The sequence below is a fragment of the Nymphaea colorata genome, chromosome 14 (assembly GCF_008831285.2).
Source record: "Nymphaea colorata isolate Beijing-Zhang1983 chromosome 14, ASM883128v2, whole genome shotgun sequence".
NCBI classification, from domain to species: domain Eukaryota; kingdom Viridiplantae; phylum Streptophyta; class Magnoliopsida; order Nymphaeales; family Nymphaeaceae; genus Nymphaea; species Nymphaea colorata.
The window spans coordinates 7,237,664-7,381,842 of NC_045151.1; the positions used below are offsets into that span (position 1 = coordinate 7,237,664).

At 36.8% G+C, this 144,179-nt stretch overlaps 5 protein-coding genes, 1 long non-coding RNA gene and 1 pseudogene across 7 annotated transcripts in view; 5 read left to right on the top strand and 2 right to left on the bottom strand.

Annotated features, from left to right (window-relative positions):
* Nucleotides 1-40,579: 40,579 nt before the first annotated feature.
* On the top strand, nt 40,580-44,458 carry LOC116267677 (uncharacterized). Its single transcript, XM_050075194.1, has 5 exons — nt 40,580-40,800; nt 42,102-42,192; nt 43,696-43,773; nt 43,905-44,195; nt 44,311-44,458. Exons 1-5 carry the CDS (start codon nt 40,598-40,600, stop codon nt 44,335-44,337), a joined length of 690 nt encoding a protein of 229 aa, XP_049931151.1. The 5' UTR covers nt 40,580-40,597; the 3' UTR covers nt 44,338-44,458.
* Nucleotides 44,459-59,373: 14,915 nt separating this feature from the next.
* On the top strand, nt 59,374-82,330 carry LOC116267678 (callose synthase 9-like). Its single transcript, XM_050075268.1, has 19 exons — nt 59,374-59,721; nt 60,090-60,152; nt 61,386-61,701; nt 61,874-61,957; nt 64,214-64,277; nt 64,372-64,381; nt 65,559-65,769; nt 75,552-75,649; nt 75,909-76,007; nt 76,386-76,436; nt 76,641-76,751; nt 76,825-76,997; nt 78,761-78,883; nt 79,039-79,213; nt 79,305-79,357; nt 80,308-80,491; nt 80,625-81,501; nt 81,608-81,812; nt 81,893-82,330. The coding sequence occupies exons 1-16, from the start codon at nt 59,374-59,376 to the stop codon at nt 80,432-80,434; spliced, it is 2,106 nt and encodes a 701-aa protein (XP_049931225.1). The 3' UTR covers nt 80,435-80,491; nt 80,625-81,501; nt 81,608-81,812; nt 81,893-82,330.
* An 8,886-nt stretch (nt 82,331-91,216) lies between these two features.
* On the bottom strand, nt 91,217-96,599 carry LOC126409223 (uncharacterized). The gene is made up of 5 exons (XR_007572042.1): nt 95,780-96,599; nt 95,589-95,653; nt 94,792-94,922; nt 91,835-91,941; nt 91,217-91,674 (listed from the first exon to the last, which is right to left on the bottom strand). It is a non-coding gene; the product is annotated as an uncharacterized LOC126409223 (long non-coding RNA).
* Nucleotides 96,600-107,016: 10,417 nt separating this feature from the next.
* LOC116267731 (uncharacterized) lies at nt 107,017-114,499 on the top strand. 2 transcript variants are annotated; one of them, XM_031649604.2, is made up of 6 exons: nt 107,017-107,301; nt 110,359-110,477; nt 110,562-110,787; nt 112,200-112,290; nt 113,829-113,906; nt 114,046-114,499. In XM_031649604.2, the coding sequence occupies exons 3-6, from the start codon at nt 110,696-110,698 to the stop codon at nt 114,373-114,375; spliced, it is 591 nt and encodes a 196-aa protein (XP_031505464.1). In that variant the 5' UTR covers nt 107,017-107,301; nt 110,359-110,477; nt 110,562-110,695; the 3' UTR covers nt 114,376-114,499. The 2 variants fall into 2 exon arrangements, with proteins under 2 accessions (XP_031505464.1, XP_031505465.1); XM_031649605.2 differs by lacking the exon at nt 110,359-110,477.
* A 25-nt stretch (nt 114,500-114,524) lies between these two features.
* LOC116267794 (uncharacterized) lies at nt 114,525-118,157 on the top strand. The gene is made up of 4 exons (XM_050075193.1): nt 114,525-114,650; nt 114,737-115,151; nt 116,485-116,606; nt 117,527-118,157. Exons 1-4 carry the CDS (start codon nt 114,621-114,623, stop codon nt 117,794-117,796), a joined length of 837 nt encoding a protein of 278 aa, XP_049931150.1. The 5' UTR covers nt 114,525-114,620; the 3' UTR covers nt 117,797-118,157.
* A 5,339-nt stretch (nt 118,158-123,496) lies between these two features.
* LOC116267679 (protein FATTY ACID EXPORT 3, chloroplastic-like) lies at nt 123,497-126,275 on the top strand (annotated as a pseudogene).
* Nucleotides 126,276-141,834: 15,559 nt separating this feature from the next.
* The window catches only part of LOC116267760 (uncharacterized), a 4,784-nt gene continuing 2,439 nt past the window's right edge, over nt 141,835-144,179 (bottom strand). Inside the window, exons 2-3 of the mRNA XM_031649649.2 lie at nt 143,663-144,022; nt 141,835-143,301 (exon numbers count right to left, since the gene is read on the bottom strand). Of these exons, the coding sequence (XP_031505509.1) occupies nt 143,125-143,301; nt 143,663-144,022 (537 nt within the window). The 3' untranslated portion in view covers nt 141,835-143,124. The remainder of the gene's footprint in view (nt 143,302-143,662; nt 144,023-144,179) is intronic.

The window sequence follows — 144,179 nt, forward strand, 5'->3', positions numbered from 1 at the left end:
CTGATGCAACAGTTGATATAGGAATAACCAAAATATTACATACCATTTTAAATAACACAAGGTATTTAGGTGCACTGACCTTCCACCATGTCAAAATATCAATTAGATTGTTTTTTGGATAAATGAGTTCTTCCAAATACAACTTCAAATCTAATTTTGTGCGTTAGCTTTGTGATGGGTTTTCAAGAAAATCATCTAGTGCACTTGTTCTAGGCTTCTTATTAGAATAAAATTCAATTAAAGAAGTAAAACTAGATGCATCACTATTCTTCTCAACATCAACAATATAACCAGTACCAGTAGATAGTGTCTTCAATGCATAAGTAGTTTTATATTCATCATAAAGATTACAAAGGTAGTTTTTAATTGCAGAGACATATTCATATGCTTCATTTTATAAAATTGTCTACAATAAAATTCAATTACTTTGATCTTATAATGAGGATTAAAAACCACTGCAACTGCTAAAATTAAATTGCATATATCCCAATACTGGTCAAACTTTGTTTTCATCTTCATTGCCATATTTGAAAGGCAAAATCTGAACTTGAACACTTTTTTTCAATTTCCATCTTTATCTCACAAAACTCTTTAAAAAAGATATTAGAAGTTGGATACTTGACGATGTAAATGACATTAATAGCATCATAAAATATTTTTAAACTGCTATAAATAATAGTAGCCTTCTTCCATTCGTCCTTATTCAGAGTCAAACAATAGTGGCAATCAAGTTCTTGAAAACGACCAAAAACTTCTTTATATTGTAAAGCTACATCAAGCATAAGAAACGTTGAGTTCCATTTAGTTGAAACATCAAGACATAGTATTTTTTTCACAAGTAACCTTGACATGATGCACTGCTCAATCAAAAATTTCACATAGAGCTTTGATATACTTTATACTTTTTTTGATCTTATCAATCACATCACTTATTTCTTTGACACCATCTTGCACAACTAAATTAAAAATACGAGCAACATATCTAACTTGAAAAATTTTTCCATCACAAACAAATGCATCATTTTCAAGAGGTCGCTCTATCAATTTTGTAGTCCTGATATCATTTGTAAAATAATTGTCTAATGTAATTGAAAATAACTTGCAATAATTGAAAATAACTTGCGATCAATGTTCCATTTTAGTAAACAATGTTTGATGACTGACAAGTTTTTCTCCTGTATGAGGTGTTTCAACCAGAACAAAATTGAGAACTTTCTTTTTTATTTCTCAACTATTATCAATATAATGTGCAGTCAAACATAAATAATCACGTTTCTGACAACATGAAGTCCACATGTCAGATGTGAGACTAATCCTCCCATTAATCTTCTTCAAAATATTATGTAATTTTGTCATTTCATCTTCATAAATATATATGCAATCTGATATGATAGTGTTACATGACAATAACTTGAACTGTAGTTGTAATCATTTAATAAACTTCTGAAAGGTTGAATGACTAACTATACAAAATGGATATTCATGAAGAATAATCATATTGGTTAAATCAAGTCACATCTTATCTGAATCAAACTAGAAAGTACCAACAGTACATTTTCCATCATTAGTCTTTCCATCAATAACAATACATTGTTAGCCTAATTCTAAGTTAAGTCCTTTATGACATATATTTAAATGATTCTTTAAACGTGTGATGCTCATCTTATTATTGCAATTCATAACCAAAAACTTGGAGCCATCGGCAACCAAGAAAATAGTATTGCCTCTAACGAAAAGCTCATGAGGATCAACTACATGGAAGATATCAAACATAACGATCACTTAAGCACAATGAGTAAAAAACAACACTCACTATTTGCCCTTATTTTCCAAAGAATTAAAAAGCAAAGGCTTCTCTTTTAGTGTCAATGGTACCTACCCACTAACTACTGCAGCAGTAGCCGAGAGATAGCTTCCTGTAGGCTCAAATGGTTCAAGATTCAAATGAAATATGCAACCACTTATGTTTATGTACGTGCATGGTTATTATAAGCTACCATTTATCCGTCCTATAAAAAAAAAAGAACTTGAAGTTAAAAAAAACATTTAACATTTAAAGAGGGGAAACTAACATTGTGTTTATCAATCAAAACAGAAATGTGCAGTAATAATTTAATCCACAGTTGTCTTTTTTTTTCATAAAGAAACATGGCAGGCCACTCTCATGCATGTTAGATATCATGGAGCTTATCATGTGAATGCCAGCATGTCACCATATATTGCAAGTTTTTTTGGCCAGTTAAAATCAATTTAAGTTTTTTCTAATTGTCTGGACATGATATTTGGATCTCCCAGCTTTTGGATGCTGTAGAGAAACATTTCTCCACACATTCAAACTTCAGATAGTTGTGTTGTCTAATCACTTGAATATTCCTCAAATACAAGTTTATGGTCCTCCCCCATATGTCAAAAGTCCTTGCTCTTTCTATTCTACCTTTTTCAATTACCAACAGTGAAGGCTTTGAATCATAAAAATCCAACTTTCACATATATATAAACGTATAGATTTATATACGGCATACAGTATAGGCATGAGATCAAGCAACGTTGACAATCTTTAATTAACAGAAACTTAAATATCAACAACCATGGTTACCCACTCAAAGAATGATAACGTAGGGCTGCAAATCAAAAGAGTATGTCATAAACTAGATAAAGCAAAATCACTTGCGGACCTTCGCTATTGGTTCAACTTCAATGCAGCTGCAAGTCTGGAACCTCCTTATGAGGAGTAGTACAACTGCACAACAATATAATAAACCAGATTATATTTGAGAATTCAAAAGATCTATTAGAGGAGAATGATGAGACCTACAATGTCACTAAAACCATGATTTAGTTAAAGTTTAAAACAGTAAAAACTAACTTTCGGATAGGCGAACAAGAATCTCATGATTCCGGCCTACACTGACCACCACTCCGGTGGAGCTCGGGTCAGTTGGAAGCGCAACACCCGGGTATGTGACCTGAGCAATTTCTCAGCAAACGGCCGCTGGTGGTAACAACGCTGTGTAGATGAACAATGGCGGCAGAGGTCTGCAGAACAAGCGAAGGGTGCCTCAAGAACAGCAGATAGGTGGACGGGAGTCTCGTGATTTCGGCCCACATCGACCACTACTCCAGTCGAGCTTGGGTCGGTTGGAAGTGCAACACCCCGGGGATGTGACCTGAGCAATTTCTCAGTGGTCGCTGGTGGTAACAACGTCGTGCAGATGAACAATAGTGGCGGAGGTCTGCAGAACAAGGGAAGGGCACCTCAAGAACAGCTGATAGGCGAACGTGAATCTCGTGATTCTGGCCGACACCGACCACCACTCCAGTCAAGCTCGGATCGGTTGGAAATGCAACACCCTGGGGATGTGACCTGAGCAATTTCTTAGCAAATGGTCACCAGTGGTAACAACGCCGTGCAGATGAACAACGGCGGCAGAGGTCTGCAGAACAGGAGAAGGGCATCATGGGGACAACAGAACGGCCACTGGGGTTTGGTTGATTCCGGACGGCTTAGACCTCGGTTCCAATCGAGCTTGGGTCCGTTGGAACGACAACAGACCGGAGATACTGGCTAAGCAATATCACAGCAAATGGTCGCCGATGGCGACAACATCATGCCAAAGAACAGCTACTGGAACCTTTCTTCTTCACGCGTGCAGGGAAAGGACACCATGGAGGTTCTTTTTTGTTCTTCTTCTTTTTTGTTGTTGGGTGGTGTAGGGAAGATGAAAGGTAAACAGCCAATAATCTTCAAGAACTTGCATGGAACAGCCAATAGCCAATAGCAAGAATTTTTTTTAGAAGCCAAAAAGAATCGGCAGGAAGCTTTCATTTTTATTTTAAATCAGATCTTATACAACTTGACCTAAGCGCAACTCCAAATTGGACATAAAAGGAAATTTCAATTTCATGTCCGACCTATAGATAGTTGACAAATCGAGTCATTATTTAATTTTGTCTTACAAATTTATATCTTAATAGTAGTACTTTCAAAACAATTGGTAAGTTTATTGTATATAAAGAGCGGAAACAGGTCTATTTTTTAATGTTTTAATTTTATAATAGACTATTTTCTAAGTTTTATAATAAACTCATTGAATAAAACTTGAGTTTAATTCTTGATTCAGAAGTTGTATATTATTTGTCACATACTTTTTCCTGATCAATTCTTTTTTTTAAAAAAAAATACTTATATAAAACCTACCTTTTGTTTCAGAATATGGTTGTCTTAGAGGATAACCATAATCTTTTTCTTCTATAAATACTTTGATAAAAGTTGGATTATTGCTTTCTACATGTGATTTCATATAGTTTTGTACTGAAATGCTTATTAAGGAATTATCTTATCATCTTGTGACATCGTATTCATCTTTTTGAGAGTTTTAAAATATTATTTTTTATATCTAAATAAATTTCTTAGTTCGTATTCATTTGTTTTGATCTTTTTAAGTGATATTTTAATTTTACAAGTTGTAAAATATTGTCGAGTTTTATTCCTAACTCCTTTGGATAAATAATTTTATTTTGATCTTTTAAATTTTCATATTTTCTTTTTATGAACAAATATTTATTACTTAATTTTAATGTAGTTGGTTGAGATGTTTTATCTCTTAGCTTATCAATTTTCTCAATAAGTTCTTCATACTCATTATTTGTTTATTTGATTTCTATGTCTTTAAGTCGTTTAAGGATGTGTTATATTATTTTCACATACATTCTTTGACCAATTCTTTTTTTTTTAATATTTATCTAAAACAACTAGTTTATCAACTAAATAAAATTTTTATGAAGTTGCATGTTTGAGCAAATGATATGTTTGAATAATTAGACAAGTAGTTTTCTCAATAAACAAGTTTATCATATGATTTTCATACTTTTTCTATAAGTTTTTCATATGTTTGTATATTTTTTCCACAAGTTATTCATAAGACTTTCATACTTTTTCCATACTAATTATGCATATTGGACATTGATTTGTCTATTTTTAAATAATACTATATATTAATAAAATAAACTATTATCTCATGGTGATCACTTATTGAAAATTATTTAAACCCATATTATTTCTCATTTTAAAAAGATATTATTTAATGGTTTGTTCTAATTTCATTGAGTTAATTGAAATAATTTGCATTACATCCATAAAAAGAGTGTTCAATGATGCCAAACCTTCATTCTCACTAACTCTTTGGGTTAGTCCTCTTAGCTTTATTGCAATATGTTTTTTTTTTACATAAAATTGTATTTTTAATCAAATCATATATCAGATAATTTATTAAATCAAATAATTTGTTGTTTTCCTACTAGTTAAAGGTTTTTTTTTAATTTATGAATTATGTGTTATATATCAAGTACCTAAGACTTTTAGACAAATTATGTATTTATACAAAATAATTTATTTGATTAATTAAATATGTAATTGATAATTTGATAAATAAAACTTTTTTATGAGTTCAACAGTTTTTTCATATTAAATATATTTATTTGTGATTAATTTTCATATTTTAAAAAATGTCCATTTTATTGAAATTTCTTGATTGAAGTTTTCTTTATTACTTCCAATTAAATAAATACATTATTTAAGATATCCTACTTAGTTGATGCCTTGACTATAATAATATTCTTGTTTACACAAAAACGTTTAATTAAACACAATATTAAATATTAATTAATTAGTTTTGTATGATATAGTTTTGAGTTAAATGGTGTATAGGGTAACTATAGGGATATTATTATATGCAACTCCATGAAAGTCATTAGCTCTTAGTTAGATTATACGTATATATAATATTTATATTTCTTTTTATGTCATGATGTTAAGTTAATGTGTTTGTCTAAACCTTTTGCCTAAACATCAATCCATTGTTATAGGTTGCAACTTTAAAACCTATGGCCACCAACTCTACTCTCACTGGATTCGGATATTAGACTCATTCGGATATCAGCTCTCGTGGACCGGATTCGGATATTAGGCTCCAGGATTCGAATATCAGTTCTCATGGTTCAGATTCGGATATTAGGCTACAGGGTTTCAGATATCAGCTCTCACGGTTCGGATTGAAATATCAAGTTATAATTTGGATTTGGATATCAACTCACAGTTCAGATTCGAATATCAGATTATAGTTCAGATTCAGATATACTTGTTAAAATAGTTAGTATCCAATTGGATATTTATTTAAAACCGAATCCGAATCCATATCCGATTGGATGTTATTTCTTAAATCTGAATCCAATCCGATTTTCTCAATCGGATGTTAAATTGCTTACCATATCCGATTTTTTTATAAACAATTCGGATGGATGTCTGATCCAAATCCGATCCGTTGACATTCTTACCGGGGAGGGGAGGGGAGGTGATGGCCTTCCCCAAAAAAAATTTGCCTCTTGGGCAAATTGGTTTTTTAAGGGAGAGTGCTGCACCGAGCACATGCCTGCCAGGAGAGGCGACGACACCTTCCTTACCGTTGTATTATATATATATATATATATATATATATATCCATCCGACTTTGTGTTTGCGTGTGTAAAATGAAAGTGGCAGATTCCGTTCTAGCTCCCATTCTCGGGGCAGACAGGCATTATATCGATTGCTTGACCAAAATCTAATGAGCACATAGGCCAAACTCGGTCATGATTTGAAACTTAGGTGCCGCTTTCACCAGGTTGGGTCGCTTCACTTCTTTAAAGACATTCTCAACGAAAGCCACTATGTAAGCTTTTTCCAAAGTTAAAGATGCTACATTTGCACCTAAAGATTGACCACATAATCATTTTTTTGAATAAGTTGGAAAGTCCTTTCATAATACTTTTCCAACCTATTCATAAACTTTTTTCCTTTTTGAGGTTTTGCAAGAGCACAGGTTCCAATTTTTTTCAACTCGAGCTCTTCCTTTTCAAAATTCACTTAGAAACAACTCTTCAAAAATCTTACTCTCAATGCTCAAGGTACTGACAACTACTGGTTGGGAGAAAATCTCTCATGACAATCTTGGTTTATGCTCGGCTACAACAATAGTAGGACGTGCATATCTAATTCCAACGAGAACCTAGTATGACCCAACTCAAACAAGTGCACCAGTGTAAACAAAGACCATACTCTCAAGAATACTTGGGTGTTTGCATTATGCAACAGCCCATCAAAATCTACAGCAAATACGAGTGGGGTTTAAGTTCAATTGGTCAGGCAAGTTCTTCGGGTTCCATTGAGATCTGGATGGTGGTTGCTTAGCAAACAATGAGACTGGTACAACTTTTGGAAGGATTGATTTCAAAGGATATTTTTGTAATAAAAACAAGTAAAAACTGGCCACCAAATAGTGAAAATGAACTCTTACAAAAGTGTACAAGTATGAAATGGAGTTCATCCAAGAACTGAAACCAAATAAACCACTTGCTAATACTTGAAAAAAGAATAAACATATTACACTTATCCAAAACAATACAACCCCACCCGAAACAAAGAAATACCAAACAACTTAAAGCAGAACATGAGTATTGCTCAAGCATTTCCCTATGCCAAGGATAGAATTGTTCTTTTTGTACTCTAAAGCTGTGTTTGAATATCACTCAGAGAAAACAACGTTTTGCAAAACCCTGCAGTCCTTAAAGCATCTTTTACATGTTCAGGTGACAAGACAAAAACTAGGTTCCATTTTTTGAAACCTGATTTTTATTTGGATGACAGAAATGAGTTTTTGAGTGTCTAAATACTAATATCATTTGAACATTGAAAAGCAATTGCTTTATAGTTGATACAAGGAAAAGCTCCAACATCCATATTCAAAATCTGCATATGACACATAATTCAAAGCTGAACAAGTCTAGAATATCATATGCAACGGATGACCTATATTACAATATCATATTACATATTACAACACATATTATATAAACAATGATTATTTACAACACATGTAGCAAAATAACAAAATCAATGTCCATTTGCTGGTTTTACAAAGCATTGCAGGCAATGGAAAAGTAAAACTTAAGTATTTCTTTTGGTTTCCAAAAGCATTACAAGCAATAGAAATGTAAGAGCTGAGTACTTCTTCATATGCTCAAAAGACAAATGGCCTTTTTATTGGGTTTTCCCATAAACATGCCCATAAGGTGAGGAGCAGAAGTCCTCAATGTAGTAAAAATAGATACGGCATCATGCAATGACAGCTAGGTGCAACTATTATGCATTTGAACAAAGAGTAGACTGTAACTAGACCAAAGTTTGTCCCTTGTTTCACCTCCTTAAATCCGCTCTACACATGTCTGAAATCATGCATCCAGAAGCTGAAATATACTTATTTCTAATTATCATATAGTAAAACAAAGTATATAGTAAAAAAAATGTATCAAAAATTGAATGTCAAGTTTAATACAATAAAATAGAAAAGGTCTACATTTGTGGTACATAATCGCTACAACATGGGCCTCATAGTTCTCATAGAACCTCACATGAACAAGCACATAGTATGGGAACATCCAGAACTATAAAACAACAGGAATTGGTAGAAGTGGCTCAGAAAAAAGACTTGTGAAAAAAAAATACCATTGGTTTTCAATCATGTAACTTTTGCTGATAGATAGTAACCAAGCATTTTTGGAAACCCAAATGGTAAAAAATAAAAAAGATGAGCCCTTAGCCAAAGGGAGAGTGAGAGAGATTACTTTACCTTAATAGAAAGAGTGGTCATGGGCTATTGAGTTGAGATGGCAAATGAGTCTCACGTGCATTCCTTTGAATATTGATAATTTTCATTAAATGTATGTCAAAAAAAGAAGTAACAATAATGTGAGGTGTGACTCAATGGATGAATGTCCATTTTATAAACAAACTCTATAACAAATTGCTATGTAGTTATATATATTAACTTTCAACAAGAATAAATGATGGTAAACTAGAGCAAAAGGAATTTCCTCATAGTAAAAAGACTTTGCCTCTTGAAGTTCTATTTCTATTACTTGAAGTTCTTTCATGCATAATGTGCTCCAATCTTATAGAAGGCTCCACTATGAAGCTAGAAACATGGTGAGATAATGTACACCCAAACAATATATGATGTTTGTCTTGCCATAATGGAAATAACTTTTTTTTTGTGTGATGAATAATACATACATATATATAAGAGGCCAATAGCTTTCAAGCGCTGCTTAGGGAGGAGGTATGGTGAAGGAGATGAGGACCTGCTCTAGATGGGTAGGAAAGGACCACCGGTAGATGTTTTGGAGAAGGTGAGGATAGAAGACAAGATAGGAGAAGGTGAGGATATGGAGGAGGAATCAGAATATGAACTAAACCCCTGTCGGCCTGGGCAATGGGCCGGGCTGCCGGCAGGTTCCCAGCCCGATACGGGCCTGGGTTTGGGTATAGGACTAACATTGTCGGGTTTTCGCCCGTTGCGCGCAGCCTGACATCATAATGGGCTAGGCCTGGGTTATTAGACTTGGCCTGTTGGGGCCCGTTAAGGGTTAAAACAGATCAACATTCGACACTTGTTTTTCGTTTTTCATTTGAAAGAGAGAGAGTTGTGCAGCTGTGCCTGTGCGAGTAGAGCCACTGTTGCCGCACCGTCACCGTCACCGGCCCCGCACCGCCGATCGGCCACCGCCACTATCGCCACTCCTAAAACAGATAACGTGTAAAGGTTTTCATTTTTCATGGAAAAGATCAAGCGAGCTATGCCTGTGTGAGTTCAATCATTTTTCGTTTTTTGTTTTTGAATCATTTCTGTTAATTTGTGGCTGAGGTTGCACGAATGGTCTTGTTTTTGTAGATCTGACCCTAGCTTTTCTTTTCTAGTGTTTAGATTATCATTGAACCTTTTGTCTTTAATTTTCTCTTGCTTCTTTATATTTCATACCTTATTCTTCATTTTTTACCAAACAATCTTTTGGAGCCGAAAGTTCCATGTTCATGCACTCTTATTTCTTGTGGTACGTGTGCATCTATTGTGTTGAAGAATAGGGGGTGGCATTGTTCCTTGAAGATTAATTTTATGTTAGAAAAATTGGGTTGTTTAAATTCATCAATGTGCAGTTTTTGTTGTTTGAGTGTTTCAACTCGTCAGTGTCATTTTTTCTTGATGGCATATTGTTGTTTTGATTTTTTATGTTTCATCTCATGAATGTTTCCACTTGCTCTTCACATTGTGCCTAAGGTATCTGATGCCAAGACTGATACATGGTAGCTTGGCATCTCATAAAATAGGTAGAGATGGATTTGACAGCCTTATGCGACACAGATTATCAACTATCAGTTTTATTAGTTGCATCACTCTTACCAAATCTGCTTGGATGGTTTTTTTCCGTTCTATTTCTGTGAATATGGCACTTACTTCTATATTTTCTGGGTCAGCAAGGATGTAAATATGAAAGTATTTCATTTGCTTCTCTTCAACAGAAGTTCATTTTTTTAACTATGTTGTGCTGAAAATCGACCCAATTCGATTTCCATGAGTTTAATGATCTGAACTCTAGTTCCCATTTAATGGCAAATTTGCAAAACTATTTCTCTTACCTACTTTCCAAATTACTGATTATTCCTTTTTACTATCACAAGCCATCCAACACTTATAGCAGTAAAGATTGCAAGTCACAGGCCACCACCACCATTGTTATTAAGGTGGACGCAAATCTTGCATCATGGCTAACAATTCAAAGTTCATGTGTAAAATGTTAGAATTTAAATATTAGACATTATGTAAGTATACATATGTTTCATATATGATTTGTATATATGAATATCTATGTATGCATAGGTGTTATGTATTTTATTTTATTTGCTTCCTTTTCTTTTTTATGTACTTTTTATTTCTTTTCTTTTTCTATTTTTACCTTTTCCTTTTTGTAAAAGGGAACTAGCTGTTGGACCAGCTTCCAACGGCTAGATTTCTAGCCGTTGGAGCTGGCCCAACAGCCAACTCCTCCTTCTTCTCTCCCTTTCATTGTATTATATATATGGGACTGTTGTCCCTTGTTTTGTTAAGGGCTTTTAGGCCTCTCTTGTGTATTCTTCTATTGAGATTAATATATTTGGTATCTTCTCCTCAAGTTTGAGGTTTGGTTGTGTATTACCTATTGAAGTTGTTGGGATCTTCAAGAGTGTATCTCTTGAAGCATTTGTATTCTCAAGATCAGGCCTGATTTACATGGTATCAGTGCCTCGTTTTGGCTCTTTGTGTTGCTGTCTTTCAAGCTTGAAAATCCAGTTATTACTCTTTCCTTGGAGCTGTGAAGCACTCCAAGTGTTCGATATATTGTTGGCTGAAATTTGACACAAGAAGGTGCTGTTATTTTGCTGGCCTCTTTTGGTGATATTTGTGATGGAATAAAGCTCCCTTGGTGGTGAAGATTGTGGCAGTCTTTGACGCGTCGAAAGCTTCATTTTTGTGTGGCTGTTTTTCATCCTAGCACTACCTCAACGTCTCCTTTACAAGGTACACATTATGGATGAAAGAACTTCATCTACTCCTCTTCCCAAATTAACTTCATCAAATTATGTTTCTTGGGCAAAAACTATGGAACATTTTATTAGAAGTAAAGGCCTATGGGGACTCGTTAATGGGTCAAAAAGTGAACCGCAATTAGTCCTCACCAAGACCATAGATGGTAAAGCTCAAGAACTAGATGAAGTTGAAAAAGACAAGGCTATGAATGAATATGAGAGAAAATGGGAAGAGTGGAAGATAGGACACCACAAGATTATCACTTGGATTATTGCTTGTGTTGATACTACAACCATGGGCCAAATAGCAAAACATAATTTTGCTCATGAAGCTTGGGAATTCCTCAAGAAAACCCACACTATGAAGGATGTGGCCTACATGTGCAATCTTCAAATGAAGATTGCAAGTCTCCAACAAGGAGACAAGTCCATTAAAGAATACGTTGGAGAAATGGAGCAATTATGGAACGAACTTGCTCTATTTGAACCCGAATGGTATGATCCAAGAGACATTGGAGTTAGAGAAAAACAAATCCAAAGGGAGAAATTTTATAAATTCATTCTTGGTCTTAGATCGGAATATGATGGAGTCAAAACTTCCTTGCTCCATGGGCATAAAGTACCATCTATGAACGAAGCCATAGCGGAACTTCAAATGGAGGAGAATAGACTCAATTTTTCAAAAGACAAGAGTGAAAGTGTTCTTGCTACCTCAAGACCCGGTGCTCATATGAGAACTTATAGGCCTCCTCACTTTAATCGAAACTATGAGCATAGCAATAATGGAAACAAGAAGATTATATGTTTCCATTGTCAAGAAGAAGGACATACCAAACTTAGATGTCCTAAATTGAGGAGATTTGATAAAAAGACAAGTGTGGCTGGGATAATGTATGAAGAAAGCAATCGATTTGACCTAGACAAACTTGTAAGTGCCCTCCAACCAAAGCCTATTGATGCTCTTCAACCGCTTTTCAAAGGAGGAGGGACTTCTCCAATCTCCGGAGCAACCGTGGCATCTACATCATCAAGTAAGTACTCTTGGATTCTTGATTCCGGAGCTTCATTTCATATGACCCCTTGTAATTCTTTGCTTACCGAATGCACTAAGGAAGAATCGTGCCCATTTGTTAAAACCGCCGATGGAACTCCTCTTGAAATCAAATGTGTTGGGAATATTGATCAAAATTTTAATTCAAAAGTTTTTAAAATACCAAAAGTTAGATTTATTCTCAAACTTAACTTAAATCTCTTGTCGGTTTCTCAAATAACAAATCATGGATGTGATATTGTCTTCTCACAAAATAAATTTTTGATACAGGACCATCTTTCCAAGAAGACGATTGGGGAAGGTTCTAGAAAAAATGATCTCTACTATGTTGACTATTTGGATCTTTCCAACCCTACTTGCAATATAGTCAAGAAGAGTGACATTCAAGTTTGGCATCAAAGACTTGGGCATTCAAGTTTAGGAAAAATGTCTTGTATCCCTTTTTTGGAAGAGAAATGTAAAGAAATGATCTCTTGTGATGATTGTATTAAAGCCAAAATTAAGGCTTTACCTTTTGGAAATAGAAATTTTGTTGCAAAAGCACATTTTGAATTAGTGCATTCGGATGTATGGGGTCCCGCTCCTATTATGTCTAAAGGTGGTTTGCTTTATTATGTCATTTTTGTGGATGATTACTCTCGATATGCTTGGGTTTACTTTCTTAAACGCAAATCGGAAGTCTTTATGAATTTTAAAAACTTTTACAACATGATCAAAACTCAATTTGATGTAAACCTTAAAATTTTTAGAAGTGATTCTGGGGGAGAATTCATTTTCAATGAATTTGAAGAATTCCTAAAAGAAAAGGGAGTTATACACCAAAAGTCTTGTCCCAAAACCCCCCAACAAAATGGAGTCACCGAAAGAAAACATAGACATATTCTTGAAACAACAAGAGCTCTTCCTATATCAAAAAATGTTTCAAAAAATTTTTGGGCTGAAGCAATTTTAACATCCATTTACTTGATTAATAGAATGCCCTCTAAAGTTTTAGAAAATATTTCACCTTTTCAAAAACTTTTTAACTTGGAGCCAACTTATAAAAGATTCAAAGTCTTTGGTTGCAAATGTTTCATTTTAAATGACAAAAATGATAAACTTTCATCTAGGGCTATTCAATGTGTCTTTATTGGCTATTCCGAAACTCAAAAAGGGTATAGATGCTATGATATTGAAAAAGATAAGGTGTATGTTTCAAGAAATGTGATATTTTTAGAAGAAGAAAATGGCTTTAATGAAAATAAACCCAAGCATGAAGATGACTATTCTTTTTTATGGATAAATGATGATGATGTTGATAATGATGATGATGTTTTGCCTTCTTCACATAATGATGCTCAAAATGAGGTTGAGAATACTCTTTTTTATAGATCTTCACCAAGAAGTCATGGATCACCAAGAGAAGTTATAGTTTATAAGAGAAGGTCTCAACAAAACATCCAAGAGTCTCAACCTACTCTTAGGAGATCTCAAAGAGATTCTCATCCACCTCAAAAATTTGTTTCCTATGAGTCTTTTTCCCCAAAACATAGAGCTTGCTTATTAGCTATTCACTCTCATGTTGAACCTTCATCCTATCTTGAAGCCAAAACTAACCCACATTGGATTGAAGCAATGAACAATGAACTTAGAGCCCTTGAAGACAATAAAACTTGGGACATTGTGTCTCTTCCTATAGGGAAAAGGACAATAGGATGTAGGTGGGTTTACAAATTCAAGACTAGAAGTGATGGATCACTTGAAAGGTATAAAGCTAGACTTGTTGCCAAAGGATATGCCCAAGAATATGGGATTGATTACGAAGAAACCTTCGCCCCTGTTGCTCGTATGACCTCTGTTAGAGCTCTTATTGCCATTGCCTCCATTAAACAATGGTCTATATATCAATTGGATGTCAAAAATACTTTTTTGAATGGATACTTAAATGAAGAGGTATACATGGATTCACCCCCTGGGCTTGATTTACCTCAAGGAAAAGTTCTTTATCTTAGAAAGGCATTATATGGCTTGAAACAAGCTCTAAAAGCTTGGTTTGACATATTTAGCAATGTTATGTTCAAACAAGGTTTTAAATCATGCTATTCTGACACTGCTATGTTTGTTAAAAATACTACTATAGGTATAATTGTATTACTTTTATATGTAGATGATATGATTATTACAGGTAATGATGCCAACGGAATTATGCAGGTAAAGGACTTTCTAAAGAATGAATTTGAAATGACTGATTTGAGTAAACTAACCTATTTTCTTGGTATTGAAGTAGTTTATAGTAGAAGAGGATACTTACTCTCACAAATGAAGTTTGCCAATGACATTATAAGCAGATCAGGTATCACTGATGACAAGGTGGTAGACACTCCTGAAGCCTTAGGAGTAAAGATGAAGATTGATGATGGAGAAATTCTAGAAAATCCCACTCCATTTTGTCAATTGCTTGGAGCTCTCACATATTTATCCATCACAAGGCCTGACATATCACATGCGGTACATGTCATAAGTCAGTTTCAACAAAGACCCACTTCTGTACACATGGGAGCTGCATTGAGGATTGTTCGATATGTCAAACACACAATCACTAAAGGACTTTTTCTATCCTCCTCATCAAACTTGAATATGATTGCCTATACTGATGCTGACTGGGGTGGAGATCCTAATAATAGGCATTCCACCACCGGTTTTTGTGTTTTTCTAGGTGACTCTCTTATTTCGTGGAGGTGCAAAAAACAAAATAAAGTCTCTCTATCATCAATTGAAGCAGAATATCGTGCCATGGCCACCAAAAGTTATAGAGAACATCCTTCATGAATTGTATGTTAATACAAAAATATGTATGATGATAGTGACACAAGTAATATACAAAGGAGCAACGCATCCACTAGTACCATTATTACAACGAAAGAGTATAGAAGTGTGGCTAGATATGAGTTCAAAACATAATTCAGCTCCACTATCTCCTATAGTGGCTCACACAGATTTAGACAAATATTTGATTGATCTAATGAAAGGAATTGCAACTATTATAGACTTCAACATATTATCTTTATGGAAGACAAATGAAAACAAATATAAAATTGTAGCAAAGATGGCTCGAGATGTATTAGTCATTCCTGTATCTATAGTTGCTTCAAAATCTGCATTTAGTATATCAAGAAGAATTCTTAATGATTACTGATGTTCAACTATTCCTAAAAATGTTGAATTGTTAATCTGCACACAGAGTTGGTGATGCACGCAACTTGTGTGAAACGTATGATGTTCATAGTTCAATGCTAATTTATTTTATAGATAATATCATGCTTAAATTAATGTGTCAATGTTACAATTCTCATGAAGCAGAGCACCATTCTGACGAGTTAATCCAATGCATGAATCATGGTATTTTTTTTTCAATTTGTAGTGCTTAGTATTCTATTTATGTAATTTGTGAACTAACTATTGTAAATCTTTTGCAGGTACTATCTTTTGTGGTGCGGAATCCTGGATAAACTTATGATATGTTGGAATGTTGATGTAAAACTCTTGCAATGTAAACTTTTGGATATTAAACTTGTGGTTCTAAATCAAGGAAAGGATGTAGTTTGTACATCCAGCAACAACTATACCTATGAACTATGATGCCCATTATAACCGTATTCTCTTTTGCTATGGTGTGGACCACACTGAGTGGTGAGTCAGCTTAACTTATAATTAATTTCTGTGAAATGGTGAGAGTTAAGAAACCATGTAATGCTACTAGAAAACCAAGCCATGGCCCTTGGGATCTAGCCTAGTTAAACAAGTTGCCAATGTTACCAATGGTGTTGCTAGAGATGGAGAGCTTGGAGTTCTTAGCCTTCGGTTTTTTTTGCTTTTGTCGCTTCATTATGGCTGTATATTTTAATGTTTCGGTTTATAAAGATTCAGCCTTGTTGTTTGTTTGTCTTTTACATCTACTCCTTCGTAATATGGTGTCCCTTTTTTGTTGGGTCATTCTCATGCTCCCTTTCTGTGCAGTTTGGATGCCATTGTGTTGAAGGTTTACTGCCTAGTTTGATCTCATTTTCTTATACGTAAGAATCTAAGATCCATTTCTCGTTAGGTTTAATCTGGGATTGCATGGCAATCGTTTATTTGATTTCCTTTTCAACTTCGTGGAAGCATGTTGTGGTGGTTAAATTGGGCATAGGCTATTATTTTCATAGAGTACTACTACTGACTGCGGTTGGCCAAATCCGGACCCAACCCGTCAGAAACTGTCCCTGCCTGGCTCGACCCGTTTAGCAGTTAAAAAATGGGTCGGGCCGGGCCTCAGACGTGGTGGAGTAGGCCCAATACCCTGCCCGGCCAGCCCGTTAATATTCAGTACGGGTAGCAGGCCAGCCCGATCCGAATGTTAATTGTTGCCAGCATTTTGTAAATGGGCCAGGCCAGCCCGGCCCGATGCCCAGGCTTAAACCCCTTCCTTCAGCTGGAGCCTGAGATCTCAGTGCAACCAGGAGGAAAGGAGAGTTAGTACAAAGAGGAGACTATTGGTAAGGCCTTCAAGATGGATGGCAAAAAAGTTAAGTAGGAAGAAGGGAAAAGAAGGCACTTGAAAATCATGGAGTGAACAAGTTCAAAAACAGATCGCCGCCTCTAAAATTTGCTCTGATCGAACTAGATAGGAATGTAAAGCATAGGCATGAAGGCATGATGCCTCAGGGCTCGGGCAAAATGGTCAATGTGGGGTCAGTTGATGCTTCATTTGCAGGCAAGGCTTCCTTCAGTCAAGGGGGTTGGAACATCAGTTAATGCAGATAGGGGACAGAGATGTGGAAAGAAGCCGCAGAAGGAAGATTAAACAAGGAGAATAAAGAGGGAGACACAACGCATGGAAGAGGAGCCTCAAGTTAGCTAATGAGGATTCTTTCTTGAAATGCCCATAGGTTGGCGGGTAAATCAGCCCAACAGGAGTTTGTGAATATGATGAGAGGCCATCAACAAAATATAACAATTATTATTGACACTAAACTAACAATGGAACACTTAAGTAAAATGAGGTTAAAGGTGTTGTAGTATCAATCGGCAATGAATATGCAAGAGGGTGACCTTTGGGTTGGAATGTGGACTCTCTAGAAGGAGGCAGAGAACCAAATTAATGAGATAAAAAACAACCATTATTGGGTTCGGTTGAGAGTCTGTGCATTTAGCAAAAGCAATGACATCTGTGTTACTGGTGTGTACTTGGACTCAAACTTCAGAATTAGGAACTCCTTCTTCAGGACTTTTCCATTATTGCTTTTTATGAACCAGTCCATGTGGTTTATATAAGAGTTTTCAACTCTATGATTGGCCAGCATGATAGGGGACATGGAAGCCCCCCACCCTTTCAGCTTGTCTGGCTTTTTCTAGGTTCATTCACGATAATGAGATTATAGAGATTTCAGATAGTGAGATAAAGTTTACTTGGTCGAATAATAGGCCAGGAGATGTAAACGGTATGAGTAGACTTGATAGGTGCTTCGTGTCATCCCCATGAGCTAGGGATAGATAGTGGGTTATGACCTTGGAGGTTCTTCATAGAGTTATGTTGAATCATAACCCCACATTGTTTGAGTGTAAAAGGAGATGCTCCTCCACCATGGGACGGGTAGTTTTCAGATATTTTCAATATTGGAAGGATATAGAAAACTGCAAAAAATAATCCAGTAGGGTTGGAGAATAGAGATAAGGGGATGTGCTATGATCAAGCTAATAGGTAAACTGGGGGCTAAGAGATTGGTTTAAAAGAGTGGAGTAGAAAGGGGCCATCTGATCTATCATCTACTATTGCGATGCTCCATAAGCAGTTTAATGAAACTCAAAAAGAGGTTGAAAATGAAGATATTGTTGTGCTACAGGTGGAAATGCGCCGTTTTCTAGCTCCTGAGGAGAAATTGTGTCATCGAAAGGTGAGAATCGATTGGATCCGTGAGGAAGATATAAAAACAAAATTTTTCCATGTCATGGTGAAGGGTAAATGGAGGAAGAATAAGATTCACGTCATGACCTCTAGATATAGACATGGAATAGAACTAAAGAATATTTTTTACATTGAAATTGAGTTCTTCAAACAGCTGTTGGGGGAAGATTGGCATGAGGTGACATTCCATTTAGTGGCAATCATGATCTTTTAGTTTCCGCTGAGGATAATGTAAAGCTCATGGCTTCTATTTCAGACGAGGAAATTAAATGGGCTGTTTTTCAGACGAAAAAAGGGTCAGTTGCAAGTACTAATGGGTTCAACAATGAATTTTTCCAACATCATTGGGAGGTTGTCAAGCTAGATGTTAGCATAGTAATTGGGAATTTTTTCAGTACTGAGCGCATTGTGAAGACCATCAACCGAACCCATCTAGTTTTGATCCCGAAGACAGTGGGTGCTAGTGATGTGGACAAGTTCAGGCCGATTTGCAACAATATCCTCAACCTTGTAACTAGGATTATGATTTAGAAGGCTTCGTCTGGTTTTGAGTCACATTCTGGGGGACAATCATAATGTGTTCCTACAAGCACTAAACATCAGGAAACTGAAGGTCATTGGCATCAAACCAGATCTCAGTAAAGCATATGACCGAGTGAGCTTAGAATTTCTAAGAAATTCTCTCCTGTACTTGGGTTTTGGTGGAATGTGGAAAGATAAGATCATGACCATTGTTACAACTGTGAGCTCCTCCTTCCTTATTAATGGGCGTGAAGGAGCGTGGTTTGACACCAAGAGAGGGCTCCACCAAGGAGATCCCTTATCACCATATCTATTTGTTATGGTTAATCTAAACTCTTTTTTTGCAAGTTCGTATCCATGAATGTGTTATTAAAACTTTTAAGGTGGGCAGCATGGGAGAGTGCTATTTTTCGGTATTTTATGCAAATGATGTCTTCTTATTTTTAGAAGCTAAGAACTCTTGCTTAGCTCTAAAATAATACCTTAGGCATTTTGAGGAGTGTTCTGGGATGAGCATTAGTAGAGAGAAGTGCATCTTTTTTGGTTTTAACCTGACAAAGGAAGAGTATATCGGCATGGAGAGAGAGCTGGAATGGAGCAGAAGAAATCTGCCAATTGGCTAACATCGGGCGTCTACTTCATGTAGGCAACCTTTCGGAAGCTCACTACCTACCCTTATTGTTAAAATTAGACATGAAATTGGAAAGTTGGAAGGGTAGACTACTTTCTTATGGAGGTCGGTTGTGTCAGATGAATCATGTCCTCACTATGATGACTGTGTACTGGGCAATGACAATGTGACTGTCTCGGGCTATTCTCAAACATATAAAGTGCATTTGTGCTAAGTTCTTGCGGGGAGACAAGGACAAAAAAAAACCAACCATCAGATCTGCTGGAAGGATTTATGCTATCTAAAGATGGATGGTGGTCTGGGAATTCAAAGTATTAAAGACATTAACAATGATGATTTAGCCTTTCTAACTTGCAAGGCAATGATAGACTATAACACGTGGGCTAGGCTAACCAGAGATAAATATTTACAGAAGAAGAACATGTGGTATGGAAATGCCATCTAGTGCATTTGTTAGCTGGAAGCATATCTACAAAGTTTGGGCTCATATGTGTGATTTCTTTACCTGGAAAATAAAAAATGAAGCTAGGGTGGAATTTTGGAAGGAGAAATGGACTAACCAGTTGGTAGTTCATAGCATCCCTACCAAGTGGTATCACCTAGTGGAAGTCACCATTAGTTGTTCTGCCCAAGATTAATCTTTTATAATGGATCAGAGGTGTTTGAGTTCTTCCAAGGCGTGAGAATGCACATGCAAGCAGCACCATTAGTCACATGGTAGTAATGTTGTTTTCACTAGATAGGTGCTTTTGGACTGCACGCTTGAGATGGAAGATGTACAGATTTGGAGACGCAACCCTTGGTATGGAGGAACTTATCCACATGCCAGCTGGACCATCACATTGCTGAAAAAATTGACTCCCCAAGGATGACAGAAATCAAAAGTTTGACATGCAATTACCCTCTCAATGTTACGTTTATCTGAAAGAATGTGAATCTGCAAATCATATTCTTTTCAAATTCTGAGAAATTCCGGGGGGAAGTCATGGACCGTTTTGGTGTCAAAGCATTGATGCCTACCCCTTGCAAAACAGCTTCGTTATATGGTATATAGGAAATTTAAACAAAAATTGGTAATGAAATGCTGGAAAACTTATTTTCACTTAATTCTATGGTTTCAATGAGCTAAGTAGCTGAGCTTGCACAGTCTGCAAAGAACTAGAAATTGGAGAGATGAAGGCCTTCTCAAATATGCATGCTCTATTTTAAGATTGATTGTAGCTCTGGTTTCTCACGGATCATCACATATAGCATAATACAGGAATCAAGGGTTTCAAATCAACCATGATTTACATGCCTTACCCCTCGTGTTAGTATGTTAGCATGCTTTATCTCTAGGAAATCAGAGACATTTAGAACTAAGAGCATGATATTCTCATTCCAGCGTACACTAACTCATGCATATATTCATCTTCTAAGCATATAAAAACATGGATTCACATATGCATGTATCTATAAGAAATCAAAATAGATGGCTTCATGTTATACTCATGACTGAAAATCCCCATACCTCTGAAAATATTGGTAGCAACTCCTTCCCTCTACGTGAGGTTCTTTTCCAGCAGCCTCCTACTTCAATCTCAATCTCTCTCAATCTTTCTATGGCTGGACGTGCTCCTCTAATGCTACAGAAAAAGAGAATTTTCCCCCTTTCAATTACATCCTTATCCATATCCTCAAATGTCTCCTTTAAGATTAACTTGATAAATAAATTTTTGTTTTTAAAAGAAAAACGTGGGTCTTACAATTTGGTTTGCTTTTTTCTGCGTTGGGTGCTTTGGGTGAAGTCATCATCATCATTTTTACTGCAGAGTCTCTGTTGGGAGATGATAAGTCTTCAGAGAAGTTTTTGATGGTCGGAAGAACCGGGGGCAGACTGAAGAACTCATGTGCAAAAATATTCCAAAAGCAAAAGAGTTTGAAGAAAGTTGCACGACACTGGAACAAATCACAAAAGAGATGTGCAAGTGTCAGAATTGTCAAGTCCAAACAAAAGGTTTCTGCCTCCACCATGAATTTGCAATACGTCGAATATTGGAATCCGAGGCGGACAGCAGTGAACCAAAAGAAAAGGTAGCAAAGGCTATACAGGAAAAAGGTAGAACTCCTATCAATTTTTGGAATTTTACACTTAAAAGTAGCTTTAATAATTTTGAGATCAAGCAGATCAAAAAGATGTCCTTATCTCATATTTCCGTTATTATCCCGGTTCAAAATGCTGCGGATAAAAAAGGAAAATGGAAAAAAGGACAAGCCTTCATTGACACCGGCAATATATATATATATATATATATATATATATATATATATATATATATATATATATATATATATATATATATATATATACATATAATGTACATATAATATACATTATAATATGTATGTACGATATATATGTTATATTAGGTATATATAATATACATATGACATATATCACATGCATATCATGTATAATATACATGTACATTATATATATTATGTGAAATATAACGTATATGTACAAGTAGTATAATATGTTGTAACTATAACATATTATGTAATGTACAATATGTAAATATAATGTTACATATTATATAAAATTATACTATATTATATGACACATATTATTTAATATATTATGTATCTACATGTATGATTATATATATATATATATATATATGCTATGCCACTTTATCTCATTGCAAGTTGACCTATCTTTATGTATTATATTATACGTATATACACATAATTATATTATATATTATACATAAATAATATGTATGCATAATTAATAAACCGTATCTATGTATATGTATATGTTGTAAAATGTTTCACATACAACATATATTATATATATATTGTACAATGTAGACATATTTATTATAATATGTACATATTATCATGTATAATGTAATATATAGTGTACTACATTATATATGCATAACATATATAATGCAATATAGAATATTATTATGTAGATATAGATACGTACCCATATATATACAGTGTGTGTGTGTGTGTGTGTGTCTTATATCATATATATGTATATATACATACGTCTTATATATACATATGTGTCATATATAGTACAATATGTTATACATGTGTTATTGATGTACATACATGTATACGTACATATGTAACATATATACATTATGCAAAACAATATACATATACATATGTATACATATAATATATACTTACATTTCATGCACATATACATATTGTTTATAACATATGTAACTGAACACATACATATATATATACATGTTATGTATGTATGTTCGTATATACATGTGTGCATATATGTATATACGTATATACACATATACATGTATGTTCTGTATACATATTATCTATATATACATTGTGTAAAATATATGTATTGTACGTATATACACATATATATGTACATATGTTTATATATATATATATATATATATATATATATATATATATATATATATATATATATATGTGTGTGTGTGTGTGTGTGTGTGTGTGTGTGTGCATGTGTTTTATATATATATATATATATATATATATATATATATATATATATAAATAGCCATTTATACATACATATATATACATGTATAATATATGGACATATGTACTATAATACATATATCCATATATTATACATGTATATATATGTATGTATAAATGTCTATTTATATATGTATATGTATATATATATAGATACCCACACTCACATATATTGCACATCACATATGTTATATTTATAACATATACTATATATATGTTGTAAAATGTTTCACATACAACATATACTGCATATTGCACAATGTAGACATATGTATTATAATATGTACCTATTATCATGTACAATGTAATATATAATGTGCTACATTATATATGCATAACATATATTATGCAATATAGAGTGTTATTATGTAGATATAGTTACGTACCCATATATATATAGTGTGTGTGTGTTTGTGTGTGTTTGTGTGTGTATGTGTGTATATATATATATGTTGAATATGCATATCATATATATGTATATATACATATGTCTTATATATACATATGTATCGTGTATATGTACTATATGTTATACATGTGTTGTTTATGTACATACATGTATATGTACATATGTACAATATATACATTATGCAATACATATAATATATACTTACATTTCATACACATATACATATTGTTTACAATATGTAACTGAACACATACGTATATATATATACATGTTATGTATGTATGTACGCATATACATGTGTACATATATCTATTTATTATTTGTATATATATATATATAACATATATATATTTTTGTTAACATCTCATGACATATAATATATATATGTATTATACATAAGGATGTAAAATAGACATCCCAAAATCTGATAGGTTGTCTCTCTCTCCAAGTACTTCATGTGCATGTAATGACATTGCCAGACCCCGGACTGCAAGAAGAAGTTTGAATGTGTCAGGGCCTTACAAAAATATCATCCAAGATTAAAGAACTTCTAGTATCTTGTGGCTTTCTTAGATGACGTTAAAGATGACAATATGGTAAACAATGCTACTTGATGAACAAGCTAATAAGTTCATATTGATTTTCCTTCTGCAGCTGAACTACTTCCTCATATCAGACTAATTTAATTATTTCAAACACTTCAAGAACTGCAAGAACATTAGACTTCGTAGATCATTTGACAATCAAAGGACCACAATTCTTGTGTTGCTTTTCTGTCGTTGTCGTTTTCTGCTGTCTACAAATATGATCTGCAGTGCAGCAATGGACAAATGTTTCCTCTCATATGTTTCTTTAGCAATATCAGGACAGTCACAGTAGTAGATCTATGCAAATGCACATGGAAAGCCTTGTGCATTCCAACATGGCTTGGTATAGATCTTTTAGTGCTGGATTGATTCGTAGAAGATTGATTCCATTGTTCTTAATTAACATCTTCTGTAGCATTAGTCGCATCTGTCATTGGTTTCATTTTTTTGTCCCTCCTTCAGTTGATCTTTTTTTTTTGTTCCTGTTTTCTGATTGCTTTAGAACTTTCATGACAAACTTTCTTCAAGGAATGTTTTGATACCCTTGTTTTCCCCTAATCTTTTGGTTCTCTGATTTTTTGGATATTGTTTAAAAAGTATGCACTCCTATCTGTTTCTTTAATATACTGAATGTAGTACCATAGCATGCCCTGCTGGTAGCAGATGTATGAGGGTCACTGCTTTATGGAAATTATACGTCAGGAACATCTGAAATTGCGTATGAGAAACTCTGCTTATTCTGCACCATATTCTTGGTATTTAGCTAACTGCAAGTGGATATGGTGGGAGTGAATAGAACTTGCAAATTTGCAAAAATTCTCAAATACAATAACAAATTCTGCTTATACACACACAAATACGCACATAGTTTAAGTATTTCTATCTTCATATGTACGTATACTTTTCCATATCCCTGTATCCACATTTACTAAAATTGCCATGCCTATGTCCCATTGTCGCATAAAACCCATCTTTTTCAAAAATAAAAACCCATTTTATAGTTCAAAAAATAGGTCAGCAAAAAAAAGCCTTTTTTTTTAAACATATGCCAAATGAAAAAACTGCCAAAAAACATAAAACAACTCTTTCTTTTGGCATTTTTGATTTTTTTATTACTCCATTTATTTTTGCATTTTCTTTTTAGGTTTTTTTTTTTTTTTTTTTTTCAGAAACTTTACCAAGATTTTTCCACTTTGGCATATTATACCTAAGAAAAACCTACCTCGTCGTTTAAAGCCCGTGAATGATCATGACCAAACCTGTACTTGTGCTCATGTGATTCTGTCACAATGAGAGTTATCCTTATTCCTGAATGGATTGGCTTATCAAATAAGTATTGGGATGAGCTATGCTGGCTAGCAGTTATTTCCAAGGTAGTTATTGATGCTAGCTTGCCAAGTTATTCTCGATTCATCTGGTGATCCAAACTTCTATACAATGTTATAATGTATTTGGTTAATCCTTACTCGCATAAGTCGTTGAGTGGGGATTTTCACTTGACATGGATTTGTGCTCCCAAAATTTTCTGAAATGACTTGTGGCTTTAGGTTGGCGATATTGTGGCACTTGGCCTTCTTAAATGGCTTGCCGAACATGATCAACGTTCACAAATAAGCGTCCAAGTGTTGTTTTTTGTGTATATATTCTTGTGGAATTGGTGAATTTCAGGTGGTCACTTAGTTTTGTTCCCTCAAAATGATGCAGGCATACGGGAGAAACTTAAAGATGGTTCAGTTCAAGTGTATAGTGTGCAAGCTTTCATCCCAAAAGATCCTGCAGCACTTGTAAGTGCCGAATTTGTTCAAGCAGAAGAGTTTTTTGGTCAATCTTTGACGAATGAGAATTATTTGTGGGACAACAGGTATGGCAGAATGGTTCCAGTCTTACTCATGATAAGTTTTGGTAGGTTTCAACAAGGAAACCCTTTCTTGTTTCAATGCTCTTCACCTCTTTGCCCACATTTGTTTTTTTTTTTTTTGCATGTATGCCTTAGCATTGTCAAATTACATGATTCAAAATTTATCAAACTAAGTGATTTGATATAGGGATCATCTTGCAGGTATGTTGCAGTTTCAAATTTTTTTTGTTAAGCATAATGCATATGTGAAGCCTCTTAACATTGCTTCAGTGGAGCCAAAGACTGCAGTTGTGATTAATATATATATATATATATATATATATATATATATATATCATATTTTAAAATATTATATATATATATAACATATACAAACATGACATATATATGTACATATATGTACTATATAACAAATATGTAATATCAGACGTACACATATATCTTATCATACAATATGTAATATATATGTACATACATATGTGGTATAATATTACATGTATAATATATGTATATTATATAATATATTAGTAGTATAGATGTTATTGGTATTATATATATACAATAACATGTATCATACATATTATACGTTTAACATATAATACATAATATAATATATTGTATATTATACATATACATTATTGTTTTAGTAATATATCATTAATAGACATTACTATAATTATATACATTATGCATTATAATACGTGTATAAAGTATGTTATACGTAATAACTTCTAATGTATATATAGTGTTATATGTTTATTATATTTTATACAATATAACAGATAATATGTATATAATATATATTATATATTGTACAATATAACATATAGTATATATATAATATGTTAATTTATTTATATAATTTATGCATTATATGTGTTGTAGCATTATAGTATTCCCTCATGCAGAGCCAGAAGCAGAAGCCAGATCCATATTTCTATAACTGGACCTATATAAGTTTAAATACCTGTAACTGGATCCAGATCCACAATCCATCCCTTACTCTATATAAAGGGATGTGGGTTCATTTTGTAAGAAAAGTTGAAAGTTGAAAAGAAATGAAAAATGCAGGCTCTTTCTTAGTTTTTTCTGTTCTTCCTTTTTGTTTACTCATTTGCTTGAGTTTTAGTTAGTTTTAAGTTTAGTTTTAGTTTAGCCGTGAGTGCAGACGGGTAAAGACTTTTTAATCTTAATCCGTCTTGCATTACTTCCTGTGCCCAAGCTTTTTCAAATTGCTTTGCTCCATCTTTTCACCCTTTCCTTTACCTATGTGACACAGATAAACCTAAAATAACAACAGAAGTTGGCCGAGACTAGTACTCCTTTTGTAAGAGTAGGAGTAGTGTGTCTTGAATGAATAACATTTCATCTTATTGATAATCCTGACTCCTGAGGTAGTTGAGTCGTGAATGTATACTGGCATGGCTTGAAATAATAAATCATGTTGAGTCTAAAATTGAAGTTGTTGAAAGAGCTTATAAGCTATGTAAACATTATCGAATCAATTTTCAGTTCTTACTTTATGTACTATCAGGATGTGTATGCAGTTTATGAAATCACTTAGTACTTACAACACCTTGTGTAAGTTATATATCAATGGGTGCTTTGACAGTGATGCGGAACAATGACCTATACTCTACGTGACAAAAAAAACTAATGAAGAACCTCGTTTTTCAAGTTTAATTCAGTTCTCCGTAATTTTCTGAGCTGGTTTCTGCAAAGTCGTTGACCAGTTTGCTTTTGTTGATTGATTATTTTTTGTGGTAGTTAATAATAGCCTCATTGTAGAACTGGAGAACAAGGGAAGGAAGTGAAACAGAAGAAACAGAAGAAAATCCTGTGAAAGGAGACACCTTTTACATGGACAAGAAAGCACGATCTGCTACACAGAAAGATGGGGTGCTTGGGCTTGGGCTTATAATTATCAAGCCAACTTCAGCTAGTTCAACTGCAGCCGAGCGCAACTCAGACACTGCTACTTAAGATGCCACAGATTCTGGGAAAAGGTCTCTTGGTCACCTAAGCAGCAAAGCTGCCACTTATCTTTCTGCTTTCATAATCTATGTTGCAAATGTAGGCAACATAGTTGACGGGATTGACACAACTCATGATTTTAACTTTTTCTCACTTGTGTACGAGTGGCCTAAAGATGTAAGTATCTAGTGTTGTGGACCTAGAGCTCCTTTTCTCATGCTTTCAGTGTTCTTTGCCATGTTTGGACTTTTCCCCTTTGAATAGTATCTGCTTATGGCGTTTCCTTGTTTCGACACTGGATAAGCTATTGTTTGTAATACTTAATAAAAGAATATGTTGTAACGCAAAATGATCAAACAATGCATGGTAAAGCAAGGATGAGCTGTTTGAGGTTTTGCTGACATGGATAGTTCTTTACTTCTAAAGGAAACTGCTGGACCATGGTTCATAGCACCTGTGAACTTATCATCTATCTGTATTCTTTTGTTAATTATAAAGGCTTTATTATGAACTTATATTAAAGCTGCCTACCTAGAACAAAGGAATAAAATTAGATTGCCTATAGTGTGCTGACAAGCCTGACATATCATGCAAGCATGCTAGAGATAGTTTGGGTCTTGACCTAAACGGCTAAACCTGTTCTACTAAACGGAATCTGGACTGGACAAATATGGACAAAAGGAAAAGGCTCTGTTTCAGAAAGTAGATCCGAAGTGAATATGCAAATACTCAGTTTGAATTGGTTCTAACAAATGATCAATCCTGTACTCCTCTGATCCTGTATTCCTATGACTGATGAATTTAAAGAATCTACAAAGTTACCTAATGTTAGGTTGTCTATGATATTGACACAGTGGAAAGAGAATTGCTCCTCTACCCACGGTCAGTGTCTAAATTAACTAGGAAAATCAAAAGAACTGCAAAAACAGAACAAAAAGAGGAAACTCAAAAAAGATTAGTGTTTCATTGATTCCAAGACTACATACAGATGAGGCTCTAAACATCTTTATATAACCTAAAATGGACCCCTGGATCTGGATCAAAACAAAGTAACAATCAATCAAACCCTAAAATTGAAACTAAATCTGTTTTTTATTCTCTGTTCCTGCATCAGATTTACCATAGATATGTTAGACATTATGGTCATTTGTACTTTGTGGAATTTGTCAAGAGTGGGATTTGTTTTTTGGTGCATTTGTCAGAACATGAACACAGGAAGGAAAATGGTGTTAGCCACTTCAAAATCTTGTTTGGAAAGTGGGAAGCAGGACAGGGTACTTTTTTGGGAAGTGATATGTGAGCTTGTTTTAGATGAAATAAGTTAATGCATATGAGTAAAACCCTTAAGAAGCAAATATGGGAGTTAGATGCCATAGTTAAGACCTATAATCAAGATTTCACTTGGAATTGATATTCCTGAGGGGCTCCATTCTTCACTTCCTAAGGATAAAGAATAGTGCCAGTTCTGGACAGGCTTAGACCAGACCTAACTTTTTAATGCTATAATGGAAGTAGGTTGTGATGGGTGTGGTGAGGGCATAAATGGACAAAAATATTGCACATTTATTTACAAATATGTACACAAAAGCTTTACACTGGCATGTTTGTGTGTGTTTTTTTTTCTGGTTTCACCATGTCTTTGTATGCAGGATTTTTCCACTCAATGCAACCCCTTCCTCTTTTTCTCTCTACTAGGTTATATATTTTCAAAGGAAAAAAGTACTGCTGCTTAGCACTAAACAGTTAATTTGTTAGGCATTTGGGTCGATTGATTTTTTGTTTTAAAATAGAAAAATGATTATGTTTACTAAGCTGAGACATCTGTATCCACTAATGCATCTTGATGACACTCATAGGCAAGAATCCGAATATCTTATCAATGTCAGTTGATCATATGAATTCGCCACTTATGAGTAATTGTCAATCTGGACATGATGCTGATGATAATGGGCTTCGTTAGGTCGATTTCTATTGGATCCAAAGTTGATCCCTAGTTAGTTACTATGTTCTGATTCTTCCAAACCTAATCTAAAACATATATTATTCTTGTTTTAATTTTGTTTAACAAAATATCTAAAGATGAACAAGTTATGAAACACAAAAAATATGTTTTAGAAAAAAAAGAAGAAAAATAACCATAGCATGTCTGTCTTATTTGATTATTTATCAAATAATGGCAGGATAAGTTTATAAGATATAGACACACACACACACACACACAAAAATACATCAATGCCTGCACCTATTCTCATCCTTTAGGATGGGTAGTACTTTAGTTTGTGGTTGGCACACATCTATGTATGTATGGTGCAGAACTTGAGTACCTGAAAAAAGTTGATAACAGGCCAACTCAGCATGTTTATAATCAGCACCTGCCTCTTGTCAGGTCTAGCCTAATTTCTTACCCTAGACCAGGCCTAAGTGGGTTGGATAGCCAACTACTTGATGGTTACAACCCAATCCCCAAGCATACCCTCTCTGTCCTTAGGATGATCATTGAATAGTCCTCTTACTTGCTGTTAGTCTATAATAACTTTGACATGTTGACATCTCTCTCTCTCTCTCTCTCTCTCTCTTTTGTTCTGCTAGAGATCTTGCTTTACCTTGTTAATGTAATCCAGATATGCTATTTTTTTTCCATAACTAATTTCTGAAATGATGCATATCAGCTTCTCTTTTTTTCTTTTACGGTGGACGGTTTGTTGTGATTATCTTGTGATAGATGTTGTATGAATGAATTTTCTTTTTCCTTTTCTGAGGCTAAGTGAATCCATGTGCTAGTTGTAAGGATCATTTGGTGGGCCGGCATATGTCTATGAGGAATTTCAGACATTATGGCTGTCTTAATGTAAATATCCACTTAAATGATTGCATTTTGGGATATTACGTCATTTTATATGGTATGGGGTTATTTTGTAATGTATAGATACCTGTACGCAATTACAGACTCTTTGATGGGTTGAATCCATAATTGCCCATAATATAAAATGGTAGTGGTCCCCGGGGTTATGCAATGGTTGCTAGAAACGTTGGTTTCTAGGGTTGTCTCTTCCCCATTTGAGAGCGACCGCACGTGCGCCGCAAAGACCCTGAAAGATCCTACTGCAATCCGATCGTCCATTTGTTCAGATGGATTCAGGTATGTTTCCGCTACAGTTAAGATTTTGTTTCAATGATTTAGCATGAACATGATCTTGTTTAGGGCATATTGTTTTTGTATATGCATGAGGGAAATCTCCCATCAATTGGTATCAAAGCCCTGTGTTCATTGTTAAATCGTTGATTTTTGGGTGAATTTTTTGTGTGTTCTTCCCTTTTTTCGGTTTTCCCCTTTTCTTCGATTCTCTATGATGTTCTACATCGAAGGATGGAGAGGACACTGTGCGTCTGTCCCTTGCTCTGTTGCACATCAGGCATTTTACGCCTGCTTCCGGTGCTCTGCAACACCAAAATAATAATAATAATTTGGGCGTGGGCGAGCAACGAAAGCCATCGGGCTTCCATTGCAAGCACCTGAGGACACAAGAGGAACGGGGAAGGGGACGACCGGATCGGCGGGCGACGGTCGCCGTTAGGAGAAGGCGGGCCTCGGGCTGTGGTGACGCAACCCACGCTGTTGGGTGGCCTGCCGGTGCCCTCCTCGCCTTTGTTGTAGCCACAGAAACAGAAAGAAGGGGCAGAAATAAGGAAGAATGGTGGACGGCCGGAATCCGCCGTTTAGGCAAGCGTTGGCCGGCCGTTAGGTAATGGACGACCTTCGGCTGTCCTGGCGCGACCCGCCGGTGGCCACCCACGCTGTTGGGTTGCCTGCCGGTGGTTTTCTCGCTACTTTTACTGTCGCCCAAACCAAGAAAGGGGGTAGTTTTGCAAACAGGACGGAGAAGGCTGATTCCAGCCAGTTTTCGGTGGGCGACGGCCGGCCATCATGGCGGCACCAACCGGTGGCCACCCACGCTGTTGAGTGGCCTACCGGTGGAACTTCACCGCTGGTGGAGACAACGCCTGCAACCGCTCGCGCGGTCGAGCGGTGGAGGGTCGGACCCGGGTCGGGTCATGGCAGACCTGACCCGGATCCATAAGGATTTAAAAAAAAAAAAACAATTTTGTCGCCGCGCCCGTTTAAGAATTTTTGGATCCGGGACGGGTCCTGTCGGACCCGGCCTGTATCCATCCAGTTTAAGAATGCGGATCCGGGTCGGGTCACGTCGGACCGACCCGTATCCATTCAGTTTGCATTTTGGATTACGGGTTCTGGTCGGGTTGCATGTGACCCGACTGTATCCATACGGTTCTTCCGGATCCGTGACTCGATTCAGAACTGGTTCGTGCTCTTCAAAACTGATTCAGTTCAAGTTTAAAACGGTTCAGACCGGTTCAGTTGATTTTAAGACCGGTTCAGTTGTTTTTCAGACCGGTTCGATTGATTTTCAAACCGGTTTATGCTTTTCAGAACCGATTCAGTTGATTTTCAGACTGATTCAAGGCTTTTCAAACCGGTTCATTCAGTTTTAGAACCAATTTTAGCCATTTTTCAACCGGTTCAGTGGGTTTCGGAACCGATTCAGTTTATTTTTTACTGGTTCGTCCAACTTTTAAACAGGTTCAGCCCTATTTAGGGCAATGTGGGTGTTTTAGTTGCAGTTCAAGAATGATACTGGCCATTTTAAGGCCGATTCAGTGGTTCTTGAGCCACTTAAGCACAATTATGGTACCAGTTTCTAAAGTTTTGGACTCTTTTTGGGCCATTTGATTAAATCTTTTGGTTTTGGATTGAATGTAGGGCAAAATTTGTATGTAAATTTTAATATATGTATCATGCTTTCCATGTTGTTAAAATTGTGGGTGTACTTTAGATGAATATTTGGACAACTATATCTGTTGTACGAAATGAGTAGGTTTGTACTTTATGTCGTCAAAGTGACCTCTGTTGTGCGAATTTGCCTCTTTTGAAAATTAGATGATAGTATACTTAATCCATGCGGGCAATGATCAACCCAAAGGAGGACTGTTGGTTTGTCAGGTTTAAGTATACAGGGCAATGAATATATGATAATTTTTTAGGTTTTCATGTGAATAGTGAGTCAATCCAAAGATGGGCTCGTTATTTGATAGGGCTAATTATCTATATTCATTGTTAACCAAGAATACCACTTGCAGTTAATATTTCAATCTAAAGATTAGATATTAATGTTGCACCGGTACCTTGTGATGGGATTTGGGCCATTGTATTTAAATTCATTGATATTTGTTATTTCATCTATGTACATGTATTGATTGTGAGCATGTTTGGTATTTTTGTTCTTTGTACAATGAGTTCTGCTTCCATGATATCTGTAAATTTGAGTACTATTCTTGAGTTAAATGGTTCAAATTTTAAGGACTGAAAAGAAACTGTCATGATTGTTCTGGGTTCTATGGATCTAGACCTTGCATTTAGGGAGCTCTCCCCACCTCAGTTAACAGATAAAAGTGCCCATGATGATAAGCAAAACTTTAAACGGTGGGAACGCTCAAACCGCATGTGTCTAATGATCATGAAGAAATCAATCTTAGAAAACTTTAGGGGGTCAATTACTGAAAAGGCTAGTGCCAAAGAGTTCCTCGAAAAAATTGAGAAGCGTTTTGCTAAAAACGAAAAGGCTGAAACAAGCACTCTTTTGAGTAAACTTGTGACACTAAAGTATAAAGGAAAGGGGAACATACGGGAGCACATTATGGAAATGTCTCATCTTGCTTCAAAATTACAGGCACTAGGTCTGAAGTTATATGAAGACTTCATAGTGCATATAGTTCTCTTTTCTCTTCCACCACAGTTTGGACAGTTTACACAGTTTGGACAGATTAAAGTTAGTTATAACTATCAAAAGGAGAAGTGGACTCTTAATGAGCTCATTTCGCATTGTGTGTTAGAAGATGAGAGAATGAAGCATGATAGGATGAAAAGTGCTCACTTGGCTACTACACCTATTCGTTTTTAGCAAAACGCTTTTCAATTTCTTCGATGAACTCTTTGGCACTAGCCTTTTCAGTAATTGACCCCCTAAAGTTTTCTGAGATTGATTTCTTCATGATCATTAGACACATGCGGTTTGAGGGTTCCCACCGTTTAAAGTTCTGCTTATCATCATGCGGCTGACCAGTCATCCATTAAGAAACAGAAGAAGCATAAGGAAGGCAAATCAAGCTGCTTCTTTTGCAAAGATGAAGGTCATATAAAAAAGGATTGTACTAAGTATCATGCATGACGTGAAAAGAAAGGTACGATTCTCACTTTGGTTTTGTTCTGAGGTTAATTTAATTTTAGTACCAAAACACACTTGATGCGTAGATTCGGTTGCTACTATTCACATAAGTGTTTCTGTGCAGGGCTGCCTAAATTGTCAGACGCCAAATGATGCTGAAAGATTCATCTAAGTGCGCAATGACAAGAAGGTGAAGGTTGAAGCCATAGCAGATTTTTTGTTATTGTTAAAGACTGACTATTATTTGAATTTGATAGAAACTTATGTAGTATCGTCTTTTAGACGAAATTTGATTTTTATTTTTTTACTGGATAAATTTGGTTATTATTATTCATTTGAAAGAAGTAAATTTAAGTTGTTTCTGCACTCAAATTTGATAGTCACTTGTTCTTTATCTGGTAGTGATAACCTCTATTTGCTTGATACGATTGCTTCATATCATGAAACATTGCATGTTACGTCTAGTGGTACTAAAAGAAAATTAGCCAATGAGAATTCTGCTATGTTGTGGCATATGCGCTTAGAACATATCTCTGAAAAGAGAATAAAAAGGCTTATGTCAAATGGATTTCTTGAGTCCCTTGTTTTTTGTAGACTTTAATGTTTGCATTGAATGTATAAAGGGAAAACGAACAAACATTAAGGGGCTATAAGTTTTATAATTCATCCAGTAAGTCTTTTTTTGAAACGAAAAATGCCCATTTCTTTGAGGATATTGAGTTTGGGGGAGGTGATGAAGTTAAACATATTGTCTTTAAAGAGAGATGTAAGTCTACTCATACAGATGTTGAAAGCAATAGTCAGGTCTTTGTTCTTACCATTGTTCCATCAACATGTTCAGAAGAAGACAATGATGTCGGTCTCCATACTGAATAACAAACTCAACAACCTCAAGAAAATCAAGTAGAGGTGCCACTGAGAAAATCCATCTATGGGCTAAAGTAAGCTTCCCGTCAGTGGTATTACAAATTTTATTAAGTTATAGTTTCATTTGGTTTCGAAACTAATATGGTTGATGAATGTGTAAAAGTTCAGTGGAGATAAATTTATCTTTCTAGTTTTATATGTCGATGATATATTGCTGGCAAGTAATTATGTGGGTATATTGCATGAAACTAAGAAATTTTGTCAACAAAGTTTGACATGAAGGATCTTGGTGATGCATCTTTTGTATTGGAGATCTAGATATTTCGAGATCATTCTCGGGGTGTTCTTGGATTATCACAAAAGGCCTACATTGATAAGGTGCTTCAGTGATATGGCATGAAGAATTGTAAACCAGGAGACACTCCGGTTGCTAGAGGAGATAGTCTCAAACAGTGCCCTAAAAGTGAAATCGAATCTAAGGAAATGGAAAAGATTCCCTATTCATCTGTTGTGGGAAGTCTTATGTATGCTCAGGTTTGTACTCGTCCGGATATTGCACTTATCATTAGAATGTTAGGCAGATACTTAAGTAATCCTGATATGGATTATTGGAAAGCAGCCAAAAATGTATTGACATACTTACAAAGAACAAAAAATTTTATGCACACATACAGGAAGTCAGATCAGTTGGAGATCATTGGGTATTCAGATTCTGACTTTGTTGGGTGCCAATAAAGTAACATAGCATGTTACGAGACATCCAATCATGCTTTATGGTTGCAGAATTTTGTCACGAGGCTGCGCATTATGAATGGTGTAGGAAGACCACTAAGGTTATTGTGTGACGATAATTCAGCAGCCATGTACTCTAATAACAGCCAAAGTTTGTCAAAGTCGAAGCACATCGATATTAAGTTTTTGGCTGTTAAAGAGATGATACAGAATGGTTAGGTGTCTTTAGAGCATATTGGGACAAACTCTATGATTGCGGATCCGCTCACCAAGGGTTTAACACCTAAGGTCTTTCACGAACATGTTGTTCATATGAGGGTGCTACCTTTGGATGATGTGCTGGTTTAGTGGGAGTTTGTATTTTGTTTTCTCTTATGTATGGACACATATTTAGTTTTCTGCATAACAAAGTTTAAGTTCTTTAGTTCCATTCTGTGTTTATGTGCTTTTGATCTCCATAAGGTTTTAAAGTTGGACCAGTTGAGAATAGACATGTTGTAATCACATTATATGTAATTCTCATGCTATACACCCATATCAGATCTATGTCATTGATTGTGTTAACATTTGTGATCATTGAAGGTCTAACTAATTTTAATATAGCGAAAGCCGCTTTGGTTCTGTGTTGATATGATCATGGACGAGATTTGTGAAAATGATGTTTAATAAGATAGCAGTTATGAGCTCTTAAGGTTTTATGTAATGTCTGAATGTTTGAAGACATATTTGGCCCAAGTGGGAGATTGTAAGGATCATTTGGTGGGTCGGCATATGTCTATGAGAAATTTCAGACATTGTGGTTGTCTTAATGTAAATATCTGGTTAAGTGATTGTATTTTTGGATATTACATCATTTTATATGGTATGGGGTAATTTTGTAATGTATAGACGAACTCTTTGATGAGTTGAATTTGTAATTGCCCATAATATAAAATGGTAGTGGTCCCTGGGGTTGTGCAATGGTTGGTAGAAATGTTGGCTTCTAGGGTTGTCTCTTCCCCATCTGAGAGTGACCGCAAGTGCGCCGCAAAGACCCTGGAAGATCCTACTGCAATCTGATCGTCCATTTGTTCAGATGGATTCAGGTACGCTTCTGCTACAGTTAAGATTTTGTTTGAATGATTTTGCATGAACATGATCCTGTTTAGGACATATTGTTTTTGTATATGCATGAGGGAAATCTCCCATCACTAGTAACCATGTAAATGGTCAACTTTGACAAGGTAATTATATCTAGAGAAAATACTTGGACATTATGTTGCATAATGAGAGGCACATCTTTTATCTGTTGTCTATGAAATCCAAAACGTTGTACTTCATTATGTAGTTTTCCTGATAATTTATCTTTTATATGTTTTCTGCGCTTTTAACCCGTTTGGTATTTGAAAGAAGCAACACTGATGCAGCCGTAAAAGTGGCTGATATCATGTCTGCTGATTTGGTTCACAAAGTGATACCAGCCTATTCTTGTTCTTGTCTATGCTATTGTCATTTAAGTACATTTTTTCAATTTATTGCAGGTTAACAACTTTAAATCGATGGATACAGATGCAATCAAATCTCCATAGAGTGTCTGAATCCGCTGCCACCTGAAGATGCATAGTTGAAGTTGGAAAATCCAAAGCTGAGTCCAGATTTGCTATTAAGCGTTCTTTTGAGCCTGACAACGATACTGAGTCAGAAGAGGAAGACAAAGGCCATGTTGTAGTCGGAAGTCACGTATCTACATCTGTTTCAGAGTCTGATGCACAAAATCATGGCCCTTCAGAATCCTTACAAAGTGCTTAGAAGTTTGAAAATGTGGACCTGGAAAAAGCAGTTTTTCTTTCATTGGATTGGGAGAACGAAGGACCATATGAAGAAGCTGTTGAAAGGTTTCTCTCCTTATTGTCTATCTTTTATAATGTTTTGGACCTATGCAACAGCTGACTTTATTCCACTGCAGTAGTATTTGTCTTGCTTTTCTCCTATCTTTTATGTTGGGAGGCTGGGTTGACTAGCATGATGGATTATTATGGTGGACATTATTTGTTTCTCAAAATCTAATTATTATGATCTCTTGCCTGTTGTTGATATATGATAGAGGGTAAGCTAAAACTAGAGTCTACATGCTTGGTAGGTACAGTTTCTCATATATGCTTAAAGAAAAGGGAAAAAATCGTTCAAGTTTATACCATTTTCTCTTTGATTTTTTCCTTTTATGGAGACAGAAAAACTCATCAAAACTTTCAGATGGGTAGCCACATGAAGGTTACTTGTTTGATATGGGTTTGTGTGTGTGCTATGTGTACAACATAAAAAAAAAGACACTGAATTTATCACATAAACTATCTATAAAATTGAATTCAACACAAAACTCTTAGGAAGAAGCTCAAAATTATGCATGTTGTTTAGTTATCTATAAGCTTAGTTCTTAGGATTAGGTGATGAATGTTCATCTTCCTCAACAAGACATATGTCCCATATGTGATTTTTTTTTTTAAATAATCTTATATTTTGCAGAGAAGAATGCCCACATATACCTTTATAAAATGATGAAGCTAGCTGTTGTCTAGCTTCAAATGCTAGTTTTCTTGCTTTACGACTAACTCAACTGCTGGACCTCTTCCTTCCTGTGTGCATGTCAGGGTCTCAACCCCCCCTATTTTACGCATTCATTTTTCAACCCTTTGACTAATAAATTACTATATCTGTTTCCTAATTCAATTTATTGCTCCTTCGTGGAGATATTTTTCTTTACCATTGTCATAAATCCAATGGTTCTTCACCCTCCCCCCACCCCAACCCAAAAAAAAATAGCAAAAGCATGACAGAAAGAAGGTAAAAAAGAAAAACAGGAAAAAATTTATGATATTTGAAGAAAAATGAAAAAATAGAAGTATCATTTTTTTTATTTCCCTTTTTTCAGAAAGAGTGTTTGTCATGTTTATTTAATATTTAATAATTATTTGAATATTGATCAATCTTTTTGTAAGAAAATGAGTAAAAAAAACTAAAATATGTTATTTTTTTATATTTTTAATTGTTTGAATTCCTAAGAAAAACGAACTTCCCAATGCACACCTTAAAAGAAAACCTCGTTGTTAGGGACCCGAGAATTGTATCTGTAACAACCTGGCCAGTGGATCCTAACCCACCCCCAAGCAGGCCGAAAAAAGGCCAAGAACCAGGACAACTAATCATTTAACAATTCCCTTTATAAGTCTCAAACAATTCTTTATAATTAAACTTTTGGGGAGTTACAATCTCCACCCTCCCCCCTTTACGGCACGCATCTTCGTGTGCATGCGACCTTAGGTTGAATGCTGAACCGACTTTGATACCACTATAACCACTTGGCTGGATGATTCCAACATGCCCTCTAACAGTTTCGGTTCCACCTCAAAAAAGGTAGAATCAAGACAAAGTCACTTAATAACCCCCTTTATAGGTCTCTAAAGATTCTTTACAATATTGGATAAGAGACTAAGTTGTTACAATATTAAATTTTTGAGTGTTACAATCCACACCCCTTAAGGCACATGAAACATCGTAAGATGAATTCAGCAATCTTTTTTTTTATCCCTGGCCACCAAAAATTTCTTTTTATATTTGGATACATTTTGGTGCTTCTTGGATATATGGTATATCTCGATACCTCTTGATTAAACAATTTTCGAATATCAGGCATTCTCATGTCCCAACTGTTGTTTCATTCAAATTAGAATATAGAATACCCTCATGTATATGTGGCTACCCTAATAAAATCACAAAGTCTCTGTTATAACCTGATCACTTCATAGATCCCAAAACAAAACAAGCATAACTAATCTCTTTCAAACACATTTAATGCATTCTTATTACTGCTGGATTCTTGATGATATAGTTTTTGTTTTAAGAAATACAGGTTGTTGTGATCTTGTTACATATCTCTAAATTTTGAGATTGCTTTGTTAGTTTTTGTTTACTCATATCTCGGATTGTAAAGAATCTTGAGGGACTTACAAAGGAGGTTGTTATGTGATTGGTTGTCCTGGTTCCTAGCCTTATTCGGGCTGAAACCAAAATTGTTAGAGGGTGGATTGAGAACTGCTAGCCGGTTTCTTATAGTGGTATCAGAGCTGGTTCAATACTCAGACCTAGAGTCCCACACAAGCAGACACGTGTGCTTCAAGAAAAAGGGGGGTGGTGGATTGTAACAACTCTAAAGTGTTAAGAATCTTTGGAGACTTATAAAGATGCTTGTTAAGTGATTGGTTTTCTTGGTTCCTAGCCTTGTTCAGGGTGGAAACAAAATTACTAGGGGCCAGGTTGGATCTACCAAGTACCAACTAGGTCATTATAGTAGTGGTGACAATGCTCTCTACCATTTGTTTATATGTTGATGTACTAACATATGAAGTAATTCTCGTTAGTGTATCTCAGTGAAATGCCTTATGTTATGTCTTATGCTGTTACTGTTACTTTTTAGAAAAAATATGTTCCTCAGTTTTAGCAATAATTTAGTAACATTGACATCTTGATTGGTTCACGTTTGGTTCCTTCAATTAGATGGGAAAGCTTGCTTTTGCTTCCAAAGTTTTCCCCCACGTCATCCTTTGTCTGATTAGAATTATAGGATGTTTGTTTTAGAGGATGGAAGTTAATACTGGACCAGATTAAGTGTCTGAACTCTAAAGACATTCTGCTACTCAGATGATGCTGGTGAAAGTACACTTTCTGTTAATGAGTTGAATAAGAACCATTCTAGTGTCAGTGTCCATCATATACTGTTCAGTACGTGGCCTCAGAATCCACTGTCATTTTAATGATTTTCCACATATATTTGTTTACAGATTAATAGGTGAAGGAAAATATATGGATGCTCTTCCTTTATCTGATCGTTGTTTACGTGGTGGGGTTTCTGATCGGTTGCTACAGTTGCTAGTTGAAAGAGGTGAAGAAAATCATTTAGCCACTGACTTGCCACATGGTTATGGTATACATAGCGTATGGAGCAATAGTTGGCAATATTGTTTGAGATTGAAAGATAAGCAACTGGCCGCCAGACTTGCTCTCAAGTATGCAGCAGCCACCCCTGTGTTACATTTCTCTTCTCCATGAATAACTTTTTATGCTTCACTTTTTTCTACCATAGATGAAGTCCTGGTGCACCTGATCACATTGGACTAATGAACTGATTTTTAAGAATGGATATTTGCTAATAGTTTTAAGTCGTGTAGATTCTCTGCTTGACTTAGGATTTGGTTCACCATCACTGCATAACCGTAATTCACCACTCAGCCCTGTAGTTTCGTTGTTGGTACCACTTAAAGTCACATAATCGTATGCATTACCTTCTGTACTTTACCAGCTTTGCTTCAAGTCTCATAATTTTTGTTCTAAACCATAATCCAGGCATTTGGACTTGTTGCTATTTGTGTATGTGCAGTGATTGATGCTGATACAGGTGTTAAAACTGAAAAGATATTCTATTATAGTCTTTGAAGAAGTGTTGATATTCATGGCATTCAATGTTTTTAAATGGGCAAAAGAACATTTTTTTTAATGTCAAAATGAAAAACACACAAAAAAAACATTTTCACGTTTTCTTTGCATTTTTTTGTGTTTTTTTTTGTTTTTTTGCGTTTTTGACATTTCGTAGTTACCAGATTTTTTTTACATGTTATTTTTAACAATTTTCCTTTGTGATAATGGCTTGAAATATTGGTTTACATGTGAGATGTATTAGCCACATTCAGACAGGACTAGTGGACAGTCCTTAGGAGTGCTTGAAGATTGCGAAGCATGTTGTTTTGCAGAGAAGGGGGATTCATTTCCAGTGGCTTGGAAAGGACATAGGACAAGGCCATGTTGAGAACTCTTTGACTACTTCAATAGGAAAACTATTGATAATTTAATTATAAATATCAATGGCTCTTCAGGTGCCAGCATGAAGGTCCATGTAAGCAGCACTGTCTCTTTTGTTAATGGTATGCCCAGTTCTTTTACTTTTTATTTCATATGGTTTATTTGACATTAAAAAAATTGGAAGCTTTTTGTTATTTGAAATTATCACACATAACTAAAATCTTGTAGCTCTTCGTCTTCAAATCCTTGATTAACTTGCTGAGGACTATAACCAATGATGGAACAAATAAGTTCCAGTAATCATATCTAATTATGTAATTGTGACATAAGATACTTAAATTCAGTTCCAAGTCATGTTCCATGTATAACCTTCATAAAGAAGTAACATAAATGGGGTATCTCCATTTTCATTTTTGGTATCTTGCATTAACGTTTGCATGCATGAGAATAAGTGTTTCGGCCTTCTGGATTCATAATGGACTTTTCTTGATTTCTGAAATATCAATTGCAGATATCTTCATAGATGGGAGCTTAATGCTGCGATGGATGTTCTCACCATGTGCATTTGCCATCTGCCGCAGGGTGATCCTCTTAGGAGTGAGGTGCAAAATCATTGATTGTTTATCTTGTCTTTCATCTTTCGAGTTATTTGTGTGGGAAAACCATTTTAAGTCTCTTTGTTTCTGGTCTGTGTGAGTATCTTGATTATGTCTACGCCACAAAGAAACGGCTGCCTGATTTGTCCATCCACCTATATGAGGCTGGTCAGGCCATCAAGTTAGGGCATTGACACTTTATTTTCCTTCATTTCATAGGTTGGATGCTTCTTCCCCTAGGAGAGGACCTTACATAATACATTCCCCTAAACTCCATCATTTCTTTGTTCTTTCTGTCTGTCTCTCTCTGTGAGAAGCTAGAAGATTGAGAAGCCACCGTATTCTTACGGGTTTCTGATAGCCTTTTCTTCCTTTTGGAAAACTATTGATTCTCTAAGCATTCACTTCCTTTGTGTATCATGTAAAAGTAATGATAATTCCAAAACAAAGATTTGTTTTTTCAAGCTTCATTTTTTTCTTCATTTTCTGCTCTTGTAATACTGCAGATCTTTCAAGAACTGATTTCTTCAGCTTTTCTGAAAATGACTCTGTCGGTGTGTTAGTAAGGTCAAAACCCATGACGTGCATATGCGTGTGTGTGCATGTGTGTCTATTCTCATCAAGAGTAAGGGGAACAACACAATGACGTTGCTCAAGAGGTCATCCAGGTTATCCTAATGAGGCTGAATATCCCTTTTGTGTCAGTAGGTTATAAGATGATTTAAGAGATTCCCTTAAATAGAGGAACATTGATAACACTGGATCCATAAATATTCAGTGTATCTTAAGTGCCTATAAGGACTTTTTTCGACATTTACCAAAATCGGACCTTGCAGAGTTAGCACCAACTAAGAAACTTATTCAGAGGGTCTATTATTAATTTATTTGCTTATACTAATGAAGGACAAGGATAAAACCTCTTCCTGTTAAAAGTTCCTTCTGAAATTGGTTTGTCAATTTCTATCTGCTGGATCCTTTTATTTTCAATTAGATCCGAGAAAATGACTGGAGTACTTCTGGCTTATTATTTTACGTAACATTTTAATGAAAAATGAGAATTACCATAATTGACTTCATTCCTACAGGATTCAAGCAGCAATTATGTCTAGATTCAATGAGTTGGTGATTGAGCTCCTCGCTTGGTAGTTGAACCTTTTAGGTGGTTCTATTCTATATCTGATTCCCAATGCCTGATTCTAGCATGCAAGCATGTAGTTTGTGACTTTTTTACAGCTTTGAATGTGGACTGATACTGCACATACACATCAATCATTGTCTTCATGTATTAAAAAGGGAATTTGAACAATCTACAATTTTGTAAAGATGAAGCTAATGCGGCCATGATCAATTTCCATACTAGACTTTTCTGAAGAAATGAGGACCTTTGAGCAATGTTGTCAAAATATGATGAAGCTTTTAGTTAGCATAGCCTTTTTATGCCAATTTTTTCGTACTTGTGAAACCTGAAAATGTGCGTTGAGATGGTGATAGCTATTTCTATATCATCAGGCCATCCTAGCACGACAAGCTTTGCAGAGATATAGTCACATACTGTGTGCAGATGACAGATATAACAGCTGGCAGGAGGTGAGTCGCTCATTGTATTTTATATGGTAACTCCTGAAAGACTCTGATATCTATAACAGAAATAAATGTTTAAAGGATTTTGGCTAATGGTGTTTTCCCCTTAATCTCCTGTCTGAATGAGGTTCATTCAGGTTGAAGCTGATTGCAAGGAAGATCCTGAAGGTCTTGCTTTGAGATTGGCTGGCAAGGGTGCTGTTTCTGCAGCCTTAGAAGTAGTTGAAAGTGCCAATTTATCTATAGATTTGCGGAGAGAGTTGCGGGGCAGGCAACTTGTTGAGCTGCTTACTGCTGATCCTGTCAGTGGTGGCGGTCCGGTAGAGGCTACAAGATTCCTTTCATCATTCCATGAAGCTAATGATGCTCTGCCAGTTGCTATGGGTGCCATGCAACAACTTCCTAACTTGCGGTCAAAGCAACTTCTTGTATATCTCCATGTCTTTGTCTATAATTTCTTCCATTGACAGATGTGGGAGCTGAAAGAACTTATTTGGCTGTTTCTTGATATTTTCTTAAGCCCACTGTTGTCCATTTTTAAAGGTGCACTTTTTTCTTGAAGAGGCGTGATGGAAATATGTCAGACGCTGAAATCTCCCAGCTTAATGCTTGGGCCCTGGGTCTACATGTTCTTGCTGCTTTGCCTTTGCCTTGGCAGCAACGTTGTTCTGCGTTACATGAGCAGCCTCTGTTGATCTTAGAAGTCCTATATATGTGTAAACAGTTAGATTCTGCTTCTCAGGTAATGTGGTATTTCACAAAATAGTACCATGATTGACTATCTTTTCTTCTAACAAGCTATGCTGTCTGTGACTTTTTCATCTGCAGATCATGATAGAGTTTCCTTCACTTAGGGACAACAATCTGATTCTTGCATATGCGGCTAAAGCCATTGCCGTTAACATGAATCCTCCTGTTAGCGAACAACGTGCCCCTATGGTGGTTCCCAGAACAAAGCAGAAAACACAAACGGGCATGCCTGCAAAATCAAATTTTAGTCACAGCCTCAGCAACTTGCAGAAAAAAGCTCGCCGTGCATTTTCATGGACAACTCGTGATAGTGGTACTAAGACTAATTGGAAGGAACCATATCGTAAGCGGAAAAGCTTAGGATTGTCTCCATCTGCAAATACTTCTTGGAATGGCCAATATTCAAGAGGATCGTAGTTCAGTTAATGCACTTGATGGACAAGAAAGGTTTCCCTCTATTGCTAATTCTGAAAGATGGGTACTCACAGGTGATAAAAATAAAATTGCTATAGACTGATTTTTAATGTTTTTCCAAATATTGCATATTTTCCCCCTCTTTTCTTTTTTCATTTCTTTTGTTAATGTCATGATAATCTCAAAAATATCATGATATTTATGGCTATAACTCCATGTAACACATGAAACCTTCAAGTTGGAATGGGATGATATCAGGTCTTCATACAAGTGTTTTGCCCTTAAACCACTATATTCATCCACCCGAAATACATGGAAGCATGTTGAGCATTTGAGGATGGAACATTACAAGAACCATGATCAGTTATGGTCTTGGGGGATGTTTTTTTCTTTGCTACCATTTTTATGATTAATCAAAACAGTTGTCACAAATATCTCCATTTTTTAAGAATATCATTTTAGCAACTGAAAATAAGGACAAAGTGGAAAAAAATATTGATTTCGTGAAAATATTGCTAGAACGAAAATTTATATGTTTTTGTCACTTTCTTATTGCAATATTTTCATTTTTCCCAAAAAAAAGAAAATATTTTGAGATATATTTTAATATTTTGGGGGATCATTTTAGCATTATATCTTTTTGAATTTTTTCAATGGTTTCATAGGAAAATTAGTAGAAACTCAATTTTTTATATTTTTTCTATGATTTGCCTGATATTTTTAAATTTTTTGAATTCATTAGACAATCAAACTTTCTAATTCGTACCCAAGAAAAACCTTGTTGAGAAAACCCAACAATGGTGATTGAAAGTTGCAACCTGTGTCTTGTCAAACAACAAACAATGATGATACAATGTGTTTGGATTTCAATGGTTTCTAGACATGACTTATAGATGACAATCAGTGCTTTGGAGGGCAGGGTTGGGAAGTTTTCATACTAGGCTATGCCATGTGAGACATGCCAGATGAACTCTTGACATCCTTTAACTTGGAGGCCCTTTTGGATGGCATGAGCTCCGTGTTTGTAATTCTTAGCTGGTAATAGACCATAGTTTTACTTCACTTCAAGTGATATTTTTCCTGTGATGTCTGTGCTTAGGGGACTACTTCGGCCTAAAATGTTATGTTTCTTTCTTCTTTCACACTAGTTTTGTTTTTTTTATGTTTTTTTAACTTGATATATTATAGAACATGACTAAGCAAAATGATTATGTACTTTTGAACGATTACAAAATAATACATTTGCTTTACAAATCAAGTGTATGGCCCTTGCACCTTCATGTTATTCTAAACTACTCTCGTACTCCTGTCATAATTTTGGCTTAGAGATCTGTAACTGCTTTTCCAGTTTTAAGAGTATGAAGTAATTTGAATTTTCTATTCTGTAGAACCCAATCATTCATTTCTTGTGGTTCACAATGATGGGGAGGATGATCTACATGCCAATATCACCATTGCAGGCTCTTCTTTTCAGCAAGTGAAGCAACTTAAGCAACATGGGAAACTGAAGGTCTCTTCTATTTTCTCTTCCATCACAACTTGGATGGTTGTTTGATTAGAATATTAGTATTTGCTTTGTCAACAATAAGTTGCCCTTGCCTAAGTTAACTGCATTGTTACCTTTAAAAGCTGTAGCTTTCTGTCATACTGTCACTTTTTTCCTTGAAAAGAACCATACCTCAAACTTTCTCCCTTTCCCTTGAAAAGTATCATACCTTAAACTTATTCTTCCCTTTTCTTTCACAATGTTTCACCTATTTCTGAACGGAATATTATTTCTACAGTGACATCTATAATTTGGATCTACCGTTTGGGTTAAGAATTGGGTAGAAGGCATATGTGTGTGTGTGTTTGTGTTGTGAGAGAGAAGGAGAGAGAGAGATGTAGGATGCAGCCACCAAATTGTCCTTTGCTCAAACATTAGCGGAACATTGCCATAGATGCAAACCTTCTCTCTTCTATATCTATATGTGGCGTCAGTGTGTTTGTACATTCTTATGATGCTTTGTAGGCTTTATTCCTTATTTGATGGTATGAGTGGATGATAAAAAGGATCTACATATGAGTATTGGCAGTACCCATAGGAATTAGGGATAACTAGCATGCCATTTCCTAGGGTACTCTTCTTCATTTCTATACCATGTTTAGCTTCTCGTCTTTCTTAATTTTCTATATTTGTAGTGTAGCAATAACTTTAAATTGGAATTTATTTATGCATGGTACATTTTCTGCATCTCTTATGCTCCTTTAGGATAGAGCAGACCTGCATGGTTATCCAGGTGGACCTGTATGTCTATCATGTCGTACTATAGGATCCAAGTGCTGAAGGCCCTTTAGTTAGAATAGCTCAGAGGGAGAACTGCATTTAATGAGTGTTTCAAATTTGAGATTTGAAGGCAAATTCTTATCGTATCATTTTCATTCTTTCAGGTTATCTTTCCAGGTGTTGGTTCCAAAGTATCAAAAGCAATTTTGAATGCTGGAAATGGAGAATGTGTACTTCAGAGGAAACAATCATTGAATAACATATTCCAGGACTTGCCCTTAAATGCATCTCTTGTGACACCTACGTATGGTGCATATTTCTTGGCTTTTGCTGTGCTGACAGTTGGTGGAACCTATCTCTGTTGTAAACTTAGAAGACAAAGGCAGCGCCATGGTGGTGTTAGATACCAGGAGCTTGAGATGGGTTTGCCATAATCAGACATTCCAGGCACTACCACCTCATGGAAGCTGGAATCTAGTCCAGCTGATGGTTGGGATCGAGATTGGGATGATGGTTGGGAAGATGAGGAATCAGCAACACCCAACAGACCCATGAATCGCCATGCCTCTAGAGCCACTGAAAAAGATGGATGGGAACAATTGGGATGATCGATAGCCTTCTAGTTAGAGTTGGAAAAGAGAAGAAATATATGTTATTTTTTGACTGGTTAAGATGGTCCATATTTTTATTCTAGTTAAGAGGGAAGTGTAAGATCATTTGGTGGGCTGACATATGTCGATGAGGAATTTCAGACATTATGGCTGTCTTAAAATAAATATCCGCTTAAGTGATTGCATTTTGGGATATTACGTCATTTTAGATGGTATGGGGTAATTTTGAAATGTATAGATACCAGTACGTAATTACAGACTCTTTGATGGGCAGAATTCGTAATTGTCCTCATTATAAAATGGTAGTGGTCCCTCGGGTCGTGCAATGGTTGCCTGAAACATTGGTTTCTAGGGTTTTCCTCTTCCCCATCTGAGAGAGACCTCAAGCGCGCTGCAAAGACCCTGGAAGATCCTACTACGATCTACCGTCCAGTTCTTCAGATGGATTCAGGTACGCTTCCGCTTTAAATTTAAGGTTATGTTTATTTCAATGATTTAGCATGTGCATGATCCTATTTTGTTTATGGCATATACGTTTGGTTTTGTGTATGCATAAGGGGAGAAATCCCAACAATTGGTATCAGAGCCTATGCTCATTGTTGAATTGTTGATCTTTTGGATGATTTTTGTGCGTCTTCTCATTGGGTTCTTCCCTGTTCTTGGCTGCGAGTTAAAAAAAAAAAAAAAATTTGCGTGGGCGAGCAACAGAAGCCGTCGAGCTTCGCTGCAGTCGCCTGAGACACAAGGGGAATATGGCAAAGGCGACGGTCGACTGCCGACCGTCTTCGCACGACCCGCCGGTGGCTCCCTTGCGTCCATCACAGCTCAGAAAGGGGAAGAAACAGGAACGGGCAGAAGGGGATTCAGGCTAGGGCATCGATTTCCGGCTGTCAGGCAGGCGTCGGCCGGCCCTTAGGCGACGGCCGGACGTCCGCGTCCTGGCGCGACCCGCCGGCAACCACCCACGCTATTGGGTGGCCTGCCGGCGGTTATCTGGCTGTCGTTTTCAGCCGCTCTACTTCTGGTAATAGGGCAGAATGAAGAAGAGGGGAAACCGACTAGAATTGGCCGGTTTTCGGCGGGCGTCGGCCCGCCATCGTGGCGGTCGACATCCGGCGACGCTGGCTGCACCCGCAGGCGGCCACCCACAGTGTTGGGTGGCCCGCCGATGGAGCTTCACCGCCCGCCTACCATTCGGCAGGCGAGAGGTGGAGGCGACGCCTGCGACGCTCGGGCGGTCGAGCGGGTCGGACCCGGGTCGGGTCAGGACAACCCGACCCGGATTGTTAAAAAAAAAAAAAAAAAATTGTTTGCCGCCCGCCTGCGCCCGCATTAAGTTTCTTCGGACCGGGTCGGGTCCTGTCGGACCCGCCCCGTATCCATGTGGTTTAAGTTATGTAAATCGGTTCATTTTTTTAAACCGGTTTTGGAAAAGACTCGAAGCGGTTCATTCGGTTTCAGACCGATTCAATCTGATTCAGAACCGATTCGGTCCGATTCAGACCGTTTCGGACCTTTTGGGGACTGATTCAAATCTTTTCTGGACCGGTTCAGTTGTTTTTGAGACCGGTTCTGACCTTTTAAACCCGATTCGGACCAATTTAGGACCGATTCATTTAGTTTTAGAACCGATTCAGACCCTTTTCAGAACGGTTCAGTTGTTTTCAGACTGGTTCAGTGGACTTTCAGACCGATTCAGTTAGTTTTCAGACCGATCCAGGGCTTTTCAGACCGGTTCATTCAGTTCTGGAACCGGTTTTAGCCATTTATTAACCGGTTCAGTGGGTTGTTTGAATCGATACGGTCTAATTTTGAACGGTTCGTCCAATTTTTGGACCGGTTCAGTCCTGTTTAGGGCTATGTGGGTGTTTTAGTTGTGGTTTAAGACCGATACGGGCCGTTTTAAGGCCGATTCAGTAGTTCTTGACCCACTTAAGCACAATTATGGTATCGGTTTATAAAATTTTGGACTCTTTTGGGCCCATATCATTGAATCATTTGGTTTTGGATTTAATATATGGCAAATTTGTATGTAATTTGGTTTATGCATCAGGTTTTGGATTCAATGAATGGCAAATTTTATATGTAAATTTTAATTCATGTATCATGTTTTGCATGTTTTAAATTTGTGGGTGTACTTTAGATGAATATTTGGATTATGAATTTGATCTTTGGCCATGTCTGTTGTTTGAAATGAGTAAGTTTGTATTTTACGTCACCAAAGTGACCTCTGTTGTACGAATTTACCTGTTTTGAACATTAGATGATAGTATACTTGATCCATGCGGGCAATGATCAACCCAAAGGAGGATTGTTGTTTGGTCAGGTTTAAGTATACAGGGCAATGAATATGTGATAATTTTTCAGGTTTTCATGTGAATAGCGAGTCAATCCAAAGATAAGCTCGTTGTTTGACAGGGTTAATTATCTATATTCATTGTTGACCAAGAATACCACTTGCAGTTAGTATTTCAATCCAAAGATTGGATATTAACGTTGCACCGGTACCTTGTGATGGGTTTTGGGCCATTGTGTTTAAATTCATTTATATTTGTTGTTTCATCTTTGTACATGTATTGACATGCTTTGGTTTGTTCTTTGTAAAGTGAGTTCTGCTTATATGATATTTGCAAATTTTGAGTACTATTCCTGAATTAAATGATTCGGTTTTTTATAAGTAAGAAAAGAAAGACTGTTAAGGAAGTTGCAGTTGACCAATCATCCGTTAAGAAACAAAAGAAGCATAAGGAATGCCTATCAGACTGCTTCTTTTGCAAGGTGAAGGTCATATGAAGGAGGATTGTACTGAGTATCACGCATGGCGTGAAATGAAGGGTACACTTCTCACTTTGGTTTGTTCTGAGGTTAATTTAACTTCAGTACCCAGAAACACTTGGTGGGTAGATTCAGGTACTACTACTCACATAAGTGTCTCTATGCAAGGCTGCCTAAATTGTCAAACGCCAATTGATGCTGAAAGATTCATCTATGTGGGCGATGGCAAGAAGGCGAAGGTTGAAGCCATAGCAGATTTTCGGTTATTGTTAAAGACTGGTTGTTATTTGAATTTGACAGAAACTTATGTGGTACCGTCTTTTAGACGAAATTTGGTTTCTATTTCCTCACTGGACAAATTTGGTTATTATTGTTCATTTGGAGGAAATAAATTTAAGTAGTTTCTGCATTCAAATTTGAATTCCACTGGTTCTTTGTCTTGTAGCGATAACCTTTATTTGCTTGATACGGTTGCTTCATCTAATGAAACCTTGCATGTTATAGTTGTACTAAAAGAAAATTAGCAAAAGAGAATTCAGCTATGTTATGGCATTGGCGCTTAGGACATATCTCTGAAAAGAGAATATAAAGACTTATGTCAAAAGGAATTCTTGAGTCCCTTGATTTTGCAGACTTTAATGTTTGCATTGAATGTATAAAGGGAAAATGAACAAATATTAAGGGGTTATAAGTTTTATAATCCATCCAGTAAGTCTTTCTTTGAAAAGGGAAATGCCCATTTCTTTTAGAATATTGAGTTTGGGGGATGTGATCAGGTTAGGAGCATTGCCTTTGAAGAGGGACCTGAGTCCACTCATACAAATATTGTAAGCAATAGTCAGGTATTCATTCCTGCCATTGTTCCATCAACATATTCAGAAGAAGGCAATGATGTCGATCTCCATACTGAAGAACAAACTCAACAACCTCAAGAAAATCAAGTAGAGGTGCCACTGAGGAGATCCACTAGAGAGAGGAGAAATATAATTTCAAATGATTTTGTCTATCTCCAAGAACATGATGTTGATATGGGCTTAATGGACGATGATCCTGTCAACCTCCAGCAAGCAATAAAGAGTTCTAAATCTCTTAAGTGGATAGATGCCATGAATGAGGAAATAAAGTCCATGATGGACAATGACGTATGAGAAGTTGTTCCTTTGCCTGAAGGTGTGAAACTCATTGGTTGTAAATGGATATTTAAAACCAAGAGGGATTCATTAGGTAACATCGAAAGGTATAAGGCACGTCTTATTGCAAAGGGTTTTACTCAAAAGGAAGGCATTGATTATACAGAGACTTTCTCTCCAGTTTCGTCGAAAGACTCTTTCAGGACCATAATGGCACTTGTGGCTCATTTTGACTTAGAGTTGCATCAGATGGATGTTAAAACAGCGTTTCTAAATGGAGACATTGATGAAACGATATATATGGTGCAACCAGAAAACTTTGTTTTAGGTGATGCAAAGAAAATGGTCTGCAAAATCAGGAAATTCATCTATGGACTAAAGCAAGATTCCTGTCAGTGGTATTACAAGTTTCATCAAGTTATAGTTTCATTTGGCTTCGAAACTAATATGGTTGATGAATGTGTATACCAAAAGTTCAGTGAGGCCAAATTTATCTTTCTGGTTTTATATGTCATTGATATATTGCTAGCAAGTAATAATGTAGGCATATTGCATGAAACTAAGAATTTCTTGTCAACAAAGTTTGACATGAAAGATCTTGGTTGTGCATGTTTTGTATTAGGGATCCAAATATTTCGAGATCGTTTTGGGGTATTCTTTGGATTATCACAAAAGGCCTACATTAATAAGGTGCTTCACCGATATGACATGAAAAGTTGTAAACCAAGAAATACTTCAGTTACTAAAGGAGACAAGTTTAGTCTCAAACAATGCCCTAAAAGTAAAATCGAATCTAAGGAAATGGAAAGGATTCCCTATTCGTCTGTTGTGGGAAGCCTCATGCTCAAGTTTGTACTCGTCCGGATATTACATTTATCGTTAGAATGTTATGCATATACTTAAGTGATCCTGGTATGGATCATTGGGAAGCAGCCAAAAGGGTATTGAGGTACTTACAAAGAATAAAAGGTTTTATGCTCACATACAAGAAGTCAGACCAGTGGGAGATCATTGGGTATTCAGATTTTGACTTTGTTGGGTGCCAAGATAATGACATTCAATTAGGTTTTGTGATTGCAGAATTTTGTCACGAGGCTGCGCATTATGTATGGTATAGAAAGACCACTAAGGTTGTTGTGTGACAATAATTCAGCAGTCATGTACTATTATAACAGGTACAGTTTGTCAAAGTCGAAGCACATTGACATTAAATTTTTTGGTTGTTAAAGAGGGGATACAGAATGGTCAGGTGTCTTTAGAGCATATTGGGACAAACTCTATGATTGTCGATCCACTTACCAAGGGTTTAACACATAAGGTCTTTCACGAACATGTTGTTCATATGGGGGTGTTATCCTTGGATGATGTGCTGGTTTAGTGAGAGTTTGTATTTTATTTGCTCTTATGTATGGACACATATTCGGTTTTCTGCAGAATAAAGTTTAAAGTTCTTTGGTTCAATTCTGTGTTTATATGTTTATGTTTTTTATCTCTATAAAGTTTTAAAGTTGGACCAGTTGATTTTAGACATGTGGTAATCACATTACATGTAATTCTCATGCTATACATCCATATCAGATCTATGTCATTGATTATGTTAACATTTGTGATCATTGAAGGTTTAGCTAATTTTGATATAGCGAAAGCCGCTTTGGTTCTGTGTTGATATGGTCATGGACGAGATTGGTAAAAATGACGTTTAATAAGATAGCAGTTATGAGCTCCTAAGGTTTTATGTAATGTTTGAATGTATGAAGACATATTTGGCCCAAGTGGGAGATTGTAAGATCATTTGGTGGGCCGGCATATGTCTATGAGGAATTTCAGACATTATGGCTGTCTTAAAATAAATATCCGCTTAAGTGATTGCATTTTGGGATATTACGTCATTTTAGATGGTATGGGGTAATTTTGAAATGTATAGATACCAGTACGCAATTACGGACTCTTTGATGTGCGGAATTCGTAATTGTCCCCATTATAAAATGGTAGTGGTCCTTGGGGTCGTGCAATGGTTGCCTGAAACATTGGTTTCTAGGGTTTTCCTCTTCCCCATCTGAGAGAGACCTCAAGCGCACCGCAAAGACCCTGGAAGATCCTACCACGATCTACCGTCCAGTTCTTCAGATGGATTCAGGTATGCTTCCACTTTAAATTTAAGGTTATGTTTATTTCAATGATTTAGCATGAGCATGATCCTGTTTTGTTTAGGGCATATACGTTTGGTTTTGTGTATGCATAAGGGGAGAAATCCCAACAGGAAGTTCTTTTCGGCATTTGAGTGGAAAGGATGTGACAATACATGAAATCAAAGCTCATGAATGCTGACATTCACCTCTACTGCTAGACGTTGAAGTCGTCGAGGACATTTTGTAGACAGTCAAAGTTCATGTGATTTTTCAATGTAACATCACTTGTCACCCCTCCTCAATACAGAGTATTTTATAGTTTGCAAAATTTGTTGGTTGAGAATTATCGGTGAGAAATTAGAAGTTCGGGTGCCTAAAATATCAAAAGATGCATCCATTAACAGATAAAGGTTTTGACTTGTTTCATGTAAAATTGACAGTTTATTCGTGATAGAAGAGATTAATATTGGTAATTGGAATCTTGCATGTTTCTTGCTGAAAAGCCTTTGGTTTTCTGCCTACTTTCTTTCACCATGTTGATCTACTTCTCCTGTGAATGTGAAGCCATGCACACACTGCATCACATAAAGGGGTGATGAATTGCAAAATAATATTGACCATCTCTGAAGGGAAATATACGATTGGACATTTCTCTCTCTCATTATATATATATATATATATATATATATATATATATATATATATATATATATATATATATATATATATATATATATTTATTTATTTATAGTTTCAATTATCATTCTTAAAATACCGTAGCTCCATGGTCTCCTGAAATAGTCCAAAACATTGGGCAGATCTTCTATCAAAAAATAAATTGGAATAAGTGAAAGCTAAAGGCAGAGGGAAGAGAGGTGGAGTGGAATATATTGTATTCTAAATTTGTGTGTCCTCGGAAATCATAACGTATGTCCTTAAATATTCTGGTGAAGTATGTCATTAATATTTGCTCGTCCAACAAGATAATGAAGGTTCTTCATGTTTAATTGCTCAGAAAATTGAATTGCATCTATGAAGTATTAACTCTTTATTCCATTTCACGTGTAGCTTGATTCAGAAAGGAGCAAAATAATGCAAAACATATTAAGCATAGCATCCTTTTATCTTTCAAACACCAAGTGATGGGCAACTGGTCGGGTTGAGTGGTGTGTTTGAATCATGTCCTCAGTTTGATTCTAGAAGGGTGCTATCTTGATGGTATTGAAGGGTAGTGTTGATTTTGAGATTAGGGGTGACATTAAGAGGACAAGTGAACTAGTTATTGTCCCCTCCCCCTTTTCTTTCTCTCTCTCTTGCTTCCTTTAAACTTTCAGTTTGCCCCTCGCAGATCCCATTTATGGATCCATACTTGCATTTTCTTATGGTCGTCCAAATTAGTTCATGAAGTTAAATTTGATAATATTTTTTTAATTGAATGGCTTACTATCTAGCCTTCAGGGAAAGGGATAAGTTAATGGCAGTATTGGAATTAAATCCACCAAGCTGCTGATTCAGTCATTCAATTAAATTGATTGACATTGACAAAATCATCAAAATTCAATTTTGAAAAAATTATATATATGTTGAAAATTCATATAATTAAAAATCAAAGATGTCTTAGAAATACTTAAATTGACATGCGACACTATTGAATCAGCCGCTGAATTGAATTGGTTTGCCACCAACTTGAATTGGTCAATTCAACTCGACCGTGATACCATTGATTATTGTTCCTCAAGTATTTTGCAAATCCTTTTTTTTGCTAATTGTGTACTGAAATAAAGTACCAATCATAGTTAAAGTAACAAAAGATTATATTTGTCTTAAAAGTGCGAATATACGGAACAAATTTACCAATAAGAGTGCCTCAATCTCCTATAAGTCATGGATGAAAGCCTTGGAACTGACACTTACATATAGATCCAGTTGAAAAGAAGGAAATCCTACTACCTGTGAGAGACCATCCGGGCCTCCAAGATCCAAAACTGTGTCGGTGCCTGGGTTGGGGCCTGTTCTGCCCTTAACTAATGCATCACTTTCCTTTCCATTAGAACAAAGGGTGTAGGCACTCATGCTACTCAAACCAACAACCAGCCACTAACCAACCGCGAGCTCAAGCTAATGTACGAACAAGCTACAAGCATAACTGGTATTAATTTACTGTATTATTATCACATTTGAAGCAAAGATAGTAACTGGATGTTTGATGAATAAGTTCAATAAATTCAACAGCAGTGGCAGAGCATGGAATTTCTTTTTTTTTTTTTTACTGCAGGGCACTTGAGTCACCATTGGATGGATGCAGGTGTGAGTATTGTGTAGGCAAATAACCACACAAATTCGCAAAAAATCCTATTTTCAAATTGATACTTTGGGGAAATTGTCTTTATTTACATCTTTGGAGTTCCTTAAAAAATTTAAAATTTTAGAACTAGTGCCCCTTAACCAAAAGCCGGATAAATGCTCAACTTCATTGCAATAAAATGCTTACACCAGCTCACATGTAGCTCGCTACTTTGCAATAAAATATTGACACCAACCCACATGTAACTCGGCCGTAGTTAAAAAACATGTACTTTTTTTCTTATCTTTCTTATGTTGGCCCACAATGTAATTTGCATACGGTTCAAAAACATGTACTTTTTCTTTTAACTTTTTTATCTTGTTTGTAGTATGGAACGTTCATAATTATTGTCTATTTTCATTCTATATGTCTCATAAAAATGTTTCAAACAAGCAGTCTGTTGTAACTGAATGTCTAACGGGATTCAGACAAAAAGCCGGCGCAGAATGAGAATTGTCAATAATTTATTTCACTGTCCAAATTTGACACTTATTTTAACATAGATGTGGATATAATACAGTTTTTTCTTGATTTTTTCACAAGTAACAAAGTTTTTAATATATTGTGCAATTATTTCTTGTCAGACATAATATTGATATTTTTAATATTAAATACAAAAAAGTTTGTATATAAAAAAAATATAAAAGGTTTGTTTCCTTGTGTCTTGTTTTGGAAAAGAATAAAAGTGAACTCAGAAATCAAGTATCGATTGTACATTTGGGCATCCTTGTATCATCAAGCTCAACAATAGACGTTGAAAGCAGCAATTTTCCAGTATTATAATATGTTGTGAGTTTTCAATTTTCTTTATGTATCTAAAGTTTTGTTAGAAATGCTGAATGAATTAAAATTTTAAATTTTGAGATATAAAACTGTTTTTTTGTTTATATGGATGATTTTTTTTTAAATTTCCTTTAGCTCTATTTGGAAAATAGGGTATAGATGTTCATTCCACTCAAATCAGCAAATGGATGCCAAAAAAACACTAGTCCAAGTATTCCAAAAGGGTTGGTACAACAGGATCGATAAGGGGCTAGCAGGTGACCACTCTCCGCTTTGAATTCCCAAGAGCCAACTTTTTATGTTGCAAACAAATGATCACCAATGTGCAAGTTGAAGCCCAACAATCCTCCTTTGAATAATGTTGTCATCATGGCACTAATGAATATTACTAACAATAGGTACCAGTGTCAAGTGGCGATCTTCCTTGTCCTCCACCTCAAACTTTTTAGCACCATCCCCCTCCATGGTATGATTTTCTTGGTCCTGCCATCCATTTTTAATAGGGATGTCAATATATCAAATTTGAATCGAATTTCCAATTGAACTGATCCGAAAAAATTGGACATGAGAAAAAAAATATCTGATTAAGGGATTTGATCAGATTTGGATTTAAGAAATGACATCCAATCAGTTTTTGATTTGAATATACATAAATATCCGATCAGATTCGCGATTTCGAAACAGATTTATTTTTAGACAAATATCATTATGTAATTCTCTTACATTTTGAAAATTGGCAAAATTTTTCAACATTCGGATTCATATTCATATATGAATATAAAAATCATATTCAGATTAGATTCGGTTTGTAAAAATGGATTTCGGATTTGGATATGACCTTTGTTTATTGGTATTCGAATCTGAAAATGTGAATATTCAAAAAGCGAATATGAACAAGGGTATATCCGATCCTTATCCGATTGGTTGACATCCCATGTCCAAAATATCTTTGGACAACTTCACAAACCAAAGACTCTACATTCAACATCATAATATTTATTTGCTTATGTTAGAAGCGAGACTCATCAATTGAGTTCCTTTTTGGGTTGAGTTTGAAGAAATATGTCATGGGTGTAGAATTTTTTTCACAAAGTGCAAGACACCATGGCAATTCCTTGCACTTTTTTTTCGCAAAATACAAAGAATTTCTGCATCCACCATAAAATCTCACTACCTATGTGAGAACCAACTTTCTTGCACCCCCCCCCCCCCCCAAATTGAACATCCAAAAAAAATATAAATGGTCAAAAGGACACTTGCTTCTGATCTAATTCATTGACATACATAGTTGAACTTGGCAGTGTTCAAGAGCTTTTTTTACAGAAATTTCTTGCATGATGAATGTATTTCAAATAAAGCCACCTAAGTAAATTGTGTACCTTATAGTCCTTACCTTCATTCTCATCCATTCATGTCCTAAGAGAAGCTATATTTATTTGAATGTTGAAGCGTTTTCATGGGTATCTCCTTGTTAATTAGTTACCTGCATTAAATAGTTCACCAATTCTTTAGTTGTGCTAATGGTCAAAGTTAAAGAAGCAAACTATGAATTTGAACAGCTTATCCACCTCGAGACATGTCACCAACAACTTTCAAAAGTTTGATACATACTTTCTATGGTTGAGTTTTGATTATCACGGACCTGAGATCCGTAGTGTTCAAGTCTCACCCTCTCCTCCTCAATCTAATTTCAAATCCATGTTTTTTACATTAAAGTGTGGATTTAAAATCCATATTTGGGGTAGATGATGAAATCCATAGTCTGATATAACTGTGTATTTTAGCTATCATTGTTTTGAGATACCCTCAAATCTGGGATCCATGGGGAATAAAACTCATCCTAATCTTGCCTCTCTAAATATGATGAGCTTTCATGAGTCAAAATAGATGTTTAACGACATAGATTAAGCTTAAAGTACATATCGTTTTATGTCATCAAACGATTTGATTCGGTAATAAGTAGATGTGGGTAGGGCTGGACCTCGCACCCCTGGTCAAATTGTAATAAAATATACATAAAAATGTTATGTAACATATAAAAATAGAATATAACAAATAAATATAATTATTTATAATAAAAACTATATATTTTAAATAAAATAAATTTTTTAAATAAGTTATAGAGCCCTTTGCAAGGCCTGGTTCCGAGTTGGGTAGGGTACATAGACACATGTCTCAATTTATTAATTCTGAAAGCATAATACCTTGTTTGCTTAGTAATACAAATTTCTTAACAATTAAACATTTTGATTCTAAAGTTTCATAATTACAGGTATATTAAACACCCATTTAATGTGTGAGGATATTTTGATTGCTGCAACTCATTTCAAAATTATTGGCTTCTACCTTAATTGGTATGCACTATAGATCCATAAAATATCAAAAATCCAAAAAAGTCTGAGATATGAAAACCGGAAGAAAAGGGCCACCACGCAACAGAAACCTCTCTCCAACGTTACCTCTTGCCACTCGTTCCATTCTCCGTCTTCTCTTCCTCTCTTGGACCCTCGTGTTATCTCCTGCTCTTGCTGCCATGACTGCTGTTGAGGGCCTAATTTCCCATGGGATGCTCAAGTTTGGCTCAGAGGGCAACCACACTTTCTCCGTCGGCCGGGCGCCAACACCATCCTCTTCTTCCTTCCTAGGGCTGCAGCGCTATTCCTCTCAGGTGCATGTACGTCAAGAACCATCCTCACCTGCATTTCCGCAATCAGTTTCACATGCAGAGCTTAACTTCTGGCAGAATGATTCTGTTTGCCACCGCTTCTCACGAAGGATCTGTAATGCTTCAGTTTCATTTTCCTTTTATGCTTCTTCTAGCTCTTAGGGTTTCGTTGCAGTCCTGGGTGTTTTGTGTTTTATCGGAGGTATCTAGGGCTCTTCTTTTCCCTTTTTGTTGGTTTCTTGCAAGAGTTTTCGAAGTTTGGGTGATTGCTGGCAACAAATATTGTCTTCAGAAGTTTGGAGTCTCCTCTGTTGCACTTAAAATTTTGCATGGCATTGAATCATTTTAGCCTCGATTGTTTTTGACATTGGAATTCAGCCGCTTCTTCTTGCTCCAGTTATTGCTGCTTAATTCCAGTTACATCCTAACTTGTACGTATCTGTGTTCCTTTTCAGCTGGTTGCATGCCCCTCATTTGCTTTAGAGTTTGGAATTCGGCCACTTCTTCTGCCTCCAATGGTTTGCTACTGCATTCCAGTTATGTCAATAGCTTGCATGCGTCTTCCTTGTTGGCTGTGTAAGTTTGTGTCTTCCTTATTGACTGTATGTGTTACTTATTGGTTGTGTGTGTCTGTGTGTGTATGTGTGCTGCAGGTTTAGAATGTGTCTATGTTTTTGCATGAATCAAAAGTTGGCAAATGCATGTGTGGAATGATAGTTGACTTCAAACTTCAGTTTCGCTTTTTTGGATTATTATCTTGATTTGTATCTGTTAAAAGATACGAGAAATACCCTAGATTATGAACTTTGTTATGGGAATACAAAATAATGTTACTGAAGGCATTGAAGCCAGCTGAAGTGGTGAAACATTCATGATGCAAGGCCATCATTGGATTTCTCATCGCAGCCTGGGTTCAGCTGGATGCAGACTATTGACTCAGTAGAGTCAAGTTTTTTACATAAAAAATGTGTGTTTCACTATTACAACATAAAAGTTAAAATTTAAACATGGATAAGATGCAACATAATGTAACACATAAAATTATTTTTTTATCCTCTTCTCCTTCGCAAGGTCTTAGTTTTAACATTTCCTGCACCGAACACCTGTGGACAAAAAGTAGAAAAGAAAAATTTATTGGCACGCCATTACTGAAAAAGTCCATAACTGCTCTTGTCACCTCCAGTGAGTTGCTGGTCACCTGTGTAATGGGAGAGAAATGAGTAAAGTGTTGTCCTCCCTAATAAACCTTAGTAGGTTTTTTGCCCTTTTATAATTTTTTCACAAATCAGGAAGGCGTTTGACCCCTTTAAATGAGTTGCATTAGGAAGTGCATCTATGCGTCTACAGAATGTTGGAGTGAGGTGTGCATGTCACAGGCCAAGAAATATGTCTTTTAACACTAGTTGCTTCAAAGAAGTGATTATCTTAAATAAAATTGCTCTTTGTTTCTCAGGAATGTCTTTTACAACTTGGAATGTACTCTTTTGAGTTTCGACAATATTGGGTGAAAGCACTGATTGATATGTGAAGTTGGCAAATGAATATATTATATGTTTGGGAATTTCGAGTGTAACTGGAAAATTTTCTATATGTTTTAGGATATTTAGCTGCTTCAGCTAGGATATGTAAGGAAATTATATGATTTTAAATGGTGTCCACCTAATTTTGCTATGACATATTGGTGTTGTATATAATTTCTTTTTATGTTTTGCCAAACCTTTTGGAGTTTGTGATCATAATTGTTTGTTCAGGACCATTATCTGGATTTTAAAGTGGAAAAATTGACGAATGAGCTTGAGAGGCAGTCGAAAGAGTCACAAGAAGCATGGAAGAGCATGATAGAATCTTACAAAGAGCAGGCTGCGGAAATGAAAGACTTGTCAGAGGAAGCGTATGAATTGTATCCTAAGAAAGCCATGGTGCTTTTTGAAGATGTCTCTGAGCAGGTCAAAGTACAAGCAAAGAAAGCTAGGAAATATATATCTTTGATTGCAGAACAAGTCACCATAGAGGGAAGGGAGTATCTTTCTTCTGCAACGGAGAACCCTCCAAAGCCAGTAAAGGAAAGTGGAAACTTTTACTAGTGAAGGTGCTGAGTTGAAAAAAATATCTGAAATTCGTGATTTTTTCATTGGAATTCCATATGGTACTGATACTGATATTTTCTTTGCTGGCTTGCTTTTTCACAACAAACCTATCAGTTTGTGATTTTTTTCTGGTATAAATTCGTGATTTTCAGGTGCACGACTGTTCATCGGTGGATATCTCTCCTTCATGCTAATTGTAAGCATTCCAGCAATTAGGTTTGGCATGATTCTAGGAGGTGCACTGTTGTAAAGGAGCATAGTAAGCTTAAGAGGATGGAAAGCATGAAAATCTTCTGCCTTATATTTGCAGGGTCAAGCAGATAAGTTTTTAGTATAGTATCTCACATGCATTCATTATTAAAAAACATCACTATTTTTTCCACGTATGTTTTGTTCAATCAAGGTGCTTGGTAACTATGTCAAATATTTGTTGTCACAAGTAGAAATTATATTTCATTTTTTCAGATTTTTATTGAGATAACATGCTTCCCTTTTACCACATGTGAGAACACATGTTCTACCTTTTCTTCCGAACCTTCATTACAAGAGCTTACCCATGGCGGTGAATTAGTGAGATTTAAAAATGATTAGCTAGTCAATGGAAGAAATAGTTATATTGCGTAGACACTAACATGAGTATCAATGTTAAACATGGCTAATCTTGGAAAACTGAACTCTCTCTTTATATACACACATGCATACACACACACCCACACACACTCATATATATACATATATATATATATATATATATATATATATATATATATATGTGTGCTATAACGTATATATAAATATGTATATATATTATACATAATACGTATAGAAAATCATATGTCATACACATTACACAATATATTATATAAATAGCATATGTATTATACATATATGTATAATATATATATGTATATTATATATTATGCATATACAATGTGTAGTACATATATATTACGTATGTTATACATGTTATATTGTATATACGTATATGAATAATATTACACAATACATATTTGTATATGTTATATATATTTCATACAACATGTGTACATAGTATGTTATATGTACGCTACAGATATACTATATATATTATATATGTTACATATCTAATACATATAACAAGTTATACGTGTAACAAATATGTTATATACATGTATGTTATAATATATATTATATATAACATAATACGTATAACATATCATATGTTATATAATCACATATTATTTATATAATATAATGTAGTACATCCATACTATATACATGTATCACATGTATAATACATTAATAGATATATATTGAAAATATGTTAGATATATTATGCATGTATAATATATGTAGCATGTACATGTACATGTATACATTTATGCATGTACATGTTATGTTATATAATATGTATTGTGTACAATATAACGTATGTATATATATATATATTATGTTATATAATATATATTACATATATATTACGTATATTATACATGTTATATTGTATATATGTGTATATACTTAGAATAATATTACACAATACATGTTTGTATATGTTATATATATTCCATACAACATATATACATAATATGTTATATGTACGCTACAGATATACTATATATATTATATATGTATTATATATGTTACATATCTAATACATATAACAAGTTATACTTGTAACAAATATGTTATATACACGTGTATTATAATATATATTATATATTACATAATACGTATAACATATCGTATGTTATATAATCACATATTATTTATATAATATAATGTAGTACATCCATACTTTATACATGTATTACATGTATAATACATTAATACGTATATATCGAAAATATGTTAGATATATATCACAGGCCAAGAAATATGTCTTTTAACACTAGTTGCTTCAAAGAAGTGATTATCTTAAATAAAATTGCTCTTTGTTTCTCAGGCATGTCTTTTACAACTTGGAATGTACCCTTTTGAGTTTCAACAATATTGGGTGAAAGCATTGATTGATATGTGAAGTTGGGAAATGAATATATTATATGTTTGGGCATTTCGAGTGTAACTGGAAAATTTTCTAGATGTTTTAGGATATTTAGCTGCTTCAGCTAGGATATGTAAGGAAATTATATGATTTTAAATGGTGTCCACCTAATTTTGATATTCTAAGAAAGCCATGGTGCTTTTTGAAGATGTCTCTGAGCAGGTCAAAGTACAAGCAACGAAAGCTAAGAAATATATATCTTTGATTGCAGAACAAGTCACCATAGAGGGAAGGGAGTATCTTTCTTCTGCAGCGGAGAACCCTCCAAAGCCAGTAAAGGAAAGTGGAAACTTTTACTAGTGAAGGTGCTGAGTTGAAAAAAATATCTGAAATTCGTGATTTTTTCATTGGAATTCCATATGGTACTGATAGTGATATTTTCTTTGCTGGCTTGCTTTTCACAACAAACCTATCGGTTTGTGATTTTTTTCTGGAATAAATTCTTGATTTTTAAATTCTTGATTTTTAGGTGCAGTGCTGTTCATCGGTGGATTTCTTTCCTTCATGCTAATTGTAAGCATTCCAGCAATTAGGTTTGACATGATTCTAGGAGGTGCACTGTTGTAAAGGAGCATATTAAGCTTAAGAGGATGGAAAGCATGAAAATCTTCTGCCTTATTTTTACAGGGTCAAGCAGGTAAGTTTTTAGTATAGTATCTCACATGAATTCATTATTAAAAAACATCACTATTTTTTCCCTGTATTTTTTGTTCAATTAAGGTGCTTGGTAACTATGTCAAATATCTGCTGTCACTTATTTCTTCACTTGGGGGTGAAAAAGGCCGAAGTGGATCTTCATATTCTAAACATCAAAAGCATAAATTAAATGGCGCCTTCAAAATCATGAAATTTGTACCAAAATGAAACAACACAAGAAAGAAGGGACCCACCTTTGAAAAATGAAAGCAAGAAAGGGATTGATCTGAACCATCAGTTTGAAGATGGATGGTTAGAAAGCCTCTGGTAGCGCCGAGCGGTCCTGTTTCTGTATGCCAGTCATGTGACGTGACCACGATGGCAGAGAAGTGTTGGACGTTGTGGTTTGTGGGTCCCACTAGAAGGGAAATGGCGGAGGGAAACGAAATGGGCCCCTGAAACCGTCTTTCGTACGGAGGTAGCCGTTAGTAGGTCAATGGGCGCGAAATCGAACCAATGAGTCTCTGCCTTGGTGAAGAACAAAGCCCTTGGCTGACTGGAACTCGGTCACGCTGTCTCTTGCGCTCTCTCCCTCCTCCTTCCTTCTCCTGTAAGCATGTCGCCATTCTGATAATCTCTGACGTCCCGTCTTTTTCTTCGTTGTTTTGATTGTTCGTGCATTGTCATGGGTTTATCGATTGTTCTGTATTTGGTGTGGCCGCTTCCTTCCATCAAACTCTGTTTCAATCAATTCCCTCTTTTCTTGGGTCATTTGGATGTCATTTTCGGTTCTGTACCTTTGTTTAGGTGCTAGGGTTGTTGTTTTTGGTTGGAAATTTTAGGTGATATTTTCACTTGTTTGGAGGCAGATAATCTAGTTTTTATGTTTCATGGTCCCCTTTTTGGGTTATCGTTTCTCTGCTTTGTTTCTTTATTGATCTCATTAACGTCGAGGTTGTTGACGTTTCTTGTTTTGGCGCTTAGTGGTTGTCTTGTCGATCGAGGGTTTTGGCCTTAACTGTTTACTTCATTTTCTGGATATTGATTTGGAGCCTGACACTTGTAGTTCTTTTGAATTTCTCCTTTCTTCTTTCTTGCGTCCGGCGGATTGTTGATTGCTTGCTTGGCTATTGGTCGTTCTATGTATCTTGATGCAGCGACAGAGTGGAGTTTAATGTTTTGAGGGGGCAAGATGTCAAGCCAATTGGGAGATGTTGGTGGAGGCGGTCCTGAGTAGGGAGCGTCGGGGTGGGGCTGATGCGTTCGGGCAAGCTGTTAGCGGCATTGTGGGAAACGACCCCTGCTCTCTTGCGAGGAGCGCAGATATTGATGTGATACTCAGAGCAGCTGACGAAGTACAAGAAGTTGATCCCAATGTCGCTCGGATTTGTGAGTTCTTTCAATCTTACGGTTTGAATTTTTTTGGGTCTGCTGATGTGGTAGCGTGATTGTGTTTTACTTTTAGTTGCTTCATGGGCTCGTGTTCCAGTGAAGTTTAGGTGTCGTTTGACCTGAAAATGAAGTTTGCCATTTTGGTATACGCGGTTTCCAGTTCCCTCCATGATGATGGCCTTTGATTCATTTAATAGCAGATGCTCTTCTCCATATTCGGTCAAAATGAAATATTTCTGTTAGAATATATTGTAATGGGGAACCGGGTCCATATCTGGACCCGGTCCTATGGGGCATGGGTATCGAGGCTGGCTCGGTACCCTAGGCGGCACTCTTTCTCTCCCTCCTATTTATTCTTCACTTACATGTAATTGTTGAGTTAAGTGAATATAATTTTCTTTCTCCTAGGGTTGCGGTTTGCCCCTAGGTCAGAGCTTCCCTGTGGTTTTTCACCTCTTTCTGAGGTTTTCCACGTATATTGTGTGTTCTTTCTCTGCTCTCTCCTTGTGGTTCGTGTTTCTACATGGTATCAGAACCACCGCGTGTGAGATCGTTGGTGTGCAAGTAGTGTTTTTCCGCCGTCCCCGTTTCCCGTGCCGCCTCCGTTGCCGTTTCCAGCACCGCCGCCGTCGCAGTTCCCAGCGCCACCGCTGTCACTGCTCCTAGCACCGCCGCCGTCCAGGAACGCCGCCGTCGTCCAGCACCGCCACTGCCGTCGTTCCAAGCGCCGCCGCCGGTGTGGTTCTTTTTTGTTGACGTCCTGCACTGCCGCCATCGCCGCTCCCAGCGCCGCCGCCGACTGGGTTATCTCCGCTGCTATTATTGCATTATTTTTTCTGCGCCGCCGCCGGCTGTCTTGTTTCCGCCGCTGTGGGTTGTGCCTTCTCTGCCGCCGGTTGTGACCTTCTTTGGGGATTGAGATGGCTGATGCAGTGATCCCCAAGCTTGATGATGCCCTGGACACGGGCAGCAATACCAAGAGTGAGAACTTGCCTGTTCATGTCACTTCCATCCGGCTGAACAAAGATAACTATCTCTCGTGGTCTGCTGCCCTAGAAATCGGAATTACTAGTCGTGGTCGCTTGCACTATATCACTGGGGAGAAACCTGCGCCTTCTAAAACTGATTCGCATTGGCCGACCTGGGCATTGGAAGATAGTCAGGTTAAAGTATGGATTATTAGTTCAGTTTCCGCAGATATTCAGCCTTTGATCTTGCGTAAATCAACTGCCTATGATATGTGGACTGTTCTTGCACGAATGTATGGTCGTAAGAAGCGTGTTTTACGTGCATATCAAATCAAACATAGCATATATGCTCTTAAACAGGGTGATTTATTTGTTGCCTCCTTCTATGCCGCCCTGAAGACCAAATGGGAAGAACTTGATTATCATGTGAATGATGATTGGAAATGTGGTGTAGATCATGCCCTGTATTGGGAAAAGGAATGGATGGACCGCACCTTTATCTTCCTTGGAGGCCTGCGTGATGAGTTTGAAACCATTCGGAGCCAGATTCTTAACTGTGATGAGATTCCTGGGATCGAAGAGGTGTATGCTCGTATTGAGTCTGAGGAGCAACGGCGCCAGATTATGTATATTGACTCCAGTCAGGGGAGTTCTCCAGCAGCCTTTGTGAGCCATACTTCAGGGACAGGGCAACGTCCTACTCGATGATGCAGCCATTGCAACAAAGTGGGTCATTCTGTTGATTTTTGTTGGGATCTTCATCCTGAGAAGCGTCTCGTCCGGGGTCGTCCTCCTCCTCATCGCCGTGCTCCTTCTGTGCCCGAGCCTAGTTCGGGGTCGTCCAATGTTGCCAAATCCAAGCTCTCCTCAGATCAACTCAAAGAGTTGCAAGCATACATTAATCGTTTGTCTACCCAGGATGATGTTTCTACTTCTGAGGGGGCTAAGTTAGCCCAGGCCCTGGTTGCTATTAGTGATCAAGGTAATTCCTCTCTCGGTGATTGGATTGTTGACAATGGGGCTACTCATCATATGACAGAGGATCTTATGATGTTTCAAGAGTACAAGTTGACCTCTGGGCAGCAGCGTGTGTCTATGGCTGATGGTTCTTCTATCTCTGTGGCTGGAAAAGGGAGTTTATCATTACTGAACAAATATTGTCTTCATAATGCCCTGCATGTTCCCAATATTCCCGTAAATTTGTTATCTGTCAGCAGTATTACCAAAGAGCTAAACTGTAATCTAATTTTCTCTGCTGATTGTTGTTTCTTGCAGGACTTGGGGACGGGGCAGAAGATTGGGATTGGTTCGGTTATTGATGGCCTCTACAGACTGCCCGTACATGTTGCTTCTGCTTTGATTTCAGCCACTAGTGGACAGTTGCCTGGCGTGGAGGATAGATCCGTCATTATGCGCTGGCACGAGAGACTTGGTCATCTTCCATTCCAGTTGCTTAAAAAGTTGTTTCCTAGGATGTTTCATTCTGTTTCTTTGGACACCTTCGCCTGTGAAGTGTGTCAGTTGTCTAACCATGTTAGGGCCTCGTACCCTATTTCGTTCAATAAAGCCAACCGTCCTTTTGCTTTGGTTCACTCTGATGTTTGGGGTCCTTCGGGAGTACCCACTTGTCGTGGCTTTCACTATTTCATGACTCTTATTGATGACTACTCCCGGTGTACGTTCGTGTATTTGTTGAAAGAACGTAGTGAAGTTCCCGGCATTGTCAAAAACTTTGTGGCATTTGTCGAAACTCAATTCCAAACCACTGTTCAGGCCTTATGTACTGACAATGCCCGAGAGTATGTCTCCCAATCCCTTGATGACTTCTTGCGAAGCAAGGGTATTATTCATGAAACATCCTGTAGCTACACCCCTCCTTAGAATGGCGTGGCTGAAAGAAAAAACCGTCATTTGTTAAATGTTACCCGGGCCATTATGTTTCAACGTCATGTCCCTAAGAGGTACTGGGGAGACGCACTTCTCACTAGTGCTCACCTTATCAACCGTATGCCTACTCGTGTGTTGAATGGTCATTCTCCTTATTCTATGTTGTGGCCTACTCAGAATCCCTGGCCTTTGAAGCCTCGGGTATTTGGGTGTGTTTGTTTTGTCCATGATCATAGTCCCACTCTCAAGAAACTTGACCCTCGGTCCATCAAAGCAGTCTTTTTGGGGTATTCCTCCACCCAGAAGGGATACAAGTGTGTTGACCCTAGCACTTCCAGAGTATATGTCTCCAGGGATGTTACCTTTCATGAACATGAGGCATACTTTCCTGCGAATCCTCTTCAGGGGGAGTGTCTAGGTGACAGAAGGGAAGAGTATTCTTCGCATCAGTTGGTTCAGTTCATGGATTTCTTGGATTATACGGTTAGTTCTCCAAGTGTGGAAGACGCTCTCAGTGAGGACAGAGACAGTCATATGGAGGGGGGCCCTGTGGAAGAACAGGGTCGTGATCACCTATTTGGTCAGGTTTACAACAGGAAGAGGAAAGATGTGATGGAAGACGTTGATGCTACCAATCCCAATCTTCCCAATCTTGTGAGTTCCCCGGATGATCCAAGTCCAATGAATGAAGAACTTCCCATAGCCCTGCGCAAGGGCACCAGGTCATGTACTTCTCATCCTATTCAGAGATTTGTTTCGTATGCAAAACTCAGTAAAGACTACAAGTGCTTTGTTACTTCTTTATCTATGGCTGTTATTCCCAGGTCAGTGGAAGATGCCAGGGAGGATCCTAAATGGCTACAGGCCATGACAGAGGAGATGGATGCCCTGGAAAAGAACAATACGTGGGAGGTTGTTGATATCCCCAAGGGAACTCACTTAGTTGGTTCCAAGTAGGTGTTTAATGTGAAGTACAAACCTGATGGCACTGTAGAACGCTATAAAGCTTGGACCAACTTGATGTCAAGAACGCCTTCTTGAATGGTCACCTTGAGGAAGAAGTCTATATGAGCATGCCGCCTGGATATGCTCAGAACGGGAAGTGTTGCTATCTCAAGAAAGCTTTGTATGGTCTCAAGCAGTCCCCTAGAGCTTGGTTTGAAAGACTAAGGGTTGTAATGAAGACTAATGTATATAAACAGGGAAATGGTGATCACACCCTCTTCATCAAGCAGAGAAATGGCCTGGTGAGCCTTCTACTTGTATATGTTGATGATATGATTGTCACAGGTGATGACGAAGAGGAAAAAAAGAAGATGAAAGAAACGTTAGCTGCGGAATTCGATCTCAAAGATCTAGGTAAACTAAGGTATTTTTTGGGGATTGAGATCGCGCGATCTGAGACTGGACTTGTTATGAGCCAAAAAAAATACACTTTGGATCTTCTAAAAGAAACATGTAAACTGGGATGCATGGACCAACTTGATGTCAAGAACGCCTTCTTGAATGGTCACCTTGAGGAAGAAGTCTATATGAGCATGCCGCCTGGATATGCTCAGAACGGGAAGTGTTGCTATCTCAAGAAAGCTTTGTATGGTCTCAAGCAGTCCCCTAGAGCTTGGTTTGAAAGACTAAGGGTTGTAATGAAGACTAATGTATATAAACAGGGAAATGGTGATCACACCCTCTTCATCAAGCAGAGAAATGGCCTGGTGAGCCTTCTACTTGTATATGTTGATGATATGATTGTCACAGGTGATGACGAAGAGGAAAAAAAGAAGATGAAAGAAACGTTAGCTGCGGAATTCGATCTCAAAGATCTAGGTAAACTAAGGTATTTTTTGGGGATTGAGATCGCGCGATCTGAGACTGGACTTGTTATGAGCCAAAAAAATACACTTTGGATCTTCTAAAAGAAACATGTAAACTGGGATGCAGGCCCTTTCTTACTCCAATGGAGTCTGGCACAAGGATAAGTATCAAATCTGGGACTATCTTGGATGAGGAAGGAAAAGGGAGGTATCAGCGGCTGGCTGGTAAACTTATTTATCTCACTCTTACTCGCCCGGATATTACATATGCTATGGGTGTGTTAAGTCAGTTTATGCATGCCCCTACTGATTGTCATTGGAAAAGTGCTGAAAGAGTATTGGGATACTTAAAGAATGACCCAGGGAAAGGACTGCTCTACACTCGACAAGATCAACTCAGCATTGAAGGATACTCTGACGCCGACTGGGCAGGATGCACAGATACTAGGAGGTCTACCACAGGATACTGCATCTTTCTTGGAGGTAACCTTGTGGTATGGAGAAGTAAAAGACAAGAAGTTTGTTCCAGGTCCAGTGCTGAGGCTGAATACAGGGCGGTTGCTATGGGGGTTACAGAGATGTTATGGCTCAAAATTCTTTTAGCAGATATTGGGTTTAAAATGGAAGAGAAGATGAGGATGTATTGTGACAACAAGTCTGCTATTAACTTGGCAAACAATCCGGTCATGCACAACAGAACCAAACATGTGGAGATCGATCGCCACTTCATACGGGAACACATAAATTCAAAGGAGTTGATTCTGCCCTATATGAAGTCTGAAGATCAAGTTGCTGATGTCTTAACTAAGTCTTTATGTACATCTCAATTTGAGAAAAATGTTAACAAGCTTGGCATGTTTGACATGTATGCCAAGCTTGAGGGGGAGTGTTAGAATATATTGTAATGGGGAACCTGGTCCATATCTGGACCCGGTCCTATGGGGCACGGGTACCGAGGCTGGCTCGGTACCCTAGGCGTCACTCTTTCTCTCCTTCCTATTTATTCTTCACTTACATGTAATTGTTGAGTTAAGTGAATATAATTTTCTCTCTCCTAGGGTTGCGGTTTGCCCCTAGGTCAGAGCTTCCCCGTGGTTTTTCACCTCTTTCTGAGGTTTTCCACGTATATTGTGTGTTCTTTCTCTGCTCTCTCCTTGTGGTTCGTGTTTCTACAATTTCTATTATAGAAACCATGCCCATCCTAGAAGCAAGTACCACACGTGTTTCTTTGTCTCCAATTCTGTGATAGATGATTGTTTCAATGGTTAGTTAGCTGGATTTCCGTGAAAATTCTGATTATAACAAACCCATATGGAGTGTCATGATCTCCAGATCTTTATTTTGGGATCTCTCAAGACTGGTTTGAGTCGCATAGTGTACAGATAATTGGGTACAATAAAGAAAATAAAACACCCTGATGTTAGTGTTCTGAAAATTATCAAGAGCCTGATTGTTTGGTGAATACTGCTTGAGCATCTTCTAGAAGTTGAAAACACTGGCTTTGTTGAATCTATGCATCAAGTTTCTATTTTTAGGTTCAATAAGTGTGGGCAGTGAAGTTTATGCATCTTACTTTCTATATTTGTTTCTGATTACCAATGCACTTGAATAAAGTATTTATTGGGTTGGGGTTTTTCAATTATATTCTTCTTGACCAAAAACCTGGGTTCTCTAATGGTTCGTTGGATGATAACTATTTGCATGAAGCTAGCACCATTTGCGATCCCTAATCTTGCACTAGAAGCTGTAGCCTGCTAGCAAGTGCTTAGTCACGGGCCTGTGAATGTGGACTTGTTGGCGTTACTTAATGGAAAAATTACAATCAAGAAAGACAAAGATATTGAGAGTTTTCTATTTGTCTATCTTTGTGGATAACTTTGAGCTGAATTGAGACATTCTTTCAGAAAAGAATATTGTCTACAACTCATTGAAGATGGATCCCAAACATTATGTTACTGTTCTCACCGATCCTTGAAAGTTTTGTTGAATGTGTCATTACTGATAAGATAATCCAGAGCTGCAGGCCAATCTGTGATGGTTTTTATAATTCACATCCTTCAGATAGCATAACTCCTTTGAAACCTTTCCTCTTCACTGTTTAGTTAGGTAAAGTTCGTTCTGATCAGTAGTGAAGAAGTTTGAAATAATCAAAAGCGAAATTTTGGTATTTAGTTTCGGCAGAGCTGTTTGAAATGATGTAACCATGTTATATTCCATTATTGTTATAATAGTTCCAAAAAGGCTACATTGTAGTCCCTGCATTCATAGTTGGCCTACCCAAAAACTCATTGGGGCTTGCACTTTTGACTTGATGAGTCAACTCGGACAACTTTAGCTGGATCAAGACTGACTTTATTGATTTTTTTAGTACAGTGAAAAGCATGTTGTGAGGAGAAGTGATCTGGGACAACTTCACCCGTGTTCGATGGCCTGATATGAATCATGTATACAACTTTCACCTGAGTGAAGAATGTCTTATAAATCAAACACACTCTTAATTCAAAGGAGATTCAGAGTTTAATGCCCTCCGAGTACCTCTCTTGAAACTTGTCAAAGCCTGTCTAAATGTCTAAGTCCAACAACACAAATTAAGGAGAAAGAAACCTAACAGTCAATAAGGAAATACTTTATTCTTCACATGTCTGGGAGTTATTAGAATTGATATAACTTGAAAGCCTGTCTAAATGTCTAAGTCCAACAACACAAATTAAGGAGAAAGAAACCTAACAGTCAATAAGGAAATATTTTATTCTTCACATGTCTGGGAGTTATTAGAATTAATATAACTCGACTGGTCTGAATCAACCTCTCAATGAAGACTGTTAAGCTCTTATTAGTAAATTCCAGACTTGGTGTAAACAAATGAACCCAATTTGAGCAGTTTGAATCCACACTTGTAGCTTGGACGAGTTGATCAAGTTACACGGACTTCGCCAGGTTTTTGTTGTGACCAGTTCAATCCAAAACTTCAAGTGGGTAGTTGCCTACTTGGACTGTGTTGCCAGGCCACTAGTTGGGATTCAGTGAGTTTGCCAATTTATGATGTCACTTAGTTCATTAGTCCCATTCACAAATGAAATACTCCTTGGTCTTGGATGTATTTTTTTGTTGGGGGGGGGGCGGAGGGGGAGTAGCTGAGAGCTATGGATGTGTAACTAAAAATGTTTGAGATGGTTTGATTCTTGTAGGTGGTAAATTCACATATTCTGACTTGTTTGAAAACCTAATATAGAAATAGGGATTGAGCAAGCTTAGCTGTCTAGAATACGCCATGATGAAGAAAAACTGGTGAAGGAAAGTCAAAGTAGTAAATATAGGCTAGGGACAGATAAACATTGTTGCATCGTAGAATTAGACGAATATGAAACATCAACCTGGGAAAAAATAGCATTAGGAGGATGATGATGGTTAATTGAAACAAGTTATGACAGAAATTAGTATGGTGAATAACCTTTTCCTTATAGACTGGAGTTGTAGGATACAGAGTTGTGAAGTTTCACTTTTTTTATATATATTATGTGCATAGAATGATTCTATTTTTAGATAGTCTCTGTGATTGATTAGATGCAATTCTTGTGTAGAATGCCTCTAAAATGCATGGAGTTTGGACCTTGATTGAAAGGTGGACATAAATGGGCGGAGAAGAACAAAATATCATGATAGATACAAATGGAAAATAAGAAGGAGAGGACTGAAAGATAGTGTAGGAAGAGAGATGGAATTAGGATAGCATGAAGAAGACTTTTGGAGTTTACTTCAATGATGATATACTCTAATATCAGATTAACAGTGAAGGAAGAGATAGGGTATTAGATAACATGAAGAAGGCTTTTGGGAGTTTACTTCAATAATGATATACTCTAATGCCACATTAACAAGTATAAATAGCATGCTGTGGAATGTGAACTACGGTCAAGTAGTATCCAAATTATGGACTTGGTGCTATGGGCAGGGTTGGTTGGGGGCGATATACTGGGTGGGTAACTTGATGGGTAACTTGAACTTATGTTATGAGATCCATATCCACAAATAAAGGAGGCATGAAATAGCATCTTCTTCTCATAAGGTGCTGGGAATTGTGCATTGCTTGATAACATCCTGTTAGCACCGTTCTTGCTAACTCCTGTTTTGCACTCACCCACACGAGAGACAGAGCCCAGCTTTGTCTGGATGACTCAAATTCTTCATTGCCTTTTAGGGTTATCTTGCCTTACAATATATACAAGTGTCGTGGGCAGGGTCTATTGCATAACTGGAGTAGCCACCCGACCCGATGCAAGCTAACAGACTCGCTGGGTCATAACTAAGGGCCCAAAATACACAAGAGTCTGAAGACTGAAACTAAGAAATGCATGACAGGCTCCCCACACAAGCGTTATCGGTACTGTGCCTAACACATCCCTTGTTACTATTTTTTCTCAATGACATTCTTTCAATGTCTTGATAATATCTTATAAAAAGGCCTGAGACTCACTTTTTTCGTTTTTTTGTTTTTGTTTTTGTCCTATCGAATACATCTTGCTTGTCCAAATATGTTTTTGTAGTGTTTTTTATGTTTTTGGACATGGGAATACAATTATATAGCATGTTAAACTTGTTGAGCACTGACATTGGTAGCAGATTATTGACTGGTCCTGTTCAAGTGTTGATACTTGTTGAGCACTGACATTGGCACCAGATTATCACTGCCCACATAACATAGTTTTTGTTTCTTCTAGTTCATTGGTTTAAACTTGTTGGACACTGACATTGGTATCCATGTCTGCACCTCAGTTTTTCCTTCTTCTAATTCATTGATTTGTATGCAGAGTTGCCTGAATAAATCATGCAAAGAAGGCCTGTTAGACTGTTAATGATATCTTTGGTTTTGTAATGTAAGACTTTGTCGAATGTGAACAAACCGGTAAAAGGATAGTGATAAACTTTTTTCTTGGCAATAGCTGCTTAGCTTGAGTACTTGTCCTTTTACACATTGAGAGAAGATAATTAACTCTGTGAACTTTAATTCTCCTTTGACTCACATGGTGCCTGGTATTAATCAAGAATAGGTCACCGTTTGGCTTCCTCTGTGTTGTCAAATATCTAACTTACGGGCTGTGGAATTGTTCTGCAGTATGTGAACATGCATATTCCTTGGCACAGAACTTGGATCCTGATAGTGAGGGAAGGGGTGTCTTGCAATTCAAAACTGGTCTCATGTCGGTTATCAAGGTACATGAATATTTATGTCTTTATGACTTTAAGTCATTTAGTTAGACTAACATATTTAAAGGTAATGTTTATGTCGTCTGCTTTGACATATATTTTTTTAAGTAGCATATAAATCTTTATCTCTTTTTCTTCACCTTTTTTAGAAGCCAACTTTTATTTTTAACTCTCTCCAGTCATCCTTGAGATGAGCTTCTCCAAAGCTCTTATGTGAGTTCTGTTTTCAAAACAATTTACAGCTCTCGATTTTTATTTTTTCCAGCAAAAACTTGGCAAACGAGAAGCAGGAGCCATAGATAGGACCCAGGACATTGCCCGTTTGCAGGAGTTTTACAAGCTACAGGGAAAAATACAAAATAGATGAGTTACAAATGTTTCTTTTATATGTAATCAGCTTATGATTTTTTTTTTTGAAAATATTGTAAAAAAGTGCTATAGGTCCTTTTATCATATTTTGGTGAAATTGATGGCCTTAGCTTGTAAACTAGTTTAGTAGTTTTTAGGGCCCTTATGCCTGCTATTTTCACTACATGGTTAAATGAATTTTGTTTAATTTATATTAGATGTTGTGCGATGCTTTTGCAGGAAGTCCTGTTTAACTAAAATCTGCATATCATATGATTGCCCATCCCACGATATATTTTAACTTACTGTTTTATTGTTAATCCAGTTTAGAATGCAGAAGCATGAAAAGGAAGAGGGTTTTGGCAACATTGAAAGTTGAGCGGTTGTTGAACAGCTCAGTAAGGAAGTATCCCCAGAAGATGCAGACAAATTAATTCCTGAAGAGGTTGGTTCTTTAAATTTTCATTGGTAGTACTGGTTAATAATGAACTCCAAAATGCTGACTTTTTGCTTTTCTAATTAACAAGTGCAGTCTGTGTTTTTGTTTATCTGAAAGTCATTATGTTCCATTTCTCGTGCTCCTGTTTGATTTATTCTTTTCCCTTTGCTTTATTGGCCTTTATATAACCAAAGGTTCATTTTTCTCCAGTTGAAAAGGGTTATGAAATCAGATGCTGCAATGTCAGAGGATCTAAATGCTGATAACATTGTACCACTGGATTCTCCATCTTCAACAAATATGATTGTTTCTTTTCCTGAGGTAAAAGATTGTGGAAACATGAATATTTTGTCTGGGGAACATCTTTGATTGGCTTCTTTATACCTATTCTGAGGTTAAAGCTGCTATTTCAGCACTCAGATACCACAGTGGATTACCAAAGTTGCCTAATACCTTCTCTGTGCCAGCAACAAGGACTGCAGACGTACTAGATTTTTTGCAGTATGTATTTGGATTTCAGGTTGGTCCTGATGAAATTCTTTCATCTCTGGAATTCTATCATCTCTGGTTGTGTACATCTTTGATGAGCTTATGTTACAAACATTTCAGCTTTCTTTACAAGATTTAGGTTTTACTTGATTTTTCTCTTAGGTAATGTGTGGCTACGGATGTGACTGACAGTTTTTGCAACATCACAGCATCGATAGGAAATTGGCTTCAATGTTATTTACAACGAAGTAGTATGTTATTTTCAAAAGACTTGATGTTACATAGATATAATGATATTATTTGTATTTTTGTATAGGTTTGTCTAACCAAGATCTGTTGTGCCTATATATATATAAAACTTTTTTAAATTATCTATATTCCTGGGAAGGCTTGCCGAAAATTAGCTATTTGGCTGTCTCCCATGCTAAGTTTGTTGTTTCATAACCTTATTGAAAATATTCTTTTAGTGTCGGTTACCAAGGTGCAAAAGAGCTTTTCCAAAAACTCTGGTTTTCTATTATCTTTTGTTGTTGATATGTCATTGTATCCCTATTTTGTCTGAATCATCATGCCTGCAATGTTTTGTAGGAACACAAACTAAAAGAGAAAACTATTGCTATGTGGCTCTGTACTTCTAATCTGTAAACTGAGAGGTGCTTATTTTTTAGTGTCATATCTTTAGGTTCTTTATTATTGTCTAAGCAGTTATATAATATATTTCGGTTTCCCTCCTTTTCACATTTCCCTTCCGCAAACCACACCTCTATAAATGATTTCATGTTTTCTGAAAACAAAATTTTTTTCTAAACTACAAGGCAGCCTGGTTTTGTATGTTTTGGAGCTTAGTGCTTATCAAACATGATATGTCATCTTGATCTTTTTTTAGTACTTCACCAGTTCCAAATTCTCTAATCAATGTTGTAAAATGCATAATGTAACCAGTACTGGTTGGCTCCAAACTTAGATATGTAACACACAAAATCACAAACATGGATTCCATAAACATAATAAAATAACAACTAGATGCCATCTAAAATATGCACACTTTCATTAGAAATAATCAAAACTGACCACTTAAATGTCTCCCAATATTTAAATGGTACCGGAAAATAGTTTTTCATCATTGTCACACATTTCATTTAAAGTCTGTTCAACTTTTATGAAAAATCATTGGTTTGTCATGTTTGGAGTCACACATTTCTATGTGGTACGACTGCAAATTTGGCATAGTTTGCAATTTATTTCCCTTGTTGTTAGGGCAGTTTCTCTGTTTGTCCCTGTGAAGTGTGAACACCTGCAGTCTTTTGTGTACTTTTCCATTTTTTAACTATTTTCCTCATGACAACGATAATTCTGGCTACATGAGCTCTTGCATTTCGACATTGAAGTTGTCATTTCTAATCTTGTTTGCATTCTTGTTCTTTGTTAATACTCTGATAATTGTAACCGTTTTCAGTTGCCATTTCTAATGCTTCATCTTTTCTGTCCACATACTTTTACTGAAAAAGTTGCAAAATTTGGTCTCAGTATGTAGTATTTATTTCTTCTGTGATCCTCATTCATGATTGAAATTACTATGAGCTTGTTATCTATTTGATGCTTGAGGCCAATTTCATATTATGCGTGCAGGGGCTGACTATCCTTGCTTTCAACAAAAGGAAGTTCAATTCAAAGACCTTAAATGAGCTAGTAAGTTTAGGTCCTACTTTTATAATAATGAAGTTTTTTGAGAGTAAGTTTACCAGTACTGCTTGCAAGTCTCTTGCGTTGTTTCTTGATGTCATTTAGGAGGCAAGGAGTAGGTCATGATTTTACATCATCTGTTTCCTTTAATCGTGTAGGTGTATGGACATTGTCATGATGTATGGGGCACATTCAACAACTCGTCGTTTAGCTGTGATGAGAATTGTTCTCCGTTTTCTTTGGTTTGGTGTTGCTTCAGCATTTGTATCATATCTTTATGTGTGAGTTTTTTGTGTTGTTGTTTCTTTTTTAATCTGGAAGACTTCACTTTGATGTCGCTGCACCTACGGTTTTATGTTTATTTGTCCTCTGTTGAATCATGTAGTCATAGATTGTCAAATCTAAACTATGATAGTGATAAGTGATAACCATGCAGGAAGGGACTTCAAAATCCAAAGTCCGTTTTCTACAAGACCTACATCTTTGTTCTAATTGCATATGCAAGTGTCCAGCTGGCCTTTAGCCTACTCATGCGCATTCCAGCTTGTCATAGGCTGACAAACCGATGTGATCAATGGCTTGTTAGGAGATTTATCAAATGGATGCATCAGGTTTGGTTTCTCCATTGTTCTTCCCGTTGTATTTTCTATGGATCTTATTCATTTATTGTTGTTCCTAACAGCTGTTCTTTTCTGATTTAAGGAAAGGGATTATGTTGGACGAGGAATGTATGAGCGAACAACTGACTTTATCAAGTAAGTCTGTATTTTCCTGTGGAAATATCTTTGTCTTGTGCTCAAACATGGAATATTGTTTTAGTTTGATTTTGTATATATGAAGGATTTTTTAGGTGTTTGGGTGTGCCCATGACTAGGGTGGTTCTCTTGGCAGTTGTTTTGGCTTATTTCAATAGTGTTGTGCTTCACAATGGCTATGTCACATAGGTACGGGTACATACCATTTAAAAAAAAAAAACTTGAGTACGACCATATCTATATATATATATATATATATATATATGTGTGTGTGTGTGTGTGTATATATATATAAGCAAAAATAAGAATTCAAAGTTTAAACAAACAGAACAACACATTCATGAGTCCAAAAAAAGAAAAGAATAAAAACGCTAATTTTTGGACAGAACTGAACTTGGTTAACATTGAGCATGTCCAAAAAAAAAGAAGGATATGGTCATGGGTATGTTGATCGTACTCGGGACGTAGCATGGGCTCAGATTGCATTCTTCAGATGATTGTTTTGGATTCATCCAGGAAATTGCACTGGGATCCAGGGGTTATGGTTGGACTTTGTGAAGTAATGAATACTTATCTTAGGTTTGTATCAGACAGCCACACTGCCAAAAGAGAAAATTTTAGACTGAGGAGGAGGAAAACAAATAAGACACAGTTTGGTCCTCTTTTTTGCTTTTTTTTTGTCCTTGGTGTTTCTTTCTTGTTTCTGTTGCATAAATGTTTGGGTTTCAAGAATGCTTTCATTTTGATTCTTGATAGTGATGGCATTTCATTCTTTTGTAGCCCAATTGTGTGCAATTAGAATGTACATTTTCCTTGTACTCTTTTGGTTGTTAGGCACATTGGATTGGATGAATCCTTTTGGCTGTTGTGAAGTCCGACTCTTTAGTGTGTGAACTGGCCACACTCCCATGAACATGGTGCTCATGTTTTTTCATATTGATAAAATGTAGATATATGATTTTCTGGCTTCCTTTTCTCTTTTCTTCCTTCATGCAAGATCTTCAGTATGTGGATGAAGGGAAGACACCCTCGATCTTGTTTTGTGCTGCTGTTGGTGGAGACTCAGGCCTGCACTAATGGTGTAGGCATATGTGAGAAAGCTAATAGGAAGACTGCTACCATCCAGATCTAATAGTATGGTTCCTTTTGATAAACTTGTTGATGTTGTGTCTGTTGGAACTGATCTTGCTTATTTCTTACGCTTTCTATTACAAACTACTTAGTCATGCATAAGCTATAGAATGGTAGTAGAACTTATGTCAGTTAGATCATGCAGAGCCAAAAGGACAGCTTCGTACAATTTATCACTGATAATGCAGCAAATTATAAAGCTGCAGGTGAAATGTTAGCAGCACGATATGGGACATTTTATTGGAGTCCATGTGCTGCTCACTGTGTAAATCTTATGCTTCAGGATCTTGGTGAAAGAGGTGATATGAAGTTGACAGTTCATAGATGCCAAGAAATCACGAAGTTTATTTATAATCATGCTTATGTCTTGAATTTGATGAGGAAATTCACAAATGAGGCTGAATTGATTCGACCTGCACAAACACGGTTTGCTACAAATGTTTTGACTATGCAGGGTATAGTCAAGCAAAGAACTTCTCTCAGGCAGATGTTTTCAAGTGATGATTGGGCTGCATATCCACATGCCTATAAAAGAAAGGCAATGACAGTTGTGGATACCATCTTCGATGCTGACTTTTGGGAATCTTGTGTGCACTTATTGAAGATTTGTGTACCTCTAGTGAAAGTCCTCAGATTAGTTGATAGTGAAGATAGACCTTCTATTGGATATTTATATGAGTCTATGGACAGAGCCAAGGAGGCCATTAGAGATAATATGAAGGGGAAAAAAAGGTTGTACATGCCTATATGGAAGATTATAGATGAAAGGTGGTCAGGACAACTTCATCGCCCACTTCATGCAGCAGCCTACTACCTAAATCCTGATATTAGATATCTTCCCAGTTTTAAGAAGGACAGAGAGGTCGAGTATGGCATGTTGGATTGTATTGATGTATTAGTAAGTGATAGTAAAGAACAAGACGCCATCCATATGTCGATCAACAAATATGATATGGCTTCTGGTACCATGGCGAGAGACACAGCAGTTCGATGCAGGACAACTATGCGTCCAGGTATTGGAAAAAGAGACTTTATACTTTTTTTTTTTGTTGTTTAGCTTTTATTCTACCTTCTCACATATTTATTATGACAACATTTTTACTTTCCATCTGTTATTAGATTTGTGGTGGGAAAGGTTTGGGCCTGATTGCCCAGAATTAAGGAAGCTTGCAATTAGAATCCTCAGCCAAACATGTAGGGCAACTGGATGTGAAAGAAATTGAAGTGTATTTCAACACATCCACAGTAAGAAGAGGAACAGGCTGGAACATAAAAGGTTGAATGACCTTGTTTACGTTCGTTACAATATGAAGTTGAGACAAAGGTAAACATTTGTTATACAAAATAGAAAATTCTAATATATATTTTAATCTCTAACAATTTGTTAAATTTTTCTCTTGTTAGGCAACTACAAACGACATCTATGAGGAAGCATCACAATCAATATGATCCTATCTTCATTGACCATTTTGATATATTAGATTCTTGGGTTGAAGAAGAACCATCTGCAATAATTGATGAGAACGATCTTGATTTTTTGAACGTTGAAGGAGCAACAGAGATTATTGATGAAGGAGAGGCTGGGGGAGAGCAATGGAATGTTGGTGACATTCCATTTGCAACAGAGGGGATAGAAGAAGCAGTTAATGAAGAAAATGAAGATGATGATGAAGAATGAAGATGATGATGCAAATGACGATTGACGATGCTTTTTGTTTTGACTTTTGAAAACTATGTCAATATGTTCTGAGTTTTGACTTCTGAACTTATGAATTGTGATGTAATTGATAACTCTTAGGTTGCTTAGTATGTTATTTTGTTTTTTGAATGTTTGATTTCTTATTTTGGATTCTTGGAATGTCTTGTTCATATGCATACTTCACAGGTCATACTTCATATACATGAATGATGAATGTTCCTTTAAATACATTTTCCTTGAATTTTTCTGATTTTTACTAGTTTTTTCGGATTTTTTTAGAATTTTTCTGATTTTTTTCTATTTTTTATAAATTTTTAATATTTTTTACAAATTAAAAAATTAATTTTACGATACGTTACGATACATTTACGATACGTTACGATACGGCGTATAGGTCGGCCCGACCGATACATGATACGATATGACAGTGATAACATTGGTCTTCAGTACTACTTTCATGTACTGACACATTGGCTTGTCAAGTTATGTTTCTCCACCTTTTCTCTTAAACTATAGTTTCTAACAATGGCCTCAGAGAGCCACAATTATCATCTGTTCCTATGCCTTAGGTTTGATGCTATAAGTGACTCAAGGATCTCAGTTCTGTCCAATATCAGTCTGTTGTTATAAGTCTGTAACAACCATTGGTTATCCGTGTTCAAGCAAAGTGGTTGAGAAGCACTGAAGTCATGTTCAAGTCTGTCACTTAACGTACAAGTGATACAACCAATACCATCTTCAGTGCTGGTTCTGTAATCTGGATTTGAATTACATTACCCTAACCAGAAACACTAAGTAGACATTAGGAAGGAGAATCTATATTGAATCCTGAGTCTCAGGCAAGAGTCCATGTCATCATAATTTAAACGAACCTTGGATGTGATTTTTAGTATTTTTTATTTTCAAAGGATTTGCTTATTTATATGGCATCACTAGCATTTTACATATCCAACATACAATAATCCAAATTGGAATGACTACTTATTGTTGCAATTTCCATGGTTTCTGTTTTTGGTTGCTGGTCTAGCAACTCTTGTTCTGCGTAAAATGCAAGAGGGAGTTTTGATAGGATTTGTTTCCTATAAGGACCACAAAAGTTTGATGCATAATAGCGAGAAAGAAATGTAATGTAGCATGGAGTAGAATTGATCCAAGAATAAATCCAAGATGCTTATTTATTGCTTCCCCCTTTTTCCTCTATCCTTTCTTCCTTGTCCACATTTATATCATGATATTGTAAAATAATTCATGACTATTGACTGGAGTGGTGATGATGAGGAGAGGAAGAGATGGGTTGGGTAAAAATTGAATGTGGGGGAAGGAGTGCGAAAAAAGACTAATGTAGTAACCTATGTTGCATGGACACGGATGCGGGTGTCAATGTCGAAGATAGGTACGAGTGTTGGACATGGTATGCCTTAAAAGATTAGACATTTGGACACATCTATATATATATATATATATATATATAAAACAAATTTTGAAGTGTAAAACATGTCAATGCTGATTTAAAATCTTTTGTATAATTAATTAGTTAACTGTTTAATAGATTTATTTGTTTACATTTATATTAAGTATTAACGCTACTTCTGTCCAATGAGAATTTTAATTAAATAAAATAAAGTTTTTTAAAAAAATTGTTTCTAAAAGATGACTTCTGGTCATCTTTTTTTAACAGGATCATAGACCCTTGTCATCCTCTTTAAATGACAACAAGGGGTGTAGACAAAGAACGGACGGGAAATGAGAAAGAAAGGGGGAAGTGAGTGAAGGGAGGAAAGATAAAAAAGAAGAGAGAAATAAGCAACACAGCTGCTCAAAACTATCATAGTTAAAAAATGGAGTGTCTTGGAAGTGTCGATGAGTGTCGGTGCGGTACCTGGCCGGCTATGTCACATAGGTACGGGTACGGGTGTCGGTGCTGGTACGGGTACAAACCATTTTTAAAAAACTTGGGTACGGAGGTACGGCCGTACACACACATGCACATATACATATATATGTCAAAAAATTTCAAACAAAATAACATATTTGCACATATATATATCAAAAATTACAAACAGAGTAACATATTCATAAATCATAATCCAAAATTTATCAGTCTTGATTCTCATTCTCCTCAGTCTCATAATTAACATTCAAAATATATCAACTTTATTGATTTTCATTCTCCTCACTCCTCAGTTGCATCATCAAGATTAGAAAGAACAACAGGTTCTGTAAGATCCATATTAAGAGCATGCAAATCATGTTCTCCTTCAAGTTTTACGTCAAATGTCTTCTGGATTAACATCCCAATACTTGGATGATCTTGAACTGCAAGTTGCATCAAAATCAAAATATGAAAAGTTAATATTAACTTTAAACAACCAACATAATATACATATGTAATATGTATACATATCAAAGATACAAAAAGAAAGAAATACCTGTAATCATTTGAAGTACGTGAAAGTAAGCGTAGGTTGGAGTGAACATAAACTAAATCTTCTGCTCGCTTACTAGTTAGCTTATTTCTCTTGATGTTGTGAATTTGAGAATAAGTGCTCCAATTTCTTTCACAACATGAAGAGGTTGCAGGTTGAGATAATAACTTCAATGCAAGTTCTTGGAGATTTGGTGTCGATGCTCCAAAACCTAACCACCAATTAACAGGATCTTCTTCATCTCTTGCCATTGCAGCTTATATTGAATAATTTCTTCCACCAGAGAAGGTCGCAAACTCATTATTTATTAACTTCAACCGATGAGAATCAAAATATAGTCTTCCCAAACATATCTCCCTATTTTTTGATATTTCTAGATCTCGATTAGGAGGAACACGACCAGCCTGCCAACCATGTTTGTCCATAATATGTGGGATTTAAGGAGTGTGCCATACAATGGAAAGAGTTATTGCTTTTGTTCCATCTTCTTACTAAAATTCTATGCACATGATCGAAAAACTCAGAATCATCAAGTGCAACATTCTTCTTCTCATGTCTAAAAATGATGTTTTGAATTTTTTCAATCATGTTTTCCCACATATCATAAGCATGGGCCCTTCTTTATCTACTTCTCTCAGCATCTGCCAAATCGGCTCTGTAAACTGCAAAAAATATGTAACTTTATCCCACTATTCATCAGCTAAAATGCATTTTTTTATTTCTTGAGCCTTCACAATGTCATCATTCCGATAAAACTCTCAATCTTTGTCAGTCACCATAAGTGTTAATGCATGTTTCACCTGCTTTATTCTTTTTATCATTACAATAATGGATGCAAAACGAGTCTCTGCTACCTTCAACAATTTCAAATCAGAATGCCTATTAAATATAGCAAAAGCGTTGTTGTGGTTTACAACAAAATTTCTGATGTTTCTGACATCATGCTCAAGCTCCTCAATCCATGAACACAAGAAACCGGCATTTGGATCATCTTTTGATGGGTTGCAAATACTTTTAAGTGCTAGATTTATACTGTGTGCCACACAAGGAGTCTAGAATATGTGACTATACTTGGGATCACTTGCCAAATTCATTCCTGCTCGTTGGCAAACTGGAGCATTATCAATAATAAGTTGCACAACATTATCTTCACCCACTTCTTTGATGACTTCTATAAATAGCCTTTTTAAGTACTCAACATCTTTATACTCCCCAGATGCATCAACACATTTCAAGAAGATTGGTCTATCAAGCGAATAAACAATAAAATTTATCAGTGGCTGCCTTTGTATATCAGTCCACCCGTCAGAAACAATGGATACTCCATATTGTATCCACGAAAATTTCTTCTTCTCTAATAATTTTTCAATGTTTGCCTTCTCTTCTATAAGAATTACTGTTCTTAACTTCTCTGAACTCGGGGATACATAACCACTCAAACTGCAATTAGCCAAACCTGTAACAACATCTTTCCAATAAGGACATCTGGCTACATTAAAAGGAAGTGAACTTGCAAAAAAGAACCTTCTGATCCTTCTATCCATCTCTGCCCTTCCCATATTATTGAATGCTTATGCTAATGTTTTTCTTTTCTTTGAAGGATCTTCACCTCCTTCAGTAGCATAAAGAGGAACAGACACACTTGACTTGGATGAAGATTTCTTCGTCTCAGCTGCATCTTGTTCTTTTTTGAATATCTTAATCTCCTCGTGGTAACTTTTGGGCATGGTCTAATTCCAACACCAGAAATATGCAACAAATGTGCCTTGCAACGTGTATAAGAGCCTGTGAACATCATATCACAAAATTTGCAAGAAAACATTACATTCCCACCACCACCTGGTCCTTTTGATAGTTTCTTCACATAGTGCCAAAGAGGCTGAGATGGATTATCCTTCTCTACTGTAGTGGTATTAACACTACCACTACAGCTTTCTACATTTCCGCTTCCTGTAGGCATCATTTCTTTTCCTTTGTCAACAACCATTACAACTTATGTTTGAAAGCACCTAGCAAAAGAGTTGCAACACAAAATCAATAGAAACGAGGATCATTCCAAATAGACGAATCCTCTCACGAAACGATATATCACAGCAATAACTAGGGAAGGCGCAGAGATGATCACAAAACGATATATCTCAGAACCTGCCGTGACCGGCTCAAGATCATGTTTGAGTGACAGTCGAGTTATTGCTGGTCGTTTTCTGATTAAGAGGTCAAATAAAGGGAACACAAACACAAACAGATATGCAAACACAAACACAAAAACAAACAGTTGGAAAATAGAACACAAAAAACAGACGCAAACGAAACATAAAAAACAGTCTCAAGAATCAAGATCGACGACTGTCGTCGCCGGTATGCTCCGCTGCCGGCAATAACTCGACTGTCATCTCAAGATCGACGACTATCGTTGCCGATCGTCACCGGCGGCGAAGGCAAGGGTGGAAAATGAAAAAAAAAAAAGAAAAATACCCTCACAGTCGCCGATGCCATTCCGCTGCTGTTGTCGCCTTTGTTTCGCTGTTGCCGTTGCCGGAGAGGACCCTGCGTTCGCCGCCCCTGCCTTTGCTGCCGCTGCCATCGCCGGAGAGGAGAAAACCTTAAAACTTAAAACGAAAAAGGGTTTCGAACTTAAGGGTTTTTAACGTTAAATTGGTTTTAAAAGATAAAATCAAATAATCATTAAAATAAAAAAACGGACATATTTGGACTCGGTCAACTTTGACCGTGTCCAAAAATGGACGGATACGGCCTCCGGTGCGTTGACCGTACCCGGTACGGTCAACGCCTCAAATTGGCGTACCGGGTGCGTACTCGTACCGGTACTTGTGTTACAGAGCTGGCCGGACACTGATACTTCATATTTTTTGAAGTGTCCATGTAACATAGGAAGTAACTAAAACATACACAAAATGTTTTAAAAGAAAGTCAATTGACGTTTTATCTCCTGTTAGTTAATAAATGAAGCACTTGATATCGTCTAAGAAGTTGGAAAATTTATGTGTTATATTCTTCCTAAAAATATCAATTTCAAGTTTTCCTGGCGCAAATTCTTATATGTATCATTAACCACAATTATATATAGTCAAAACATCAAAGCGGCACTTAGGACAAGTCTAATGCTTAAGTTTCATGGTAGCTGCATAAATGCAAAGTGTGGAGGCTCCTTTTTTAACAGGTGCACAATAAGTAGGATTTTCTTTGTTCATGTTATCTTTTTCTAGTTCCTTTTCAATTTTTATTTTTGAAGCTCCTTTTGAGTGCTGACTAGGATTTTGAGCCAGGTTAACTAAGCAATGACTTTCATTTTGACTACTTAGACTCTAAAGGAAGTAGTAGAGAATGACTTTCTCCAACAATTTGAATGTTTATTGGTTGTTGACAAACGGTAGGTGTTTTTTCTGAACGTTCCTTTGTGGTTATTATTACTGTCATTAATTGTGGTAATTGGTACTGTAAATATTACGGATTTGTCGATTGTTATGGAGTCAATTACATTTTTTCTCATACTAACCTGAGAGTGCTACAGTGAAGATTAAGATTACTTTTTTTTTACTTCATGATGATTCACTTCTTTTTCTTTTTTCCTACGTCACACGGGTATGGGTACGATAAGGGTACAGGTACGGGTACGTGTACGCAAACACGGCAATTTTCAAAATTTTAGGATACACGGACATGATGAATTTTATATTCTAAAAAATTAAAAAGGATAATAAAATAAAAAAAAACATTAAATTAAGTCTCAGACTCTCGAACAAAACATTGTTCATCACCAATCTCATAAGTCATAAGAAAGAAAGTCTCAAACAAAACAAAGAATGTCAGGTTAGTAAAGTGGTTCGGATCGGGTCTGACCCAAACCCGATCCAAAATGTATCTTGCCGTGTCCAAGTGTCGGTATCCAGGTGTCGGAGTGTCGACACTGGTACGCAGCCCATTTTGCCGTGTCCATGTGACAGCTTTTTTCTAGTCCTTTTTGGTTTTTACCAAAGTTGTGCTATTGGGAAATGGAAGTGGTGCAGAGGGAAAACCAGAAATCAACTAGGAGTAAAAAACAAGTCAAGAATTGAACAGGAAGAAATCTATAAAACGAGTGGAAAATGAAATTAGAAAGGAAAAAACAATAAAAGCAAGAAAAGTAAGCTTCCTCTCCACCAGAAAGCATGGGGGGAAGTCAGGATGGAACCCAGTGGCATAGCCACATTGCCAGGTGACGTGCCCAAACCCCCCTGATCCACTGGAAAATACATTGAAGGGCTGGGTCCACGTAACAGGAACCCACCTAGACCTGGCGTCCTAGCTTCTTTCCCCCCTCCCACCCAAAACAGATTTCTAGCTACAAGTTTCTATTATGGGGAAAGGAAAGAACTAAGCACCTACCTTCTTTCCCCACTCCCACCCAAAACAGATTTCTAGCTACAAATAAGTTTCTATTATGGGGGAAAGGAAAGAACTAAGCACCTACACCTGCCATGCTTCAAAGCATTGTCTTTTGTGCTTCTGGAACATGTTTTCCTGACAAGCTTGTTTCCCTACCTATGCATTTTTTGATAACTATGATTTTCATTCATCTGAAAGTACATTAAAGCTTATTAAAGCATCATGAATCTCAGCCCATTTATGTTAGTTCTGCTCTCTACTGTAGTTCTCACCTTGAATTGAGCAGGTTTTGTTGCTGCCCACACATTGCCCGTGCTCTATGAAAGATATGAGGATCAAGTAGATGGATTTGCTTACAGTGTCTTAGGTAAGCTTCAGGGCCATTACAAGAAGTTGGACTCGGGTCTCCTCAGTAAAATCCCCAAAGGGAAACCTTAAGCCAAAGAAATTTGACTGAAGATCATGATTACCGGTATACTTGATTCTTGCTCTGGAGGAGCCCTGATGCTGTCTTTCTGGCGGCGAGAATGCTTAGTCAAAAATGCATTGTCTTGAACAGGAATGAAGATCTTGTATCTGATAGAAATCTTAACTTGCACACAAATCAACTACCTGTCCTGTCCTGCTGCCCATGTGTCAGGGCTGGACCTATTAAAATTTGGTGCAATCTAGATTCTCTAAATAGAGCATCAATTTATGTATTATCCTAGTTTTGAATGATATCTAAACAAGATACGCCTGTTGTGGCGTGGGTTGTGCACAAGTTTTTAGAGTGCTTATTCAGATCCAGTAAATCCGTTGGACCTGGTTTGACTCATATAAGTTGGTAACTACTAAACCGGTAGCATCACAGGTGGTGAAAGGGAGTATCAGGCAGATCCTGCATCAAGTTTTAACTGTTTCATTTTGTTGCCCGAGCTTTTATATGTTGTTACCCTTTTAGAGCTAAGTGGTCATCTCGTCATTAAGAAAAAGTTCTAACGGATATAATTTTTTTTTTTATGACAAATGTGTTAATTTGAAAGACGCTTGTTAGGGCTCGCGTTCGGACCCAGCAGGAAACAATAAGTCTGGATTTTTTTTTTTGGATGTAAACCATTTGATGTGTTTATTGTTGAGTAGAGTCTACGCAGTTTTTTTAAAGATGTGAAAAATCAATGGCATGGATTACGGCCTTCACTCCCGCTTTCGTTTCCTTGCCAGCCTCAATTCCCAGCTGATACCAAGTAATCTTTCTAAATTTCTTGCCCTTTTCTGCCGCAACGGAGATTTTGAAGTGTTTAATTTAAGCCTCGTTTTTGTTTCACAGTTTGGGGGGGGGGGGGGGGGGAACCTTTCTGAAATGATACTATTTTAGCAAGCTTAACAGACAACATAATTACATAAATAAGAAAATAAGTGGGACAAGTTCTGTAAATAATAATATTTATGTTAGCTGCCATTTTGATGGCAAAGCCTTGCTTGCGAGTGTAGAAATAGACTTGACATCCAAAAACTTAGGAAGTCAGGTCCACGTCCACTAGATGGATTCGTCCCCCTAGGTTAGCAAGATTTCCCAATTGCTGCTAGTTCCACCATCAATCACTGGTAACATGAAAAGTAAATCACAACAGGGTGTCAGCCGAAGTTGAGTGCAGACGATAGTTCACGGTTTATGTGTCAAACGTACAAGTGATTAACCCTTAATTCGTTCGTAAAGTAAAACCTTATATCTTTAGCATCTGTTTTACCCAACTAGGTTGTGTTTGATAACTATGGATCTTAGAAGTAGGGTAGCCTTTTGGATGTGAGACCTGAGGTTTTAAAAGTCCATATGTTAGATTCCCTCCCTCAGCCTTCTCTCTCGCCTCTCCTCTCTACCTTTATTTGTAGATTTGAAATCCATACCTGACGTCAGGCCACTTAAATTAAACGACTCTTGCACAGAGTCTTAAGAGCTCATTTGATTGCCTGTTCCAAGGACAGAAGGAACAAGACATCCTGTTCTACATACTATTGTCCTATCTCAGTGGCCTGTGGTGTGAACCGTATGCTAGAGAAGATGACTGTTCTATCCGTCATTTGCTTTAAGAAAAATGCAATAAAATGGAGTCATAACTTGTTGGCAAACATAGCTAAAGATCAAGAATGAAAAGGTAAACTAGCTGCTGTGAATCAAATTAGGAACACAAAGGAAAAATCTCCTGCAAAACGGCTGAGTGTCATATGTTTGAAGATTTTACATCTAGTTGCTTGAATTAGACAAAAAACAGTTGAAAAGTGAAAAAGAAAGTTACAAGCTTCTGCAAGAAAGAATTTGAGCAACACAGAATAGAAATACAAAAAATTCCTGAACACATACTATATAGTAGGAGCCTGAATGTATTCTGCTATTGGGGAAAAAAGAAACGAACACCGAAAACCATAATCCATGATCACCCTGCAATTTGAAGGAATTTCTGCAGTAATGTGCAGAAAAGTAGGGAAACAGAGGAAAAAAACGTGCAATGTGCATAAAAACGCCAAATCAGACGAACACTAGTATGCCAAAAGCTTATTAAGAAGCCAGCAATCGAGAGAGAGAGAGAGGGAAGGAGGGAGTTCACCTGAGCCGAATATGTCAAAGATCGCCTAAGCTGAGAGATGCTCGCCAGGAGTGTGATGTTAGAGATGCGTTGAAGCATGGGAGCTGGAGACTGAAAAAAGGAAACAGGCTTCAGAGCATGGAGCCAAAGAGTGAACTAATTGATGGGGAGAGAAAGACACAGAAGTGAGCGGCCTATTACAACGTGGAAAGATATATATATATATATATATATATAGAAAGAGAGAGAGAGAGAGAGAGAATTGGCATACGTTTAAGGCTTCACAGAATGCATCTGATCATTTTAGGTTCATTGTACATTGCAATGTGAAGGCAGCTGTCACCTCCCTCCATGGTGCCAACGACGCTTCGCCTGGCACTGGAGACTAGGGATGTCAGCGGATCGGATATACCTTTTACCATATCTGATTTTTCAGATATTCATATATTCGGATTTGGACTTGGATTCAAATTTAAATGAAAAAAATTTATACCATATCCAAATCCGACTTTAAAATCTACATCTGAATCAAATCTGAATCTGATTTTTAAGTTATATTTGAATCCGATCTGAATGCAACTTTTAAGTTACATTCGAATCTGACTTTTAAGTTATATTTCAATCCATCCGAATCTGATTTATGACTTTTAAGTCATAAGTAAATCTGATCCAAATCCAATTTATGTACGAAAAATATATAGTAAACACCAAATGAACTATGAAACTCAATCTTAACATCACACTAGCTCAAACTTAACTAGTGATAATTGTCAAGCTTATTAAGAGAGAAAGAGAGAGCAAGGGTGTGCATATATATATATATATATATATATATATATATATAATTGTACTGGCTGTTGTTTATTGATGCAACAAGAGACTATAGGAGTCATCCTTAACAACTTCAATAAAAAAAAAATCATCTAGTACAAACTTGCAAATTTTTTTTTGCAATGCCTTCGTTTGCCACAATAGATATGATCTTTCTATTTGGATATATACTTCAACCATGTTGACATTATATTAAGGTCCTGCATTATGCAAATAAAAATTTTAATTAAATAAACATTTTAGACATAAATAACTGTAGGTTCTAATTGATGTAAGAAAATAGATAAGTACAAAAGAATATATACCTCTAAAGTATGATTCAGTTTCAATGTATACATATGCAAAATGGTGCTTCTTTTTTAGGTAAAGGTGTAGACAAATCAGAATCATCTAACAAAAAAATAAAATAATCAACACAAAAATATATTTAAAATCATTAATAATAAGTAAATTACCTTCATCTTGATCTCACAATCAATCTTGTGCACAAATCAAAGCTTCCATGGTCTTTGTACATAATCTAATTCTATATAAATCAAGAATAAGTCCACTTGTGCTAAATGTTGATTCTGATGCAACAGTTGATATAGGAATAGCTAAAATATCACATACCATTTTAAATAACACAAGGTATTTAGGTGCATTGATCTTCCACCATGTCAAAATATTAATTGGATTGTTTTTTGGATAAATGAGCTCTTTGTGATGGGTTTTCAAGAAAATCATCTAGTGCACTTGTACTAGGCTTCTTATTAGAAGAAAATTCAATTAAAGAAGTAAAACTAGATGCATCACTATTCTTCTCAACATCAACAATATAACTAGTACCAGTAGATAGTGTCTTCAATGCATAAGTAGTTTTATATTCATCATAAAGATCACAAAGGTAGTTTTTAATTGCAGAGACATATTCATATGATTCATTTTATAAAATTGTCTATAATAAAACTCAATTACTTTGATCTTATAATGAGGATAAAAAACCACTGCAACTGCTAAAATTAAATTGCGCATATCCCAATACTGGTTAAACTTTGTTTTCATCCTCATTGCCATATTGGAAAGGCAAAATCTAAACTTGAACACATTTTTTCAATTTCCATCTTTATCTCACAAAACTCTTTAAAGAAGATATTAGAAGTTGGATACTTGACTATATAAATGACATTAATAGCATCATAAAATATTTTTAAACTGCTATAAATAATAGTAGCCTTCTTCCATTCGTCCTTAGTCGGTGTCAAATGATAGTGGCAATCAAGTTTTTGAAAACGACCAAAAACTTCTTTATATTGTAAAGCTACATCAAGCATAAGAAACATTGAGTTCCATCTAGTTGAAACATCAAGTCATAGTATTTTTTCCACAAGTAACCTTGACATGATGCACTGCTCAATCAAAAATTTCACATAGAGCTTTGATATATTTTATACTTTTTTTGATCTTATCAATCACATCACTTATTTCTTTGACACCATCTTGCACAACCAAATTAAGAATACGAGCAACATATCTAACTTGAAAAATTTTTCCATCACAAACAAGTGCATCATTTTCAAGAGGTCGCTCTATCAATTTTGTAGTCATGATATCATTTGTAAAATAATTTTCTAATGTAATTGAAAATAACTTGCAATAATTGAAAATAACTTGCGATCAATGTTCCATTTTAGTAAACAATGTTTGATGACTGACAAGTTTTTCTCCTATATGAGGTGTTTCAACCAGAACAAAATTGAGAACTTTCTTTTTATTTCTCAACTATTATCAATATAATGTGCAGTCAAACATAAATAATCACGTTTCTGACAACACGAAGTCCACATGTCAGATGTGAGACTAATCCTCCCATTAATCTTCTTCAAAATATTATGTAATTTTGTCATTTCATCTTCATAATCTGATATGATAGTGTTACATGACAATAACTTGAACTGTAGTTGTAATCATTTAATAAACTTCTGAAAGGTTGAATGACTAACTATACAAAATGGATATTCATGAAGAATAATCATATTGGTTAAATCAAGTCACATCTTATCTGAATCAAACTTGAAAGTACCAACAGTACATTTTCCATTATTAGTCTTTCCATCAATAGCAATACATTGTTAGCCTAATTCTAAGTTAAGTCCTTTATGACATATATTTAAATTATTCTTTAAACGTGTGATGCTCATCTTATTATTGCAATCCATAACCAAAAACTTGGAGCCATCGGCAACCAAGAAGATAGTATTGCCTCTAACGAAGAGCTCATGAGGATCAACTACATGGAAGATATCAAACATAACGATCACTTAAGCACAATGAGTAAAAAACAACACTCACTATTTGCCTTTATTTTCAAAAGAATTAAAAAGCAAAGGCTTCTCTTTTAGTGTCAATGGTACCTACCCACTAACAACTGCAGCAGTAGCCGAGAGATAACTTCCTGGAGGCTCAAATGGTTCAAGATTCAAATGAAATATGCAACCACTTATGTTTATGTACGTGTGTGGCTTATTATAAGCTACCATTTATCCGTCCTATAAAAAAAAAAAAACTTGAAGTTAAAAAAACATTTAACATTTAAAGAGGGGAAACTAACATTGTGTTTATCAATCAAAACAGAAATGTGCAGTAATAATTTAATCCACAGTTGTCTTTTTTTTTCATAAAGAAACATGGCAGGCCACTCTCATGCATGTTAGATATCATGGAGCTTATCATGTGAATGCCAGCATGTCACCATATATTGCAAGTTTTTTTGGCCAGTTAAAATCAATTTTAAGTTTTTTCTAATTGTCTGGACATGATATTTGGATCTCCCAGCTTTTGGATGCTGTAGAGAAACATTTCTCCACACATTCAAGCTTCAGATAGTTGTGTTGTCTAATCACTTGAATATTCCTCAAATACAAGTTTATGGTCCTCCCCCATATGTCAAAAATCCTTGCTCTTTCTATTCTACCTTTTTCAATTACCAACAGTGAAGGCTTTGAATCATAAAAATCCAACTTTCACATATATATAAACGTATAGATTTATATACGGCATACAGTATAGGCATGAGATCAAGCAACGTTGACAATCATTAATTAACAGAAACTTAAATATCAACAACCATGGTTACCCACTCAAAGAATGATAACATAGGGCAGCAAATCAAAAGAGTATGTCACAAACTAGATAAAGCAAAATCACTTGCGGACCTTCGCTATTGGTACAACTTCAATGCAGCTGCAAGTCTGGAACCTCCTTATGAGGAGTAGTATAACTGCAAAACAATATAATAAACCAGATTATATTTGAGAATTCAAAAGATCTATTAGAGGAGAATGATGAGACCTACAATGTCACTAAAACCGTGATTTAGTTAAAGTTTAAAACAGTAAAAACTAACTTTCAGATAGGCGAACAAGAATCTCATGATTCCGGCCAACACTGACCACCACTCCGGTCGAGCTCGGGTCAGTTGGAAGCGCAACACCCGGGTATGTGACCTGAGCAATTTCTCGGCAAACGGTCGCTGGTGGTAACAATGCTGTGCAGATGAACAATGGCGGCAGAGGTCTGCAGAACAAGCGAAGGGTGCCTCAAGAACAGCAGATAGGTGGACGGGAGTCTCGTGATTTCGGCCGACGCCGACCACTACTCCAGTCGAGCTTGGGTCGGTTGGAAGTGCAACACCCCGGGGATGTGACCTGAGCAATTTCTCAGCGAATGGTCGCTGGTGGTAACAACGTCGTGCAGATGAACAACAGTGGCAGAGGTCTGCAGAACAAGGGAAGGGCACCTCAAGAACAGCTGATAGGCGAACGTGAATCTCGTGATTCTGGCCGACACCGACCACCACTCCGGTCAAGCTCGGGTCGGTTGGAAATGCAACACCCTAGGGATGTGACCTGAGCAATTTCTTGGCAAATGGTCACCAGTGGTAACAACGCCGTGCAGATGAACAATGGCGGCAGAGGTCTGCAGAACAGGAGAAGGGCATCATGGGGACAACAGAACGACCACTGGTGTTTGGTTGATTCCGGACGGCTTAGACCTCGGTTCCAATCGAGCTTGGGTCCGTTGGAACGACAACACACCGGAGATACTGGCTAAGCAATATCACAGCAAATGGTCGCCGATGGCGACAACATCAAGCCAAAGAACAGCTACTGGAACCTTTCTTCTTCACGCGTGCAGGGAATGGACACCATGGAGGTTCTTTTGTGTTCTTCTTCTTTTTTGTTGTAAACAGGCAATAATCTTCAAGAAATTGCATGGAACAGCCAATAGCCAATAGCAAGAATTTTTTTTTTAAAAGCAAAAAAAATCGGCAGGAAGCTTTCATTTTTATTTTAAATCAGATCTTATACAACTTGACCTAAGCGCAACTCCAATTGGACATAAAAGGAAATTTCAATTTCATGTCCGACCTATAGATAGTTGACAAATCGAGTCATTATTTAATTTTGTCTTACAAATTTATATCTTAATAGTAGTACTTTCAAAACAATTGGTAAGTTTATCGTATATAAAGAGCGGAAACAAGTCTATTTTTTAATGTTTTAATTTTATAATAGACTATTTTCTAAGTTTTATAATAAACTCATTGAATAAAACTTGGGTTTAATTCTTGATTCAGAAGTTGTATATTATTTGTCACATACTTTTTCCTGATCAATTCTTTTTAAAAAAAAAAATACTTATATAAAGCCTACCTTTCGTTTCACAATATGGTTGTCTTGGAGGATAACCATAATCTTTTTCTTCTATAAATACTTTGATAAAAGTTGGAGTATTACTTTCTACATGTGATTTCATATAGTTTTGTACTGAAATGATTATTAAGGAATTAACTTATCATCTTGTGACATCGTATTCATCTTTTTGAGAGTTTTAAAATATTATTTTTTATATCCAAATAAATTTCTTAGTTCGTATTCATTTGTTTTGATCTTTTTAAGTGATATTTTAATTTTACAAGTTGTAAATATTGTCGAGTTTTATTCCTAACTCCTTTGGATAAATAATTTTATTTTGGTATTTTAAATTTTCATATTTTCTTTTTATGAACAAATATTTATTACTTAATTTAACATTGAGATGTTTTATCTCTTAGCTTATCAATTTTCTCAATAAGTTCTTCATACTCATTATTTGTTTATTTGATTTCTATGTCTTTAAGTCGTTTAAGGATGTGTTATATTATTTTCACATACATTCTTTGACCAATTCTTTTTTTTTTAATATTTATCTAAAACAGCTAGTTTATCAACTAAATAAAATTTTTATGAAGTTGCATGTTTGAGCAAATGATATGTTTGAATAATTAGACAAGTAGTTTTCTCAACAAACAAGTTTATCATATGGTTTTCATACTTTTTCTAAAGTTTTTCATATGTTTGTGTATTTTTTCCACAAGTTATTCATATGACTTTCATACTTTTTCCATACTAATTATGCATATTGGACTAAAGGCAAGGGGAACATACGGGAGCACATTATGAAAATGTCTCATCTTGCTTCAAAATTACAGGCACTAGGTTTGAAGTTACATGAAGACTTCATAGTGCATATGGTTCTCCTTTCTCTTCCACCATAGTTTGGACAGTTTAAAGTTAGTTATAAAAGAGAAGTGAACTCTTAATGAGTTCATTTCGCATTGCGTGGAAAGATAAGAGAATGAAGCATGATAGAATGAAAAGTGCTCACTTGGCTACTACACCTAAAAGTAAGAAAATAAAAACTATTAAAGAAGTTGCGGCTGACCAGTCATCTATTAAGAAACAGAAGAAGCATAAGGAAGGTAAATCAGGCTGCTTCTTTTGCAAAGATGAATGTCATATGAAGAAGGATTGTACTAAGTATCATGCATGGCGTAAAAAGAAAGGTACGATTCTCACTTTGGTTTTGTTTTGAGGTTAATTTAATTTCAGTACCAAAACACACTTGATAGGTAGATTCGGTTGCTACTACTCACATAAGTGTTTCTGTGCAGGGCTGCCTAAATTGTCGGACGCCAAATGATGTTGAAAGATTCATCTAAGTGGGCAATGACAAGAAGGCGAAGGTTGAAGCCATAGCAGATTTTTTGTTATTGTTAAAGACTGGCTGTTATTTGAATTTGACAGAAACTTATGTAGTGTCGTCTTTTAGACGAAATTTGATTTTTATTTCTTTACTGGATAAATTTGTTTATTATTGTTCACTTGAAAGAAGTAAATTTAAGTTGTTTCTGCACTCCAATTTGATAGTCACTGGTTCCTTATCTGGTAGTGATAACCTTTATTTGCTTGATACGGTTGCTTCATATCATGAAACATTGCATGTTACGTCTAGTGGTACTAAAAGAAAATTAGCCAATGAGAATTCTGCTATGTTGTGGCATAAGCGCTTAGGATATATCTCTGAAAAGAGAATAAAAAGGCTTATGTCAAATGGAATTCTTGAGTCCCTTGTTTTTTGTAGACTTTAATGTTTGCATTGAATGTATAAAGGGAAAACGAACAAACATTAAGGGTTATAAGTTTTATAATTCATCCAGTAAGTCTTTATTTGAAACGGGAAATGCTCATTTCTTTGAGGATATTGAGTTTGAGGGAGGTGATGAAGTTAAACATATTGAGACGTGAGTCTACTCATACAGATGTTGAAAGCAATAGTCAGGTCTTTGTTCTTACCATTGTTCCATCAACATGTTCAGAAGAAGACAATAATGTCAGTCTCCCTACTGAATAACAAACTCAACAACCTCAAGAAAATCAAGTAGAGGTGCCACTAAGGAAATCCATGTATAAGTTAAAGTAAGCTTCCCGTCAGCGGTATTACAAATTTTATTAAGTTATAGTTTCATTTGGTTTCGAAACTAATATGGTTGATGAATGTGTATACTAAAAGTTCAGTGGAGGTAAATTTATCTTTCTGGTTTTATATGTCAATGATATATTACTGGCAAGTAATGATGTGGGTATATTGCATGAAACTAAGAAATTTTGTCAACAAAGTTTGACATGAAGGATCTTGGTGATGCAACTTTTGTATTGGGGATCCAGATATTTCGAGATCATTCTCGGGGTGTTCTTGGATCAACACAAAAGGCCTACATTTATAAGGTGCTTCAGTGATATGGCATGAAGAATTGTAAATTAGGAGATACTCCAGTTGCTAGAGGAGACAAGTTTAGTCTCAAACAGTGCCCTAAAAGTAAAATCGAATCTAAGGAAATGGAAAAGATTCCCTATTCATCTGTTGTGGGAAGTCTTATGTATGCTCAGGTTTGTACTCGTCCAGATATTGCACTTATCATTGAAATGTTAGAAAGATACTTAAGTAATCCTGATATGGATTATTGGAAAGCAGCCAAAAAGGTATTGATGTACTTACAAAGAACAAAAAATTTTATGCATACATACAGGAAGTCAGATCAGTTAGAGATCATTGGGTATTCAGATTCTGACTTTGTTGGGTGCCAATAAAGTAACATAGCATGTTACGAGGCATCCAATCATGCTTTATGGTTACAGAATTTTGTTGCGGGGCTGCACATTATGAATGGTGTAGAAAGACTACTAAGGTTATTGTGTGACAATAATTCAGCAGTCATGTACTCTAATAACAACCAAAGTTTGCCAAAGTCGAAGCACATCGATATTAAGTTTTTGGATTAAAGAGAGGATACAGAATGGTCATGTGTCTTTAGAGCATATTGGGACAAACTCTATGATTGCGGATCCGCTTACCAAGGGTTTAACACCTAAGGTCTTTCATGAACATGTTGTTTATATGAGGGTGTTACCTTTGAATGATGTGCTAGTTTAGTAGGAGTTTGTATTTTGTTTGCTCTGATGTATAGACACATATTTAGCTTTCTGCATAACAAAGTTTAAGTTCTTTAGTTTCATTATATGTTTATGTGCTTTTGATCTCCATAAGGTTTTAAAGTTGGACCAGTTGAGAATAGACATGTTGTAATCACATTATATGTAATTCTCATGTTATACATCTATATCAGATTTATGTCATTGATTGTGTTAACATTTGTGATCATTGAAGGTCTAGCTAATTTTAATATAGCAAAAGCCGCTTTGGTTCTGCGTTGATATGATCAGTAATGTCTGAATGTAAGAAGACATAGTTGGCCCAAGTGGGAGATTGAAAGGATCATTTGGTGGGTCGGCATATGTCTATGAGGAATTTCAGACATTATGGTTGTCTTAATGTAAATATCCGCTTAAGTAATTGCATTTTTGGATATTACATCATTTTATATTGTATGGGGTAATTTTGTAATGTATAGATACCTGCACACAATTACAGACTCTTTGATGAGTTGAATCTGTAATTGCCCATAATATAAAATGGTAGTGGTCCCTGGGGTCGTGCAATGGTTGGTAGAAATGTTGGCTTCTAAGGTTGTCTCTTCCCCATCTGAGAGTGACTGCAAGTGCACCGCAAAGACCCTGGAAGATCCTACTGCAATCCGATCGTCCATTTGTTCAGATGGATTCAGGTATGCTTCCGCTACAGTTAAGATTTTGTTTCAATGATTTAGCATGAACATGATCTTGTTTAGGACATATTGTTTTTGTATATGCATGAGAGAAATCTCCCATCACTAGTAGCCATGTAAATGGTCAACTTTGACAAGGTAATTATATCTAGAGAAAATACTTGAACATTATGTTGCATAATGAGAGGCACATCTTTTATCTGTTGTCTATGAAATCCAAAATGTTGTACTTTGTAGAAATACGAACAAGAAGAAGACGAAGAGAAACAATGATCACGATGTAACGTGGAAAACCCTCAACACGAGGGAGAAAAAACCACGAATGAGGAGGAGTTGGTGCCCACTAGCAGCCAGACTCTCTCTCTCTTAAGATTATCATTAACACTTAAGGATTATGGTTACATGACTTAAGTAGAGCCCAAAACGGGCTACAAGGCGGGTCGGGTATGGATCCGGACCCGAAACCCACAATCTATCAACACTCCCCCTCAAGTTGGGCATACATATCAAACATGCCCAACTTGGATACATTCCTCTCAAATGAAGCTGAAGGAAGAGCTTTCGTCAGAACATCAGCAGTTTGGTCTTCAGACTTCATGTAAGGTAAGATCAACTCTTTCGCATCAATCCTTTCCCGAATGAAGTGACGATCAATTTCAACATGTTTTGTTCTGTCGTGAAGAACAGGATTATTGGCTAAGTTGATTGCAGACTTGTTATCACAATACATCTTCATAGGTCCTTCAATCTCTATTCCAATGTCAGTCAACAATATCTTCAACCATAATAACTGCCCTATATTCTGCCTCTGCACTGGATCTAGAGCAAACATCCTGTCTCTTGCTCCTCCATACAACAAGGTTTCCTCCCAAGTAGACACAGTACCCTGTAGTGAATCGTCTGGTATCACCACAATCTGCCCAATCCGCATCAGAATAGCCCTCGATTTCCACAGTCTCTTGTTTCACATACAGGAGTCCCTTACCAGGATTTTTCTTCAGGTAGCATAGCACTCTGTCCACAGCCTTCAGATGTGCATCGATTGGCGCATGCATGAATTGGCTCAAAACATTCACCGCAAAGGTGATATCAGGTCTCGTGAGGGTAAGATAAATTAGCTTCCCAACCAAACGTTGATATCTTCCCTTGTCTTCTTCACAGAGAGGCTCTCCATCTCTAAGACTCAACTTGTGCCCAGTGTCAAAAGGGGTAGGAGTAGGTCTACATCCCAATTTACCAGTTTCTTCCAGCAGATCTAATGTATATTTCCTTTGGTTTAGTACAAGACCAGTACTAGACCTAGCAACCTCCATACCAAGAAAATACCTTAGTTTGCCAAGATCTTTGAGGTCGAATTCTGTAGCCAGTAACCCTTTTAGCTTGATAATCTCATCCTCATCATCTCCAGTAACAATCATGTCATCTACGTAGACGAGCAGGAGAGTAACCTTGCTCTCCTTCTTCTTCACAAACAGAGTGTGATCTCCATTTCCTTGTTTGTATCCATGACGTATCATCACTCTTCTCAGTCGTTCAAACCACGCTCTGGGCGATTGCTTAAGGCCATACAATGTCTTTTTCAGCTTACAACACATTTCTGGTTCTTCATATCCTGGAGGCATATGCATATATACTTCTTTTTCGAGGTCACCATTGAGGAATGCATTTTTAACATCCAGTTGATACATCTTTCACTCCTTCATCACAGCTAGGGATATAACCACCCTCACAGTCTTCATTTTCGCAACAGGAGCAAAGGTTTTCAAGTAATCAATTCCATATTTCTGGCTAAACCCCTTGGCCACAAGTCGAGCTTTATATCTTTCAACACTCCCATCTGGTTTGTACTTGATGGTATACACCCATTTGGATCCAACTAGGTGAGCGGCTTCAGGAATCTTCACCACTTCCCATGTCAAGTTTCTTCTTAGGGCATCTATTTCTTCTTTCATTGCATCAACCCACTTGGAGTCACTTTGAGCTTCAGCGACAGTCCTGGGAATCACAGCCAAAGAAAGAGTAGAAACAAAGCACTTGTAATCTTTCCCAAGTCTGGAATAAGAAACAAAATTACCAATGGGGTGTTGAGTACATGACCTGATACCCTTTCTCAGGGCAATGGAAAGATCGTCATTCTTCTTTTCAACCTCATCATGGGTCTCCACGGTCTCCTCGGTAGGACTTGGTTCATCCAGGAAAGGAGTGGCATTGGGATTGGAAGTAGATCTAGCATCACAAGTCATCACCTCTGTCCAAGTACCTCGTCTAGAGTAGAACTGTCCAAACAACTGAGGGCCTTCCTTCTCAATGCTATTGTCACCTCTTTCCTCCTTCTCAGGCACATCAACAGTATTAAGTGATTCTGCTTTCTTGTAGTCCAAAAAATCTATAAACTGAAGTTCCTGTCTCTGAGAATACTCTTCCCTGCCCACAGACTGCTCCCCCTGAAGAGGATTCGCACCAAAGTAAGAGGCATGTTCCAAGAAGGTAACATCCCTCGTAACATAAGCTCGACCAGTAATAGGATCAATACATTTGTATCATTTTTGCGTAGGGGAGTATCCAACAAAGACACCTTTGATAGACCTAGGATCAAGTTTCTTGACATTTGGACTGTGATCATGGATAAAACATACACAACCAAAAACACGAGGAGGATGAGGAAATGGTGGACGACTGCCAGGAAGCAACGAGTGGGGAGTCCTACCATTCAAAACACGACTGGGCATGCGGTTAATAAGATAGGCACTAGTAAGAACTGCATCACCCCAATAGTGTTTAGGAAGATTTCTCTGAAACAAAAGAGCCCTGGTGACATTAAGAAGTTGACGATTTTTCCTTTCAGCTACCCCATTTTGAGGGGGGGTGTAACTACAGGATGTCTCGTGAACAATCCCCCGTTGTCTAAGAAACTCCTCAACAGGCCGACACATGTACTCACGGGCATTATCGGACCTGAAAGTTTTAACATTCGCACCATACTGGGTATGCACAAGAAGAATAAATGTCTCGATGATTCGAGGAACCTCGCTGCGGTCTTTTAACAAGTATATAAATGTAGCACGAGAGAAATCATCAATGAAAGTGATAAAATACTGGAAACCTTGACGGGTATGAATGCCCGAAGGTCCCCATACATCAGAGTGAATCAGGAAAAAAGCTTCATTAGCACAACTAGAAGAAAGAGGGTACGAAGCCCTCGCATGTTTGGCAAACTGACAAACATCACAAGAAATGGAAGACACATCAAAGGAGGAACACAAGTCTGGAAACAAATGTTTCAAAATCCCAAAAGGTAAATGCCCAAAACATTCATGCCAGTACATAAAAGACTGAAGACAATCTTCTCTTCTCTTATCTGTCTTGCGGATCGCTGTCAACAGAGCAGTAGCCACACGTATGGGAAGACGATATAATCCATCAGAAGCTAAACCAATCCCAATCCTCTTCCCTGTCACCAAGTCCTGCAAAACACAACGATCGGCAGAGAATATAAGTTCACAATTCAATTCTTTAGTAAGTCTACTGACTGATAAGAGATTTAAAGGAAACTGGGGAACATGTAAAGCGCCCTGCACATGAAATTTGTCCAACAAGGACAGAGTGCCTTCGCCTGCCACACAGGTAGAGGAACCATCTGCAAGAGAAACACGTTCCCTTCCCGAGGACAACTTATACTCATGAAACAATTTTGGATTACCTGTCATGTGATGAGTAGCACCACTATCGACAATCCATTCCCCCACAGAAGAGTTACCTTGATTGCCAATAACTGCAAGAGCATGATTAGCTGTAGTTCCCTCTGAGGTCTCAGTCTTGTTGACATCGAGCCTGCCCAAATAAGCCCTTAGTTCACGAAGCTGGTCAGCAGAAATGGAGACTTTTTCTCCACTAGAGGCTTGCACCTCAGACACAGGCGTTCTCCCAGTCAAAGATCTCCCTATGTTCCCCTTCTTTTCTGGATGAAGATCCCAGCAATAATCCACAGTATGACCTGTCTTCTTGCAGTGAGTGCACCGGCGAAGAGACCTAGATGGGCCGCCAGGACCACGACTCACGAGAGCAGATCTCTCGTTATAGGGCACAAGTTCCCTCTTCCCTTCTTTTGTAACAAGCCTTCTCTGTTCTTCCGCTTCAACACAGGAGTACACATCTTCAATACTGGACACCTCCCCTGAATTCAAAATCTGGCTTCGAACACCTTCAAACTCATCATTTAAACCTGCTAAAAATAGGAACACCTTGTTTTCCCATTCATGAGCAACATAGAGCGCCTGATCATGGGGACAATGCCAAGGAATATCAGAATGATAGTCAAGCTCTTCCCACTTGGCTTTCAAAGCCCCATAGTACTCTGCAACAGACGAGGTCCCTTGTCGAATGCCATAGACTGTCTTCATTACTTGGTAAGTACGAATTGCGGTCTTCTTTTGGCCATACATTTGCTCGAGGACCACCCACATGTCTCTAGCAGTCTTCTTCCGAAGGATAAGGGGCTGAATATCGGCGGAAACGAAATTGACAATCCAAGTTTTCACTTGATTATCCTCAAGAAACCAAGTATGCCACACATCACTTGTTCTTGCTGGTTCGGGGTTGCTCCCATCAATATAGGCCATGCGACCACGGCCAGCAATCCCCATGGTCATAGCAGGCGACCACGAGAAATAATTATCCTTGGTGAGGCGAAGAGTGATGACCTGCATGGGAACATTCTCAGTTCTAAAAGCCCCTATTTCAGTGGGATTGGTGTTGACGGTTGACGAGGAAGAGGCTGCCATAATCACAGACCAGTCTAGCTACGGGTGAAGCCCAGTAGGCAGCAAGGGCAGCAGGGAGCAACAGCACAATACAACACCAAAAAAGGCAGAGAGCAGGCAACGGACAAAACGGAGAACGCCTAAACCTCACCGGCAGAAGAGACAGCAACAGAGAGGCAGCGCCGGAGGAAAAACGAAGCAGAACGGCGCGGCGCTGGGCGGAAACAGACCGCCGGAACCAGGCAGAGCGGCGCACCGGCGGAAGCAGACCGCCGGAAAAAGACACGGCGGTGGGCGATGCGTCGGATGACAGAGAGGAACGCCGCTGGACAGAGCGTCGCTGGGCAGGCCAACGTTGGGCGGAAGCGACTGAACAGGAACGACGCTGATCAGGGCGTCGCTGGGCCGGTCGTCGCTAGGCGGAGACGGCGGAATCCTGAGCGGCGCTGATCAGGGCGGCGCTGGGCGGAGACGGCGGCGGGGCGACAGACGAAGCTCAGGCGTCGGGCACGGACGTCGGGCACGGGCGTCGGGCGTCGGGCAAGGGCGTCGGGCAAAGCTCGGGCACAAGCGTCGGGCACGGGCGATGAACAGTGCCGGGCGAGACGATGAACAGTGCCGGGCGAGTCAATGAACAGTGTCGGGCGAATCCTCCTCCAACACGGGCAAAAGACAAACCAGAAACGCCGGAACTTCACGGCTCTGATACCATGTAGAAATACGAACAAGAAGAAGACGAAGAGAAACAATGATCACGATGTAACGTGGAAAACCCTCAACACGAGGGAGAAAAAACCACGAATGAGGAGGAGTTGGTGCCCACTAGCAGCCAGACTCTCTCTCTTAAGATTATCATTAACACTTAAGGATTAGGGTTACATGACTTAAGTAGAGCCCAAAACGGGCTACAAGGCGGGTCGGGTATGGATCCAGACCCGAAACCCACAATCTATCAACATACTTCATTATGTAGTTTTTCCTGATAATTTATCTTTTATATTGTTTCTGCGCTTTTAACCTGTTTGGTATTTGAAAGAAGCAATGCTGATGCAGCCGTAAAAGTGGCTGATATCATGTCTGCTGATTTGGTTCACAAAGTGATACCAGCATGTGTACCACCAGTGTACCCTCCAAGATTTGGTCATGGTTGGGTTTGTATTCCCCTGATGCCATCTTCTGGGAGGGCCAGCCTTGACAGCAAATCCCGATCCATTGCTTCTGCAGAAGGAAACGCTTCAATTATTTCTGCCTATTCTTGTTCTTGTCTATGCTATTGTCATTTAAGTACATTTTTTCAATTTATTGCAGGTTAACAACTTTAAATCGATGGATACAGATGCAATCAAATCTCCATAGAGTGTCTGACTCCGCTGCCACCTGAAGATGCATAGTTGAAGTTGGAAAATCCAAAGCTGAGTCCAGATTTGCTATTAAGCGTTCTTTTGAGCCTAACAATGATACTGAGTCAGAAGAGGAAGACAAAGGCCATGTTGTAGTCGGAAGTCACGTATCTACATCTGTTTCAGAGTCTGATGCACAAAATCATGGCTCTTCAGAATCCTTACAAAGTGCTCAGAAGTTTGAAAATGTGGACCTGGAAAAGGCAGTTTTTCTTTCATTGGATTGGGAGAACGAAGGACCATATGAAGAAGCTGTTGAAAGGTTTCTCTCCTTATTGTCTATCTTTTATAATGTTTTGGACCTATGCAACAACTGACTTTATTCCACTGCAGTAGTATTTGTCTTGCTTTTCTCCTATCTTTTATGTTGGGAGGCTGGGTTGACTAGCATGATGGATTATTATGGTGGACATTATTTGTTTCTCAAAATCTAATTATTATGATCTCTTGCCTGTTGTTGATATATGATAGAGGGTAAGCTAAAACTAGAGTCTACATGCTTGGTAGGTACAGTTTCTCATATATACTTAAAGAAAAGGGAAAAATTCGTTCAAGTTTATACCATTTTCTCTTTGATTTTTTCCTTTTATGGAGACAAAAAAACTCATCAAAACTTTCAGATGGGTAGCCACATGAAGGTTACTTGTTTGATATGTGTTTGTGTGTGTGCTGTGTGTACAACATAAAAAAAAGACACTGAATTTATCACATAAACTATCTATAAAATTGAATTCAACACAAAACTCTTAGGAAGAAGCTCAAAATTATGCATGTTGATTAGTTATCTATAAGCTTAGTTCTTAGGAGTAGGTGATGAATGTTCATCTTCCTCAACAAGACATATGTCCCATATGTGATTTTTTTTTTTTAAATAATCTTATATTTTGCAGAGAAGAATGCCCACATATACCTTTATAAAATGATGAAGCTAGCTGTTGTCTAGCCTCAAATGCTAGTTTTCTTGCTTTACGACTAACTCAACTGCTGGACCTCTTCCTTCCTATGTGCATGTCAGGGTCTCAACCCCCCCTATTTTACGCATTCATTTTTCAACCCTTTGACTAATAAATTACTATATGTGTTTCCTAATTCAATTTATTGCTCCTCCGTGGAGATATTTTTCTTTACCATTGTCACAAATCCAATGGTTCTTCACCCTCCCCCCACCCCAAACCCAAAAAAAAAAAAGCAAAAGCAGGACAGAAAGAAGGTAAAAAAGAAAAACAAGAAAAAATTTATGATATTTGAAGAAAAATGAAAAAATAGAAGTATCATTTTTTTTATTTCTCTTTTTTTAGAAAGAGTGTTTTTTATGTTTATTTAATATTTAATAATTATTTGAATATTGATCAATCTTTTTGTAAGAAAATGAGTAAAAAAAACTAAAATATGTTGTTTTTTTATATTTTTAATTATTTGAATTCCCAAGAAAAACAAACTTCCCAATGCACACCTTAAAAGAAAACCTCGTTGTTAGGGACCCGAGAATTGTATCTGTAACAACCTGGCCAGTGGATCCTAACCCACCCCCAAGCAGGCCGGAAAAAGGCTAAGAACCAGGATAACTAATCATTTAACAATTCCCTTTATAAGTCTCAAACAATTCTTTATAATTAAACTTTTGGGGAGTTACAATCTCCACCCTCCCCCCTTTAAGGCACGCGTCTTCGTGTTTATGCGACCTTAGGTTGAATGTTGAACCGACTTTGATACCACTATAACCACTTGACTGGCAGATTCCAACATGCCCTCTAACAATTTCGGTTCCACCTCATAAAAGGTTGAATCAAGACAAAGTCACTTAATAACCCCCTTTATAGGTCTCCAAAGATTCTTTACAATATTGGATAAGAGACTAAGGTGTTACAATATTAAATTTTTGAGTGTTACAATCCACACCCCTTAAGGCCCATGAAACATCGTAAGATGAATTCAGCAATCTCTTTTTTTATCCCTGGCCACCAAAAATTTCTTTTTATATTTGGATACATTTTGGTGCTTCTTGGATATATGGTATATCTCGATACCTCTTGATTAAACAATTTTCGAATATCAGGCATTCTCATGTCCCAACTGTTGTTTCATTCAAATTAGAATATAGAATACCCTCATGTATATGTGGCTACCCTAATAAAATCACAAAGTCTCTGTTATAACCTGATCACTTCATAGATCCCAAAACAAAACAAGCATAACTAATCTCTTTCAAACACATTTAATGCATTCTTATTACTGCTGGATTCTTGATGATATAGTTTTTGTTTTAAGAAATACAGGTTGTTGTGATCTTGTTACATATCTCTAAATTTTGAGATTGCTTTGTTAGTTTTTGTTTACTCATATCTCGGATTGTAAAGAATCTTGAGAGACTTACAAAGGAGGTTGTTATGTGATTGGTTGTCCTGGTTCCTATCCTTATTCGGGCTGAAACCAAAATTGTTAGGGGGTGGATTGAGAACTGCTAGCCGGTTTCTTATAGTGGTATCAGAGCGGGTTCAATACTCAGACCTAGAGTCCCACACAAGCAGACACGTGTGCTTCAAGAAAAAGGGGGGTGGTGGATTGTAACAACTATAAAGTGTTAAGACTCTTTGGAGACTTATAAAGAGGGTTGTTAAGTGATTGGTTTTCTTGGTTCCTAGCCTTGTTCAGGGAGGAAACAAAATTACTAGGGGCCAGGTTGGATCTACCAAGTACCAACTAGGTCATTATAGTAGTGGTGACAATGCTCTCTACCATTTGTTTATATGTTGATGTACTAACATATGAAGTAATTCTCGTTAGTGTATCTCAGTGAAATGGCTTATGTTATGTCTTATGCTGTTACTGTTACTTTTTAGAAAAAATATGTTCCTCAGTTTTAGCAATAATTTAGTAACATTGACATCTTGATTGGTTCACGTTTGGTTCCTTCAATTAGATGGGAAAGCTTGCTTTTGCTTCCAAAGTTTTCCCCCACGTCATCCTTTGGGTGGAAACAAAATTACTAGGGGCCAGGTTGGATCTACCAAGTACCAACTAGGTCATTACAGTAATGGTGACAATGATCTCTACCATTTGTTTATATGTTGATGTACTAACATATGAAGTAATTCTCGTTAGTGTATCTCAGTGAAATGGCTTATGTTATGTCTTATGCTGTTACTGTTACTTTTTGGAAAAAATATGTTCCTCAGTTTTAGCAATAATTTAGTAACATTGACATCTTGATTGGTTCACGTTTGGTTCCTTCAATTAGATGGGAAAGCTTGCTTTTGCTTCCAAAGTTTTCCCCCACGTCATCCTTTGTCTGATTAGAATTATAGGATGTTTATTTTAGAGGATGGAAGTTAATACTGGACCAGATGAAGTGTCTGAACTCTAAAGACATTCTGCTACTCAGATGATGCTGGTGAAAGTACACTTTCTGTTAATGAGTTGAATAAGAACCATTCTAGTGTCAGTGTCCATCATATACTGTTCAGTACGTGGCCTCAGAATCCACTGTCATTTTAATGATTTTCCACATATATTTGTTTACAGATTAATAGGTGAAGGAAAATATATGGATGCTCTTGCTTTATCTGATCGTTGTTTACGTGGTGGGGCTTCTGATCGGTTGCTACAGTTGCTAGTTGAAAGAGGTGAAGAAAATCATTTAGCCACTGACTTGCCACATGGTTATGGTATACATAGCGTATGGAGCAATAGTTGGCAATATTGTTTTGAGATTGAAAGATAAGCAACTGGCCGCCAGACTTGCTCTCAAGTATGCAGCAGCCACCCCTGTGTTACATTTCTCTTCTCCATGAATAACTTTTTATGCTTCACTTTTTTCTACCATAGATGAAGTCCTGGTGCACCTGATCACATCGGACTAATGAACTGATTTTTAAGAATGGATATTTGCTAATAGTTTTAAGTCGTGTAGATTCTCTGCTTGACTTAGGATTTGGTTCACTATCACTGCATAACCGTAATTCACCACTCAGCCCTGTAGTTTCGTTGTTGGTACCACTTAAAGTCACATAATCGTATGCATTACCTTCTGTACTTTACCAGCTTTGCTTCAAGTCTCATAATTTTTGTTCTAAACCATAATCCAGGCATTTGGACTTGTTTCTATTTGTGTATGTGCAGTGATTGATGCTGATACAGGTGTTAAAACTGAAAAGATATTCTATTATAGTCTTTGAAGAAGTGTTGATATTCATGGCATTCAATGTTTTTAAATGGGCAAAAGAACATTTTTTTTAAATGTCAAAATGAAAAACACACAAAAAAAACATTTTCACGTTTTCTTTGCATTTTTTGCATTTTTTTTTTTTTTTTGCGTTTTTGACATTTCGTAGTTACCACATTTTTTTACATGTTATTTTTAACAATTTTCCTTTTTTAACTTTTTAAAACTTCCTGAGATTTCCTTATATTTTCCCAAGAAAACCAACTCTATCCTCTTGCCATTTAATATCCGAAAACGATATTTGTGATAATGGCTTGAAATATTGGTTTACATGTGAGATGTATTAGCCACATTCAGAAAGGACTAGTGGACAGTCCTTAGGAGTGCTTGAAGATTGCGAAGCATGTTGTTTTGCAGAGAAGGGGGATTCATTTCCAGTGGCTTGGAAAGGACATAGGACAAGGCCATGTTGAGAACTCTTTGACTACTTCAATAGGAAAACTATTGATAATTTAATTATAAATATCAATGGCTCTTCAGGTGCCAGCATGAAGGTCCATGTAAGCATTTAGCGAAGCTTTAAGCACTGTCTCTTTTGTTAATGGTATGCCCAGTTCTTTGACTTTTTATTTCATATGGTTTATTTGACATTAAAAAAATTGGACGCTTTTTGTTATTTGAAATTATCACACATAACTAAAATCTTGTAGCTCTTCGTCTTCAAATCCTTGATTAACTTGTTGAGGACGATAACCAATGATGGAACAAATAAGTTCCAGTAATCATATCTAATTATGTAATTGTGACATAAGATACTTAAATTCAGTTCCAAGTCATGTTCCATGTCTAACCTTCATAAAGAAGTAAATGGGGCATCTCCATTTTCATTTTTGGTATCTTGCATTAACGTTTGCATGCATGAGAATAAGTGTTTTGGCCTTCTGGATCATTAGTTCTTCATAATGGACTTTTCTTGATTTCTGAAATATCAATTGCAGATATCTTCATAGATGGGAGCTTAATGCTGCGATGGATGTTCTCACCATGTGCATTTGCCATCTGCCGCAGGGTGATCCTCTTAGGAGTGAGGTGCAAAATCATTGATTGTTTATCTTGTCTTTCATCTTTCGAGTTATTTGTGTGGGAAAACCATTTTAAGTCTCTTTGTTTCTGGTCTGTGTGAGTATCTTGATTATGTCTACGCCACAAAGAAACGGCTGCCTGATTTGTCCATCCACCTATATGAGGCCGGTCAGGCCATCAAGTTTGGGCATTGACACTTTATTTTCCTTCATTTCATAGGTTGGATGCTTCTTTCCCTAGGAGAGGACCTTACATAATACATTCCCCTAAACTCTATCATTTCTTTGTTCTCTCTGTCTCTGTCTCTCTCTGTGAGAAGCTAGAAGATTGAGAAGCCACCGTATTCTTACGGGTTTCTGATTTCCTTTTCTTCCTTTTGGAAAACTATTGATTCTCTAAGCATTCACTTCCTTTGTGTATCATGTAAAAGTTATGATAATTCCAAAACAAAGATTTGTTTTTTCAAGGTTCATTTTTTTCTTCATTTTCTGCTCTTGTAATACTGCAGATCTTTCAAGAACTGATTTCTTCAGCTTTTCTGAAAATGACTCTGTCGGTGTGTTAGTAAGGTCAAAACCCATGACGTGCATATGCGTGTGTGCGCATGTGTGTCTACTCTCATCAAGAGTAAGGGGAACAACACAATGAGGTTGCTCAAGAGGTCATCCAGGTTATCCTAATGAGGCTGAATATCCCTTTTGTGTCAGTAGGTTATAAGATGATTTAAGAGATTCCCTTAAATAGAGGAACATTGATAACACTGGATCCATAAATATTCAGTGTATCTTAAGTGCCTATAAGGACTTTTTTCGACATTTAACAAAATCGGGCCTTGCAGAGTTAGCACCAACTAAGAAACTTATTCAGAAGGTCTATTATTAATTTATTTGCTTATACTAATGAAGGACAAGGATAAAACCTCTTCCTGTTAAAAGTTCCTTCTGCAATTGGTTTGTCAATTTCTATCTGCTGGATCCTTTTATTTTCAATTAGATCCGAGAAAATGACTGGAGTACTTCTGGCTTATTATTTTACATAACATTTAAATGAAAAATGAGAATTACCATAATTGACTTCATTCCTACAGGATTCAAGCAGCAATTATGTCTAGATTCAATGAGTTGGTGATTGAGCTCCTCGCTTGGTAGTTGAACCTTTTAGGTGGTTCTATTCTATATCTGATTCCCAATGCCTGATTCTAGCATGCAAGCATGTAGTTTGTGACTTTTTTACAGCTTTGAATGTGGACTGATACTGCACATACACATCAATCATTGTCTTCATGTATTAAAAAGGGAATTTGAACAATCTACAATTTTGTAAAGAACATCATGGAGATTCTGGGACTTTTGTTAAGGTTAAAACTAATGCGGCCATGATCAATTTCCATACTAGACTTTTCTGAAGAAATTAGGACCTTTGAGCAATGTTGTCAAAATATGATGAAGCTTTTAGTTAGCATAGCCTTTTTATGCCAATTTTTTCGTACTTGTGAAAGCTGAAAATGTGCGTTGAGATGGTGATAGCTATTTCTATATCATCAGGCCATCCTAGCACGACAAGCTTTGCAGAGATATAGTCACATACTGTGTGCAGATGACAGATATAACAGCTGGCAGGAGGTGAGTCGCTCATTGTATTTTATGTTTGTGTATGGTGACTCCTGAAAGACTCTGATATCTATAACAGAAATAAATGTTTAAAGGATTTTGACTAATGGTGTTTTCCCCTTAATCTCCTGTCTGAATGAGGTTCATTCAGGTTGAAGCTGATTGCAAGGAAGATCCTGAAGGTCTTGCTTTGAGATTGGCTGGCAAGGGTGCTGTTTCTGCAGCCTTAGAAGTAGTTGAAAGTGCCAATTTAACTATAGATTTGTGGAGAGAGTTGCGGGGCAGGCAACTTGTTGAGCTGCTTACTGCTGATCCTGTCAGTGGTGGCGGTCCGGTAGAGGCTTCAAGATTCCTTTCATCATTCCATGAAGCTAATGATGCTCTGCCAGTTGCTATGGGTGCCATGCAACAACTTCCTAACTTGCGGTCAAAGCAACTTCTTGTATATCTCCATGTCTTTGTCTATAATTTCTTCCATTGACAGATGTGGGAGCTGAAAGAACTTATTTGGCTGTTTCTTGATATTTTCTTAAGCCCACTATTGTCCATTTTTAAAGGTGCACTTTTTTCTTGAAGAGGCGTGATGGAAATATGTCAGACGCTGAAATCTCCCAGCTTAATGCTTGGGCTCTGGGTCTACATGTTCTTGCTGCTTTGCCTTTGCCTTGGCTGCAACGTTGTTCTGCGTTACATGAGTAGCCTCTGTTGATCTTAGAAGTCCTATTTATGTGTAAACAGTTAGATTCTACTTCTCAGGTAATGTGGTATTTCACAAAATAGTACCATGATTGACTATCTTTTCTTCTAACAAGCTATGCTGTCTGTGACTTTTTCATCTGCAGATCATGAAAGAGTTTCCTTCACTTAGGGACAACAATCTGATTCTTGCACATGCGGCTAAAGCCATTGCCGTTAACATGAATCCTCCTGTTAGCGAACAACGTGCCCCTATGGTGGTTCCCAGAACAAAGCAGAAAACACAAACGGGCATGCCTGCAAAATTAAATTTTAGTCACAGCCTCAGCAACTTGCAGAAAGAAGCTCGCCGTGAATTTTCATGGACACCTCGTGATAGTGGTACTAAGACTAATTGGAAGGAACCATATCGTAAGCGGAAAAGCTTAGGATTGTCTCCATCTGCAAATACTTATTGGGAAGCAATGGCCAATATTCAAGAGGATCGTAGTTCGGTTAATGCACTTGATGGACAAGAAAGGTTTCCCTCTATTGCTACTTCTGAAAGATGGGTACTCACAGGTGATAAAAATAAAATTGCTATACATTGATTTTTAATGTTTTTCCAAAATATTGCATATTTTCCCCCTCTTTTCTTTTTTCTTTTTTCATTTCTTTTGTTAATGTCATGATAATCTCAAAAATATCATGATATTTATGGCTATAACTCCATGTAACACATGAAACCTTCAAGTTGGAGTGGGATGATATCAGGTCTTCAGACAAATTTGTTGCCCTTAAACCACTCTATTCATCCACCCGAAATACATGGAAGCATGTTGAGCATTTGAGGATGGAACATTACAAGAACCATGATCAGTTATGGTCTTGGGGGATGTTTTTTTCTTTGCTACCATTTTTATGATTAATCAAAACAGTTGTCACAAATATCTCCATTTTTTAAGAATATCGTTTTAGCAACTGAAAATAAGGACAAAGTGGAAAAAAAATATTGATTTCGTGAAAATATTGCTAGAACGAAAATTTATATGTTTTTGTCACTTTCTTATTGCAATATTTTCATTTTTTCCCAAAAAAAAGAAAATATTTTGAGATATATTTTAATATTTTGGGGGATCATTTTAGCATTATATCTTTTTGAATTTTTTCAATGGTTTCATAGGAAAATTAGTAGAAACTCAATTTTTTATATTTTTTATATTTTTTCTATGATTTGCCTGATATTTTTCAATTTTTTAAATTCATTAGACAATCAAACTTTCTAATTCGTACCCAAGAAAAACCTTGTTGAGAAAACCCAAGAATGGTGATTGAAAGTTGCAACCTGTGTCTTGTCAAAAAACAAACAATGATGATACAATGTGTTTGGATTTCAATGGTTTCTAGACATGACTTATAGATGACAGTCAGTGCTTTGGAGGGCAGGGTCGGGAAGTTTTCATACTAGGCTATGCCATGTGAGACATGCCAGATGAACTCTTGACATCCTTTAACTTGGAGGCCCTTTTGGATGGCATGAGCTCCGTGTTTGTAATTCTTAGCTGGTAATAGACCATAGTTTTACTTCACTTCAAGTGATATTTTTCCTGTGATGTCTGTGCTTAGGGGACTACTTCTGCCTAAAATGTTATGTTTCTTTCTTCTTTCACTCTAGTTTTGTTTTTTTTATGTTTTTTTAACTTGATATATTATAGAACATGACTAAGCAAAATGATTATGTACTTTTGAACGATTACAAAATAATACATTTTCTTTACAAATCAAGTGTATGGCCCTTGCACCTTCATGTTATTCTAAACTACTCTCGTACTCCTGTCATAATTTTGGCTTAGAGATCTGTAACTGCTTTTCCAGTTTTAAGAGTATGAAGTAATTTGAATTTTCTATTCTGTAGAACCCAATCATTCATTTCTTGTGGTTCACAATGATGGGGAGGATGATCTACATGCCAATATCACCATTGCAGGTTCTTCTTTTCAGCAAGTGAAGCAACTTAAGCAACATGGGAAACTGAAGGTCTCTTCTATTTTCTCTTCCATCACAACTTGGATGGTTGTTTGATTAGAATATTAGTATTTGCTTTGTCAACAATAAGTTGTCCTTGCCTAAGTTAACTGCATTGTTACCTTTAAAGCTGTAGCTTTCTGTCATACTGTCATTTTTTTCCTTGAAAAGAACCATACCTCAAACTTTCTCCCTTTCCCTTGAAAAGTATCATACCTTAAACTTATTCTTCCCTTTTCTTTCACAATGTTTCACCTATTTCTGAACGGAATATTATTTCTACAGTGACATCTATATTTTGGATCTACCGTTTGGGTTAAGAATTGGGTAGAAGGCATATGTGTGTGTGTGTTTGTGTTGTGAGAGAGGAGGAGAGAGAGAGATGTAGGATGCAGCCACCAAATTGTCCTTTGCTCAAACATTAGCTGAACATTGCCATAGATGCAAACCTTCTCTCTTCTATATCTATATGTGGCGTCAGTGTGTGTTTGTACATTCTTATGATGCTTTGTAGGCTTTATTCCTTATTTGATGGTATGAGTGGATGATAAAAAGCATCTACATATGAGTATTGGCAGTACCCATAGGAATTAGGGATAACTAGCATGCCATTTCCTAAGGTACCCTTCTTCATTTCTATACCATGTTTAGCTTCTCGTCTTTCTTAATTTTCTATATTTGTAGTGTAGCAATAACTTTAAATTGGAATTTGTTTATGCATGGTACATTTTCTGCATCTCTTATGCTCCTTTAGGATAGAGCAGACCTGCATGGTTATCCAGGTGGACCTGTATGTGTATCATGTCGTACTATAGGATCCAAGTGCTGAAGGCCCTTTAGTTAGAATAGCTCATAGGGAGAACTGCATTTATGAGTGTTTCAAATTTGAGATTTGAAGGCAAATGCTTATCGTATCATTTTCATTCTTTCAGGTTATCTTGCCAGTTGTTGGTTCCGAAGTATCAAAAGCAATTTTGAATGCTGGAAATGGGGAATGTGTACTTCAGAGGAAACAATCATTGAATAACATATTCCAGGACTTGCCCTTAAATGCATCTCTTGTGACACCTACGTATGGTGCATATTTCTTGGCTTTTGCTGTGCTGACAGTTGGTGGAACCTATCTCTGTTGTAAACTTAGAAGACAAAGACAGCGCCATGGTGGTGTTAGATACCAGGAGCTTGAGATGGGTTTGCCATAATCAGACATTCCAGGCACTACCACCTCATGGAAGCTGGAATCTAGTCCAGCTGATGGTTGGGATCGAGATTGGGATGATCGTTGGGAAGATGATGAATCAGCAACACCCAACAGACCCATGAGTCGCCATGCCTCTAGAGCCACTGAAAAAGATGGATGGGAACAATTGGGATGATCGATAGCCTTCTAGTTAGAGTTGGAAAAGGGAAGAAATATATGTTATTTTTTGACTGGTCAAGATGGTCCATATTTTTATTCTAGTTAAGAGGGAAGTTCTTTTGGGCATTTGAGTGGAAAGGATGTGACAATACATGAAATCAAAGCTCATGAATGCTGACATTCACCTCTACTGCTAGACGTTGAAGTCGTCGAGGACATTTTGTAGACAGTCAAAGTTCATGTGATCTTTCAATGTAACATCACTTGTCACCCCTCATCAATACAGGGTATTTTATAGTTTGCAAAATTTGTTGGTTGAGAATTATCGGTGAGAAATTAGAAGTTCGGGTGCCTAAAATATCAAAAGGTGCATCTATTAACAACTTTGAATGGTAGGAGGGCTCCAGTTGTTGACGGATAAAGGTTTTGACTTGTTTCATGTAAAACTAACAGTTTATTCGTGATAGAAGAGATTAATATTGGTAATTGGAATCTTGCATGTTTCTTGCTGAAAAGCCTTTGGTTTTCTGCCTACTTTCTTTCACCATGTTGGTCTGCTTCGCCTGTGAATGTGAAGCCATGCACACACTGCATCACATAAAGGGGTGATGAATTGCAAAATTATATTGACCATCTCTGAAGGGAAATATACGATTGGACATTTCTCTCTCTCACTATATATATATATATATATATATATATATATATATATATATATATATATATATATATATATATATATATATATATATATAGTTGCAATTATCATTCTTAGTATACCGTAGCTCCATGGTCTCCTGAAATAGTCCAAAACATTGGGCAGATCTTCTGTCAAAAAATAAATTGGAATAAGTGAAAGCTAAAGGCAGAGGGAAGAGAGGTGGAGTGGAATATATTGTATTCTAAATTTGTGTGTCCTCGGAAATCATAACGTATGTCCTTAAATATTCTGGTGAAGTACGTCATTAATATTTGCGTCCAACAAGATAATGAAGGTTCTTCATGTTTAATTGCTCAGAAAATTGAATTGCATCTATGAAGTATTAACTCTTTATTCCATTTCACGTGTAGCTTGATTCAGAAAGGAGCAAAATAATGCAAAACATATTAAGCATAGCATCCTTTTCTCTTTCAAACACCAAGTGATGGGCAACTGGTCGGGTTGAGTGGTGTGTTTGAATCACGTCCTCAGTTTGATTCTAGAAGGGTGCTATCTTGATGGTATTGAAGGGTAGTGTTGATTTTGAGATTAGGGGTGACATTAAGAGGACAAGTGAACTAGTTCTTGTCCCCTCCCCCTTTTCTTTCTCTGTCTCTTTCTCTTGCTTCGTTTAAACTTTCAGTTTGCCCCTGGCAGATCCCATTTATGGATCCCTACTTGCATTTTCTTATGGTCGTCCAAATTAGTTCATGAAATTAAATTTGATAATATTTTTTTAATTGAATGGCTTACTATCTAGCCTTCAGGGAAAGGGATAAGTTAATGGCAGTATTGGAATTAAATCCACCAAGCTGCTGATTCAGTCATTCAATTAAATTGATTGACATTGACAAAATCATCAAAATTCAATTTTGAAAAAATTATATATATGTTGAAAATTCATATAATTAAAAATCAAAGAAGTCTTAGAAATACTTAAATTGACATGCGACACTATTGAATCAGCCGCTGAATTGAATTGGTTTGCCACCAACTTGAATTGGTCAATTCAACTCGACCGTGATAGCATTGATTATTGTTCCTCAAGTATTCTGCAAACCCTTTTTTTTTTGCTAATTGTGTACTGAAATAAAGTACCAATCATAGTTAAAGTAACAAAAGATTATATTTGTCTTAAAAGTGCGAATATACGGAACAAATTTACCAATAAGAGTGCCTCAATCTCCTATAAGTCATGGATGAAAGCCTTGGAACTGACACTTACATATAGATCCAATTGAAAAGAAGGAAATCCTACTACCTGTGAGAGACCATCCGGGCCTCCAAGATCCAAAACTGTGTCGGTGCCTGGGTTGGGGCCTGTTCTGCCCTTAACTAATGCATCACTTTCCTTTCCATTAGAACAAAGGGTGTAGGCACCCATGCTACTCAAACCAACAACCAGCCACTAACCAACCGCGAGCTCAAGCTAATGTACGAACAAGCTACAAGCATAACTGGTATTAAGTTACTGTATTATTATCCCATTTGAAGCAAAGATAGTAACTGGATGTTTGATGAATAAGTTCATTAAATTCAACAGCAGTGGCAGAGCATGGAATTTCTTTTTTTTTTTTTACTGCAGGGCACTTAAGTCACCATTGGATGGAGGCAGGTGTGAGTATTGTGTAGGCAAATAACCACACAAACTGGCAAAAAATCCTATTTTCAAATTGATACTTTGGGGAAATTGTCTTTATTTACATCTTTGGAGTTCCTTAACAAATTTAAAATTTTAGAACTAGTGCCCCTTAACCAAAAGCCGGATAAATGCTCAGATTCATTGCAATAAAATGCTTACACCAGCTCACATGTAGCTCGCTACTTTGCAATAAAATATTGACACCAACCCACATGTAACTCGGCCGTAGTTCAAAAACATGTACTTTTTCTCTTACCTTACTTATGTTGGCCCACATGTAATTTGCATACGGTTCAAAAACAAGTACTTTTTCTTTTAACTTTTTTATCTTGTTTGTAGTATGGAACGTTCATAATTATTGTCTATTTTCATTCTATATGACTCATAAAAATGTTTCAAACAAGCAGTCTGTTGTAACTGAATGTCTAACGGGATTCAGACAAAAAGCCGGCGCAGAATGAGAATTGTCAATAATTTATTTCACTGTCCAAATTTGACACTTATTTTAACATAGATGTGGATATAATACAGTTTTTTCTTGATTTTTTCACAAGTAACAAAGTTTTTAATATATTGTGCAATTATTTATTGTCAGACATAATATTGATATTTTTAATATTAAATACAAAAAAGTTTGTATATAAAAAAAATTATAAAAGGTTTGTTTCCTTGTGTCTTGTTTTGGAAAAGAATAAAAGTGAACTCAGAAATCAAGTATCGATTGTACATTTGGGCATCCTTGTATCATCAAGCTCAACCAAAGACGTTGAAAGCAGCAATTTTCTAGTATTATAATATGTTGTGAGTTTTCAATTTTCTTTATGGATCCAAAGTTTTGTTAGAAATGCTGAATGAATTAAAATTTTAAATTTTGAGATATAAAACAGTTTTTTTGTTTATATGGATGATTTTTTTTAAATTTCCTTTAGCTCTCTTTGGAAAATAGGTTATAGATGTTCATTCCACTCAAATCAGCAAATGGATGCCAAAAAAACACTAGTCCAAGTATTCCAAAAGGGTTGGTACAACAGGATCGACAAGGGGCTAGCAGGTGACCACTCTCCGCTTTGAATTCCCAAGAGCCACAACTTTTTATGTTGCAAACAAATGATCACCAATGCGCAAGTTGAAGCCCAACAATCCTTCTTTGAATAATGTTGTCATCATGGCACTAATGAACACGACTAACAATAGGTACCAGTGTCAAGTGGCGATCTTCCTTGTCCTCCACCTCAAACTTTTTAGCACCATCCCCCTCCATGGTATGATTTTCTTGGTCCTGCCATCCATTTCTAATAGGGATGTCAATATATCAAATTTGAATTGAATTTCCAATTGAACCGATCCGAAAAAATTGGACATGAGAAAAAAAAATCCGTGTAAGAGATTTGATCAGAGTCAGATTTAAGAAATGACATCCAATCAGTTTTTTATTTGAATATACATAAATATCCGATCAGATTCGCGATTTCGAAGCAGATTTATTTTTAGACAAATATCATTATGTAATTCTCTTACATTTTGAAAATTGGCAAAATTTTTCAACATTCGGATTCATATTCATATATGAATATAAAAATCATATTCAGATTAGATTCGGTTTGTAAAAATGGATTTCGGATTTGGATATGACCTTTGTTTATTGGTATTTGAATCTGGAAATGTGAATATTCAAAAAATGAACAAGGGTATATCCGATCCTTATCCGATTGGTTGACATCCCATGTCCAAAATATCTTTGGACAACTTCACAAACCAAAGACTCTACATTCAACATCATAATATTTATTTGCTTATGTTAGAAGCGAGACTCATCAATTGAGTTCCTTTTTGGGTTGAGTTTGAAGGAATATGTCATGGGTGTAGAAATTTTTTCACAAAGTGCAAGACACCATGGCAATTCCTTGCACTTTTTTTTCGCAAAATACAAAGAATTTCTGCATCCACCATAAAATCTCACTACCTAAGTGAGAACCAACTTTCTTGCACCCCCCCCCCCCCAAATTGAACATCCAAAAAAAATATAAATGGTCAAAAGTACACTTGCTTCGGATCTAATTCATTGACATACATAGCTGAACTTGGCAGTGTTCAAGGGCTTTTTTTAGAGAAATCTCTTGCATGATGTATGTATTTCAAATAAAGCCACCTAAGTAAATTGTGTACCTTATAGTCCTTACCTTCATTCTCATCCATTCATGTCATAGGAGAAGCTATATTTATTTGAATGTTGAAGTGTTTTCATGGGTATCTCCTAGTTAATTAGTTACCTACATTAAATAGTTCACCAATTCTTTAGTTGTGCTAATGGTCAAAGTTACAGAAGCAAACTATGAATTTGAACAGCTTATCCACCTCGTGACATGTCACCAACAACTTTCAAAAGTTTGATACATACTTTCTATGATTGAGTTTGATTATCACAGACCTGAGATCTGTAGTATTCAAGTCTCACCCTCTCCCCCTCAATCTAATTTCAAATCCATGTTTTTTACATTAAAGTGTGGATTTAAAATCCATATCTGGGGTAGATGATGAAATCTATAGTCTGATATAACTGTGAATTTTAGCTATCATTGTTTTGAGATACCCTCAAATCTGGGATCCGTGGGGAATAAAACGCATCTTAATTTTGCCCCTCTAAATATGATGAGCTTTCATGAGTCAAAAATAGACAAAGCACATATCGTTTTATGTCATCAAGGGTTTTAATTCGGTAATAGGTAGATGTGGGTAGGGCTGGACCTCGGTTGTACTTCACCCTAAGCCTCGTAAAATTGTAATAAAATATACATAAAAATATTATGTAACATATAAAAATAGAATATAACAAATAAATATAATTATTTATAATAAAAACTATATATTTTAAATAAAATAAAAATTTTAAATAAGTTATAGAGCCCTTTGCAAGGCCTGGTTTCGAGCTGGGTAGGGTACATAGACACATGTCTCAATTTATTAATTCTGAAAGCATAATACCTTGTTTGCTTGGTAATACAAATTCCTTAAAAATTAAACATTTTGATTCTAAAGTTTCATAATTACAGGTATATTAAACACCCATTTAATGTGTGAGAATATTTTGATTGCTGCTCCTCATTTCAAAATTATTGGCTTCGTATGCACTATAGATCCATAAAATATAAAAAATCCAAAAAAGTCTGAGATGAGATGAAATCCGCAAGAAAAGGGGCCACCACGCAACGGAAACCTCTCTCCAACGTTGCCTCTTGCCACTCGTCCCATTCTCCGTCTTCTCTTCCTCTCTTGGACCCTCGTGTTATCTCCTGCTCTTGCTGCCATGACTGCTGTTGAGGGCCTAATTTCCCATGGATGCTCAAGTTTGGCTCCGAGGGCAACCACACTTTCTCCGTCGGCCCGGCGCCAACACCATCCTCTTCTTCCTTCCTAGGGCTGCAGCGCTATTCCTCTCAGGTGCATGGACGTCAAGAACCATCATCACCTGCACTTCCGCAATCAGTTTCACATGCAGAGATTAACTTCTGGCAGAATGATTCTGTTTGCCACCGCTTCTCACGAAGGATCTGTACTGCTTCAGTTTCATTTTCCCTTTATGCTTCTTCTAGCTCTTAGGGTTTCGTTGCAGTCCTGGGTGTTTTGTGTTTTATCGGAGGTATCTAGGGCTCTTATTTTCCCCTTTTGTTGGTTTCTTGCAAGAGTTTTCGAAGTTTGGGTGATTGCTGGCAACAAATATTGTCTTCAGAAGTTTGGAGTCTCCTCTGTTGCGCTTAAAATTTTGCATGGCATTGAATCATTTTAGCCTCGATTGTTTTTACATTGGAATTCAGCCGCTTCTTCTTGCTCCAGTCATTGCTGCTTAATTCCAGTTACATCCAAACTTGTACGTATCTGTGTTCCTTTTCAGCTGGTTGCATGCCCCTCATTTGCTTTAGAGTTTGGAATTCGGCCACTTCTTCTGCCTCCAATGGTTTGCTACTGCAATCCAGTTATGTCAATAGCTTGCATGCGTCTTCCTTGTTGGCTGTGTAAGTTTGTGTCTTCCTTATTGACTGTATGTGTTACTTATTGGTTGTGTGTGTGTGCGTGTATGTGTGCTGCAGGTTTAGAATGTGTATGTTTTTGCATGAATCAAAAGTTGGCAAATGCATGTGTGGAATGATAGTTGACTTCAAACTTCAGTTTCGCTTTTTTGGATTATTATCTTGATTTGTATCTGTTAAAAGATACGAGAAATACCCTAGATTATGAACTTTGTTATGGGAATACAAAATAATGTTACTGAAGGCATTGAAGCAAGCTGAAGTGGTGAAACATTCATGATGCAAGGCCATCATTGGATTTCTCATCGCAGCCTGGGTTCAGCTAGATGCAGACTATTGACTCAGTAGAGTCAAGTTTTTTCCATAAAAAATGTGTGTTTCACTATTACAACATAAAAGTTAAAATTTAAACATGGATAAGATGCAACATAATGTAACACATAAAATTATTTTTTTATCCTCTTCTCCTTCGCAAGGTCTTAGTTTTAACATTTCCTGCACCGAACACCTGCGGACAAAAAGTAGAAAAGAAAAATTTATTGGCACGCCATTACTGAAAAAGTTCATAACTGCTCTTGTCACCTCCAGTGAGTTGCTGGTCACCTGTGTAATGGGAGAGAAATGAGTAAAGTGTTGTCCTCCCTAATAAACCTTAGTAGGTTTTTTGCCCTTTTATAATTTTTTCACAAATCAAAAAGGGGTTTGACCCCTTTAAATGAGTTGCATTAGGAAGTGCATCTATGCGTCTACAGAATGTTGGAGTGAGGTGTGCATGTCACAGGCCAAGAAATGTGTCTTTTAACACTAGTTGCTTCAAAGAAGTGATTATCTTAAATAAAATTGCTCTTTGTTTCTCAGGAATGCCTTTTACAACTTGGAATGTACTCTTTTGAGTTTCGACAATATTGGGTGAAAGCACTGATTGATATGTGAAGTTGGCAAATGAATATATTATATGTTTGGGAATTTCGAGTGTAACTGGAAAATTTTCTATATGTTTTAGGATATTTAGCTGCTTCAGCTAGGATATGTAAGGAAATTATATGATTTTAAATGGTGTCCACCTAATTTTGCTATGACATATTGGTGTTGTATATAATTTCTTTTTATGTTTTGCCAAACCTTTTGGAGTTTGTGATCATAATTGTTTGTTCAGGACCATTATCTGGATTTTAAAGTGGAAAAATTGAAGAATGAGCTTGAGAAGCAGTTGGAAGAGTCACAAGAAGCATGGAAGAGCACGATAGAATCTTACAAAGAGCAGGCTGCGAAAATGAAAGACTTGTCAGAGTAAGCGTATGAATTGTATCCTAAGAAAGCCATGGTGCTTTTTGAAGATGTCTCTGAGCTGGTCAAAGTACAAGCAAAGAAAGCTAGGAAATATATATCTTTGATTGCAGAACAAGTCACCATAGAGGGAAGGGAGTATCTTTATTCTGCAACGGAGAACCCTCCAAAGCCACTAAAGGAAAGTGGAAACTTTTACTAGGGAAGGTGCTGAGTTGAAAAAAATATCTGAAATTCGTGATTTTTTCATTGGAATTCCATATGGTAACTGATACTGATATTTTCTTTGCTGGCTTGCTTTTTCACAACAAACCTATCAGTTTGTGATTTTTTTCTGGTATAAATTCTTGATTTTCAGGTGCAGGGCTGTTCATCGGTGGATTTCTCTCCTTCATGCTAATTGTAAGCATTCCAGCAATTAGGTTTGGCATGATTCTAGGAGGTGCACTGTAAAGGAGCATATTAAGCTTAAGAGGATGGAAAGCATGAAAATCTTCTGCCTTATATTTGCAGGGTCAAGCAGATAAGTTTTTAGTATAGTATCTCACATGCATTCATTATTAAAAAACATCACTATTTTTTCCACGTATGTTTTGTTCAATTAAGGTGCTTGGTAACTATGTCAAATATTTGTTGTCACAAGTAGAAATTACATTTCATTTTTTCAGATTTTTATTGAGATAACATGCTTCCCTTTTACCACATGTGAGAACACATGTTCTAGCTTTTCTTCCGAACCTTCATTACAAGAGCTTACCCATGGCGGTGAATTAGTGAGATTTAAAAATGATTAGCTAGTCAATGGAAGAAATAGTTATATTGCGTAGACACTAACATGAGTATCAATGTTAAACATGGCTAATCTTGGAAAACTGAACTCTCTCTTTATATACACACATGCATACACACACACCCACACACACACTCATATATATATATATATGTAGAAACACGAACCACAAGGAGAGGGTAGAGAAAACACACACAGTATACGTGGAAAACTTCAGAAAGAGGTGAAAAACCACGGGGAAGCTCTAACCTAGGGGCAAACCACAACCCTAGGAGAGAGAAAATCACATTCACTTAACTTTACAATTACATGTAAGTGAAGAATATATAGGAGGGAGAGAAAGAGTGCCGCCTAGGATACCAAGCCCGCCTCGGTATCCGTGCCCCATAGGACCGGGTTCAGATATGGACCCGGTTCCCCATTACAATATATTCTAACAATATATAAAAGATCAGCAAACTCATGAAAGAGCTGCTACTTATAGGTTTGCACGAGCATGGAGTCACATACATCAGTATGTACATGCAATTTTCAAGATTTTTCAAGAAAGCATTATCAAATATAAAATATAAGTATAAATAAAGTAATAAAACAGCTGAGAAGATAACACTAATTTTCAAGATTTTCTTTTTGGTTTGTTAACTACATATGGTTAAAATGGGAATTATACAATATACATGTAAAAACAACTTGACCCTCTAAAAAACAGTTTTTAGTGGGAGGGGGTTTGCTTGACTCAAAATCATAATTAACGGCTTCTCAAAGGTACCATCCACAAACTAGGCATCACTCAGTAGCCTATTTACTTGGTTTCACCTACGTCCTTCTTGTATCACTAGAAATGAAAACTTAGTCAATACACAGAAATAAGAAATAGTTAATATCTAAACATTGCACCATACACATCCACAACAATGACAAACTAACTACCCTAGAGATTTTATAAAGAAAAGTTCCACATGTCAACAGCATCGAAGTTCAATGTGGCTACTTTAATTTCATCGTCTCTCATGTTGGCTTGTAGATGAACTTTCAACTTCAAAAATTGCACTGGTACATTGATGCAAAGGATGAGGTGATAAAATGCTCCTAATCCCTTTCATCACAACCCCCTGGCAACCAACTTTAAGAGAAAATACAATGCATGCAGAATCAATGATCAAATCTTTATAGATCATCCTATTCCCTCCTTGTTTTGCTGCACCATCAACAATTATGAAGACAGGTAGAGTCTCCCCCACAAAAAAGCATATTTAAGTGTCTTATGCATTCAAGAGAGAAAGGGAGCCTTTTCAATAAATAAGAGGCTTGAAGTGAGAAACAAAACAAAGTGAAGATACCGATGTAGAAGAAGTAGCAGCAAATATAGATGACTATAAAACTCTAGTATACGCATGCATCCTTATATACCTGGGTATAGCCATGACATGTGCAACTAACGTATCTGCATTTAAATAGAATCACAAGCTCAATGAATACATATGTACTATATTATACTATAATATAATGGTATATACATATATGTGGAATATAATACATATATCTATTGTATATGTGATATGTGTATACTTATATAGTATGTTATATGTTAATATACATATATAGATATACATTAACATATATAGAATACATGTATGTAGTATATATTTTATAGTATACTGTACATATCAACAAATGAATTTGAATGTGGACTGAGATATAAAATTACTGGGAACTTTGCCTCAGCAACCAGCTTATAGTGTTCAGGTACTGCACAATATGCGAGGAAAAGAAAGAAGAGTTAGCAAAAAAGCTACATTGCAATGAGATGCACAGGCATAGCAGGTGAAAATAAGTAAACAAGCTATCTTTGTCACAATTCTCCATAAACGTTCAGCAAACTCGTGAAAGAGCTGCTACTTATAGGTTTGCACGAGCATGGAGTCACATACATCAGAATGTACATGCAATTTTCAAGATTTTTTAGGAAAGAATTATCAAATATAAAATATATAAGTAGAAATAAAGTAATAAAACAGCTGAGAAGATAACACTAATTTTCAAGATTTTCTTTTTGGTTTGTTAACTACATATGGTTAAAATGGGAATTATACAATATACATGTAAAAACAACTTGACCCTCTAAAAACAGTTTTTAGTGGGAGGGGGTTTGCTTGACTCAAAATCATAATTAACGGCTTCTCAAAGAAACGTAGGTACCATCCACAAACTAGGCCTCACTTAGTAGCCTATTTACTTGGTTTCACCTACGTCCTTCTTGTATCACTAGGAATGAAAACTTAGTCAATACACAGAAATAAGGAATAGTTAATATCTAAACATTGCACCATACACATCCACAACAATGGCAAACTAACTACCCTAGAGATTTTATAAAGAAAAGTTCCACATGTCAACAGCATCGAAGTTCATTGAGGCTACTTTAATTTGTCTCAAAGTGAAGGAGCCAGGAGGTCGAGTTTGCCAAGTTCTGCAAAAGTTGCATGTTTAGGTTAAGAAAATGATGGGCTACATAGAAAGAAAATGAATACCAAAGGCTGCAAAATAAGCATATGGGGTCATAGTCCACCATTCCAAGGAGGACTACTTGAAAATGCACTACAAGAACTAATGCAAACGGTGGGCTAGTGAATTGGGTAAGTTGACTTCACGTGGTCAATGTTCACCAGTGCACTAAGAAACATAAAAATGAAGAACATTAGAAGTTAACTTTGTGCTGACATTACAAACTAATTTTAACAATGCAAATATGAAGTAACAGAAAAAAACAAGTCACAAAAGCAAAGCATATTCAAATACTATTTGATCGTAAATATTTTAAATACCAAATCAAAGACAACAAGGTCTTAAAGCATGTGATTGCATGATGAAGAATTGCCTCGTTCTTCTTGGCTATGCAAGATTACCCTGTTCTAGTTAGAATTAAACTTGCGAACACAACATTTTCGAAGATTTAGAAATCTCTCCCTCTCTCTCTCAAACACATGCCATGCATTCACAATCCGGGACCTTAGTACCTGAATAGGCGTGACTCGAGATTCTTTACAGGTTGCAGGATTTATGAACAGGCGGTCACCTTGCGAAACTCAGAGAGTGTAGGTATTTGTCAACTTAGTAATTTAGTCACATAAGTGAATGAGAGCAATAGAAAGATAAGTAGCCACATAAGTGAACATGACACTAGTAAAGCTTAGAGAAACAATGACCACTCCCACTTTTGGTGGATAGGCAAAGGAGCAAGAAGTATAAAATAATGTCACATAAAATTAGTTGACATCAAAGACGGGGCCACCCATGGCTTGGGATGTGCACCCATGGCTTGGGATGTGCAAACGCCCCACATGCAGTTTCTCATTTCAAAATTTGTCATGTTAAAAAAAAGAAAAAAGTTTTCTTAATGAATAGCAATTATAAGAGAGTATATCAATGTTTCTTTCTTTTGTACAGGTTGCACATAAAGTTTGATGTAGACAAATTTTTATGAACACCCAACTTCTCATTGAAAATCCACTTCAAGCAGCAATTTCATCTTGTAGTGTGGATTTAGTTTTCTTTACAACAGATGTAAAACTCTCAAGTTGGGACAAACTCCCAAAAAGAAGGCCTGTTAAGTGGCATCACGTTTCTGTCGTATTAAAAAAGAGTCTTAAAAAAGACATTAAAAATTATATTATTCATTAACTTATTAAGTTATTCTTGTGTAGTAGTGCAATTTGTTATTCAATTAGTAATAGCCTATATTTATTTTAGTGTAAATTTTATTTTTAGAAGAAAAACTCATGACACTTTTGTTCTTCTGTCTAGCTATTAAAAAAAAAAACAACACAACTTTGTCATTTTCAACTTAGAAATTGGAAAAGGATAAAGGTTGTCATTTAAAACCACATTTTTAAAGGTTCTGGTAAATAAACTGAATGATGTTTTCAAACTTTTTAGAAAAGCTTTATAAATATAAAGAAAACGATATAAGGTAATGAAAAAGGTGTGAAGTTTTAAAATTAATTGGATTTGAGAAGAACAGAATAGTGCAAAATAACATTGCTATTGAATATTGCAGTATAAAAATTACTGCCTTGTTCATAATAGATAAAAATAGCATTTTTTTCCTCAACAGAAGAAACCACATCTTCTGTTTCAGGAAAATCTTACGTGAACGACATTTTATATTCTACTAAATGACAAAACAGTGGCCCTGTGGCTCAACTTTCTAACTCTGCCACTAATTAGCATATAAGAGAAAAAGACAAACCTGGCAGGTTCTTCGCAATTTATATCTTCGAATGTACTCTCATAGAACCTCATAGGTGTTCTTGTGGGGCTAGTTGCCAAATAAAATTTCCAATAACCACTCAATGAGTGCACAATTGGCAAGCCCTCAACCCAATAGCCAACACTATCTAAAGAACTAGAAACAACATCATCATTCCATGCGGCTAAGTTGGAAACCAGCACATCACTTTGCTTCTCTTGCACCAATACTTGAGAGGTCCTACAAACAACAGTGGAATAACTTAAATTTTTAACAGTATGTCAAGAATACATAGCAGAAATATATGAAAGGATGCCAAATTCAACTATCTGCAATAAAAAAAATGAAAAAAAAAATAGATGAACCCTGTACATGTGCCATCACAAATTGAGCTTCATACCTAAACAAGTTTAATTATACAAACTCAAATGCAAATCCCTATCTAAAGTTTTCCAATTAATCCACAAATCCTGAAAAGCAACATAAGATCATAATTCAGTACACAACAACAACTAACCAAATATAAACAACAAAAGAATGTGCATAGACAGTCACTCACATACACAAGACACATAATCGAACCTCATCCAACTCCAAGGCAATTCAACAACATGCAAAGATCGTTTGAGCGAGTGTCTCATCAAGAACAGAAATGCGACTCACCTTCGACCATGTCGTGGCACTGCGGCAGCACATGAGCATCACGCTTCTGCCACTTGATGATCGCCTCATCTTTCCAAACCCTATTGCCACTCCAAATCGTGAAGACGACTCCGCCGGCCAGAGCTGACGTCATCTTGCCGGAGAATGGGGAAAACACTTGGACTTGACCATTTGAATTCCAAGAAGTCGCACTACAATCTTATGCTCCGAAGGGTGACACTGAAATAGAGGAAAAAGTTAGAAAGCTGACCAATTTAAGGAATTAAAGAATAATGCACAAAATAGTAAGTTGAAAATCTTTTTTCACATGATTTGAAATGTAAACGCTTCAAATTGCAAATGAGGATCATAAAACTCCACAGTCCAATGCAGCCACCGATGTTTCATCTTTGAAAGCTCATTGGATGTGTATCACTTCAGATGGACAACCAGAGTGATGCACTGCTTGTTCTCCTTCCATATTTTTTTGTCTGCAACATAGTATTCAAAATGCAGTTAAATATCAAGCACCTCAATCTTCAAAATTGCAAAATCACTTAGAGTCCAAGATTTGCTAATGGTCCAAGATGACACAAGGTGTTGAATTGTCATCGTACTGATTGTTCAACTATTTGCAGAAAAGAATAATACATCCTAATAAAAAATTCTCTTCGAAATGCTTGAAACAAAACATGAAAGGGGTGGAAAGAAACAATACATCCTCATCACACAACCGGAGTCCTGCCAGACCTCCACGCACCTTTGCTTCACCACCATGCATGCATGGATGCATGGTTTTCTATATGATATCATCATCGTCTCACACAAATACTGATTAATGGCTCATGTTGGCTTGTAGATGAACTTTCAACTTCAAGAATTGCACTGGTACAATGATGCATAGGAGGAGGTGATAAAATGCTCCTAATCCCTTTCTTCACAACCCCCTGGCAACCAATTTTAAGAGAAAATACAATGCATGCAGAATCAATGATCAAATCTTTATAGATCATCCTATTGCCTCCTTGTTCTGCTGCACCATCAACAATTATGAAGACAGGTAGAGTCTCCCCCACAAAAAAGCATATTTAAGTGTCCTATGCACTCAAGAGAGAAAGGGGCTAGCCTTTTCAATAAATAAGAGGCTTGAAGTGAGAAACAAAACAAAGTGAAGATACCGATGTAGAAGAAGTAGTAGCAAACATAGTTATTACTATAAAACTCTAGTATACACATGCATCCTTATATGCCTGGGTTTAGCCATGACAAGTGCAACTAACGTATCTGCATTTAAATAGAATCACAAGCTCAATGAAGAGAACACGACAGTTAACAATCAAACTGCAACTACTTCAACTAAGACTCAAACATGGCATTTTGAACCACGAACACTACCCTGAACCATGTCCCCACTATACTAAACTACAGCTAAGAAGGCAACAAGAAGAAAATTCAATTTAAAACCAAACTTTCACGCATCTCGAACTAGATCAAAACATCAAGAAAATTCAATTTAAAATGTGTTCTTCCCAAAAAAAAACATAAATTTCATAAGGACAACCAAATGGATCCATGTTGGACTTAGAGAAACTCGATTGGTTGTACAGAAAATGATGAAGGACATGCACAAGGGAGATTCAAGCCCCTTCGCTCCCTCTCTCTCTCTCATGTATAGCCCCCCGACTTCAATCACTCCCATACCCTCCACGCCCCTCTCCTTTAGCCCCCACCTAGCCAAGCTGAATCCCTACCAAGTCCCTAAGCACCCATGCACGTTATGCCTCCCTCCTTATTCTCACCCTAGAGGTCGCACCACATCCCTATCCTCGGACTCACCAAGGACTCCAAGGAAGAGTGACACCTTGAGATCCTCAAGCAAGGACCTAGTGGCTCGGCAGCCCACTCCTTCTCAAGACATGAACAGGCTTGAGCTCTAACTCTAGAGGAGACCCAAGTGAGGAAGGGCTGGAACAAAATAAGGCAATCAAAAACCTTAGTAGATAATTTTCCTAGCAATAACACACAAATATATGCAAAATCACAATTCTCCCCACTAAACAAAAAGACTAAAACTGTGTAGGTTGGAGTATTGGCTTTGATATGGATAGAGAGCGCTAAATAAATAATAATAATAATAATAACTAGAAAATTTCACTAAAAAATTTGTAAAAAGTAAAATTGAAAAACCTATTTCCCAGATAGAATTCAAAAAACAAGAAAGAGAGCTCAGTTTTCAAAATTTTGTTTGTGAGAAATAGAAACAGTGAAAAGTTTAACAACAATATATCAAAATACTCAAAGTTGAAAAAAATTTGAAATTTTGTCAGCTGATTTTCACACAAGAAACTTCAAACCAAAAATCAAACCCAAATTCAACTTTATCCCAGATCAGAACGTCATAAGTCTTCTGACTCTAGAATGATTTTTGTAGTTTTTACAGGTTTGCCAATCATGGTTAGACCTGTCTTTGTAAAGAGTTGATACCAAAACTAAATGTTGCATTGACTCAACACGGAAACAGAGGACCTTCAAAAATACTGAATGCTTATGATATAAGGAATGTCAACGACCAAAGACAAATAACGAAAAAACAAATCGATGAATAATATATGTTTGCAAAATAATTCAGCTAACTAACTAAGTTCGACCCATTCAGAAAGGCTTGACTAATGAAGAGAAACGAACACACAAAGTAAATACCAAGGCATAACCGCTCCAATATTCATATACATTCTAAAATATAAATCGGTGTAACCATGCCATGCGCAACTAACATACATATTCAAAATCACAAGCTCAATGAAGAAAACACGACACGTAACAATCAGACACCAACCACTCTAACTAAGATTCAAACAAGCATGAAATAAAAAAACTACCCACGTTCCCACTGGATTAGACTACAAATAAAATATGCACCTAAAGAAGGCCAGTCAAGCACCACAACAAGAAAGTCCAAACAATTGACCTTCAACAATAGTCTCACATGATGAGGACTCTAGTTAACTGACGCACTACATGAAACTAACTCTAAACTGAGCTAACTCTAAACTGAGCACGGCCATAGGCTGCAATCACATGGAACATAAAAAAAGATACATACTGAACCTAGGTCTCAAAGTCTAAAGACTCTAAACCTGTTTGACACTCACCAATAAGACCTGACCTTAACACGATTCCAAATGGAACCAAGTCCCAACCTGTAAAGAGAAAGTTCAATGGAGGACCCAGCAGTGTGGTGGACAGTGTGCTCGATGATGCTTGAAGATGAAACACCTTCTCTTACTCTCATTTTTGACACTTGAAAATTCTTTACGCCAGCTAAGAAGAGCAAACAAGAAGGAGGGATAAATAGAAGGAAATCTACCGCATGCTAGAGATGGGGGGTTGTTAAGATGAATGGTTAGATGGCTATGTGCCAGACAGGGCCTTCTCAAGCATATCCAACATTTTAAAACAACTAAATGTAGCCAAATATCTATGTTAGCAAACACATGATTGTATCATAACAATGTATTATATGCAATTCAAAGACTATCAGAATGTGACACACACCCATGAATTTGACGAGATTATATTTATTAAAAGAATCAAGTTGTCACGGGCTAACTTTTTCAAGCCTATTTGGCACGCGTTGTGCCGAAGGATAGTCGGTTTGCAACACAAGTGAAGGCATTGAAAAAGGAAAACGAAGAACCTAAAACAATAAAGCACCTAAACAACCCACGTCACAATGAAAGTGAAAACTAAACATGACACTATGCAGGAAACTATTAAAGCAAAAAACAATTGCCCAACTCAACAAAACTAAATAATCAAACTAAATCAAAATAGGATCCTACTGAATACAAATCAAACCAATGACCTTAACCGCTGGACATGTGCAATAGCTAACTAAAGGATCTATTCAACTAATCTGACACTAACGTGATACAAGAGAAACTGAGCATTATGCTCATCTAAAACGATGAAGGACCTGAGGACATAAAACCCAAAACCCATGCAACTTCGATGAATAGAACCTTTCAAAAATGTCACAGTTCAAAATGGACTACAAAATTGATTGGTCCTTTTGAAAAGAGATAAGAGGTGTTCCATGACAGACTCAACCCTAAGTCGGGGTTATGTTGAAGACACTCTGTTAAGATGGAATAATGGGCCAGGCTTAATCACTTATCCCAAATGATATGCATCTCTTGAGACCAAGAAATGAAATTCGTCACACTCAACATGAGTTGACTAGTTTCGAGGAGTTTCATCTATTCCATGAATGGACTAATGGTTTGGTAATGGAATGGCCAAAATCTTTCAAGGCCAAAAGGGATTGGGAATGAAATGACAAACATATTTCAAAACCAAAGGAGACTGGTTAGTTACTCCTATGACTAGAAATGTCAAGTTTTAGTTTGAAATAGTTCAAAAATGATCAATTTAACTAATAAGCATGAGTGCTCGTGTTGTGCAAATAATATGGCCTTCATTTATACATAGCACCTACCGTACAAGCATTAGGATTCATTTCGCGTCAATGTCGTCAAATCTCTAGAAGGGATGCCTTTCAATTTCCAAAATATGAACATAAAAGAATCATCCTCAGCATCTTAGGTAATAAAAAATAGGAGAAGATATTGACCCTAGGACCGCACATCTACCAAAGATTTTCACATTCAATTCCTGCGAGTTCAGCCTTCATGCCTTTCGTCTCTTGGCAAACACCTTTTGCTTTTTTTTTTCTTTCTCTTGCATTCAGCTTTTGCCTTAAACTTTTTTTTTCTTGATTCTTTTTTTAGGCCGACCTTCACCTTTGAGGGAATACCTCACCACCCCAAAGGCTACTACAAAGCTTCACCGCTTTGGTGGTTATGTGTAGCTTTGTCGCGTATCCAACCTGCTTCACCTTGCGGGTTTTCGACGAGCCAAAGGTTCATAAGTCGTTATCTTCGCGGTATAGAGATAAATCACCTATATGTCTACCTGGTACTCTTGATTACTGACCCAGAGGAATGACTACACAAGCCCCAAGCCAATCTCTCAACTCTCATTTTGCTACCTATCAAGATCTTACAAAGCATTTTGGCTTCTCTCTCAAGATATCTTCCTACTAAATCCTTGCAAATGCTTGATTACCAGAGTCAATAGCATTTCCTAGTCTCGACTTCCTCAACTTTACAGGACCTTTCCTTACTGCTCATATTCAGGATCTTTTCAATTTTCCTTTTCCATTGTTTGGCAACAAAAATTTAAAATTTTATCCTTCTACTCAAGGAGGTACTAAGAATAAAGAAAAGCCACATCATTGTGTGAGAAGACACCTTTAAAATGTTTTTAAGGAAAACTGAAAATTATCACTTTTACAAAAATTCTTTAACATCAAATGGTATATCACCAAGAGGAAGGAATTCTACTTTAAAGAAGAGGGTGAATGCAAAATAACATAGGTTGGTTGGGTAGAAAAATGAACTCCACCAACTCTCCTAGGGACTTCTATACGAAAGGCTGGTTTAATAGTGACGATTTTCCATAAATGTTTGAGTCCTCAACTTATTGAAAGTTTTACAAATGGTTTAGGTTAAGCTCTTATCTTTCCCCAAATAAAGCCCGGGATAAACCAATCCTATGTGGTGGGTTTTGTAAAATCATCAAGTGCATGATAATGGACTCTGTTAAGACTCTAAATGTACGATTATCCAAAGTCTTGTGCCCTGGTTACATAAGGACTTTGCAAAATATGTTCTTGACCACCAACTAATAAAGCATTAGCAGAAAACATCCAAACACAATATCGTCATACATGGAGGTGTCATGGACTTGACTTTATTTATGTCATCTACTTACACCTTACCATGACCTTATGCTGCCCTTCCTTTGCATGATATGTTGACTTGCTTTTTGTTTGAGATATCTATGAAACACCTGAACCAAGCTACACCACTTAGAGAACTGATTTTCATTCGTTGACTACAAATGATAACCCTAGAGTTTATCTTCTACCCTGTGAAACATGACCAAGTGACGAGGCGAATCTCAAAACTCTTGAATCCAGGTCACAGAAAAAAAATGATTAAGCTAACAACTGAGGAAACTGTTTCGCCTGAAACAAACATAGACTTCCAAAATTTCCTATCCACAGCAACAACATACAACACTAACGTTCTTGACAAGCAAGACAACTTAATTGAAATGAAGGCACCATACTTTTTATAAACACAGAAATCCCTGAAGAGACCTCCAGTCCATGTTAGTTGATGAAATCAGAACTACATGCAACTGATCCACGTGATGCCTACAACTGAAACCTAACCAAATTGTGGCACTAAAAACCTCCCAATACATGACCTAAAGCCGAACTCAAGAGAAGCTGCAAAACAAGGTACTCGATCAGCAATCACGAAGTGGATTGGGGAAAATACCTGCAGATACTATGATATAAGTCTTCCCCATGCAGTCGATGATTCCAAATTAGGCGTCCTTTTCATCGACCTATTATTCCATGTCGATGGCACTGTATTCACTTATAGCTTATAAATTAGCCTCAATCTATTGTACCAGAGACCATGAAAAGAAGAACAAACCTACAGTATCTCTATCTGATTCAGGAAGTCTACAGTTTGATCCACATGTTCCCCATGCTGTCAAAGATGCACCTAGAACACCTACGCACATGCTGGTCATCTAGGCTAACTATTTCTAAGCAACCAGCACTATAAAACGCCTTGATTATCATGATAATGAATCACTTATGCAGTTCTGCAATTGGAACTAAGGTGCCTAGTGGATATCTTCATGAGTCGCCATCATGGAACAAAATGACCATTTTATAACTTCAAACAATGTCATTTTCCATGACATAAAAATACAAAAGTCAGAATATTATCATGACATTAAGCACCAATCAATACATACCGCTTGTAACTTCTGAACAAGGGAAGCCACTTCATCCAAATGATCCCAGAGTAACTGCTTCATTTCAATGGGTTTTGAACCATATGAAGAACTACTTCCGCCATCCCCAACATCACAGTGACCTGCAGGCAACATCGTGACAAGCTTGCACTTTACATTTGGTTGTGATTTCAGATCTTGATGACTTGCCATACTGGTAACTGGTTGCTTCTCGGTTAAAGCTTCAGTAAGGACAAGAATGCAATCAGCTGCAGCCACTGAAAGACGTGTTGGCAATTCATAACCGTCATGCTGAATGATGCAAGCAAAAGCAGTCATTAACTGTCACATATCAATAAATTTTGACGAATCGAGGAAAATATCAGAAATTTAACACCTCAGAAATTTAACAGACAAACCATCACAAGAATTCATACTTGGTTGACAATAGGCTATTCATTGTTGAAGAAGGCACAAGGATCCTTCCAAAATAACCTACTATTTGGTTGCTCCTCCGCTTCTTGCATCCTCAATGGCATGGATTGCTTTATGCCCTTTACCAAGCAGGGTGCTGTCTGCAGCTTTAGTTTCTAGCTATGATACACGGGTACGCCTCCTTGTACGCCTCCAAAGGAGGCGTACCCTACCGGTACCGGTTCGACACCGGTACCGGTAGGCTGGGTACGGCTCCAGTACGTGTTGACCGTACCGGATACGGTCAACGTACCAGAGGCCGTATCCGTCCAAAACTGGACACGGTCAACATAGATCGAGTCCAATTTTGTCCATTTTTTTAAACGTTTATTTCATTTTAACGTTAAAAATCATTTTGACGTTAAAAAAAAAGTGAAACGAAACCCTTTCGTTTCTGTCTTTACGACTCTTTACCTCTCGTCTCTCTTCAGCAACGAAGCAGCGGTGACAGGCGACGGCAGGGGCGGTGAACGTAGGGCGGAACAGCAAGGGCAGCGGCGACGGTAGCGGCGACGACAGCAGCGACGGCAGGAGGTGACTTTGCGTTTTTTTCATTTTTTGTTTTCATTTTCATCAGCTCCGCAACCTCCACCCCTGCCTTCGCCACCGGCGACGACCGGCGACGGGTTGTGTGTGCAGAAAACTCATCTTCTGAAAGGGAAAACCCAACACCCCTCCCTCTGGCTCGCCCTTTCTCTACCCGAGAGGGTTTCAAATCTCTCTCCCTCTCTACCCGAGAGGCCCAGCCGCTTCTGTAACGCTCGTTGTTTTGGCCCCGACGCTACAGCCCGTGTCCCCTTCCTCGTTTCCCCTTTTCTCCGTCGTTTCCCCTCTTCGCTTGCTACGACCAACACAGTGAAGATCGAGGACGGTCGGTGGAGCAGCGGCGACGACAGCGGCACCGGTGGCGACGGCGGCAGCGTGGTAAGCTCTCTCTCTCTCACCCTCTCTATCTGCTTCTTCTCCTCCCTCCCATGCAGCCTCTCCCTCCTTCGATAGCTCCCCCCTGCCGCACGTTTTTTTCCTCTCCCTCTCTGCTAAAGCTCCCTTCCTCGTCCCGTCTGTCTCCTCTTCACCATCTCTTCCATTGCCCCGCTTGATTTCCCCTTCCCTCTGCCGTTTTACCCCTTTTTTATCCGAACCCTCCCTCTCTCGTTGTCTCCCCTCTCTGTCAGCGTCCCTTTCTCTCTTTCATTTCAGCTTTTCCCACTACTACCGTGGGTCTCTCCTAATGACAGATTCTGTTTTGAACTTCATTTGGACGATTGTTGACTCATTTATGGCTTTTTGGGTCGGATTGCAGTTGGGGACGCTTTTTCCTCTCTTACCAGCATGTAGGGCGTGTGGTGAGCAGCGGCAGCAAGCAATCTTGGGCATTGACACTTGACCGGACGCGTGAAGTGGCTGCTAGAAGGGTTGCAGCAGTTTGGACGCTTAGATTGGGGTGAGTAAGGCCTAATTAAGCTCAAATTATTGAATATTACCTATTAGAGCTAGTATAATTATTGTTTGAGCATGCTAGGGCTTAGAATTGATGTTTTGGGACGCATGTGAGCGATTTTATTTTTGAGAGAAAGTTTAGGATTATGTTGGAACATTTAAGCATGATGTTGATTTTCGAGGTAATAGGGAAGCATGGTAGATATTGTGTGGTTGTAGGGAAGATTTAGGACTGTTTTAGTGAGCTTGTAGCACACGTTTTTGTGAACGGGTGCATCTTGAAGTTAAGTAAGGAAAGTGTACGTAAGTTGGAGGTGCCTTCGGGGTTGACGCCTTGATTAAAGAAAGTTGCGATAAAGGCATTAGTGGTGGATGGATTGATGACTTTGGGTCTTGATGTTGGTGGCAACATTGAGATGTAAGGAGGAGGTCTTTTGGAGAGCTTGTTGGTCGACACTACCCGTCGACACCCTCTTGAGGCAATGACACGTGCCACAAGGATTTTGTTTTATATTTGTTTGAATTGTTTAGGTATCTACTAGAAGCCTTACTTTTGTTTATGTCTGCAGGTACACCGGGCTCGTCCCGTCGACATTGAGTTCGAAGCTCGAGGAATTTTGAAAAGTTTTGTGAGCGCGCCACAAGTATGGCGACATTCCAGGCAAATCTATGCTTGGGCAAATGGGTGATTGTGTGCTCCTAGGATCATGGGATCCTAGTATTGTGATGTGACTTGAGAATTCAGTTTCATTTTGAGTATGGTTTTACTCATTGAGAGAGAGTTGAGTGAGTAAATAATGCCCAATTGACTGACGCAAAATCCAAACTATCCAATTTTAAGCATTGAAAAACAAAAGGAAAGATGAAAATTAATAAATGAAAGAGTGGGAGAAAACTCTCACCCTTTATCTCTATTGAGATTAGGGGTGAACAATGAGTCGAACTACACTCGTTAATGCTCAGCTCTTGAACGAGTTCGAACCAACTCATTTGTTTAACGAGTCGAGTTCTAGTTCATGAGTTGACTCGTCTAAGTAATCAAGTTGAGTTCGAGTTGAACACGTAACTGTCGAGTCAAGCACGACCCTTGTTCAAGTTCGTCAATCCTTAATGAAGTCGATATATTCAAACGAGTTTACGAGTTTGTTGAGTCTTAATCTAGTCGAGCTCGAGCTCAACAAGTAACGATCAATATCAATTATATTCAAACGAGTTTGTCGAGTCTTAATCGATTAAGCTCAACATGTAACGATGAATTTCAATTCTATTTAAACGAATTTGTCGAGTCTTAATCGAGTCGAGCTCGAGCTCAACACGTAACGATGAATATCAATTCTATTCAAACGAGTTTGTCGAGCCTTAATTAAGTCGAGTTCGAGCTTAACACGCAACTACTGAGTCAAGCTCGAGTTGCTTCCATCGAGCTATTTTCGAACTAAAGCAGAGTCGAGCTGACTGAACTCACACTCAACTCGGCTCGTGTTCACCAGTAATTGAGATTGACGATTTAATGATTAAACATAAAGTATGAGTCGATTGACTACTTCTCTCTCTCTCTCTCTCTCTCACACACACACATACACACACATATAACTATATATATATATAGAGAGAGAGAACACACACATACACACACATATAAATATATATATATATATATATATATAGAGAGAGAGAGAGAGAGAGAGATTTGGTTAGAGGTAGAGAAGGTGTTGAAGTTGGATTTATGTGAATGCAATCAAGACCATGTGAGTTAAGACAAATATTTGGATGCCCCACAGAATTGAATTCTCTTTAAGGTGACAGTTCAACCTTTAACCCCATGGATGTTGGCATTTTCCAGTTTGGAGTGTCCTTATTCCATGTCACGTATATGGTGACCCCTAACGTGCCTCTTCATTGAGCATCATTGAGCACCATCGACTTCCTTTTGTCCACATGATCCTTCTTCCTCCCACTGCCTTGTCACTCTCACTTGAGCTACCAATGCACCACAGATCTGCATCTCTGAATTGACCATGTCTGTCCCCTCCCCTCTCTCTCTCTCTTGCTTTTCCATAGATGTCCCCAGCAAAGCCATAATATTTTATTTGTACTTACACTGTTTCAGAACCAACTCACATTTTAACATGAAATTAGTTTTCAAATATCGTAGAAATATATATGGCCTACATTATGAAAAATCATTACTTATTTGATTTAAAAATATTTATCGTTGAATACAAAAATGACTGGGAGCAATCAATTGGGCGAGAATTCTTGATATGATAGTAATTGCGGCTGTTCGTTGTGAAATTAATTCAATAAACAAAGGTATGAATGACCCGGCTTCGGACAAGGAATGAATCTACTAATTAGAACATGTACTAAAGGAGCAAATGATTGGCTAAAAAATTTTCAAAAGGTTTTATGGATCATTAAATTTTACTTTCTACAAAGTCAATAACAAAAACTCGGTAATCGAGTAAACCAAATAAATGAGATTGAAAAAGGGATAGAAAATTTGAATAGCTTTTCAAATATAAATAAGTGATTTAATGTGTAATAAAGACAGAGTAAAAAATAAATATTTATTAAAAAAAAATATTTTTTGGTTAACGCAAAAGTGTGTGTATATATATTTATAAAGGCATACCAATCTACCATATATACCTCCCATACCAAACTTAATGGCATCGTTCGTTTAGACTCCTTGATTCTATTATAAGGAAATCAGAGTAGTCAGAAGAAGAGGTCTCGATTAAAGAAACTCATTTATGTGTGTGCACTTTCTTTACAAAACCTTTCAACTTGTTCTGAGTATTGTGTTTTCTATACCTTTAAAATTGACAGCCCAGATTTAGATGATTCTTATTAAATCTAACATATGATAGTCTCTCTCTCTCTCTCTCTCTCTCTCTCTCTCTCTCTATATATATATATATATATATAGAGATATATATATATATATATATATAGATAGGGTGTGTGTGTGTGTGTTTGGCCATCTCGACCTTTGTCCGATCATAGTCCCTTTGGCCATCTCGATGCATGGTGCACCTATGTGAACACATTAGCATGGTCACGGTGGACGGACACCAACAAGTTGCATTTTGTGAAAGAGCTCCAACGCCTCAAATTTATGGTAATCGAGCTCCACGAAAGCAAAATTCTGGGCATCTTGCAGGTTAGAGAGGTGGCTGATGTTCCCTTAACATTGTTGTATGTTACATCCTCCTGTGAATACAGAAATACAAGCCCTTTAAGTTTTGAAATACAGCAGAAAGAAGCACATATAGCTTTATATAAGCATTCTCTTTGATTTTTCCGTCAAAATTGTATTTCCAGAATATATTAGCAGGATGATGATGCAGCATCTAATTCAAATACTACGAAGAGGTCCTACTGCACCAACGCAACTGAATGATTCCTGAGCCAAACATTCCACATCTCCACGGTGGTGGTGTATAATATCCTGTCCAACTAAATGATAGGAGACTACGAAGGAAAATAAAATAATCACAAGCAACCTTCCATAAAAATATCCATTATAGAGCACAAATTTTTAATGGGACGTACTAAAACCAGTAGGACTTACATTTATGTAATCCTTATCAGTTAGCCACCATAAACGCTTGTTTGATCTGTCATAAACTCGTCGACATACAAAAGAGGATATGCCTGGAGGAAGTTCGATGCCTTTACGAAGAAATGCAACTTTACACGGATGAAGAAGGAAGGCAGCAGATATTTCATTCCTGTGAAATGAATAGAAGACTTCATTCGGTGCAGACAAGAAGCCTTTAAACTTCACATCAGCAGGCTGATAGAGCCAATTCACACCAAGTTTGGGATAGTCCTCTTTATTTGTTGTCAAACAACGAATTATACCAATAGAGGGTGGTGAACCTTCAGCTTGGAAAAGTGCACAATCACCAACGCTGATCTTGCGACCATCCTGCAAGATGAATAAATTTGATATTTTGCAAAAAAAAAAAGAAATAAAAGCAACAGGCCAAGATGAAGTAAAACCAACCAAATTGAAATAATAACAGACAACACCCAAGATATGTAGAATACATGCATGCATACAAAAGTATGAGGAGAGATCCATT

What these genes read in the sequence shown, in the direction of transcription:
- LOC116267677 (XM_050075194.1), top strand. Translation starts at nt 40,598, where the DNA reads ATGGATGCTCTTCCTTTATCTGATCGTTGTTTACGTGGTGGGGTTTCT. An exon ending in GCCGCCAGACTTGCTCTCAA is followed by an intron (nt 40,801 to 42,101) that starts GTATGCAGCAGC and finishes TATCAATTGCAG; the next exon opens with ATATCTTCATAGATGGGAGC. An exon ending in GATATAACAGCTGGCAGGAG is followed by an intron (nt 43,774 to 43,904) that starts GTGAGTCGCTCA and finishes AGGTTCATTCAG; the next exon opens with GTTGAAGCTGATTGCAAGGA.
- LOC116267678 (XM_050075268.1), top strand. Translation starts at nt 59,374, where the DNA reads ATGAAAACCGGAAGAAAAGGGCCACCACGCAACAGAAACCTCTCTCCA. An exon ending in GTCTCATGTCGGTTATCAAG is followed by an intron (nt 75,650 to 75,908) that starts GTACATGAATAT and finishes TATTTTTTCCAG; the next exon opens with CAAAAACTTGGCAAACGAGA. An exon ending in TGATTGTTTCTTTTCCTGAG is followed by an intron (nt 76,752 to 76,824) that starts GTAAAAGATTGT and finishes ACCTATTCTGAG; the next exon opens with GTTAAAGCTGCTATTTCAGC.
- LOC116267731 (XM_031649604.2), top strand. Translation starts at nt 110,696, where the DNA reads ATGGTTATGGTATACATAGCGTATGGAGCAATAGTTGGCAATATTGTT. An exon ending in GTGATCCTCTTAGGAGTGAG is followed by an intron (nt 112,291 to 113,828) that starts GTGCAAAATCAT and finishes CTATATCATCAG; the next exon opens with GCCATCCTAGCACGACAAGC. An exon ending in GATATAACAGCTGGCAGGAG is followed by an intron (nt 113,907 to 114,045) that starts GTGAGTCGCTCA and finishes AGGTTCATTCAG; the next exon opens with GTTGAAGCTGATTGCAAGGA.
- LOC116267794 (XM_050075193.1), top strand. Translation starts at nt 114,621, where the DNA reads ATGTGTAAACAGTTAGATTCTACTTCTCAG. An exon ending in TGAAAGATGGGTACTCACAG is followed by an intron (nt 115,152 to 116,484) that starts GTGATAAAAATA and finishes TCTATTCTGTAG; the next exon opens with AACCCAATCATTCATTTCTT. An exon ending in AGCAACATGGGAAACTGAAG is followed by an intron (nt 116,607 to 117,526) that starts GTCTCTTCTATT and finishes TCATTCTTTCAG; the next exon opens with GTTATCTTGCCAGTTGTTGG.